At 35.5% G+C, this 111443-nt stretch overlaps 15 protein-coding genes across 24 annotated transcripts; 10 read left to right on the forward strand and 5 right to left on the reverse strand.

The window, feature by feature from the left end:
- Positions 1-11886: 11886 nt before the first annotated feature.
- Positions 11887-20382, forward strand: LOC111466991 (preprotein translocase subunit SCY2, chloroplastic). Of its 2 annotated transcripts, XM_023111738.1 has the most exons (14): positions 11887-12025; positions 12268-12573; positions 13439-13957; positions 14091-14179; positions 15490-15569; positions 15688-15777; positions 16179-16270; positions 16685-16768; positions 18102-18243; positions 18622-18738; positions 18863-18992; positions 19355-19478; positions 19595-19701; positions 19958-20382. In XM_023111738.1, the coding sequence occupies exons 2-14, from the start codon at positions 12516-12518 to the stop codon at positions 20045-20047; spliced, it is 1722 nt and encodes a 573-aa protein (XP_022967506.1). In that variant the 5' UTR covers positions 11887-12025; positions 12268-12515; the 3' UTR covers positions 20048-20382. The 2 variants fall into 2 exon arrangements, with proteins under 2 accessions (XP_022967506.1, XP_022967504.1); XM_023111736.1 differs by having other exon boundaries at positions 11887-12573.
- Positions 20383-26045: 5663 nt separating this feature from the next.
- LOC111467002 (outer envelope membrane protein 7-like) lies at positions 26046-35148 on the reverse strand. 3 transcript variants are annotated; one of them, XM_023111753.1, is made up of 2 exons: positions 34821-35148; positions 26046-26078 (listed from the first exon to the last, which is right to left on the reverse strand). In XM_023111753.1, the coding sequence occupies exon 1, from the start codon at positions 35051-35053 to the stop codon at positions 34841-34843; it is 213 nt and encodes a 70-aa protein (XP_022967521.1). In that variant the 5' UTR covers positions 35054-35148; the 3' UTR covers positions 26046-26078; positions 34821-34840. The 3 variants fall into 3 exon arrangements, 2 of the variants coding, with proteins under 2 accessions (XP_022967521.1, XP_022967520.1); XR_002714470.1 differs by lacking the exon at positions 26046-26078 and adding an exon at positions 30645-31021 and having other exon boundaries at positions 34776-35148; XM_023111752.1 differs by lacking the exon at positions 26046-26078 and adding an exon at positions 30645-31021.
- On the forward strand, positions 28365-30310 carry LOC111467001 (aluminum-activated malate transporter 12-like). Its single transcript, XM_023111750.1, has 6 exons — positions 28365-28766; positions 28842-28982; positions 29052-29324; positions 29401-29513; positions 29592-29735; positions 29831-30310. The coding sequence occupies exons 1-6, from the start codon at positions 28451-28453 to the stop codon at positions 30152-30154; spliced, it is 1311 nt and encodes a 436-aa protein (XP_022967518.1). The 5' UTR covers positions 28365-28450; the 3' UTR covers positions 30155-30310.
- A 1375-nt stretch (positions 35149-36523) lies between the features above and the next one.
- On the reverse strand, positions 36524-40915 carry LOC111467008 (small nuclear ribonucleoprotein SmD1a). Its single transcript, XM_023111761.1, has 4 exons — positions 40810-40915; positions 40613-40689; positions 36964-37155; positions 36524-36829 (listed from the first exon to the last, which is right to left on the reverse strand). Exons 1-4 carry the CDS (start codon positions 40821-40823, stop codon positions 36768-36770), a joined length of 345 nt encoding a protein of 114 aa, XP_022967529.1. The 5' UTR covers positions 40824-40915; the 3' UTR covers positions 36524-36767.
- Positions 40916-45084: 4169 nt separating this feature from the next.
- LOC111466978 (adenylate isopentenyltransferase 3, chloroplastic) lies at positions 45085-46448 on the forward strand. Its single transcript, XM_023111672.1, has one exon. The coding sequence runs from the start codon at positions 45287-45289 to the stop codon at positions 46265-46267; it is 981 nt and encodes a 326-aa protein (XP_022967440.1). The 5' UTR covers positions 45085-45286; the 3' UTR covers positions 46268-46448.
- Positions 46449-49928: 3480 nt separating this feature from the next.
- Positions 49929-50387, reverse strand: LOC111467082. The gene has a single exon (XM_023111870.1). It carries the CDS (start codon positions 50385-50387, stop codon positions 49929-49931), a length of 459 nt encoding a protein of 152 aa, XP_022967638.1.
- A 1449-nt stretch (positions 50388-51836) lies between these two features.
- On the forward strand, positions 51837-57280 carry LOC111467005 (putative DUF21 domain-containing protein At1g03270). The gene is made up of 13 exons (XM_023111758.1): positions 51837-52245; positions 52336-52412; positions 52608-52691; positions 52775-52888; positions 53607-53690; positions 53858-53929; positions 54594-54661; positions 55034-55121; positions 55336-55409; positions 55477-55849; positions 56089-56135; positions 56217-56311; positions 56830-57280. The coding sequence occupies exons 1-13, from the start codon at positions 51978-51980 to the stop codon at positions 56841-56843; spliced, it is 1458 nt and encodes a 485-aa protein (XP_022967526.1). The 5' UTR covers positions 51837-51977; the 3' UTR covers positions 56844-57280.
- Positions 57281-58156: 876 nt separating this feature from the next.
- Positions 58157-58797, reverse strand: LOC111467006. Its single transcript, XM_023111759.1, has one exon. The coding sequence runs from the start codon at positions 58713-58715 to the stop codon at positions 58599-58601; it is 117 nt and encodes a 38-aa protein (XP_022967527.1). The 5' UTR covers positions 58716-58797; the 3' UTR covers positions 58157-58598.
- Positions 58798-62391: 3594 nt separating this feature from the next.
- On the forward strand, positions 62392-66558 carry LOC111466992 (tryptophan synthase alpha chain). Of its 2 annotated transcripts, none has more exons than XM_023111740.1 (10): positions 62392-62555; positions 62816-62913; positions 63195-63341; positions 63427-63492; positions 63989-64097; positions 64693-64769; positions 65307-65384; positions 65845-65922; positions 66045-66104; positions 66187-66558. In XM_023111740.1, exons 2-10 carry the CDS (start codon positions 62842-62844, stop codon positions 66319-66321), a joined length of 822 nt encoding a protein of 273 aa, XP_022967508.1. In that variant the 5' UTR covers positions 62392-62555; positions 62816-62841; the 3' UTR covers positions 66322-66558. The 2 variants fall into 2 exon arrangements, with proteins under 2 accessions (XP_022967508.1, XP_022967507.1); XM_023111739.1 differs by having other exon boundaries at positions 62393-62555; positions 62698-62913.
- A 2247-nt stretch (positions 66559-68805) lies between these two features.
- Positions 68806-70832, forward strand: LOC111467083 (auxin-induced protein AUX28-like). The gene is made up of 5 exons (XM_023111871.1): positions 68806-68954; positions 69664-69920; positions 70033-70174; positions 70350-70411; positions 70608-70832. The coding sequence occupies exons 1-5, from the start codon at positions 68806-68808 to the stop codon at positions 70631-70633; spliced, it is 636 nt and encodes a 211-aa protein (XP_022967639.1). The 3' UTR covers positions 70634-70832.
- Positions 70833-71380: 548 nt separating this feature from the next.
- On the forward strand, positions 71381-73750 carry LOC111466993 (U3 small nucleolar RNA-associated protein 18 homolog). Its single transcript, XM_023111741.1, has 2 exons — positions 71381-71576; positions 71834-73750. The coding sequence occupies exon 2, from the start codon at positions 71848-71850 to the stop codon at positions 73558-73560; it is 1713 nt and encodes a 570-aa protein (XP_022967509.1). The 5' UTR covers positions 71381-71576; positions 71834-71847; the 3' UTR covers positions 73561-73750.
- Positions 73751-75237: 1487 nt separating this feature from the next.
- LOC111467011 (magnesium transporter MRS2-I-like) lies at positions 75238-79503 on the forward strand. 3 transcript variants are annotated; one of them, XR_002714471.1, is made up of 11 exons: positions 75238-75787; positions 75915-75944; positions 76265-76409; positions 76568-76689; positions 77376-77450; positions 78191-78409; positions 78507-78551; positions 78658-78702; positions 78852-78881; positions 79077-79144; positions 79231-79503. XR_002714471.1 is itself a non-coding variant. In XM_023111764.1 (11 exons), the coding sequence occupies exons 1-11, from the start codon at positions 75512-75514 to the stop codon at positions 79315-79317; spliced, it is 1194 nt and encodes a 397-aa protein (XP_022967532.1). In that variant the 5' UTR covers positions 75239-75511; the 3' UTR covers positions 79318-79503. The 3 variants fall into 3 exon arrangements, 2 of the variants coding, with proteins under 2 accessions (XP_022967533.1, XP_022967532.1); XM_023111764.1 differs by having other exon boundaries at positions 75239-75787; positions 79025-79144; XM_023111765.1 differs by lacking the exons at positions 79077-79144; positions 79231-79503 and adding an exon at positions 78995-79033.
- Positions 79504-81817: 2314 nt separating this feature from the next.
- On the reverse strand, positions 81818-83025 carry LOC111466988 (PRA1 family protein E-like). Its single transcript, XM_023111731.1, has 2 exons — positions 82936-83025; positions 81818-82833 (listed from the first exon to the last, which is right to left on the reverse strand). Exon 2 carries the CDS (start codon positions 82718-82720, stop codon positions 82169-82171), a length of 552 nt encoding a protein of 183 aa, XP_022967499.1. The 5' UTR covers positions 82721-82833; positions 82936-83025; the 3' UTR covers positions 81818-82168.
- LOC111466989 (signal recognition particle 9 kDa protein-like) lies at positions 82887-87706 on the forward strand. 4 transcript variants are annotated; one of them, XM_023111734.1, is made up of 5 exons: positions 82887-83033; positions 83353-83421; positions 84336-84429; positions 84937-85039; positions 87594-87706. In XM_023111734.1, exons 1-4 carry the CDS (start codon positions 82962-82964, stop codon positions 85011-85013), a joined length of 312 nt encoding a protein of 103 aa, XP_022967502.1. In that variant the 5' UTR covers positions 82887-82961; the 3' UTR covers positions 85014-85039; positions 87594-87706. The 4 variants fall into 4 exon arrangements, with proteins under 4 accessions (XP_022967502.1, XP_022967503.1, XP_022967501.1 ...); XM_023111735.1 differs by lacking the exon at positions 87594-87706 and adding an exon at positions 87358-87433; XM_023111733.1 differs by lacking the exon at positions 87594-87706 and adding an exon at positions 85127-85269.
- A 4218-nt stretch (positions 87707-91924) lies between these two features.
- On the forward strand, positions 91925-94466 carry LOC111466947 (probable WRKY transcription factor 21). The gene is made up of 3 exons (XM_023111642.1): positions 91925-92877; positions 92950-93075; positions 94049-94466. The coding sequence occupies exons 1-3, from the start codon at positions 92216-92218 to the stop codon at positions 94191-94193; spliced, it is 933 nt and encodes a 310-aa protein (XP_022967410.1). The 5' UTR covers positions 91925-92215; the 3' UTR covers positions 94194-94466.
- Positions 94467-111443: the final 16977 nt, after the last annotated feature.

Below are 111443 nucleotides of genomic sequence, written 5' to 3' on the forward strand. Positions count from 1 at the left end.
TCTCTAACTCCACACGACTAATGAAGATCTTCGGTCAATTGAACTATACTCAAGTTGATGTCTCTTCAACCTAAATTATAAAGTTGAAAGTAATCAAATTTTTTAATGTTTAATCTTTTAATTAAATATTGTTCGAATTATATGACGTAGATACAATAACTAATGAAAAATCTTATGGTAAACATTTTATAGCGTTTTTCATACGTTCTAATAACGCTATTAAAAGTCTAAGACTTTTCATAATATTTTAGTATGACTAATAATATTAATTTGAATAATTTAAAAAATACTTTTCATTTATAAATTTTTAAAAATTTATTATTTTGGAGGATTAAAAAATGGTTTAACCTTAAATATACCCTCTAATCTTTTAGTTAAATATAAACTTTAATTATACAAAGCTACTGTAAATTTTTATAACTTTTTACGTATGTCCTAACACCGTTACTAAAAAGCTACTATAATTATTAATTTGAATAATTTAAGAAAAAAGTTATACAGTTCTAAAATCCTATTAGATGAAATTTAAAAATTTAAAAATATTCAATAAATTGACGTTAGTTATTTGTTTGTGAAATTTCAACACCTATTGTGCTTTAGATCAGGACAATTAAAAAACTCTTGCCATTTAATATAAATTAAACAAAACTAAAATCTGATTGAGAGATTAGAATTTTTTTTTTTTAAAAAAAAAACGAACAATTTTGGACGATTTAATATAAAATATATTAAAATTTATAAACAATACTTATCATAACACGACGACGACAAATACAAAATATTTAAAATATTATAATGTAAGGGGTAATAAAAACGATGTGTTTATCGAACGGGACGAAAACTACTCGAGAAATGGTTAGCAATCTGAGGATGAGTGCGGATAGCAGAAGTAGGAAGGACCCTGTAAGCAAGCCAATCATCGTTATGATCCCAACGCATCAGAATCTCGTCTCCCACCATGTGCCCTTGTCTTTCGAAGTCCCAACTGATATGAAACTCTTCATCTGCCACCCTCTTCATGACTGTTTTGGTGATTTTGTTTGTGCTCACATCAAACAGGTTGATCTTAATGCCTTTCCTCGCGTCTGTCATGACTCGGTTCACTTTTTTTGTTGGCCAATGATCAAGCAAATTCTGCTTGACATCCAGTTCCCCATTGTTTAGTTGCAATATTTTTTCTTCCTTCTCTCGTGCGTCTAGCATTTTGCTCATCGTCCACGTCATCTTTCGTTTCGTTTTGTGTACTCGTTTCTTCGCTTCTCAATTGCTAACCCACTCGCCTGTCGTTATTATATACATAGGAGGTATACACTAATCTAAGAAAAATATCGATATAATTTTCTTGTTATATTTTTTTTCATACGAGCAGTTATTGTATACATGCAATCAAATATTTAATATCGTGTCGTGCACACATCAATCTCTGGAAAATATAAATCTAATTTTCTTATTATATTTTCTTTCATACGAGCCGTTATTGTATATCCGAAATTAAATATTTAAAACCGTGTCGTACTATGGAAAATATCGATCTAATTTGCTTGTAACATTTTCTTTCATACTAGCCGTTATTAAATGCACAGAATCAAATATTTAATACAGTACATTCACACATCTATGGAAAATATACTAATTTCCTTATTATATATTCTTTCATACGAGTAATTATTATATACATGGAATTAAATATTTAATATCGCATCATACATACGCTAATCTATGAAAAATATCGATACAATTTTCTTATTATATTTTCTTTCATATGGGCAATTATTATGTACACAAAATTAAATATTTAATATTGACGTAATTTTCTTTTTATTTTTTCTTTCATCGGCGGGGCTATTATTATAAACATGGAATTAAATATTTAATATTAATTTTCATATTTTTTCTTTCATCGGCGGGGCTATTATTATAAACATGGAATTAAATATTTAATATTAATTTTCATGCCATTTTTTTTTTTCTTGTTGTTTTTTCTTTTATTCTTTAATTCCATTAATATTATTAATAAATGTGGCTTGAACGTTTTTCTTGTTGTTTTTTCTTTTATTCTTTAATTCCATTAATATTATTAATAAATGTGGCTTGAACGGGCAATTATTTCCTTTTTCTTTTATTCTTTAATTCCATTAATATTATTAATAAATGTGGCTTGAACGGGCAATTATTTCCACCCATTAATAAATATTTTAATTTTGTAGTTAGATGGTTAAGGTGGCTTGAACGGGCAATTATTTCCACCCATTAATAAATATTTTAATTTTGTAGTTAGATGGTTAAGTTGAATTAATAACCTTAAATTTTATATTTGGTTTATAATTATATTTTAATTTTGTAGTTAGATGGTTAAGTTGAATTAATAACCTTAAATTTTATATTTGGTTTATATTATATTTAAATTCTTAAAAATTTCAATAATACTCTTATTTTGAACGATGAAATATAAAAAAGATTAGAATGCATTAAAACCGAATAATTATCATAAAAAGACAGAGAAAAAACAAAATATATAAAATATTAAAATATATTAGAATTTATAATCAATAATTATCATTAAAACGATAGAATACAAAATATTTAAAATATTATAATTTAAGACAATAAAAGTTGTGATCTATTCAACCGGATGAAAACTACTAGAGAAATGGTTAGCAATGTGGGGATGAGTGCGGATGGCAGAAATAGGGAGCACTTTGTAAGAGAGCCAATCATTGTTACTATCCCAACCCAATAGAATCTCATCTCCCACCACATGCCCTTCGCTTTCGAAGTCCCAATTGATATGGAACTCTTCACCCGCCACCCTCTTCATGACTGTTTTCGTGGCTATGCCTGTGTTGACATCGTACAGGGTGATCTTCACGCCTTTGTTTGTGTCGGTCAACACTTGGTTCACTTTTTTTGTCGGCCAAAGATCAAGCAAATTCTTCTCGACTTCCAGCTCCTCATCATCTAGCTGCAGTATTTTTAATTCCTTCTCTCGTGCATCTAGCATCTTGCTCATTGTCCACACCATCTTTCGATTTGTTCAATTCTTCGCTGCTAAATGGCTAACCCACTCGCCCACCGTTATTATATAGACGGGATCAAATATTTAATATTACGTCGTGAATACGCTAATCTATGGAAAATATCGATATAATTTCCTTGTTATATTTTCTTTCATACTGGCAGTTATTGTATATATGGAATAAAATATTTAATATTTTGTCATACATACGCTAATCTATAAAAAATATCAATTTAATTTTACGTGGGATTATTATATACACGAAATCAAATATTTAATTTACTTGGAGTTATTTTTTCCTTTTATTATTTCATTTCATTTCATTAATATTATTAATAAATCTGACTTACCATTAATAGCAAGGGCTACTCCTAATGCAGCTAAAATATGAGCAGCAAGATACTCCTAAAAGAATTTTTTTTGTTCCATGGGTATTTATGCCGATTAATGCAGCTAAAATCCGAGATGTCCACGAGGTTAGATGGGTCGGAATTTGAGACAGGCCTTGTTCCTAGCCCTATTTAGATATAACATACTTTTTTCTCACGTCCATTTAAACAAAAATTTAATGGTTTGAAAGGCTTGTCGAGAGTTAGACTTAGAAAAGTTTTGCAAAAATTAAATAAAATTCTATTTAAATGTAGAATTTTAACCTTTTAAAGTTTGAAATATAATTAAAACTAATCTCATATAAATTAATAAAAATAATTCTAAACTTTTTAATTTATTTAAAAAATAGTTTTAATAATATTCATAAACTTTTTAAAAAGTATTTTTTTTTTTTTTTTTTGAAAAAGTTAGGGTTAGGTTTAAAGATAAAAGAAATTAACGCTACTTTTAAAATTTCACAAGTATCGTAAAAGAATTTTTAAACTTTTAAATTAAAAGTTTAAATATATTTTTGGAAAAAACATACTAACCATTTAAAAACTAACTGTAACTAGGAATGTCAGTGGGGGTGGGGATGAGGAAGCCTTTCCCGTCCCCTTTCCCGCCACTTATTTCATTTCTTATTCGAGCAAAATTTTCTCATTTATTTTTGCGGGAATCAGGGCTGGAATTCCCCACAAAGAATTTACGGGATCGGGTTCCCCACAAGTAATTTTTCCCTATATTATTCTAATTTTAAAAAATATAATTTTATTAAAAAATTGTAAAAAAATTCTAATAAACCGATTTATTTCATAAGCAAATATTTTAACATAATTTCTAAAAATTCAAATTTTAATATTACAAAAATAGTTTTTAACAATTAAAAGGAATATACTACCTAGTTTTTAGTTTAAATATTATTCCTAGGGTATTAAAATTAAATATTACTTTTTAAATATAGCAAAAAAAACGTGTGTATATATATAGAAAATGTATTTATATCGAGCTGGGTAGGAAATTCGGATGGACGAGACAGAGAATATAGTTCTAAAATCCTATTAGATGAAACTTAAAAATTTAAAAACATTCAATAAATTGACGTTAATTATTTGTTCGTGAAATTTCAACACCTATTGTGCTTTAAAAACCCACAATTGAAAAACTAGTACAGTTTAACATAAATTAAACAAAACTAAACCCGTGATTGAGAGATTAGAAATTATTAAAAAAAAAAAAACTAACAATTTTGAACTATTGAATATAAAATATATTCGAATTTATATCCAACAGTCATCATAACACGACGACGACAAATACAAAATATTTAGAATATTATAATGTAAGGCGTAATCAAATATTTAATACCATGTCGTACATACAGTGATCTATGAAAAATATCTATCTAATTTCCTTATTATATTATTTTTATACGAGCAATTATTACATTACATACACGAAATTAAATATTTAATATTGCGTCTTACATATACTAATCTATGGAAAAGATCAATCTAATTTTTTTTTTTGTTATATTTTCTTTCCTACTAACAATTATTATATACACAAAATTAAATATTTAATATCGACCTAATTTGCTTATTATTTTCTCTCACATCATTAACAGCTATTATTTATACATATAATTAAACATTTAATATTAATTTTTTCTTTTCTTTTTACCGTTTTTTTCCTTAGTTACTGTATTTAATTTTATTGCATGCTATTATTGTGTTATTTTTTCTTTATTCTTTAATTTCATTAACATTATGCTAAAATTTAAGTAGCAAAGATACTCATAAGAGAATCGGTTCGTTGGAGGGATATTTACGTCAATTAATAACTAATTTAATTGATTTTTTAAATGAAAATAGTAAAATTAGAGATGTCTATGAGGATATGTGTCCCAACCTTCATGAAAAACTATCTTCTTACTTCTTTTTTCACTATCGATCTAAACAAAATTTAATAGTCTAAAGCTGGACTAGCCGAGTGAAATGGACATAACGAGCAAATTAAATTAGATTATTTATGTTTAGTTTTTAGGTGGATTAAAATGTTTTTTACCAAAAAATTAAACATGTAAGTTAGAAAATTTGAAAGGTAATTAAATGAGGTAATTAGTACTCTATTTTTTAAAAAAATACAAAAATATCCTTGATTCAAAAGAATATTTATTAAAATTTAATATCCTGTAAATTATATATTAAACCCAACCACTTGAATTATAAAGTTTGGGTTAATTTTCTAAAATTTGGTATGTTTGGTTCGGGTTTCGAGTTCGTTAGACAAAATTTTGGGCTGACCGAACAAAACAAAATCTTATAAAATATATTAAGATAATCTGCATATTCATAGAGTTGCCAGAGTAGTAATTGAGCGGTCCTATAATACCTACCTGAGCACATATGAATTCGGTTAAATATACTATTATTTTATTATTTTATTTAGTTTAAAGCAAATATCATTTTTTATTTTATAAAAACTATCCCAATATTTTATACTATTTTAAACCCATTATTTAAAAGACAACTATCATTATTAATTTAAATAAATTAAAAAAATTTATAGTTTTAAAATTTTATTCAATTTAAAATTTTAAAAATATTCAATAAATTGACGTTAATTATTTGTATGTGAAATTTCAACACATTGTGCTTTAGATCCGGACAATTAAAAAACTCTTACCATTTAATATAAATTAAACAAAACTAAAATCTGATTGAGAGATTAGAATTTTTTTTTTTTTAAAAAAAACGAACAATTTTGGACGATTTAATATAAAATATATTAAAATTTATAAACAATACTTATCATAACACGACGACGACAAATACAAAATATTTAAAATATTATAATGTAAGGGGTAATAAAAACGATGTGTTTATCGAACGGGACGAAAACTACTCGAGAAATGGTTAGCAATCTGAGGATGAGTGCGGATAGCAGAAGTAGGAAGGACCCTGTAAGCAAGCCAATCATCGTTATGATCCCAACGCATCAGAATCTCGTCTCCCACCATGTGCCCTTGTCTTTCGAAGTCCCAACTGATATGAAACTCTTCATCTGCCACCCTCTTCATGACTGTTTTCGTGATTTTGTTTGTGCTCACATCAAACAGGTTGATCTTAATGCCTTTCCTCGCGTCTGTCATGACTCGGTTCACTTTTTTTGTTGGCCAATGATCAAGCAAATTCTGCTTGACATCCAGTTCCCCATTGTTTAGTTGCAATATTTTTTCTTCCTTCTCTCGTGCGTCTAGCATTTTGCTCATCGTCCACGTCATCTTTCGTTTCGTTTTGTGTATTCGTTTCTTCGCTTCTCAATTGCTAACCCACTCGCCTGTCGTTATTATATACATAGGAGGTATACACTAATCTAAGAAAAATATCGATATAATTTTCTTGTTATATTTTTTTTCATACGAGCAGTTATTGTATACATGCAATCAAATATTTAATATCGTGTCGTGCACACATCAATCTCTGGAAAATATAAATCTAATTTTCTTATTATATTTTCTTTCATACGAGCCGTTATTGTATATCCGAAATTAAATATTTAATACCGTGTCGTACTATGGAAAATATCGATCTAATTTGCTTGTTACATTTTCTTTCATACTAGCCGTTATTAAATGCACAGAATCAAATATTTAATACAGTACATTCACACATCTATGGAAAATATCGAACTAATTTTCTTATTATATATTCTTTCATACGAGCAATTATTATATACATGGAATTAAATATTTAATATCGCATCATACATACGCTAATCTATGAAAAATATCGATACAATTTTCTTATTATATTTTCTTTCATACGGGCAATTATTATGTACACAAAATTAAATATTTAATATCGTGTTTGAGTAATTTTCTTCTTATTTTTTCTTTCATCGGGGCTATTATTATAAACATGGAATTAAATATTTAATATTAATTTTCATGCCATTTTTTTTTTTCTTGTTGTTTTTTCTTTTATTCTTTAATTCCATTAATATTATTAATAAATGTGGCTTGAACGGGCAATTATTTCCCCCATTAATAAATATTTTAATTTTGTAGTTAGATGGTTAAGTTGAATTAATAACCTTAAATTTTATATTCGGTTTATAATTATATTTAAATTCTTAAAAATTTCAATAATACTCTTATTTTGAACGATGAAATATAAAAAAGATTAGAATGCATTAAAACCGAATAATTATCATAAAAAGACAGAGAAAAAACAAAATATATAAAATATTAAAATATATTAGAATTTATAATCAATAATTATCATAAAAGCGATAGAATACAAAATATTTAAAATATTATAATTTAAGACAATAACTATCTTCTTACTTCTTTTTTCACTATCCATCTAAACAAAATTTAATAGTCTAAAGCCGGACTAGCCGAGTGAAATGGACATAACGAGCAAATTAAATTAGATTATTTATGTTTAGTTTTTTAGGTGGATTAAAATGTTTTTTACCAAAAAAAATTAAACTAGGGTTAAAATGTAAGTTAGAAAATTTGAAAGGTAATTAAATGAGGTAATTAGTACTTTATTTTTTAAAAAAATACAAAAATATCCTTGATTCAAAAGAATATTTATTAAAATTTAATATCCGGTAAATTATATATTAAACCCAACCACTTGCATTATAAAGTTTGGGTTAATTTTCTAAAATTTGGTATGTTTGGTTCGGGTTTCGAGTTCGATAGACAAAATTTTGGGCTGACCCGAACAAAACAAAATCTTATAAAATGTATTAAGATAATCTGCGTATTCATAGAGTTGCAAGAGTAGTAATTGAGCGGTCCTATAATACTTACATGCGCATATGAATTCGGTTAAATATAATATTATTTTATTATTTTATTTAGTTTAAAGCAAATATGATTTTTTATTTTATAAAAACTATCCCAATATTTTATACTATTTTAAACCCATTATTTAAAAGACAACTATCATTATTAATTTAAATAAATTAAAAAAATTTATAGTTTTAAAATTTTATTCAATTTAAAATTTTAAAAATATTCAATAAATTGACGTTGTTCGTGAAATTTCAAACACCTATTATGCTTTAGATCCCGACAACTGAAAAACTCGTACGGTTTGACATAAATTAAACAAAATTAAACCTCTAATTGCGAGATTAGAAATTATTAAAAAAAAATGAACAATTTTGGACGATTTAATATAAAATATATTAAACGACGACAAATACAAAATATTTAAAATATTATAATGTAAGGCGTAATAAAAACGATGTGTTTATCGAACGGGACGAAAACTACTCGAGAAATGGTTAGCAATCTGAGGATGAGTGCGGATAGCAGAAATAGGAAGGACCCTGTAAGCAAGCCAATCATCGTTATGATCCCAATGCATCAGAATCTCGTCTCCCACCATGTGCCCTTGTCTTTCGAAGTCCCAACTGATATGAAACTCTTCATCTGCCACCCTCTTCATGACTGTTTTCATGATTTTGTTTGTGCTCACATCAAACAGGTTGATCTTAATGCCTTTCCTCGCGTCTGTCATGACTCGGTTCACTTTTTTTGTTGGCCAATGATCAAGCAAATTCTGCTTGACATCCAGTTCCCCATTGTTTAGTTGCAATATTTTTTCTTCCTTCTCTCGTGCGTCTAGCATTTTGCTCATCGTCCACGTCATCTTTCGTTTCGTTTTGTGTATTCGTTTCTTCGCTTCTCAATTGCTAACTCACTCGCCTGTCGTTATTATATACATAGGAGGTATACACTAATCTAAGAAAAATATCGATATAATTTTCTTGTTATATTTTTTTTCATACGAGCAGTTATTGTATACATGCAATCAAATATTTAATATCGTGTCGTGCACACATCAATCTCTGGAAAATATAAATCTAATTTTCTTATTATATTTTCTTTCATACGAGCCGTTATTGTATATCCGAAATTAAATATTTAAAACCGTGTCGTACTATGGAAAATATCGATCTAATTTGCTTGTAACATTTTCTTTCATACTAGCCGTTATTAAATGCACAGAATCAAATATTTAATACAGTACATTCACACATCTATGGAAAATATACTAATTTCCTTATTATATATTCTTTCATACGAGTAATTATTATATACATGGAATTAAATATTTAATATCGCATCATACATACGCTAATCTATGAAAAATATCGATACAATTTTCTTATTATATTTTCTTTCATATGGGCAATTATTATGTACACAAAATTAAATATTTAATATTGACGTAATTTTCTTTTTATTTTTTCTTTCATCGGCGGGGCTATTATTATAAACATGGAATTAAATATTTAATATTAATTTTCAATGCCATCTTTTTTTTTTTTCTTTTATTCTTTAATTCCATTAATATTATTAATAAATGTGGGTCAATTATTTCCACCGATTAATAAATATTTTAATTTTGTAGTTAGATGGTTAAGTTAAATTAATAACCTTAAATTTTATATTCGGTTTATAATTATATTTAAATTCTTAAAAATTTCAATAATACTCTTATTTTGAACGATGAAATATAAAAAAGATTAGAATACATTAAAACCGAATAATTATTATAAAAAGACACAGAAAAAAACAAAATATATTAGAATTTATAATCAATAATTATCATAAAAGTCATAGAATACAAAATATTTAAAATATTATAATTTAAGACAATAAAAATTGTGATCTATTCAACCCGATGAAAACTACTAAAGAAATGGTTAGCAATCTGGGGATGAATGCGGATGGCAGAAATAGGGAGCACTTTGTAAGAGAGCCAATCATTGTTACTATCCCAACCCAATAGAATCTCATCTCCCACCACATGCCCTTCGCTTTCGAAGTCCCAATTGATATGGAACTCTTCACCCGCCACCCTCTTCATGACTGTTTTCGTGGCTATGCCTGTGTTGACATCGTACAGGGTGATCTTCACGCCTTTGTTTGTGTCGGTCAACACTTGGTTCACTTTTTTTGTCGGCCAAAGATCAATTCTTCGCTGCTAAATGGCTAACCCACTCCCCCACCGTTATTATATAGACGGGATCAAATATTTAATATTACGTCGTGAATACGCTAATCTATGGAAAATATCGATATAATTTCCTTGTTATATTTTCTTTCATACCGGCAGTTATTGTATATATGGAATAAAATATTTAATATTTTGTCATACATACGCTAATCTATAGAAAATATCAATTTAATTTTACGTGAGATTATTATATTCATTTCATTAATATTATTAATAAATCTGACTTATTATTAATAGCAAGGACTACTTGTGATGTAACTAAAATCTGAGCGGCAAGATACTCGTAAAAGAATCTTTTTGGTATTTACGCCGATTAATAAATAATTTAATTGATTTTTAAAATGAATATAGTTAAATTAGAGATATCCATGAGGTTAGATGGGTCGGAATTGGGGATCGACATTGTTCCTAGTCCTATCTAGATAATTGAAAAACTATCCGCATACTTTTTTCTCAACTTCATTTAAACAAAAATTTAATGGCTTGAAACATGGCTTGTCCAGATAGATTTAGAATTTTTCTTTTGCAAAAATTAAATAATATTTCATATAAATGTTGAAATAAAACATTTTAAATTTTAAAATATAATTAAATTAATAAAAATAACCCTTTATTTAAAAAATACTTCTAAACTTTTAAAAATTTCAACAAGTTTTAAATAAATATATACATTAACGGGCTATTTTGTAGAAAGATAAATTAAGTTAATTCTACTTTTAAAATTTTACATATTATTTTTTTAAAGTTCAAATATATTTTTGAAAAAAAGAGAGAAACTGTTTCCATTCAAAACTAACGGTGAGTAGAGATGTCCATAGGGTAGGGTGGAGATGAGTAAGCCTTCTCTGTCCCCATTCTAGCCATTTAATTCATTTCTGCAAAAAAAATTCTCATTTATTTTTGGGAATGGAAATGGAATTTCCCACTAACTATTGATGGAATATGGTTTCCCACAAGTAATTTTCTTATTAAATAATGGTAAAAAAATTCTAATAAAATAAGCAAACCTATTTTAACCTAATTTCTAAAAATTCAAATTTTAATATTATAAAATAATTTTTAACCATTAAAAAATATATATAACATCCTTTTTAGCTTAAATATTATTCTTACGGTCTCAAAATTATATATATATATATAATTATTTATATTAAGTTGAGTGAAAAATTGGGTGTGGACGGAGACAGAGAATATAATCCTATGTTCGACCCCATTTACCTAACAGCAAACAGAAATATTCCTCACTCACTCTCCGAGTATTGGTCCAAGCCAGGAATTTCCTCACGGCTCAAATAAAATGGACATCCTGAAATGATAATTTATTTTTAGAATTTTTTTGAAAGTGCAGAGGTATTAATTATAAAGTTTTGAAATATTTTAATTTAAGCTTATCAGAAAAATTATATAATTAAAAAATCCGAACCCTTTTTTGGTTTCCATTCTTTGCCTCTCAGTCGCGCGAATTCTTCTCCCTCCACCAGCGCACTCTCCCAAATTTTCTTCTTCCGTCTCCCTCACTACGATAGGTGTCCGCCGGCACCCCCCTCCGCCACAGCCTCTGCCATACGCCGACTGCCACGACCACACGCCGGTGCGTGCATTCCTCCATTTCTCTCTTCTTTCTTCTCTCCCTATCTCGCTTTGCTGCAACTGCCTAGTACACCGTCTCTATTTTGTCTCTGCCGCACCATTCACTGCATTCTTCTGCACCTCTCGTTGGCGCGTCCAAACTGAATCTTCCACTCTCCTGTTCTCTCAATCATATCCGAGCTCATTTTTTTCCTAATTTTTTTTGTTCATTTTGTTCTCTTTTCTTCAATTCAACCCATTCAGAAAGCAGGGCGAAGTCGGGATTCGGTTAACGTCCATTTTAAATCCTGCGAAGTCCGAGCTATTCCAGACGGAATTCTTGTTGGTACAAAACAGTATTTCAAATCAGATTGAATTTGAAATTCTGTTTTTCTATATCCAGACACTGGAAATGATTTCAAACCTGTTCTGATTTCAAATCCTCCCATATCTGAGGGTTCGAAATTGGGGGTAAGCCTCACGCTCGGTTGAAGCCATTCCAAAGTCCCGCCATGGAAGCAGCGCCTATCTGCACTCGTCTTTTCCCTACTAAACCTTCAAAGTTTCGAGGTTAGCTTCCTGAATTCGGTCGTGGGAAAGTATTATTACGTAATGAAAATGACAAATAGTTAAATTATAACGTTATCCTCTGCGTATTTCATTTGATAGTGTTTGTTCTTGTGAAAGTAGAGTGGTTGAATCTTATATTCATGAATTGTTTTAATCGAGTTTGTTTCGCTGTTGAATTAGCTTGTAGGTGAAATTACTTCACTTTCATAAAGATTCCAATTGTTTGTTAAGTTCAACTCCATTGCATATCTATTGTTTATACCTCACAAACATGTAGCATTTTATGGTTAAACTTAGTACCATATTTTAACTCCATCCTTTATGGACGACTTGTTTATCCATGATTTCAAGACCTAATATTTTTATTTGGCTAATCTTATGGTTTTAAAATGTCGCAAATTGTAACAACCTAATGTGCACGTATTTCACAATATAATATTCACTAAGCAATGAGAGAAGAAGATGAGAAATGATGAGGGTGTTTGCCTTTGATGCTATGATCATCCGTCTCTTTTCATAATGTTCAGATATCTTAGGTTCGAACTGGAAAATCTATTTTGTATTTTCCTTTTATATCAGAAATGCTTCCAGATGCTATGAGTATACTTTGATGAGGTGACCAACAATCAATTTACTATTTGGTTGTCAGCTTAGGATAGTGGTTTAATTCTCACATCACCACCATGTATTTATTCGATATACTGCAAACACTCATTTTCCTCCCAGGATTAAAATCTCTATACTATGATATGATTCATGTCTAATCGATTCTGCTGTTGACCATGGGAGTTCGCTTTGCTACAAAATAATGTTTTGCATTAAACACGTGTTATATGGCCTCACTTGGCTGCTTTCGTTCTTACAGTTGCTGCAGCTTATGATGTCCAATTCTGTCCTTTGAAGTTTGGTAGATCTGCCGCTGTTATTAATTTCAACTCTCTGAAATGCAAGGGAAGAAATAATGTGTTATTGAGTAGACCTTTTGTCTCTAAAGTGAACGAAAAGTCGTTTGATTGTTTGTCAAATCAGTGCCGAAGCAGCCGTATGAATGTCAAGGCAACATCTGAGCAGTGTCTAGACCTTGAAACTTTTTCGCAGGAATTGAATGATGGGGATGTTTTTTTCACTTCTCCGAACGGCACTAACTCCGAAACCTGGAAACCCAGATCTAAAATGTTTAGAAATAGATTCTTGAATCTTGTACGTCTTCGTTCTTTTCTCAACAATGCTGCTGAATCATTTTTTAAAAGTGAAATACGGCGAAGGTTGTTTGTAACAGCAGTGCTAATTGTAATAAGTCGTATTGGATACTTCATTCCTCTTCCTGGGTATGATCGGAGGTTGATACCACAAGATTACCTTAGCTTTGTTTCTGGATCTGTTGGTGAGTTCATGAAATTACTGTATGTGCATGAGTTATCTACGTTGTGTATTCATATGTTGCAGAATTCAATTTCATTTTGGGCAAATTACTTGGGTGATGTTGACTCTTTTACTTATATTCATGTTTGTGGCAGATGAACTTGGTGATTTTACTACGGAGATGAAAATGTCTTTTTTCCAGCTAGGTATCAGTCCTCAGATTATTGCATCAATCATCATGCAGGTTTAACATTTTCTTCATATCTATCTTCAATGCTTGGTATTGACGTAGAAAGTGAAATACACAATAAAGGCATTTAAGAATATTGAAGGGCTTGTTCCCTTTAGAGAAACTTGGCTGTGAAATATTCCGAAACTTGCAGTATTGGGAAAGTTCTAATCCAAGTCTACTCAATGAATACAATATAGGTAAAACTTTTAAAAAGTAAATAACCTTAGTAGCCACTATTCTTAGTAACAATTCAGTTAAATTAAAAATTTAGTTCATGAACTTTGAGGATTGTGTCTATTATATCCTTTGAAACTTTCAAAATTACAAATTTATTCCTTGGAACTTTTGAATTGTTTAAAAATTTCAGATTTACTGAACGTAAAATTCCTTCCAAAGAGCCCAATGGAGAGCTTTACATGCATTACTCCACAAGACTCTTGCCTTCTCTTTGAACCACAAACTGGACAGCCACTCAAGAAGTCCATCTTCTATTTCCTTTTGAGGGCACCAACCAAATTAAAATAATTGATTAGGTACATCCAGCCTTTATAAGAAAACTCACAGTGAAGAAAATGGTGATTGCTAGATTCTTCATTCTTGTTGGAGATGACCATTTGGAGAGATAGCCATACTTGGATTTCTTCTTTGAATTCTATTCAGTATTTGGTCTTCCATGAGTTAAAGACCAGAGAAAAAAAGTTCAGTCTTGGGACTTTTCCATCCCAAATCCCTTCGGCTAGATATTGATTTAAACAGGCATAATCCCCTCAGGAATCCAAAAATCTGTTCTTCCTCTGAATTCAGCTTCGTAAGCCCATAATGTTCACCAACAGGATTTTGTTCATAAATACTGTTGGTGAACATTATGACTTTAAGAGTATGAGCTCAAACCACTATCTACCACTTTAATTGTATGACTATGGTTAAGGAAGAAGAATACTTTTGCAATTACCTTAATGATTTAATTTATTACCCAAGCAAATTTGAATGCATTAGGAATTTAAAATGCATCTAATGTTTCTTTGTTCACCATTAGTAATTCACTCACGATAGAATCAAAGTAAGTTCTAACATATCATTGCATTGAGGCAAACTACTATGCTTAAGTCTTTTCCATGCTCAAGCTGTTTTTCATGGGTGGTCCTAATAGTTGACTCCATGATGAGTTTCCAGGGGCAATACCTCTTGTTGATGAACGTATTTATGAAAGTTATTTTGTATCTTTTGTTTTATTTATTTATTTATAGTAATAGTTTTTATTATTGTATTGCATCCATGTTGGACTGAATGTCGATGCTTAACTTCTCAAAATTGATGCATAGGTACTCTGTCACATTTTACCCTCCTTAGTAAAGCTGAGAAAAGAAGGCTTGGATGGTCAAGAGAAGATCAAGAGTTATATGTATGTCTGATACTTCATTCCAACCATTGATCTACATCTTTCTATTAATTTCGCAAGCTTATACTCATTTTCTTCCTTTTTTGATGGAATTCCTACGAACATCACCATGTAACATCAGATGGTGGATGTCACTTGGCTTTGCAATAGTGGAGGCTTTAGTTCTATCTTGTTACTCACTCCCATACTCAATCTATGCAGCAAATCACAGGTAAATTTTAGCTATAAGAGCATCAGTTTGAATAGTATTTTGGGCTTTTGAGCAGTTGTATAGGATTATAGTCTCAGTTTAGACAGTGAAGTAAAATATCCTTTTCTATAGTAATATCTTTTCATTATCTTTTCATTGGTGCATGTTGTATGTTCATTTCTCTTCCAGCGTCAATATTGGTTTTTGCTTTCATTTAACTCGATTCTCATGCTTATTTTTATCGTAATTGTTGGTTCAAGTACTTTTATTCCGAGAATTGGGGGTGCATCTTAAAAAGAGAGATGTTAAATCTTTAAAAGAGAGATAGAGAGTGAAGGTTGCATAGTGTTCATAAAGGGGGTTATTCTTAATTCCTTTTTTTTTTTTTTTTTTTTTTTTTTTTTTTTTTTTTTTTTTTGTAGAGTTAAGCATGTGATGGTGACTACTTTCTTATTGGTTTGTGGTGCTATGACAATGACATGGATTTGTGACACCATCTCAGAGTCTGGATTTGGTAGGTCACTTCTTTCTCTCATTTAATTTTGATCACTTGATCCATTGTTTTATGCTCTTCTTCATTATTTATGGTTCAAGACACTTGAGAGATTCGTTGTTAATAATGTTCATCCATTAACTGAAGAATATATAGTCGGTATATTATTGTGTGCCTGCCTGTGTACGTATGTATGAGTGTGTGATTGCACACACGTATAAATGTGGGGATGGGGTGTTGTATCCTTGGCGCTTCAGTCTCCCATCTATCCTCTCTATGATTCAACTCTTGGCTTTACTATTCTATCCTTTTCCAATTTACGTTTTCTCTATCTAGATGATGTGTTTTAAACCACCTCACGAAGAATCTTGTACCATATTCATAAACTTTGTAATGGATGCTTCTTCTCTGTTTAACAAGTAACGCTTGTTGCAGGGCAAGGTTCTTCTCTAATTATATGCGTTGGAATACTGTCGGGCTATACAGAGACATTGTACAAAATGTTGTCTCAGCTATCAGGTATGCAATTAAACTTGATGGTTTAAAAGTTACATACCCTTTGGAGTTGCTTTCATCTGAGTCCCAATCCACTTCATCAGATGTGCTATCCAGATCTTGCTAGAAGACTAAGACCTATTTCTTTTTACTCCTCCAATCATCCATTACTTCAATGGCTATAAGAATAGAGTCAATAATTTGCCTTTCTTTGATAAATGCCGCCTGATAATGTGATATAGTGGAGATGAAAGCTTCCTTTAGGCAGCCAAGTATTTCGACTAAGAATTTTAGAAGCAAGTTAAATTGTATTAGTAATGTGATGTCTAACTGACCAAGGTGACCCAGAACTTCCCCATTCAGAACATAAGCTTTGCTTTACCCAATTCAATTTCTTGGGAAAGGAATCTAGGTTTTACATTTTTTTTTTCTTTCCATTATAAGACCGTCTTTGTAGTTAAGTAATGATCTATCTTTTGGAGTCTAATACAAGAACATAACATCTTCATTACAAATATTGATTATTATTTTATTTGTTGTTATTTTTAATCCTATGTACTACCATTACTTGTTACTAGATCTGGCCGACCCCTATCTGTAAGAAACGTTCACCAAATTTCAAGATGAGAAAGGAAGCCTGGATGAGAGAGGCACAAGTGTCCAAAGCTAAAGATATTAGGATCCTGCTTAAAATTTTCAGCTTTAGAATAAAAAAAGGGAATGGTCCAATATCTCTACTAAAGCTTACAGTTCCATTAAGTAATTTTTCAAAAAAAAAAAAAAAAAAAGTTAAAAAAGGGTTNTTTTAAAAAAAAAAAAAAAAAAAAGTTAAAAAAGGGTTATATAACCTTATTTGGAAAAACCAGGTCAAATATCATCTTGGCCCAATGTTTTAGCCTTTAAGTCAATCTATCCAATTATTCTAAGTCAGATCCTTGTAAAAGATTATTTTTAAATTTAACCAATAATCCCATGCTAGTCAATATTTATCGTAAGGAAAAATCAAGAGAAGAGAAAACTGTAAGATGAAATAAAACAATGCTGATAATTGTTAGGGATGCCAGCAGTATCGTGTTCTATGAACTTAGTTCTCAACTGAATTCCTATATTCCATCTGGGTGCTGTTAGTTGAGGATTTATGACGGAATTTTTTAGTCTGGTAATAAATTTATTCAGTAAGGAAGGTTTACAATCGAGGATAATGCTTGATGTACATTGTTTGTGAATTTACTAAGGTACAATTGTTTTGAATAGAGTAAATAAATATTATGTGTACTCTTTTCCCCCCTTAAATTTCCATCAGCTACTTGTGAAATCTTTCAGTTTTTTGACTACTTAAAAATGTAACATATCACAGGACGTACTGTGATTTGGTGGCCGTATGTACTTGCCTTATTGGCCATTTTTACCGTAGTTACGATGTGGGCAGTTGTTGTAACCGAAGGTTGCAGGAAAATTAAGCTTCAGTATTATGGTTTTAAACTTGCTTCAGCTGCGAGGTATTCTGATTTTTTTTTTCGTGGAAAATATATATCATATATTTCTATTATCTCATGCTTCCATGCATTTGGTTTCTTGTCACAGTAAGCAGTTTCATAATGTTGAATGATGTTGATTCCATCTTTTTTTTTTTTTTTTTTTTTTTTTTTTTTGCCCAATGTTAGGGTAAAATAAAGTAACATCATGTGGTTCGTTTAATTTCATTCCTTCGGCATACATGCTGTTATCACTTGCCTCTCCTATGCTTGCATTGGCTATGTTTTAAACAGTTGTCTGGATTTTGTACTATGCTTGAGCCCATATCCGATTTTCCGATCTTGTCATTTTTGGTTGATTATCTATTTTACGATCCCCTTTTCCTTTTGGTTTCTTTCCAGAGAAGACTCACCAATCACTGAAGTAGAGCCTTATATACCTTTTAATATCAATCCTGCTGGGATGCAACCAATTCTCACGACCACTTATCTCTTGGCGTTTCCCAGTATACTTGCCAGGTTGTTATATAACATATATCCTTCGTTGCATTACAATGGCTAAAGTTATATACTTTATGTGATTGATATCAACTTTTCTTGTGGAGATTATGATGCAATTTCTAACATCAGGTTTTGTACACAGCGTCCTAAATTCAACATTCTGGGTGCATGTAAAGGAGATACTGAACCCTGAAAGTTCTATTGGTGCAGAGCCTTGGGTTTATTACTTAATATATGCGGTTTTTGTATTCTTGTTCAATATATTTGACATTGTAAGTTTCTTTACCTCATGTCTTTGGTTTTTAAATGATTATTGCATTCGCAAGCTGCCAACATCTCTAGAATTTTATATTTTCTTTTGGCTAAATACATGACTTAGGCTTAATGTTTTGATGTTTTTCTGATTTAGTGTGATCCAGACAAACTTTACCATTTGGTACATATAACATCCACCACCCCTGGAAAAGTTGTTAATATGCAAAAATTGAAACTTTTTAAACAAAGGGATTAAATTGCTGGCCATAGTGGGGCCACCTATCTAGTGTTTAATATTCTACCAGCCTTCTTGAAAATTGTAATAGGAAAACTGTTATCCCATTAGAATAGTTGAGATGATATTCATTTACCTGTCTAGGCCAACTTGCCAAAAGAGATTTCAGACTATTTAAATAAGATGGGAGCAAGGATTCCAAACATTAAACCCGGGAAAGCTACTATAGAGTACCTCACGAAAATTCAAGCATCAACACGCTTTTGGGGTATGTTTAATCATTCAATTTGTGTTTATAATGACATTGTCTTTCCCAGCTTACTAATATTTCATATTTTGGTTGATTGATCTCTTAATTTGATTTTGCATGGTGGCAAATTTCAGGCGGGCTATTGTTGAGTTTCTTGGCGACAACGTCATCTCTTCTCGACCATTACTTACGCAGTATTAATGCCGGCTTTGCTATTGGTTTTACATCAGTTCTGATCATTGTAAGTACAAAAATGTTTGTCATTGTCTTATCATATGCTTCAGTCATTGGAAAATGCTATGACAATGGTTCTCACCACACACACTTCTAATAGGTTTAACTAAGGCAATGCAACTAATCTGGTCATTGGGATTTTGATAGAAGTACCAATAATATACCCCATTAGAGGAAAATGTGGTAGATTTGTTATATTAATAAACTGTTCAAGCTTTCCAATGTTATCGATGAGCTCAAGTTGCTGCATGTTCATTGTTCAGGTGGGTTCTATTATTGAACTCAGAAGATCTTACCAAGCATATAACGTAATGCCAAGTTTAAGCAATGCTTTGAGGCGTTATGGTGCATGACACAACTAGTTCAAATGATGCTCCAAGCGGCTCTGTATTCGAGCTTCTAAAGGATCCAACAATCTTCAAAAGTGTTTCAAAATCATGTGCATCCGTTACACCGTAAACTAATGCAAATATCAGGAAAATTTTGATTCTCTGGACTTGGAAACACGGTAGGTTTTACTTCTTGTAAAGGATATTATATGATAGCCTAGAATCTGTGAAATTATGACACTGAAATTGTATGGGCTTAGGGTTTAGGGTTTATGTAAATTGAGGAAAAGCAAGTGTTGATAAGTTACAGCTTAGCAAGAATACCTCTGGAGAAAATTTCACTGGCAATCTCCTTTGCACCTGTTGGTGTTGGACGGCGGCGGCCGAGTGTTGGGTCTTTGTGGTCTTGATGGGCCCATTGTTGAATCCACCCTCCCAAACCGACATCCCGATTTTGATGAGATGCTTCTAAGAGATTATGTCTATCAGTGGAAGTCTATGTACTTTGGCACTTTTATTTTTATGCAGATATAATGTGACAGTCTCATTAATGAAATTTTTATCGGATAGTCTGGGGGCATTACATTAATAAAATGCTTTAAAACGGGTCGTATTTGATTAATTTAAATCCTATATTTGGTATTTCGACTTTCAAATTTTCTCTTTTTTGGTCCCTTTTGTTAAATTTTGTTCTCGAAAATTTTTAAATATCTATTTATATCCCTGAAAATGTTTAAAGAAAATTTTATTTTTAACAAATTAATAATGTAACTTGGGGAGTACTTTGTATTAATATGCTAATATATAAACACCAAAATTTAATAATCAAAATGAATGTTCTAGAAAATAGCCTATTTTATTTAAAATGGTAGAAAAGAATATTTGGATTGCCTTTTTGAATTAAAAAGTTTTCAAAATAAAAGTCAAAATTGGTGCAACTTTATATGAATAAATTGAATTTTAAATTGAAAATGTTATTTTGCCATGATTATTGGTTAACAATGAAGTGAGTTTGTACGGCAGAAAAGGGATAATTATTATTGGGACTAAGAAAAGATTAATTAAAATATTTAGCAATTAAATGGTGTGTATATGATTTAGTGGATACTCCACTTATTCCCAAATGTTTTTTTTTTTCCTATGAATGAACTATTTGTTTACTTAAAATTATTAATTAATTAGCTAATTAGGATTAGTTAATTTATGTTACTTAATTTATTTTTATTAAGATAATTTGAAAATCATAATTAATTGATTCAAATTAATTAAATACTATGAACTAACTCATTAGATGTAAGATTGAAAACCCATTTGCATTTGCAGGGAAACAAGTTGAATGCTAGTTGAAATATCTTTGAATCCCATCATGTAGACACCATCCATGTGTAGAGCACCATAAATTAGGTCATCTATATAAATATATGTATACGGTACATGTCCCAATCGCTTTATAATATCTTACCCGTACACTTAATACTCTTCCGAAGAACATACGAGTCAGGACAAACTACCTAATAGTTCTCACACATTTTCCTGCAACATGATAATTCAAGATCCTTCTCATTTGAATATGGTCTTGGTTTAATCACGTACCCTTCTTTTACTCGGGTGTCACAAGGAAAATCTTTAACTCTTACCCGCATCTCAAGACAAGTAGGTAGTGTGATTAGGTCATAAAGGGTTCAAGGGAATATCGGGCAATTGGGTTTCAAATTTTGATTATGATCTTGGTCCAAATCATTGACATTGGAGAAAAGAATCCCTTTTAGTGCGACATGGATGCGAAAAATGAACCAGTACCACATCCGATCGAGAGAGAACCTCGAGACGAAATTTTAAAGCTAAACGTGTTGGAGTGGGAAAAGAGTTTGAGATTGAGTTGAGGGAGAATGTTGGAGGATGGGATTTTATGGAGAGGAGGAAGAGTGGGAGGTGATTGGAGGAGGGGGGAATGATCAGGTGGGATGACGCAGCATTACACTCAGTAGAAGACTACTGAATATTCTATTATATAAATGGAAAGAGAGACAGAAAAAGGTGGTGTCAGATTGTCAGTGCGTGCGGATCTGGCTTGGCGTGCACGTGTACGGAGGATGTTCCGTGCCACGGAGTGTCAACCGTACATTGGTTGGTAGCACCCACCTACTCCACTATTATTATCATTATTATTATTATTTTTTATTTTACCTCTCTTCCAATTCCTTTTAATAATTATATTTTCAATTATATACATCACGCACACACACGTGCACACGTGCGCACACACACGTGCACACACGCACACTCGTGCACACACACCTTCACATTAAGAGTCGAAAAGTTTCGGTAAAAATAAAATGCACTGATTAAGAGTGTTCGTGAGTGAGATAGAGACATTGCATAGGCCCAAAATATATATTTATTTATTTTTGAATATTTAATTAAATCTACCCTAAAAAATTATTTTTAGGAGTGGTGGGAGAATAAATAATCAATAATAAATTAAGGTCGGTTTAGTTTAGGGAGCTCCCGAACCAACCAAATCCAATGCAAACTACACAAGTTGGGTGGAGTTGGGTTAATCGAACTTTTCGAGTCTTTTGAACAGCTACAGCAACAATGAATGCATGAGACGATCAGACGTGCCAATTTTACGAGTTTTAATTTACAATATAATAAATATAAATATAGAAAAAGAAAATTAAATGATGAGGGGTTTACAAGTGGGGGAGGATTGGATTCCTTAAATTACGCCTTCCACGCTTTAATTAATATATTTAATAATGCTTTATTACAATAATTTTAAATTAATAAAGTAACCACTTTTTCATAATCACCATCCAACCCAACACTAACACAAATTAATAGCTCTTTCCGTGTTTATCCAATATATATATATATATATCTCAATTTTTTGTTAATTAATTATATATTCTTTTCGTGTTCATAGGACCTTATAATTCAATCAATCCAAACTACTTAACTCAACCCGAACAACCTGGCCAACCCAAGAGTAGGGTTTGTAGGTTGATTATTGTTTGTTTGGATCAACCTGACCAACCCGACCAACTTGACCAACCCAAGAATAGGGTTACAACTCAACCTTACTTTTAAGATTATTATGAAAATTAAGAATATTTGTCGTTTGTAACTGATGTTAGTGATCCATTACAACTTGTGGATGTACTGTGAATAAGTAGAATATTTTTAAATAATTACATATAAAAGAAAAAAACGAAAACTCAACCCAACTCAAAAATAGAGAGTTAGGGTTCGGGTTAGATTGTGTTCAGGCAGCTAAGATCACTAACCCAACTAGTCTAACCAACCCAAAATTTTGAGTTCGTCCAAAAGATTTCGACAACCCAATCGAACACAACTCGTGTGCACCGCTCCTGTTTTGTGATACATTATAATATAAAACAAGATTCGATTCACGACATGCATGAAGTAACGGTTTGACTATGAACTAAAAATAGGGTCGTTACAGTAAATTAACAGAAATTAACCCGATGACAAATTAATTTCAACTCTCAATTCACGTTTGAGGTTGGAAATTGATACCATCGTTCGAAAAGAAGAAAGAAACCAAATTAAATAATAATAAGAAGAAAAAGAATTTGAAGTGCCGTACAATTGTAACAACATTAATAATAATGTACGTTATTTTAATATAATTTGTAGGCCAAAACCCTTTTTCTTTTATTTAATTTAATTTATTTATTTAATACGAAAAATCCAAATAAATTTGAAAAGTAATATCAAACAAGATCACGTAATAGACAGTTGAAAGTGGGAAGAATGAGATAAACACTCACAAAATTTCATATAATATAATCATATCTACGCATAATATGAAGCCATTTGTGTATATTCCAACCAATTATACTTAGGCCTTTGCATTTTATTATACATTAACTCACTTTTTTACTTTCTTATCTTATCCTTTTACCTTTAAATATTGAAAAATTACGCTAACGTACGGAACTTTACTGCTCGAACGTTTTAGGTTAGGCTGGGTGACCTCTGTTGCTCGACATGTTTTGTATGAATGTTTGTAAAATTGTCGGGTATGATGTGGAAGCCGTGAATGTTATGTAATGAGAATGAAAGTCGGTAGGTATGTATGCTTGTCATGTATGTTTTTCTATTGTATAGTGCGGTTAAACAGATATTTTGTATGTGGGTCATCGTTAAAAGTCGGGAAATATTTAAACAGGTTTCTTTTTTTTAATATAAGATTTGGCTGTATGAAAGGTATTCGTGTCTAGAGAACTTAAAATATATGAAAGTTACGTATCTTAGAGTGTGAAGTCCCATAGCGGTTGGAGAAGAGAACAAAGCATTCATTAAGGGTATGAAACCTCTCCCTAATAGACACATTTTTAAATCATGAAGTTGACGATGATATGTAACGAGTCAATATTAGCAGTGGGCTTGGGCAGAAACCTCTCCTTAGGAGAAGCGTTTAAAACTGTTAGCGAGTCAAAACAGACAATGTCTATTATTGGTGGACTTTAGACGCGTTTTAAAATTGTGAGAGTGACGATGATATATAACGGGTCAAAGCAGACAATATCTATTAGCAGTGGACGTAAACTCTTAAATGAAAAGAAATACACAATGCAAAAGTGATAATTATTAGTGCATATAATATAATTATTCATCATGATTCAATATTGCGCCTCAACTTGTATGGCTACAAATATTAGTGATGCGATATTATATTTTGAGGGCCACTTGATTTAAGTGCTTATTCTCCATATTTATCACTACATCCCACATTCTTTGTCCACAAATAACTTGTCTAGAATTTTCTTTTATTTTGTGGGTAGCTTCAACCCATGTGTGTGCATATACCTCGACCCAACTTCGGGTTTGACGGTGGACTTGAAAAGCTACCTGCAGACGTCTTACACTCAATCATTTTGAATAACGCTTCGATCATCTGTATTTTTGCGACTGCTGACATAGTGTTAGTCGATACTTATTCTTCGTTTTACACTCAATCATTCGGAATAACGCACGATCCTCCATATTTCTGCAATTGTTGGCATCGTGTTAGTCGATACTTATTCTTCAGATACCGTCATACTTCTCCAGGAAAAGAAGTTCATGATTTGTAGGTCTTTTATCTCCATGCGGCATTGCTTCGTTAGGATTTCGCTAATTACAGGAAATTTTCCAATATTGCCTCTTATAGGAGTTTGGGTCGTGTCTCAGTCCTAGTGTGGTTGACCATGAAGTAAATAATGTGTCATTTACAAGTTTTGTTAGTTATCTTTCCAGTTGTTCTTAAGTTTTATTCACCATTGATTCCGAGTGTTAAAAGGTAGTCAACTTCTTCTAGTTTAGGTTGTTGACTTTCCACATGCTTATTTAGAATTTTCGGACACGTATGTAAGACTCGCTATCAGTCAAATACGACTCATCTACTAATTTCTCTGAAAGCCTTTAACAACATATAATCCAACGGTTAGACATTCTCATTGTGCCTAACCTAGGACACAGCGCGTCAGCCAGGAATTCCACGAGAATTAGTAGACTAACAAGGTTCACATATAACCCTTGGCATGTTTGACGGTAAGCATAACTTTGAGTCAAAACCTTTCTATATTACATTTGTAGCACGCTCACATCTTATGCATGCATTCTTATATATATGAACCTATAGATGCTCACATCGGGTGCATGCAATCATAATATACAAATAATTATTCATAAACACGTATATCACTATATTAACTCTTAATCATATAATCAACATGTTCGTGTATTTCAAAACAAGTTAAGAACTTGTTTAAAAAACTCATACGCTACTTACTTTATTTCGAGCTCCTCTTTCTTGTAGTGTATGCCTAAAAGAGTAATTCATTAGTCTCTCTCAGTTTGACCTATATTTAACAATTTTCAAGAGGCAATCTTGTTATAACAAGTCCTAAACGGAACAAATCGAGAGCCAAACAGAGCCTTCACGTGCCAACTTTTTTTGCCTCACGTGCTTGTAACTCGCTCAGTCGCAGTCTCCCACGCACACCTTTTTCCTCGAGACTTCCTGCAAATTCCTTTTCTGTCCCTGCTCAAAAATATCATCTTATGCATCGAATTTCAGCACGATTCCTTCTACAACTTTGTAGATTTCATTATTGTGACTCTATCGAGTCCCGTTTCATAACCTATTATCCAATATATATCAAGTTATCGAGATTTAAAGCTTTAAAAAAATATGAATTTTTAGTTCTCCAAGAACAGCATAAGACACTCGAGTTTCCTTCACAAGGAGCTTCCACGAACTTTCTTCAAATTTTTTAAATTGATTAATTTATTTATTATCATTATTATAACACAACCAAACAAAATTTGTTTTGCCTATAATTTTGTCTTTACTATCATTACTACATTTACATATATATAAATAATATATATATATAAATAATATATATATATAATACATACATAGAATATTACAATTTTTTCCCTCCTTTAAGAAACTTTCTGATTCCATAAATAAATGTCAATGGATAGAATTGAAACTTGAAATCCTCTTGTTTTCTAGTAGCTTCCTTTACTAGCTCGTTTTTCTACCAAACTTTAATAAAGGAAATGTCTCTACTACGTAAAGATTTCGCTTTCCGTGCTAAAATTTTAAGAGGTTGTTCTTCGTAGCTCAGATCCTCTTTCAATTGTAAGTCTTTGTAAGGAAGAACATGTGCGGAATCTTCAACATATTTTTGTAGCATCAAAACAGTATTGAAACATGAAAAACGTTGTGTACTGACTCTGATGCGGATTTGTACCCTTTATGAGAAAATTTTACCAAATATAGGTAGGTATCCCAACCACCAGAAAAATTTAGTATACAAGCACGTATTATATCTTTGATAATCAGATTCAGTCTTTCTGCCTACCCATATGTTTAGGGGCGAAACGTTGTACTGAACTTTGGTTGTGTATCAAGTGCCTCCTGAAGACTTCTCTAGAATCGAGAAGTAAGTACAATTGTGCTCAATTATCAACTGAATATGTTGACTTCCCTAGTATAAGATGAGTTGTCTTAGTTAGTCTATCCACAACAACCCATATCACCGTAAATTCCGACCAGGTTCTAGGTAGTCCTGTAATAAAATTCATGGTCACTTCTTCCCACTTCCAATGGAGCACGTTCAGAGGTTACAGTAATCCAACAGGTTTCTGTCTAGGTGCCTTAACTTCTGATAAGTTAAACACCTAATGACATATTCAGCAACGGCCTTCTTCAACTGCTACCAAGAAGTTGAAGAAGGACGTTGCTGAATATGCATTTTAAACTACCATCAACGGTTACCCAAACCACAAAAAACATATGCATTTTAAACTACCATCAACTGCTACCAAGAAATTCTTAGCTCGCTCAGCCTCTAGAACAACTATTTGAGCTCGTTCAAACTCCGTTTGAATTTTAGTTTGTCTTGTTAGCAATAAAGATGAGTGTGCTGTTGTATGACTCAAGGCATCAGCACATTAGCTTTGTCAGGATGATGCAGGATGTCCATATCATAATTTTTCACTCGCTCCAAACATAGTCATTTCCTCCTATTTAGCTCTTTCTATGTGAATGGATATTTGATTTGTCAGGGTGATGCAAGATGTCCATATCATAATCTTTCAATAGCTCCAAACATTGTCATTTCCTCATATTTAACTCTTTCGGTGTGAATAGATATTTGAGGTTCTCCCTCACGTGTACTCGCTCAGTCACACACGCCAGTCACAATCTCCCACGCACCCCTCACGACTTTCTGCAAATTTTCAACTTTTATATTAATTCCTTTTATGTCCCTGCCCAAAAATATCACCTTACACCCAAAATTTCATCTCGATTCCTTCTACAACTTTGTGGATCTCATTATCGTGACTCTATCGAGCCCTATTCCATAACCTATTACCCACATACATCGAGTTATCAAGATTTAAAGTTTTGAAATTATGAATTTTTCGAGTATGTTCTATAGCTCCTCTTCCTCAAACGCGTCAATCCCCCCCACACGTTTTCTTCCCCCTCTTCTTCATTACAGCAGCTGTTCTCTGTTTTTTTTTTAATTATTATTATTATTATTGTTATAACACAACCAGTAACATTTGCTTGCCTTTAATTATGTCGTCACTATAATCATTACATTTACATATATACATACATAGACAAAACATTACACTTGTCTTTTGTTTTGACCTGAAATAAGGAGCATGTGGTTTGGTAACACTATTGAACTGTGTTGAATTATTAACCCCTTTTCCCATTTCCAGCAATGCCGTACACACCATTACAAATAATACTATTTTATTTGTCTTCTAGCTGCTTCATGCCTATATAAACGCCCCACCCCTCAAACCCCAAGTGCCTCAGCGTTCAAGTTCAAAGCTACAATCAAACGAACTTATAGAACAGAGAAAAGAACAGGGTTCTTGCAAATGGGGTCGGCCGTAGTAGTCTCGATTCCTGAAGAAATTCAGGACCAAAGAGTTACCGATGACGTCCCCGTTGATCAGAACAAGAACAAGAACAAGAACAAGACGGCAGCTGTGAACAAGTTTCGTAACTTGTTTGACTCGACTCGAGACAGAATAAAGAAACAAGACATGAAGAAAATTTTCCATAGCATTAAGCTTGGGATTGCTTTGGTTGTTGTTTCACTTCTTTATCTCCTTAATCCTCTTTATAAACAAGTTGGAGATAATGCAATGTGGGCTATAATGACCGTTATTGTTGTCTTTGAGTTCTATGCAGGTAATTCATTCACTACATGCACCAATAATTCAAAAAATTTCTTGGTTTTGACTTGATTTTGGTTTGTTGGTTTAGGAGCTACACTGAGCAAGGGGCTTAACCGAGGGTTAGGCACGATTTTCGGGGGTGGACTCGGATGTTTCGCGGGTTCGTTCGCTCAAGATGTCGGCGGGGTCGCCTGTGCTTCCATTATTGGAGTTTCCGTCTTTGTTTTCGGTGAGTCCTGGTTCTCGTAAAGTCAAATGTTCAATTCTTCATATCTTATTGAACTTGTTTGTTATTTAGGTGGTATTGCGACGTACTTGCGGTTGATACCGAGTATAAAGAAGAAATACGACTACGGAGTAATGATATCGATATTGACGTTTAATTTGGTTGTGGTGTCTGGCATGAGAGAAGAAAAGATTATGGCATTAGCAAGAGAACGCTTGTCGACCATTGCCATGGGATTTGCAGTATGCATTTTCATAAACCTTCTCATCTTCCCTGCTTGGGCTAGCGATGAACTGCATCACTCCACCGTCCAAAGCTTCCATAACTTAGCCAATTCCATTCAAGGTTTCTTTTTCTTCTTCATTCCACCATAACTAGCTATGAAAATAAGAACTTAAAGCAATAGAATTCTGTTTCTCAGGGTGCATGGAGGATTATTTCAGCTCAGCTGATGACAAGAAGAAGAACAAATCTGATGCAAGTTTCAGCTCTTGTAAAGCAATTTTGAACACAAAATCAAAAGAGGAATCATTGGTACAAACAAGTTTCCATTGTTGTTGATGTAAATTTCCATGAAGTAATGATCTTGAACAGAGATTAACTGTTTCTCAGGCTAATTTTGCCAAGTGGGAGCCATGGCATGGGAAGTTTGGGCTGAACTATCCATGGAATAGATATCTACAAATTGGGGAGGTTCTAAGAGAGCTAGCAGCCACTGTTCTTTCAATCAAAGGCTGTCTTCAATCACCAAGACAGGTATGAACATGAAATGCAAAGCTTAATGTTTCCAAAATTTGATGGGTTTTGTTGGAAAGTTTGATTAAGTTTGGTGTTTGGAATTTTGGGAGCAGCCCACATCAGGGATGAGAGAGGCGATCAAGGAGGCATGTGAGATGGGCGGATCGTCCATTGCATGGGCGCTGAAGGAGCTTGGAGAAGGTATCAAGAACATGAAAAGGTGTCAAATTGAGGGTGTCATAGTGCCTAAATTGAAGCTGGTTAGGCAAGAAATGAGCGGTTTAATCACTCCATCAAAGCTTGGAGTGATTGAGAATGGTGATGAATTGGCAATGGCTAGCTTTGTGTTCTTAATTATGGAGATTTTGGAGAAGGTCGAAGAAGTCGCAAGAGAGGTTGAGGAACTAGAGGAGGCTGGTCGATTCCGTACCACATGAATCTTCATTGTTTATTGTCTATGTTTATGTTTTTATTAGTGTTATGTATATAATGATTTCCAATTTTTTTGGATGTAGTTTAAAAATATACTTATAGAATTCTTCAAGTTTGAGCTTAGTAGCATTTTTGGTTCCCGATGTTCATGTTCGTTTTCTAATTAAAAGAAAGAATATTTTTCAGATTCTTTATTCTTTTCCGCTCTTTCCTTTCTCCTTCTTCGTCCGTTACAAAAATGAATGGATACCATATATGTAATGAAAAAGTCCTAAAAAAGTATTGCTGAGAGGGAAAGGTGGGGCAATCATTAGAAGAATGAAAAGAGGAGAGAGAAAGAAAAACATTTTAAATCAATTTATTAAAAATATAATATATACATATTTTACAAAAAAAAAAAAAAAATTAATATAAGAGAGAACTTTGCCAACCTTCTACGCCTTGAGATCAAGACCTGTTTGAATATAGTTCGATCAGAGAATAAGAGAGAACTTTGTTTTAGAATATGTTCGATTAGAGAATAAGTCAGAGAGCTCTCGATCATATTCCAATGCTGCCATAACAATCACATCACAAACAGCATAACTATAGTTAGAAACTTAAGACTTCAATGGCCCCAAAAGTCTTCTTCTTTATTGGTTCACCATATTGAGGATGTTCATATTATGATCTTGAGAATAAGAACAGCTGCATTGTTTAATATTAAACTGAAAAGGAGAAGGAGAGCCCTTTTCAGAGTGGAAGCAACACATTAAGTGACAATGGAGTTGCAGGCCATTTTCATTTTGCCTTGGCTCTGCGCACTCCCATCACAGCCTCAAGAGCCAAAGATGGATCCATTTTAGGAAGTGCAGGGATGGCCGGCTTGCAGACTGAAAACCAGAAGAAAATTCAAGCTGGATCAATAGAAAAAGTAGGCATCTTTTTCAGATATTCAAATCCTTAAAAGTAATAACGCAACCCTAAGGGAGGAAGGTGTTAGGACAACGAATCTTTGTGTATCTTCACAATATTAAAATATTGCGTTAATGGTTGTGCTTTCAAACCTAACCTCACTCCACTTAGTTTCGTTTTTTAATGGAGATGTAGTTTTTACCCATATGTTCTTGATCTCTCTCGTTTTTAACAAACGGGGTGTCTCTAACAATTTTCGTCCTAAACAAAGGGCCACCGAACCTTCCTTCAAATGGTTTTCTATTCAAGTTCTAGTTAGTAGAGTCCAACTATAGATGTTATTGCATGTGATAATCTTACAACTTTTGATTCACGTAAAGTCTTTGAAACCCGTCACAGTTAGTAAAGGTAGTTTTTGTTTTTGGTTGAGTCTTGACTTGAAACACTTGATTTTGAAGGAGAAAGACTAATATCCTTTTTACCGAGTGAAAGAAGCGAGAGGAAAGAAAAGAGCTACTTTTCCCTCGTGAAAGAAGGGAGACGAAAGAAGTCGAGGTTCAGGTTTTCGGTTGAGTCTCTCTTTTTTTCTTATGATTTAGAATTGTAAAGGAGAGAAGACAAAGATAGAGTTAAAGAACAGTTTTCAACAAAGAAGAAGAGGAGTGAAGCAATGAGACCGAAGGGAGAGGAGCTATTATCGATATAATTGAAGAAGCTGTAGAAGAGCACCACCATAGTTCAGGTCCTGGCACATGGGAGATTAATTCAATTGCAAAGATCGTGAATCAAGCCATTCACGAAGCGCTACTCCACTACTCAAGATAAAGATAAGGGTTCATGATTTAGTTTTGAGATATTACAACATTTTACATTCAACAACTCCCTCACTAACCTTATAATGCTTTGAAAAAACTGTCAAGATAGTTGTGAATGAGGTACAAAGGCATATCACTTCAGATTTGAGATAAAAGTGAACGAGGAAGTGGGGAAGTATTGTTTCCTTAAACGATAGAACTTGAACTTGAGTGCTTTCCAAAGGCAACAATCCCTAGACTACTGCCGGTTAGTGAGATCTATCAACCTCTGGCTATGACAATAGCTTTGACTTGACTATTTTTCTGAAGTAAAATCGTGAATAGAACTCATTGTTTTCCCCTTCGAAAACTAAGACAAAGATGTGACCTTAAGGAAGAGACCAATGGCAAAGGAATCAGTCATAGCCACAGAAAAAAACAGAGGCAGCGAGATCGACAAGTTCTTGTTTGATTCGCCACCCAAGTTTCCCTCTTCAATTTGTCAATTTTCTAGAAGGTGAGGGAGTCACTTGTCTAGTCTTGCGGTTTTAGTTGAGATATTGATCTTACGAGGAACGATCTTGCTGAGCTAAAAGACAGAAGACATACATCAAAAATCGTTTAGAACAATTACTAGAATTGGACAAAAGCAAGAAAATAGATAGGGATGGTTGGTTGTCCATGTCCACTATGGTGCTGAGTGTTCCAAACATTGGAGTCAAGTTGGTTTTGTGCAACTCCAAAATTTTCACGCAGTGTGAGATCTTACGTCAACTGGGAAAGAGAACAAAACATTCTTTATAAGAGAGTGAAAACTTCTCCCCAGCAGATGCGTTTTAAAAACCTTGAGAGGAAACTCGAAAGAGAAATCTCAAAGATCACAATATCTACTAACGGTGGGCTTAGACGGTTACACAATGAGTCTGGATTACGTTCTAAAAGAATGGGAGAGTTCTAATTCCCATTAGAAAAAAATATGATTTCCACAACATATCTCCTTATACTAATTCCTTCGCCTATGGACATGCTTCCTGCAGCAAGAATCTCACAACCTCAGACTGCACCTCTTGATCTTTGTGCTGCTAAGACCAACATGTTGGGATCGTGTCAAATGAGGATTGGGGGTCGTGCAGTGCTCCATGACAGTGCAATTAGGTATGAGGAATACCCATTTGATGATTAGAGACTAGTGTGGTGAATGTTATTGCCTCTTTGAAATGCACTTGTTTCACTTCCTTGTCTCTTTTCTCCTGTCTTTTCAATCTTAAATGAAGATATCAGGACGCTGATTGGTGCTTTCCTATGACATGATGCTCAAAAAAGCAAGAGGAAGTAGTGTTAGATGCATTGTTGTTAAATCAAAGCAGAAGTGTCGAGTTCAATGTTGGAGTTCCTATAGTCTCACAAACCCAGAATATTCAGAACTTCGAACAAAAGGCAACACTAGTCATCATTGAAGGGGCCGTCTTTTTCTTATTTCGGATGCAATACCCAAATTGTGTGCGCAAAGACAGAAAGAATGTAACAGTGTAAGTTCACCGCTAGCAAATATTGTACGTTTTGGCCCGTTATGTATCGTCGTCAGGCTCACGGTTTTAAAACATATTTACTAAGGAAAGGTTTCCACATTCTTATAAAGAACGTTTTTTTCCCCTCTCCAACCAACGTGGGATCTCACAATTCACCCCCTTTGGAGGCTAGTGTCCTTACTTGCACATCGCTCGGTGTATGGCTTTGATACCATTTGTAACAGCTCAAGCCTACCACTAGTAGATATTGTCTTCTTTGGCCCGTCGTATTGTCATCAACCTCACGGTTTTAAAACGCGTCTATTAGGGAGAGATTTCCACACCTTTATAAATAATACTTTGTTCCCCTCTCCAACCGATGTGGGATCTTGCAAAAAAAGCTTCAAAAGCTCTTGCTTGTTGAGGATTGTTGGTGGGAGTCCCATATCCGCTAATTAAGGAATACATCTTCATTGGTATAAGGTCTTTTGGAGAAACTAAAAGCAAAGTCATGAGAGCTTGCACTCAAAGTGGACAACATCATACCGTTATGGAGGTCCGTGATTCTAACATTGCTTTGATCGTGTTATTCAACAATTCAGCCATAATCACTTGCATTGCTGTCTCCCCAGTCCATCTTTTTTGTCCCTACGGATGAACCAACAATAAAAGGAAACTTGAAGACAAATCAAACGATGGAGGTGCTTTCCAAACCCTAAATGGGCTATAACGGATTGTAGTTTGGTTATTCCTTCTCACCATTTATCTTAAGAACACCACCAAAAGTTGGCACGTGAAGATCTTAAAAAAAGAAAAAAAGGGAGCATCTAATGGCATTAAAAGCTAGTTCTAAAAAGCTCATAGCTCCAAAATGGATATTGATATCATAACCGGAGTGGAAGGAGGATGCAAGTGGCATCAATCGAGCCGGGTGTGGGCGTGCAGCTAGACCACCGAATAATGTTCAACAAAGATATTACACATTACCATGTAAAATACTCCGTCTAAGTCAACTTCTTCCGACATTGTGATGATAAGGCCAATAAGTCCCATCACCCAAATAGCATTTGATACTATCTAATATAATTATCAACTCTTTCAACAGACAAGCCTTTGTTCCTGTCAATCTAATCTTCTAAAGTGAGTATTTGGTCTCTAAGAAAGCTCATATGCAGGGGATCTGATTCGGTTCATTTCTATACAAAGCCGCATTGTCACAAACCCATCACATTAAACAAGTAAAACACCTTATTTCTTATAAACAATTCGTCGAACAGGTAATCCGCATACTTCAAAGCTTGTTGTTAGATTTACAGGAGTCAAAACAAGCACATTCAGAAACTGCCGGAGAGTAGGAGTAGGCACTAAGTATGAAATTAAGAACTGAATCACTTTAATTCAACTAAAAACTAAAATGGTCTAGTACTGACCTTATAAGATACGGAGGAGAAGATGTAAAATTCAAACTTTCATACCGCCACAAGATGATGCGACTTCAAGCATTGGTACTTCGATCGTCGTCCGATTGTAAGTGATCAGATTGTTTATCGAGAAGGTCGTCGGGATCCCGAGTCGGATCAGAGTTGTCCATGGCGGAGCGGGCCTTATCGAGGAAGGGCTTGAAGGCGATCTCAATGGCTAGCCAACCCAGTGCCAAGGCTCCGAGGATGAAAAATGCTTGCTTGGACCCAGACGGTTTCTTTCCCATGGTTCTTGTTGTGGCAGCGCCGACTAGGTGTCTCAGAAGCAGAGAGCTCCGACTGCTCTTTCTATTTTCCAGGAACGATGAACAAAATATTAGATAAAATGACTCAAATTTTTTACTAATTTTTCCTATAAAATATATTATAATAATGAATTATGAAATATATTTTATATTTTCGTAATAATTTAGTAGTATGTTTTATTTTATTCCCCTTATTTTTATATTCCATCTCACTCATATTTTTCATTTTTAACCCTTACAAAATTAACTTTTCAATATATTTATAAAAAAAAGAGTAATTAATATGTGTATTGAAAATAAAATAAAAATTGCTATGAGTTTAATAATACAGATAAGAAAATTGTACTGAAAAGAAAAAAAAAATTGTTAAAAGGCTTTATTTTATCTAAACTAATGGGTTAATGAATTTTTAGATTTTTTTTTTGTTAAAATTAGTAATTTAATTCGTAAAAATTAAACAGTGAAAATATTTGCAGCAGTTAATTCAGTTCTGAGACCAATTTGGTGAAAGTAAAATTTTTTAGGAACCTAGTTCTTACGGGGTGAAATTTGTTTGTTACAAATATATATAATCAAATATTATTTGATTGTTAGACGAACACGACTCTCCCACTTTGAGCATAAGATTTCGTGGCTTTGCTTTGGGCTTCCCAAAAGACCTCATCCCAAAGAGAGTATATTCTTAGATTATAAACTCATGACCATTCCCTAACTTAATCGGACACTTTCATCTAACACGGATGACTTTATTATAAATGAAAATAAAATTAATTAAATTAAAAAGTTAATCCCTTTTCTTAGTATAAAATATTAACCCATACTCATGTCTTCTTAAAACACATCCAAAATCATCCTAATTTATCCTGATTTTCAAGTAATCCTCCAATATATTTTTCCTTCAAATCTTATTTTAAAAAAAGTAGCAGAAAAGACAGTGAGGAAATATATGAATTGATGAAGATATTTTGATAAAATCTCTTCACCCGTGCATTATGAACTATTCAGTGAATACATACAGTAAATATGAGATCTCACATCAATTAGAGATTAGAGAAAAGAATACAAAGCATTCTTTACAAGGATATAAAAAAATTTCCCTAACACATTTTAAAAATCTTGAGAAAAAATCCAAAAAAGAAAGCCCAAAAAGATAATATATCCTCGTATTGAACATGGGAAAGTTTAAGAAAGCATTTTAAAAATCTTAGAGAAAAAATCTAGAAAAGAAAGTTGAGAGAGAACAATATCTGATGACAATGAGAAGTTCAAGAAGCGCAGGTCCAAAGCCGCCGTACAGACCTCAAAAGTGAACGAGTTGTGAAGAGAAAGCAAATGGAGGAAGAACTCTAAGGAAGTCTTACAGAAATGACTTGACACAATAGTCTTTTATTGTAACCAACTTAAGTACTGCATGACTACATCTATCAAAGTTGAAGATAAGAGACGAGATTCCAATCTAGAGACATGCCAGAGTTTGATCATTGTGATGATATTAGAGTGTAAATCAATAACAGACCCCAGGCACCAAAGAAACATAGTAAGGCTACGTCAATCATAGAAAAACAACTGGATAACGTTGTAATAAACACATGAGATTGAGCAGTGAATTGCTATACCGTCACTAAATTCAGAATCCTTCGCTACAATACAAGTGTTTACACTACCGGTCTCAAAACTTGAAACAACTGCAACAAATCTAGCGTCCACGACCACGACCACGCCCACGTCCACGTCCTCGTCCACGTCCCATAGGCTTCCCTGTAGTTGCAGTAGAGTGTAGAAATGCATAAGCAACACATTTGATAATGGGTAGAGCATATAACTCAGCATACACAAGTTCACTTGCAGAAAATGACCATAAGTACAGGCATGAATACAAGGACAACACGTACCTGCAATTGGTTTCTTCGGCTTGACCCTCGGTGTCTCTTCAACAAGTAAAGTCTCGAGATTCAAGCTATCAGGTAGAATATAATATCTGATGTTGTTGCCCCTCACACTTAAATGATCCATGGTGACTGGATTTTTACCCTTTAGAGTAAGCTTCACAGCCTTCAAATGTGTATTCATGCTGATATCCACACCTATGAAACACAAGAGAATCACTCAAAATCAACCAAACAGTGATTCCTCTTAACGATAATAGTAGTGACGTTAAAGATATCACTTTAGAGTTTATGTTTAGGTGCAATTGACATGAATGATCTAAGAAGCACAGATACAAGACAATGACATAAACACTGAGACACATCAAATTCTTAAAATGTAGGACACAAGCACCTTGGGGACATGTTTTTTTATATAAAATATGTGTCGATATAGGTATATTAGTCTGTTTTTTTAATAGATAAAATGTGAATTAAACATAAAAATAAAATAAGCTTCACTAAAAGCATCCATAGTTGAGTCAATTAACAATATTTGAAACCTTAAAACATATAAAAAGATTAGTTGGCTGCAAGAGGATGAACATGTCATCCTAATACTTAGGATTGATCAATATTTAAAGATTCAATCTAAAAGAAAATCTCAAAATTTCCCCTATTTTATGGGTTAAATATTATCTAGAGGTGTGTCTAGCCATGTATAGCATGGCCAAAGCATATCCGGACATATGTGTCCATGCTTCATAGTTTTTTTTTTTTTTTTTTTTTTTTTTTTTTAACTTTTTATGATTACTAAGTTTGTTTATCAATACTTGGTAAAAAAAAATTAATTAAATTAGAGTCTTATGCTTCATACCACCTTGAGGCTTTCACCTCACCTCCACCGGAGGAAAAGTCTCAAGGCTGCCTTTAGCTTTTTAAAACATTGTTTATAATCTCAGTTGACATCCTCCCACAAAAGAGGTAACCAACTAAAATTATGAAATTGAGTCCCAACTCTCCCATAAAGGCATCTTGTGAGAAACGACTCTGTGAGTAAATAACTAGTTTCAGTAGCAGCCGCATAGAGAAATACGTTAAATGGAAGCACCAAATAAAATGGAGTTGGACTTTCCTTCCATTGGCTCTTTCCGGAAGTAGAGAAAATAACATCCTACTTCTTAATGCAATCTAATCAATATTCACCAACTCCTGAGGCACCCATTAAAAGGGAGTTGGACTTCCCTTCCATTGGCTCTTTCCAGAAGTAGAGAAATAACGCCCTCATTCTTAAATGCTTAGGGAGAAGAGTGATTGTTGGCAACAAGGGGTTAAACCAGAAAGATAGGCAAGGAAGCCTAAACCAAAACCATAGGTAATATTGGGGGATAATTGTGGAGTGCTTGCTCGCTCTTTTCATAGAGAAATTGGTAGTTGTATAGCCTTTATAGGAAACATTGATACGTTTCAATTAGAAGCTGGCCAAGACTGGTAGAATACATTGATTCATTCAACTGCTTCTCCTCTAAATCACTTTCATTAAACTCTCTATGACCTTGCTAAAGCTGAAAACTCCTTTGGGTAAATCAGTTTGGAAGTTTGACGTCCCCAGGAAGGTTAATATGATTGTGTGGTCACTTACTTAAAGAAGCCTCAACTCCCCAAGCGGCTCAAAAAAAGTTCCAAAATTGGGTTCTCTCCCTGGTTTGTTCCTCTGCTATTCCTATGATGAAACCCAAAATTACCATTACCTCCACTGACCTTTTTCTATAGGAGGTGGTCTTTCATGTTCAATGAGCCTGGTTTCTGTTTATGCCAACCCAGCTTGGTTGACGATTTTCCTTGGAAGCCCTCACGGCCTGATGGCTTAAATTTAAGGCTAAGATCTCTTGGAATTGTCCTTCTATGGATTCTTAAGGAAAAAATAATCTATTATAGATTCTATTTGTAATGTATCGCAAACATTTTACAATGGTTATTCAAATACAAGATATTCATATTCTATTGTAATCAGTGTTTTTTAAAGCTCAGGGAACAATAGCCTTATGTCGTGCAAGGTGCAAAAAAATAAAAAAGCAAGACCTTTCTTTTGTAATGTGCACTATATATAATTTTTTTATTAATTAATAAAGAAGAAAAACACTAAATGCAAGGGTTTTTGCATTTAAGGATGGTAACTATTATTACGTTTCAAACGATGAAGAAGACAAAACCCAAAACGCAAGGATGGCATATATCATAATGCACCGAAGAATGGCATATGAGCAACACAATCCAAAAATACTGGTGTTCAGCAGAAGTTAGTTTTTAATCAGACTAAGTTGATGCCATTCTACTGCATGTGAAAAACAGTTCAAGTTAAAAGTTGAAGTATATTCACTTGGTTTAAGAAACAACCCCTTCAAAACAAAGGGGAAAGAAGGAATGGTAGGAATCAGTCCATATAAAAGTGAGAGGGCATTTAAAAGATTTGTTTAAATCTACTGATATGCCATGAAATAGAATGGACATTCAGCATCAGTAGACAGTAGTCAATAGTTCAAATTGATTTGTTTGTTAAGAATGATAAAAATAAAAACTATACAGAGAAAACACCGCATCCTCCCAATGCTTAGATGACAAGGAATTTAGTTGCCCGTAAGCAACCTATGAGTTTAATACTAGTTTTTTTTTTTAAATGATGAGAGTTGAAGATCCCACGTCGGTTGAGGAGGAGAACGAAGCATTATTTATAAGTGTAAAAACCTCTCCCTAGAAGAAGCGTTTTAAAAACCTTGAGAAGAAGCCCGAAAGGGAAAGCCCAAAGAGGACATTATTTGCTAGTGGTGGACTTAGATTGTTACAAATGGTATCAGAGCTAGAAATCGGACAATGTGGCAGCAAGGAGGCTAAGCCTCGAAGGGGGGTGGATTGGGGGTCCACATTGATTGGAGAAGGGAACGAGTGCCAACGAAGACGTTGGGCCCCCGAAGGGGGGTGGATTGTGAGATCCCACACTGGTTGGGAAGGAAAACAAAGCATTCTTTATAAGGGTGTGAAAACTTCTCCCTAGCAAACGCGTTTTAAAAACCTTGAGAGGAAGCTCGAAAGGGAAAACCCAAAGAGGACAATATCTACTAGCAGTGGGCTAGTACTATTTTTTAAGATTCAAAATGGGAGTGGGATAGCGGTTCTCCAAGCGCGCGCTTGCCAGAACTCTTCAGTTAGCTTTCACAACTACACAATTGCAGGAACAAATGTTGGGAGATAATTGTGAGACAAAAGCAAGAAAAACGATAATCGTACACTGGCGGACAGACTAAACCTTGGCGTGACTAATAGTAGCAATGTACTTCAGCCATCGCAAGAAAAATAGCCACACACAATTTTAAACGAAACATTAATTAAATTTCTAGCAGCAATGTAGCAGAGAAAAATCTATGTAAGCCAAATTATCAAGAACAAGAAGGTTGAAGATAAATCATAAACCACTCCAAATTGACAGTAGAACCCATATTCCAACTATCCCTTCCAACTGAAACATTCTACGACTTGCACTACAGTGGAGTTCAAAGAAGAAAACAAAACAGAAGTTGGAAGTTAAAAAAAGCTCTCCTACAAAGTTGGTAAATCTAGGGTTTAACAAGATTAAGAAAATATCAATGTGCGTGGCTGCGAGTGAAAGTGAGAAGGATACCTGTGATAGTTCCATGGACAACAGTTCCATTTTTGAGCTCGATTGAGACCGTCTCATTGTTCAGCTTCATCAAAAACCTGTACATTCACCAAAATCCAAGTTTCTAAACATAAAAACGGCCATTCTGGGTAGAGAACAGCGAATAGATCGAGAAGAAGGAGATCGAAAATAGAAAAGAGAAGAGCGTAAGAGCATACCTAACGAGCTTCATGATTGCAGTGGAAATGAATGTAGGGTTTCAAACACAGACAAACAAGCGAAGCGGGAGAGGAAATTTGTAGAGTTTTACGTGCTGCCGGTGAGTATGAAATAGTAATTTAAGAAAAGTACAAGGGCATAAATGCAAATAAAAATAATAAAAAGACGATAAAGGAAATGATGCTCTAACCCGCCCCGGCCCGACCCGCCCCGGCCCAGCGAGGTGTTTATATCTGTAAATAAAAATATTAACAAATAAAAGCTAAAATTTACTTTAATGGCGACTAACGTTAACGGTATTTTAACTTGGGTGACCACCATCGTAAAAACCAAACCACCGGGGAACATAAATTACAAGGACGGTTTTGAGAGTCATGTGCCATTGTAGCTAAAGACAAATCGACCTTCCACAAGGACGATTATATATGTAATAGCCCAAGTCCACCGCTAGCAGATATTACCCGTTCTAGCTCGTTATGTATCACCTGTCATCCTCACAATTTTTAAAACAGGTCTATTAAGAGGTTTCCGCACCCTTGTAAGGAATATTTTGTTCCTCTCTCCAACCGATGTGGGATCTCACAATCCACCTTCCTTGGGGTCTAGCGTCCTCGTTAACACACTGCCCCGTGTCTAGCTCTAATACAATTTATAACAACTCAAACCCACTGCTACCAGATATTTTTGTCCGTTTTAGCCCGTTATGTATCGTCGTCAACTTCACGATTTTAAAACGCATCTAGTAGGGAGAGGTTTCCACACCCTTATAAGAAATGCTTGGATCCCCTCTCCAATTGATGTGGAATCTCACACTATATTATTAGTAGAGATACGCGCTTATGGAAGTGCATTATTATAAGACGACTTGAACGTTTAACCTCTTGGTTAATGGTATATGCTTAATACTTTCATTTTGTAACGAATGGTTCGCCTCTGGCCTCTAGGTATGTCCGAATTGGACGATAAGAACCTACTCTATTCTCAAACTCTTTATCGAGCTTCACCCAACTTAATCCAAACCCACAACACGGCTAGAACGAGAGAAAGATTGACTTCCAGTTTCACTCTACCTACCTTTTCAAACTATAAAATCTTATTTAAGTTTCATATCCAACACTACAGATTTTGAAGTAATCTAAACAGATGCTAAAATCTTTCAAAATGATCGAGATAATTAGAACAAATCTGGGAAGATATAAGTCGATGTTACGAGACAATGATTCCATTTTGAACGACTAAGGCCATAGGCATTAAAAAATGGGAAAAGATAGACTCAATTATAGAAGCCATGGAGCACCAAACATTTGATGGATGCCAATTCCCTTTTCTTTTTTTTTTTTTTTTATTTATTAATGCAATTTCAAATCTTTTGATGGAGCCTAATGATTGAATCAACTCAAGATTTTGTTACCTTCTAATTTCAATCATTAATTTCATAATTTCAAATTTTAAAAATCAATTAATTCAAAATCGATCGATTCTTCTTCGATGCTCGATTATATATCGAGGTTTGTAGTGGTATAGCAAAAGAGACTCCGTATCAATTTTTATATAAAATATGAATTTAAGTCCACTTACAGGTTATCTTCTTTAGTTAGTTGTTGGTTGACTTTTTTTTTTTTGTCTGGTCAACCTGAATAGTCGACCAACCAAAAAATAAGGTTATAAAACCAACTCAACCTACCATATTTTTAAGATTATTACGAAGATTAAATAGTTAAAAAAAAAACAGACAACCCAACTTTAAAATAGAGGATTTAGTTGGGTTGTGAATTCTATTTGAGTTGCTCGGGTCACTAACCCAACCAACTCAAAATTTCGGACTAATCCAAAAGATTTATCCAACCCAACCTATGTACATCTCTACCATAGAAGAGGTTGAGGACTACTGGAAAGAGTGATGCATGAACCTTTACATTATAATATGTTTACCAATAAAAGTTTTTACAGTTAAAATATAGATAGAAATTGTCTAAGAAAATCTCATAAATTATCTCCCAATTTTTTAATGTTACCTTTGAGAGTTAAGTATTTTTAAAATGTGATAATAACAGTAAGAATATCATTAAATTTTTTTAAAAAAATTAAAGATATTTTTAAACATTTAAAAAATATGTATTTAAAATCCTTTTGAAACATTAAAAATATTTTTAGACCAAATATTAAATGTTTTTGGAATTTTGTATCTTTTAAAAATTTAAAAATATTTTTTTTTAGACTTTTGAGACCAAATAAAAAGACAAAGATGTTTTTATTATTAATGCTCTAATTACTTAAAAAGTTTTAGATTAGTTTATAATAATAATAATAATAATAATAATAATAATAATAATAATGAGATATATCCCATAAACTTAAATTTTTTTTAGTGATAAAATTATTATAGTTTTGAAATTATAGTGTATGAACTTTTTGATTCTTAGCGCTAGGCGTATAGGAAATTCAATGTGTTTTTCTCGAGAGAGCTTAATTGGTAGGAAACTAAATAGGTAAAAACGTGGCCGAGATGTGGCCACATTTCTAGTGCTACACTTGATGATGTCACCTGATGTCATTCATGTACCTCTTGTTTACTCATACATCACTTACTCACTAGCTTCCACTATCGTTCGTCCTTGAACCATATTCTACTGGGAGAGGTCCTGCTTTGATAGCATGTGTAATGCCCTATGCCCATGATTAAAGTATTTCTTGACCATCATATTCATAAGGTCATTCTTCTTCAGATGTGATCTTGGTTTATTCATGTACTCCTTGCTTATTTGGGCATCGCTTGCTCATTGGCTTCCACCTTGGTTCGTCCCCGAACCATATTCGGCTGGGAGAGGTCTTGCTTTTATACCATATGCAATGTCTCATGCTCATGATTTAAGTCTTTCTTGACCATCATATCCATAAGGCTACTCTCGTTTAGATATGGTCTTGGTTCATTCATGTACCTCTTCTGATATGAACTAAGACATCAATCATGCAATATAAACTTCTGATATGAATCATATTTGATCAACAAGGTAATGCGAATCTTATTTTTCCCTTGTAATGATTCCTTATCACCATCCTTGCTTGGGCATCACGTGATTCCAGGTTGGTTCGTTTCCAAGCCATATTCTACTGGGAGAGATCCAATTTTGGTACCATATGTAATGTCCTATACACGTGACTGTTACAATTACTACGAGTCTAACAAAAAGTACACCAAGAATCTCGATAAGATCTTAAGCGAGAGGTCAACAAGTTTAGTCTTTTCATAACGTTACAAAATCAAGCAAGAATCCCGATAAGATATTCAAATGTCTGTCCAAACATAGTATTATTTTTTACTCACGACCCTTGTTCTAACTCGAGCATCAAAATGTATAGACACTATACTAACACATAATTCTTTTTATCTCACACGTCAAAGTTCAATTCTCCTACAAATGTAGGGTTGATTTTCAATATAAGGGCGGTGATGATGGTGTAGGATCATGTTTCTTAAAGATTCCATAACAATATCGAACATTTGTCCTCCAAATTAAGACCCAACTTGGAACCTAAGGAATCAGAATGTTTCTCTTTTTCCACCCCTAAAGAACCAAGTTAGTGCAACAATTGGGGCATCATCATTAGTGAGAATCTACAATCAATAGGGCACGGGACCAAACAAAGGAAAAAAAAACATTCTTAACTTAAGGTTTACACTGTCCTCGGATGAGTATGTCTTGTGAGCTAATAAACTTGACTACACCATAGAGCTTCTCTCGAACAACCTCCTTTTAATCTAAACTCGACTCTTTTCTCTAGAACCCTTGAACAAAGTACACCATTTATTTAACACTTGAGTCTTTTTTTTTTTTACCATATCTTCGAGGCTCACAACTTCTTTGCTCGACATTTGAGGATTCTATTGACATGATTAAGTTAAGGGCATGACTCTAATACCATGCTAGGAATCACGACTCTTCACAATGGTATGATATTGTCCACTTTGAACATAAGCTCTCATGGCTTTGTTTCAGGATTCCCCAAAAGATCTTATGCTAATGGAGATGTATTCGTTACTTATAAACCCATGATCATTCCCTAAATTAGCCACCGTGAGACTACCTCCCAACAATCCTCAACATGTCCGATAATCACTTAATGAACTACCTTCTTACAAGAATCTAATGATAAACCCTAAAGCAAAAGAACAATAAGCATGCAATTCCGAGAGAATCTTATCCCTAAAGTATAAAAAGGACTATAATAGAGCCACAAGGCCTTCAAAACATATCATAACCTAACATAACATGTCGGAAACCGTGAAAAAGAGCGACAAAATCCTTTAGAAACATAAGTATAATCGATAAGTTGACTGTCAGAAGACAATCCACTGATGAATTAAGCCACTCTGTTGACCATCTTCCCAATCCCTATAAGTAGCTCACTCCTCAGCTCAATCATTTAGGAGCCAGCCCCGTTGACCAAATCCGTTGACCAACAAACCAAGCTGCCATGATCAGTAATTTAGCAATGGTTAACCACGAGCTTCCATTTGGAGAAGTGAACATCAAAGGGTTAACTCCGGCACGGCGGCTGATCAAAGAAAAGCAAAAGGTGGTGGTGGTGATGGGAGCCACCGGCAGCGGAAAATCCCGGCTTTCCATTGACCTAGCCACCCACTTCGCCAATTGTGAAATAATCAACTCCGACAAAATTCAACTCCACGACGGCCTCGACATTGTCACCAACAAAATCACCCCCGATGAGCAGCGTGGAGTACCGCATCACTTGCTCGGCATAGCCAGCCCTTTCCTAGACTTCAGTGTCGCCAAATTCTGCCGCATGGCCACCCTAGCCGCCGACTCCATCGTCCACCGTGCCAACCTCCCAATCATAGTCGGCGGTTCCAACTCCTACGTCGAGGCTTTAGTCGACGACTACTCGACGTTTCGGTCAAAATACGAATGTTGCTTTCTTTGGGTGGACGTTTCGATGCCGATCCTCCATTCGTCGGTGTCGGACCGAGTGGATAAGATGGTCGGAAATGGACTTGTCGAGGAGGTTCGAAACTTGTACGACCCGAATAATGTGGATTATTCCTACGGCATCAGGAGGGCAATTGGCGTCCCAGAGCTGGACCACTACTTTCGCGCACCTAATTCAGACTATGAAACACGAGAGAAGCTGCTACAAGAAGCCATTGCAGAGATCAAGGCGAACACGTGTGACTTGGCGTGTCGCCAAGTGGACAAAATCCTTCGCCTTCGGAATGTCAAAGGCTGGAAGATACACAGGGTGGATGCCACGGAGGCGTTTAGGAAGAAAGGGAAAGAAGCTGACGAGGCGTGGACTAAGCTTGTGGCTGGACCAAGCGCCACGATTGTAGCGCACTTTCTGACCCAACCCCACGGTCAACCCTATCTGAAACATAAGGCTTTCAGAATGCCTTTCAAGAGGGCGCCAACCGCCGCCGCCGCCGCCGCCGCCCGTTAGATAATAACATCAATATGATGCATTTGCATGCCTTTCGTACTACTATTTCATTCTTTTTTCTTTTTTTCACCTTGACCTACAAATAAAAACAAAAACTTTAATCGAGGGAGATCTGATGATTACGTGTTCGTTGTTTTTAACATTATTTTCAATACGAGAATCATAGCTTTTGAGTTTCATATTTAAACAATTCAGAGTTTTCATAATATAAATCAAGACATCTAAGTCATATAATAAAAATTTCAAGAATATTGTTCAAATTACCACAAGAATCAAAATTTTTATGTGACCGCCTGAGCGAAGCTTATCTGGGAATGTTTATTATTTGCATTCACGCCTTTTGAAAAAAGCAGCTAAATCAAGTTCTGCTTTAGGTGAAAGAAGTACGACTGCTTGACTAATAGTTGAGACCCAATCCAGAGATGTTTCGGCTTAGTGGGGCATCATTTATTCTCAAATAGTTACAAATTCTTGATAGATTATGCCGTTTATGTTGCATGATTAGAATCATTCTAAGTAGTTTTGATCAAATTATCTTATAAAATTATTCAAATTTCAAATAAGTTTTCTTGTCTGAATATATTTGATCAACAAGGTAATCTAAATTTTTTGGAGTTCTTGAATATTTTAGATCTTTTAACAATATTATTAGCTCATATTCCTTGAGTTACAGTCATTAGTGATAGAAATCATCTTGATTAGAGGGTTTTAATATATATGATCTACGAGTTTGCATAACTACGAAGGTTCTTAGATCCAATTAACTACGGTTATCGTATCAATCCATACGATCTTACCCTTTTGATTTTTCGTAATGTTTTTGCTAGATCATGCATGCAAATCAGTATTAGTGCTGAAATTTTGATATAGAAGATGAATGAATGTTCATATGAGGTTTGCAGCTTTTGGTGGAGAAAGTGGTGGTGGTGGCAATGGAGATTCCCCGCACCAACGGCGCATGGCTAAGCACAGAATAAAATGATGTATGTTTATATATGTTTATCATTGTGCTTATATGCTTAGTGGGAACCACCGTTGCTTTGGTGGAAAGCTCATGAAGCTTCCTCAAACACGACGTTGTGGGATTGCATTACTCGCTTCAACGGATGAATTAGATGGGATCATGATTATATTCTCTGTTTCGAGTTTCTTTCATTTATCATTTATTAACTAATCATTGTGTTGCTTAATCCTTTCTATAATGCTTACGGTTTTTAATGAGTTAAGTTAGGCTGCAAAAGAATGAGTGGTGGTGTGAGATCCCACATTAATTGGTGAGGAGAACGAAACTTTCCTTATAAGGGTGTGGAAACTTCTCCCTAGTAGACATGTTTTAAAATTGTGAGGCTGACGGCGACACGTAATGTGCAACTAGCAGTGGACTTGGGTTGTTACAAACGGTATTAGACTCATACATGGGGCAGTGTACCAGCGAGGACACAAGACCCTCAAGGGGGTGGATTGTAAGATCATATTGGAGATGGGAACAAAACATTTCTTATAAGGGCGTGGAAACTTTTCCCTAGCAGACGGGGTGGATTGTGAGATCATATTGGAGATGTGAACACATTTCTTATAAGGGCGTAAAAACTTTTCCCTAGCAGACGTGTTTTAAAACTATGAAGCTGACGGCGACACGTAATGGGCCAAAACAGACAGTGACACGTAATGGGCCAAAACAGACAATATCTACTAGCGGTGAACTTACAATTAATACAACTAACTAGTAGGATTGCAAGGTAGTATTTATGGAAGAAAAGCTTCCCAGAATTGGGGGTTGGGAGATTGTCCTCTCACTCATGCTCATTGAACATGAGGTGGTCATCCACCAAAAAGGCGTCTCGCCTCTTAGCATGTAATTGATTCAATGGACTCGATGACTCGTGAATGAATAGTTCATTTTCTTCCATTGGTATCAGAGCAATTTTTTTTAAACTAAAACTTTCACGACCCACTTTTCGAATTTTCAAATCACAAATCATGACCTACACTGATGTGGAGTTTTTCGAGGAAACTTCTCCAGACCGATCCAGAGGTCTCGAAAATGTCCAAAATGTGATTAAAGACACGATAGAGAATGGTTGGCCAGCACCAGAGCATGTTATGGATGTAGTAAAGGTGTCCATATCGAAAGAACCCGAAGGCCAACCAGCTAGCCATGAAGAATCCGAAAAGTTTTTCGCACCGATGGAGACGTTCGAAAAGAAGATGCTCATTATCATATTAGAAAAAGAGGTATGGTGTGTGGATTTAGGACAATATAATGAAGAGAATTAGAATATTTTAGGCATATATTGACTTTGAAGAAAGAGATGTTTTTTTAGGTGAAAAATTGGGAATGCATGGGTAGTGCAGTCCTAATCCCATTTGCAATTGGCACTCAAGATAATGCATCAACCGATTCCATAGCCCACTCGAAGCTCACGCTCTCGACGAAAACATTATCGTCAATATATGAACGAAAATCGTACGTTGACATTTTATAGATTATCTCTAAATTTTTTAATGTTATCTTAGAAAATTCATGAGTATTTTTTAAATTATAAAAAATATTTTTGAATTAAAAAAGTGTAGAGGTGTTTTTGAAAAAAAAAATTAAGAGTATTAATGAAAATTTTGAAAAATTGACTGTCTTTAAATATATATATATATATATATATATTTTTAAGTTAAAATGTATTTTTAAAACAATTTGAAATTTAAAGTATTTTTGAAAAAACTAATTTAAGAGTATATTTGAATATTTTTTAAAGTTATGTTCTTTGGCTTCATGAGCGAGGTTTGTTTTCGCCAATTGAACATTGCTGGTATAGAATCCAACCTTGTTTGACCACACACGCCGTCTGTGCATGCATGTTCAATCGTATGCGACTCAACCGACTTGCCTCTAAACTAAGTCAAGTCATTCGGCTCGACCTTGCCTCTGTTTGGGGTCAAGGTCTCTCAATGCAATGTCGCGTCTCATCTTGTCATCTCGATCTCTCGGGTAATTCATTCTCTTTACCCCAGTGGCTACCAATCACATCAGAGTCTACACTTATCGAGCCTCAGATATTAAGCCCATCGATATGGCCCACATATGTCCTAACGCCATTCCGAGTCTCAAGATGTCGTCGGCCATTACAACTCGCTTGTTCATGTCATCTAGATTTATTTTTTATTTTTTTTTATTTTTTATTATTATTTTAAGATTAAGGATATTATTAAAATTCTTGAATGTTTAGAGATACCGACGAGTTTAAGAATATTTTTATTAATTAGCAAACAACCTATCAACAAAGTGAACAGGTGTAGTTATCGTTAATTTTTATTTTTATAATTTTGCAAAAACATGTGGGCCACATTTTTAAGATGAGATGTGACGTGGGTTGTATTTGAAGGGCCTTGACCTAAAATAAAAGTAATGAAGCTCAATTCAGCATGAGCCATGTTCGGTTAAGGTAGAAAGAAACTCATTGAAGCCATGAATTTAAACGTTACATATTGACATAAACAGAGTCATTGATGCACTACGTGCATCAGTAGAATATCAACACTCGTTCAATATCAAAGTTTAAATATAACATAGTTATTGGTGTATAAGTAGTATATTATATTAGTACTCATTCATATATCATACCTATAATTTGTTAATGTCATTGGTATACTCAATATGGTGTGCTCAAATCTTAATTCGTCCAATGCACGAGTAAGTGACAATGCAGTCTTCTGTTATGGCCACGGTAAACACATGCGAGGGACGCACCATGAAGTTAGCCAAATGAGCTAATGCATCGCACACGCATTCGTTATCCACTTGCCTCGCCCATCGGCAACATTCCTCTTCGATGGGCGAGCGGTTGCGGTGGTGGTGCCCATGGTGATGCCCACGGTGATGTCCATGCCCATGCTCGTGCCCATGCCTGTGACCTTCTTCCACGTGGGGCGAAGGAGGCGGAGAAATTGGGAGGGGCTCCAGGTTGAGAGGCAGCCTTGCACAAGCGTAGCTTGCAAGCGCAAACTGTGAAGAACAAAGGGGTTTTGGAGGGTATGACCATGCTTGCGCCTCTATCTTGGGTGTCATCAGAGCTAAAACGAACAATAATGCTGCTGATGCGTATGCGAATTCGAGCCGCCCCATCTGTTTGCTATTGATTACTTGACCATTTTGGCATGTTCATTGGCTCTATTTATACACAAGGAGCTTTTGGTTTGGTTTGTCTTGTTTAGGTTCCAAGACGATGAGCATTGTTTAGGCCCCATTCAGTTGGTGCTGTATGCCTCATCCCTTTTCAATGAGCCTCTTGTTAGGTGATATTCATGCATTATATTACAAAAGCTTCTAAAGAGTGTTTTCATCTAGAAGTAGATCCATTTTATTGGAGAATTATGGTTGAAACAAATGTCCAATTGAGTGTAACCCGCTTGCCCTAGCACCGAGTGTCGTCCCTAACTAATCAAACCCTATCGTTGCCTCATCCATCGTCATGCCATCGGCCAACCTAATTGTGAGATCCTGCATCAAGTCCCAGTGAGGATGCTGGGCCCTGAAGGGGATGGATTTTGAGATCCCACATCGGTTGGAGAGGAAAATGAATCATTCTTTATAAGGGTGTGAAAACTTCTCCTAATAGACTTGTTTTAAAAATCTTGAGGGAAAACTCAAAAGAGAAAGCTGAAAGAAGACAATATTTGCTAATGGTGGGTTTGGGCTCTTACACTAACGATGAAGAAAGTCCTCCAACCGAGCCTCATGTCTGCCATTGTGCTTGTCTCACTGCCAATAGCTCTACATCTTCCACCCAATTGTCGATGCAGAACTCAGTCATTACTCTGATCCAGACACCTCAACATATGTCTTCAGTGTAAAATTTTCAATAATATTCTTAAACTATATATATATATATATATATATATATACTATTAATTTTGGATCAACCATTAATACTTTATTTTAAAATTTTCATTGACTTGGTATGTTTTTGAAATGTTTTTATTAAAAATTAAATGGGTATATTTTAAATCTTTTAAAGTTTGATATTCTTGAAACATAGAATTAAGCGAACCTACTCCTCAGGCACGATACTTAACACATTAGCTACAACACTGCACGGATTAATACGCACAATGCCTAGTATCCATCATTTATGACTAGGACTATTGGGATATCTAATCTCATTTGCATCCCGAGTTTTTGTCTCTCAATGGTAGTGTCGACTTAACAGAGTACTTTCACCAATAATGTTCTTTTCGATCTCAAAACATTTCACCGCTCTATCGAAAATTCCCTCTGCCCATACCGTACTCCAGCTTGGTGGTTTCCACTGCATGTTCAAGATTGAGCACTCGGATTTGTTCCATCCAAAATTAACGTTAAAAATATTTTTGATAATTTTGAAAAATTAATTTTTTTTTTTTTTTTTTTTTTGACTTATATAGAGTATTTTATTAATTTAAAACTAACGACATTTTGATTTGGAAGATATACAAAGGAGGCAAGTACGAAGTAGAAATTTTAGAGACGACAGATCGATTGCATCAGCAAGGCTGAAAGAACGACAGCTGCCGTGTCCAAATAATCGCCTGTGGTCTGGCCCACGTGGAATCAGAAGATCAGAAAACGAAAAAAGGCGCCACGAAATCAGAAGCGTCCAGTCAAGCGCGCCTTCTTCGCTTTCTCTTTGCTCATACTGCCCCTTTCCCTTTCTGTCTGCCGCCCCTTTTTCCGGCAATGCTGCTCCTTAATTCCTTGACATTGGCCACCACCGCCGCCGCCTTCTTCTTCAACAACAACCACAATCATTACCAGGTCCCTGTGGTGGAAGCCGATGATATTCCTTTTCCCACTGCATGGTGGTTCGTTTACGCTGGCCTCTCCTGTCTCCTCGTTTTGTTCGCTGGTATTATGTCCGGCCTCACCCTTGGCCTCATGTCTCTCAACCTCGTCGAGCTTGAAATCTTGCAGCGCACTGGTTCTTCGACCGAGAAAAAGCAAGCTGGTCCGCGGTCTTTCCACTCTCCCTCTGATTCAATTCTTTTGTAATTACGCTCGTACTCGCTTTTCATTGCTTGATTTCTATTTTGCGCAGCTGCTATTATTCCGGTGCTGCAGAAGCAGCACCAATTGCTAGTTACGCTGCTGCTTTGTAATGCTTGTGCTATGGAGGTATTCGATTCTGCACTCTTAAATTCTGTTCTAATTACGACTTTTCTTTTTCTTCAATTCAATCTATGGATTCAATGCTGAATACTATTAATTTCTGGTTACTTGCATCCCGCTCTTATTATTTGGAGTGGTCAGATTTATGGCAAGTGGATAATTCATTGATGATGTTCATTTCGTTTTTAAATTTTCTTGAAGGCTCTTCCTATATACCTTGATAAAATCTTCCATCCTTTTGTCGCGGTTTTGCTATCTGTGACCTTTGTTCTTGTCTTTGGCGAGGTATAACATTTTTCCTATTGACAATACGTTTCATTCTATAACAAGCCTATGCCATATTGCATCTAATTTTCATTATTTAGTAGATTATTCCTCAAGCAATATGCTCGAGATATGGACTTGCTGTTGGTGCAAATTTTATATGGCTAGTGCGTATTTTGATGATCATCTGTTATCCAATTTCGTACCCGGTTGGAAAGGTAACCACTGAAGTAGGCAGAAAGCTGCTTCTGCTGCTGCTGCTGCTGCATTCCTTTATTTCTCTTGCATATGAAATTTACTCTTGTGCATGATTGCTTGTAGATTGTACTCTATTTTCTTATTCCACTCTACTCTGATCATGCATCGACTCCAAAAAGGTCGTCTATTAACCTTTTGTTGTCTTTCCTCTAATTGAAGTCGTCTATTTACTTTTCTATAAATTTCATGATTGGTGATTATATTAGGGTAATCATGAAATCCAGAATTTGAGTAAGTCTTAAATCTGCTAGTTTGTCTGTATGCGTGCTGCATTTTGAGCTGAGCCCATGGGTTGTAGCGACCTATGATTGAACCAAACTATAAAGCATTGACTTTAAGTCTTTATTCATGTATTTCTTCTTTGGCTTCTAATGTAGGCTTCACTTTTGCAGTGTCAAAAAGTCAACCTGGACCTTCTTCCATATTCTCAACCTTCTCTTGCAGTATATATTTCCTTAATTCTACCTTTTCAAAGAGAAAAGAAATAACTTTACTTTTTTTTTTCCCCTTTTTTTTGTTAATGTAAAGGGAAAATTTTGTCTTCCTTTTTTCTATCTTTTTTAATTAACTGTTTTGCGAAGTAGGTGATTGCATATTTGAGATTGAAGAGATGTACACTGGGTTATTTCACTTTCTTCATGTGGCCTTTGTTATTACTTACCGATATTCTGGCTCTAGGTCTTGGATGCATTACTTGGTCACCATGATGCTCTGTTTAGGAGAGCTCAGTTGAAAGCCCTTGTTTCTATCCATGGACAAGAGGTAACAAGAAGTATACTATGCTAGCATTTGAAATTAATGAGATATATTCTGGTTTGGACAAAGAATGAAAACCGTTCTATAACATTGTGGAAGGGTGCAAGATTTGATTAAGAGCAAAGTTTCAGGGATTTGTTATGAATTGGTCCTTAAGTTACTTTTTCATTTAGGCTGGGAAGGGAGGTGAACTCACACACGATGAGACGACCATCATCAGTGGGGCATTGGACTTGACAGAAAAGGTATCTATTCTCATATGATGAGCATTGTAATCTTTATACATATTATGATTTATCTACCATCTTTGTTTTATCATGCCACTTTGATTTAGGGAAACTCCTGCATTTTGGTTTGGTATAAGAAAATACTTGTTCAGAAAACATGTGTATAGAATCTTAATAAAGGGTTAGTCTAATATAACAAGTATTCATTTTTTTCCTCTAGTAAATTGGGAGTTCCAAGGATTTTTGCTTGCAAAATCTACTGGATATGAGGAGATTAGTTGCTTTTTATACCATCACCATCTGGTTGTGTCCCTAGTCATTATGTATTTATTCATATGACCAAAATTTTCCTTGTACTTTTCAATATAACTTTACAGCTAATATATATCATACATGTGCCTCCTTAATATATTAACCATTTTCAATTCTGTTTTTTCATTTTCAAAGTTCCAGTTTAATTCCTCACGTATTGCTTTTTTTATTTTTCAATCATCCGTTTTCTGTAAACACTAATAAGAATGGTGTGGTAATTAAGGATGGATTTTTTTATTATTTTTATTGAGACCTTCGGCTGTTAGTCTCACTCATAAGCTCGACTCCTTTAAGATTATGAGACATCTTTTCGATTTACTTTGTTGTAAAGAAAATTTACAGATCAAATGACTGAACTTTCTGAATGCAGACTGCAGAGGCGGCTATGACACCAATAGAATCAACATTTTCTTTGGATGTGAATTCCAACTTGGACTGGTTAGTTTGGCATCAAAATCATGATTAATTTATTTATTGTTAAACCTTGCCTTTCTGTTCATTTATATTAATAATGCTGATGATTGCTAATATCTTTTCTGGCAGGTTTAAATTCCTTGAATCCTCTTCTCTATCTCTATACAATTACTTTCCAAGATTTTTCTCTAAAAACTTTATCTCTTCTTCTCTTCACTTTTATTTCCCTGCCTCCACATATGTTTCTCTCCTCTTTAAAAAGCAGAAAACAAAAAATGGTTTCATGGTTTTTGTTTTTACAAACAGAAAAACCATAAACAGAAAACAGAAATGATTATCAAACTAAACTGGAACCCAAGTAATTGCAAACTGATTTTTACCCTATTTCTTGTACAGGGAAGCAATTGGAAAAATACTTGCACGTGGTCATAGTCGTGTCCCAGTCTATTCTGAGAATCCAAAGAATATAATTGGTCTCCTATTGGTATCAGTAGAATTCTTTGCAATTACATTTTTGCCTTCTCATTTTCAACCTCCATTTGACTTGTATGTTTCTTTTCAAATGCAATGGCAAGCTCTTAAGAGTAGGAAATAACATCACTTATTTTCTTAAAAAGAAATTCCAATTTTCTTGTGATTGTTGAGCCCTTCACTATCTTTTTCAATTAGTTGCAAGTTTTTTTTCCCCCTGGATTCAGGTGAAAAGTCTTCTGACAGTAAGAGCAGAAACGGAAACTCCAGTCAGTGCTGTTTCAATACGGAGAATTCCTAGGTAATGAATGTTCTTCCCTTATATCTAAATAATTATAAATGACTTCACCTCTTAACATGTTATGCAGGGTTCCTTCAGATATGCCATTATATGATATCCTAAATGAGTTCCAAAAGGGAAGTAGTCATATGGCGGCTGTAGTCAAGGTCAAGGAGAAGAATAAGAACTCAGTGTTTGTCAGCGATGGAGATAAACACGAGAAAAAAAAATTTACCTCTAAGATATCTCCGCTTTTCACTCCCTTGCTCTCAGAACATGACAATGATTTGGACAGTGTTGATGTTGACATTGAAAAAGCTCCAAGGAATACTGATATCAGGCAAACCATGCAGCATAATGTGGTTGCAACAAATGGAGTGTGCAATTTGTTTGAAGATATTGAAGATGGGGAAGTTATTGGGATAATCACTTTAGAGGATGTTTTTGAAGAACTTCTGCAAGTGAGCACAATTTCCACAATTTATATATTAGAAAATAATTATTAATTTGTTCTATCATGACAAGAAGGATTAGGCAGCTGAACTATCAACTTAAATTTTAACTCCTGGTGACCAATTTTTTGTGCAAATAAAATTCATTTACGGTTTATCTTTTCTGTGGTTCTTCATAAAAAATGCACGTATCCATGTCTCAACGTATAATAGATAATTGGCTTACACTGAATTGCCTCACAATGCAGGAGGAAATTGTAGATGAGACAGACGTATATGTGGATGTCCATAAAAGGTGCATATTTTTTTTTCTTTTAGCATCAGGCTTATTTAGCTGACTGTGTGCTTGAATGTAGAATGTTTCTCACGTTTGTAGGATACGTGTGGCTGCGGCTGCAGCTGTGGCTGCTTCATCTGTGGCCCGAGCTCCATCAACTCGTAGGTTGCCACTTGACAGGTCAAAAGTCCACCGTAAGTCAAAGTCCAATTCTCAAGTTGCTGAGGACCTACTTTTATGTAGCTATTAGCAGCATTTCTAAAAGCTAAATAGATCCTACATCAAAATATTTTTTTCTTGGTTTGTTCTACTCTATTTGATGAGTCTTTTTGGCCAATTATATCCATTATGGCTGAGTTAAATTGCGTAAGATTTTGGAAATGAACGAACTCCAAAGGTGTAATTGCCGTATCAAGAATACAGGCAACAGGAAGTGCTTTGTTATGACGTGTTTGGGAATGATTTTGTTTTGTTTTTTTGTTATTCATTTACATTCTTTAATAAACAGGTATTTTAGCGATTCTATGTTTATTTTGTCCCATTTCCATGATAACTTTCCAAGATCACACTTTTGTTTCTCCTCTAAAATAATAAGAAATAGAGGGAAAGGTAGCAGAAATGTTCCCCAACGGGCCTTTCTTTGCACTACTTTTTGACTAATAAATGTCTCTAATATTGTGAACGTGTAAGTTAAATAATTTGTAATTCACAGGGAATTCGAAGTAGGGTGGTCAAGATCCAGGAAGGCTGCTGGAGATGATAGATTCGATGAGATTGTAAGGAATTGCGCTGGTACTTCTACCTAGTAATAAAAGATGAATCAACAAAGTATCAAACGGAATTCATTACGTGCTTCACCAAGCTTTAACTCTCCAGCTTCCGTAGTATCGATCAGAAGATTTTTAATTTTAGCTTTAGAATAAATAATCATCCTAAGAAAGCTCCGGTCGTCATTACTTCAAGCAAATCAATGACGAGAATAGTATGAAATTTTCTCTTTCTTGTACACAGTAGAAGATATTGTAGCTGCTGATGTAAAGAACGAAAGAGCAATAAAATATGACTTGCTTTTGTTAATGCATCTTCAATGGGTTTTGTGGCGGGAAAGTTACTGTAAATATATGTTTAGATAATTTATTATTCATCGGTCGGATTTGAGAATATTGATTTCCTTCTAACCCTTTATGAGAGGTGATAAATAGGTGCACTCGTTCTCTGGCATTGATCGTACCTGGGAATTCGTGTTGCTCCTTGCCTGCACATAATCAAAACCTCGACTGGTGGTGCTACCTGCTTCCTCCCAAACTTTATTCAACCGGATGAAGAAAATAGGTACGTTTATATGATTCAATTTGTCATTCTAATTCTCCACTTTGTTTGTTTTTTGTTTTTGTTTTTGTTGATATCTTCCGCCAATAAATCATGTTTGCTTGTTTTAATTAGATCGTCTTTTCTCTTTCTCACACATGCTGTGGTTGAGAGGGTCTGATGCAATTGTCTTGTTCTGGTCAGTGGAAAACTGGTTCATTGAAGTTTGCAAAGATGCTTAGCCAACAGTGGGTGTATTTGGAACTAAATTATTCTAATCCATCATTATAAAGTTATGGACAATCTTCAAGGACTTGGAATTAATTAATGGGTCAGAGGAGTCATGAAAGCCCACAAAGTCAAGGAAAAATGGTTGGGAAGAGAAAACATTCACTGAGTTTAAATGTTGGAACACCTCTTTTCCTGAGAACATAGTGCAACCCTGGCCCTCTATCTTCTTCCAGAAACTAAGAGGAAGACTTCATGGACTTCTGAAAAGAGTATAGTGGACTTCTCAAAAAGTGGAAAACTTGGAAACTTCTTTATTTTTCTTTTAATAATCATTCAACCACAGTGATGTAGGAGAAAATTGCTTAACTTTTTAGCAATCCAGTTGAAGGCAATTGGCACATCTCCTACAGTGGATGGTACCTAAAAAGCTATTCAATTTGGTACGGATTGAAGTTAGTGTGTGGTGATTTTGTATCCAGGTTCTGAAGTAATCCAATGACTTGGCTCGCAAACTCCTCGATGTGACGATCTATGATTGAATTAGGTTATATGGGGATCCCATGATTAAGTAAAAGAACATCAATACAACCACCCTTTTAGTGGCCAAATCGTGATTATAATGAACTCTTGTTTGTTGTTATGGATCCCCACAAGAATGGGTAGGATAGAACAGAAGGATTCACAGCATAATTGATCTATGTTTCTATGGAAGGAGTATAGAACATAGTATTTCACACAGTGAAATAAAAGAACATTTCTCTGCAATCCTAGTTGACACAATTCGATCCTCAACTGTACATAGTGTCACTTGTTCTCGTCTACAACTCGAACACATTCTATGCTTCTTCAACTCTGTATATTATAGTTAGCGTAAGAGAGTGTGGAGTCCTTGGAGACAATTTGCCTTCTCTTAAATCTCTACCTTTTGCTTTGGATGAGTAGTTAATCATGCCAGCATAGAAGCATCACAGCACATCTCCAGATGATATAAAGTCTTGCCCTCTGCTCTCTGATTTGCTTTGAACATTGCTGCCATAACCAGATCTTTGAACTCCTCATGATGAATGTAAGAACAACAAGAAGAAGAAGAACTAAAATAGAGAAACAATGGATGTTTAGTTTTTGTGGCCTGGAGATGAACTAAGAGGGTAGTGATTATATAGAGAGAGGATTGTGAAGCTTTGTGAGAAACATGTGGTGGGAGACAGATGTTGGCCCATGATTGGTCTACTGTCTAAAAGAGATGATAAACAGGCTTATTCCCCTTGTCTCCTTGCTACGCCCACCTGATATAGACTCCTCATCTGTTTCCTCCATTGTAGGGCAACACTTGTATAACTTATTCACATCTACTGTTTCGCGAATTCTAGAGTCCACCAGATAATTGAGCATGGCCTAAAGGTGGGAGAAAATATCAATTGGTTTATATTAGATCAGGAGGGAGAAATTATGGTATACAGAAGCCATAATTCTCATGTCAAACCTTTCTTATCTAATAATTAACTGATAGACTCCCGAGAGCTGTCAAGTCTCTGTACATGGAACGGAATCTAGTAATGATGATTTGGTCAACACTTAAAAACTTTTTAAATTAAAATTCTAATGATGATTTAGTTGATCGTTTATAATTACATTTGGTAATTAAGCGAACAAATTAGAATGCAAAAAAATTTATTGAAGCTCATTGCACTTTTACTTGACAAATATTGTCTTTTTTTGAGTCTTTCTTTCCGGACACTTAACTGTAAAAGTTTAAGTTCATCGCTAGCAGATATTGTCTTTTTTGAGCTTTCCTTTCTAGACTTTGGAATGACACACAAGGAGTTTGACTGTAACAGTTCAAGTCTACTGCTAGCAGATATTGTCTTATTTAGGCTTTTCTTTCCGGGCTTTAGAATGACACATAAGGAGCTTAACTGTAACAGCCAAACCCACCGCTAGCCGATATTATCTTTTTTGAGAGTTTCCACACTCCTATAAAAAAATAGTTTGTTCTCTTCTCCAACCGAGGTGGGAGCTCCCGTATAGACATAGAATTGAAAGGCAGGAAGGAAACTGGCCCCTTCATCCAATTATTGTAGATTTGGAATAAGTAGAAGAGAATAACCCACGGATAAGTATGAAACGAAACCCACTTCTAGTTGTTCCAATCCCAAATCCAAATACAATTAATGTTGTCCGATTTGCCGTCCACCTATCATTGCCATACTCAAAGCTCTTCCACTTTCCTCTTCGTCTCTGCTCTTTTTTCCTGCAGCACAGCCCTTCCTCCTTTCCTCATGTCCGACAGGTCGGCCCACTCCAACCTTTTGATGGCCCCAGCCCACGTGAGAGTTGTTCGTGCATCTCGTGGGGTTGCCGTTTGTCAATGAACTGAGTACATCCATTGCAAAAGTCATGTTATCTTATCTTTTGCTTTCGATAAGGTGTTTGAGGCCAATCTAACTGGATATTTTGATGGTTGTGAATTGTGAATTGTGATCCAATTCCATCTTTACCTTACCTGGCATGTTTTCAAGACTTTTAATATCAACTCTTTTCAAAGTGCCTGTGGCCCATTTTTATAATCACATTTTCCATCCTCGTTTGACCAAATGACTCTCTGTCGACATGTTCATTGAATCTGTTGGAACCTATCTTGGACAAGGCGAAGAATTTTTGTTTAAACAAAATATGGAAGAGGGAGCGGTGCATTAGCTTAACAGGGTCAGGAAGGGGATTACATTCCCTGTTCTCGTCTCCGACCTCGCCCCAATGCCCACTATGTAGATACATACATATACACTTAGTAAATAAGTAAAAGTTATGTTGTAGATACATACCAAATGCATATGCTGAGTTTTCTTGATGAAAAGCATCAAACTTTGGGTGAGAAATGAAAGGGGTAGGAATAGGCACAGCCTTGGTTTCTTCAAGCCGTATTATAATTATTGAATACCCACAAGGGAAGAGAGCTTAAGGAAACAAATCTGACAACTCATGAAACTACCACAGCCACTTATTGCAGCAATGCAATAATACGAGGAGTGTATGCAGCAATATTCCCTCCAACGTCAACTTCATGGGTTTGAGGCTCAAATATTTCCAATCCAAAACAGTTCTGAGGTTGAAAGAGTTTGGGGCTAAAATTTCATCCTCGTCATCGTCACAATAATCAGAAAAGAGCGAAAGAAATTCAATTATTATTGTCGGGTTTGAATCCCCATAGACTATTTTCAATCTCCGACTCTCCTTCCTTCTGACGGTGGAATTTATGGTGCTTCTTTTCGATGTTGGCTATAACTTCTGTCAATCTGATCAGATTGCTAGGCTCTCTTTTGATGTAGTTATATTCAAATCTTTATCGGAATAGCTCAAATCACTAGAATCAAAACTCCACGGTAAATCTTGATAGATTCCTTGTGAAAACTAAGGAGAAAATTGTTATGTTGAAAATCTTCTTGCTTACTGATTTCGATTGTTTTAGGAGTAAATTTCGAATAAATTCCTCTTTTTTGTGGATTTTGATATTTGTTTATTTTTTTATGGATTTGGGTGAAGGTTATTAATGTTTTAGCTGAGATACACTGTATTGGGGTAGACTTTGGGAATCGCTGATCAACTTCGAGTAGTGCTCTGTCTAATAGTCATTCGAGTAGTGCTCTGTCTAACATGACTGTGACCTAGATACGAATCATAGTTGGTTTAGACTTGGGTCACTCCTTTTTATGTCCAGACAGCTTTATTTTCATGAGGAATTGTGTCGAAATAAACCTAATTCTATTAGGAGGTCGTCATCTAACTGCTACAGGCACTTAATTTATCAGTACCCTAACAAGTTTAGTGAAGAACTTGTAATTGTACTCCTAGACCAATTCAGCTAAAACAAGGGTAGGTAAGTACTAAGATAAAATGTGGACAGTTGGGCAACACTCTTTTAATTAAGCATTGATGTCGAGGGTCTCACGTATGAGAGTTATTTTACCCCTTTAAATGGGTAGCCATGGGGCTACTGGAAGAGTATATATTTTATGTTCACTCATTCTATTTTTTTTTTTTTTTTTTTTCAGATTGTACTTAGAGTTACTGAATGCATGACAATGATGTTCAGTCTAGTCTAATAAAGTTCATATCTTAGATATTTTGTAGCGCTAGAGTTCAGTTTTTTAAACTTCGGTTGTTACACTATTTTTGTCGTATATCTTGTGGACTCTATATGAAAGAATACAACACTTTATTCAAATGTAATTCGAATAATTTTAACTATTTAAAGAGAAAAACAAAATTAAAAACTTAAAAGGAACTATTAGAATTTTTTAAAAAAAAATATATGAGCCTATGAGACGATTTGTAAAGTTTAAAGAGGATAAAAATGAATATAACTTATAATTAGAATTAAGAGACTAAAATATAAGAAATACCTTTTGTATTAAAAATACTTTATTTTAAAATTTGTTATATTCCTCTTGATTTATCCTAAACGTCTTTAAAGAGAAATCCATTAAAATTTTGGATGACTCGAAACGTAAGAAATGAACACAATAATTTCTAATTATATTTGATGGTAATGGAAACATTTTCGAAATAATTAAGACAATATTGTAAATTTTGAAATAGAATTTAATAATATTGTAAATTTTGAAACAATAGATAAAGAAAAGAAAAAAAAAAGGTGTTTTAAAAATAAATGATAAAGTTGGGGGTATTTTTTTTGAAAAATTAACCAATAAGAAGAAGAAAAAAAAAAACAGAATCAAAACCGATGAAACAAAATTCGCCCTACGTAAAATAATCCAGCCGCCAAAATTTCTCGCGCAGCTGTCCTTCATTTTTCGGACAGAACGAGGTCGATGCGCTGGAGAGATTTCTTCATTTTTGATGCAGCCCTTGGATATCGAAACTGAACTTCTCAGGTTCAAGGTAAGATTTCATTTTCTTCTTTCCTATATTTGAATTTGAAAAGTTTTTGACCGCAACTGGACTGTAATCGGAGACAAACCCATTTGTCAATCCAAAAATTCCACCAAACCTTCTCTTGTTTTGATTTGAATTTGAAATTCAGTGAACTCCCGACCGTCATTTACCTCAAATGGACATTGCTTTCAATTCTTCGTCGTTACTTCGATTGAACAAGATTCCCACTGCCCTTGTCTTTCCCACTCATCTTCGCAAGATTTCAGTCGTCCAGTCCAAGCGGTTTGTTCCAATGGCGGCCCTTACAGCCTCCAATGCTATCGGACTGTCGGAAACATTCAGCAAATTGAAGGAACAGGGCAAGGTAAATTTGTTCAACCATTTATTATCTCCAACATTAATTTTTTGACATTTCGTTTTTGGGTTGTTTGTTTATATTTGCTCTTGTTTTGTTGAATTATACTTCTTCTGCATTTTGGTGTTCACTGTTTGATACTCTTGAGAGTCATCATTTCAACTCAATCTAATCAATCCAAGTCTTTACTGGGTTAAATTCTTTCACCAATGCTTAATTGGGATTGATCACGAGATGGGTTAGAGTTCTTCATTCATCAATGTTGTTCTAAATTCATACATGTTTTAAAGGTCGCGTTTATCCCCTACATAACTGCTGGTGATCCTGATCTTTCCACCACGGCCGAGGCATTGAAGGTTCTTTCCAACCATGGATCAGATATAATTGAACTTGGTGTTCCATATTCAGATCCCTTGGCAGATGGCCCTGTTATACAGGTTGAATATCTCTCTCTCCCTTCATTTTTTTTTTCATTCTTAATGTATTGTTCCTTATTCAATTGTCTTTGAATTCTTTCTGTAGGCTGCAGCAACTCGGTCCTTGGCTAGGGGGACAAATTTTAGTGCAATTATTTCTATGCTGAAGGAGGTAATCTCGTTGTACCATGCAACATGCTGTTGATAATATTAATAGTTCTTCCTCTTCCAATTTTGATCTCAAATTATTTTAGGTAATAGAAAGAATAACCCAAAATTATTTCATTTGTTACTTATATAATGACTTAAGGCACGCCAAATGTGTTATTTTGCGAACTAGGTATAATGAGGTATAGTAACCTAGTCATTAACATTTAAGGTTGTCGTTTGAGAATTTGTTTAATTAGATAATACTGGAACGGAGTCACACTAGAAGCTGCATTTCACCAGGCTGTAAAATTTGCCTAAAACGAAGAAATATGTACGTGTATACTTAAATTAGCTCTTGCACTTCTTTTTCGTTAGGAAACTTGAGTTCTCATGCACGGCATCATCAAATTAAATGTCTTTTGGAATAAGCTTCTGTCTCTATATGCTTCACTGCCATTTAGTTTCTCATTAATGGAATTGAAAGTTGACATATTTTTGTTTTGTTTCCTGCTGCTTAGGTTATTCCTGAACTGTCTTGCCCTGTTGCCCTTTTTTCATACTATAACCCAATTCTTAAGCGTGGCGTCGAGAACTTCATGATGACAATAAGAGATGCTGGTGTACATGGTAATTAATGAATTAGATAATACTTTTTTATCAATTTTTTTTGCCCTACTTTCAAGATAACATGACAATTAGGCCAATTGTCTGGTACTAAATGTTATGGGTTGGCATTTGCTCTAACTTGCATAGAAATGTTGGTTTATTTACTAGAACATCATTAAATTGTCATTTTCTTTACCCCAGAGAACACGGTACAAAGCTGAAGTATGTATTAAACAATAATTATGGTTTTGGGCCTATTATATCATTGCTTAATGAACATGATATTCCAAAATCCTTGTTTCAAATTTATTTGTGCACTTGGTGTGAGGTTCTAATGAGCTTGTTTCTCAAATCATGAACTTTGTGAACAACTTCTTGTCTCTTAATGAGAAAAGAGAGGACAGAGGCATATAGGAAGATTATCTGTCTGTTTCACTATTATGTGATTATCTAACTTAATATCATCACCTTCGTGATGAGTCGATGACTATTTGAAAGTGAATAATGTTACAACTCTAAATGTAACTTTTCTTGCTTTACAAACTTCCATGGAAAGAAACCCTTCTGAATCTTCGGTTTGTGAATATGTGTGTAATTACATTGCACTTTCTTGCAGGGCTTGTTGTTCCGGATGTTCCTCTGGAAGAGACTGAAATTTTGAGAAAAGAAGCTGTAAAGTACAATATCGAGCTGGTGAATTCCTTTTCTCATAATGGTTGTATTATCTAAATTGATTATTAGTTTTAGGTTTTTGATATTTATTTATGATTTTTACTTAAAGATATTGCACATAGTGGCAAAAACAACCTCTGAAATGGACCTAGCAAATGGAACAGTCCAAAGATCTTGATTACTTCCCCATTGATTCTACACGTAAATTAGGGACATAATATGCAGTGCTGAAGATTAGTATATTATTACTTGGTTGAACCTGCAGAGTATCCGGTTTTCTTGATCACGATTGTTAAGGCGGAAAACAGTTGCCTTGAGTACTGAAAATTATTTGATTGTTGAACTGTACTTCCCTGCATTCTTTTCATTATCTGTAGAATGAAATTATTAAGGTAAAAAGTAGCCAATTCATGACTCGTTTGTCTAAAGATAGGATGATTTGTTGTTATACATCATCCATTTGTGTGGTAATGCTTTGTTCACGAAATCAGAAGAACATGCAGAGTGTATTGTTTCTAGATATTTGCTGGTTCTTATGGACTTTGTACGCTGCTAAAGGTACTCTTAACTACACCAACCACGCCTAAAGATAGGATGAAAGCGATCGTCGAAGCTTCAGAGGGATTTGTGTATCTTGTAAGACCTTTTTCTGTTTTTGTCTCTTTATATGCATATAAGTTGTAGCTTTTTCATCTCATTTTAAGGCTTCTATGTCACTCATAAATGACAATACTAGGTTTTTTTTCTCTTTTTTCTGGATTCAATATTCAAATAAATTTTAAGAATGGTATTTTAACAATGCGATTATTTTCAGAACCCTCTTTTTGATGGAGTTTAGTTAGAGAATAACCACAGAATTGTGTAGGGAGAAGAGAGATTGTTTTCGGTTTTGTCGGAGCATATTGCTTTAATTGCTTTGTTTCCATGCACAAACGGAATGATAGATTGCATTGAAAAAACAAGAATTTTTGGTGAAGATAGTAAATTACAGCTATTCTCTATGTTACTTCCTGTATTTACCATTGAGATAGAGTCAAATTACGATGTCCTTCTCTGTCCGACTTGCAATATGAAATTTGTTCTCGTTCAATTATAGGTGAGCTCCGTAGGAGTTACCGGTGCCCGTACATCAGTGAGTGATCGAGTTCAAACTCTCCTTGAGGAAATCAAAGAGGTGCATCTTCTTCAGTCTTAATAACTATCTAGGATGTACTTGTAATAGCTACAAATTTGAAAGCTGATGACTTTGAAACCAATCAATAACATAAGCCTCACACTCTCTACTCTGTTTGGCAGGCAACAGAAAAACCAGTGGCAGTAGGTTTTGGTATATCAAAACCTGAGCACGTGAAACAGGTAAAAGAATTTCGTCATACACCGAAACAGTTCACTTCTCCTGCATTTTTTCTGGATAATATGTTGTCGTGTTCGTCCATAGGTGGCCAACTGGGGGGCTGATGGAATCATAGTTGGTAGTGCTATGGTGAAGCTGTTGGGAGAAGCCCAGACTCCTGAAGAAGGATTGAAGGCACTAGAAAGCTTCACCAAATCCTTAAAATCTGCTCTCTCCTAATCAATTTTTGATGGAATAAGAGGTCAGCTAGCTCTGTCACTGAAGCCTGCTAGTGTTTTACAGTCATCTTTAAATGATACTTGAAAGATTTCTCTTTCCTTTTAGCTGAATAAGACTGTCAGTTTAGTTCTGTTTAAGTGTGTTCTTTCTTTCCTCTGCCTGATTCGATTCAAGTGAAGCTGGATGATATTGCTTGGTGTTTTAGCTAATATAAGTTTTGTTCTTTCTGGTTCAAAAGGTTCCACTCTCATGCCTACATTTTTGTACTGGTTTTGAGTATAGGAAGCACTTTAGTTGAAGGACGTTTCAAACACAAGTTAATGTGTGTAAATTTGCAATAACTAAGAGCTCGCCAATAAATCTAAGAACCTCAGCCAACTAAAACTGTTACAAAATCTATATAGCATGTGATAAAACATGGAAGACTGAAGGTATTACCGACCGTGCACTCATCTCTACGAGCCTCCTCTTAAATAATTACCTACTGGTTTAATTCTGTGAGATTCCACATTGATTGGAGAGAGGAATGAAACATTCCTTATAAGGATGTGGATACGTCTCCCTAGTGGTCGCGTTTTAAAACTTTGAGGGGAAGCTCGGAAGGGAAAGCCCAAAGAGAATAATATCTGTTAGTGATGAGCTTAAGTTGTTACAAATGGTATTAGAGCCAGACACCAGGCGGTGTGCCAACAAGGATGCTAGCCTCAAATGAGGGTGGGATTATGAGATCTTATATCGGTTGGAGAGGGAACGATCATTCCTTATAAGGGTTGGAACCTCTCCCTAGTGGACGCGTTTTAAAACCTTGGGGGAAGCCTAGAAGTTGGGAAGAGAAATGAAACCGTACTTATAAGGTGTGGAAATCTCTCCCACGCGTATTAAAACCTTGAAGGGAAGTCCAGAAGGGAAAACCCAAAAAAGACGATATTTGTTAGTGGTAGGCTTGGGTTGTTATAAATTCCTATCGAGAGACCCCGCAGGTAGGATAGAGTTCAACCATAGATCTCCACTATGCCTCATCTTTTAAGAATTCCGATATAGCTAAGTTAAAGGCAAAACTTTGATACCATTTGTTAGGAACAACAACCTTCTACCTATCTCTACAATAGTATAATATTATCCGCTTTAGACATAAGTTCTCGTGACTTGAAGAATGACTCAAATGACTTTATACCAATCGAGATATTATCCATAGAATTAATGATCGGGATTAAAGTTTTGAAAGCTGCTTCTATCTGTGCATGAGAATGAGAATTTGAATAATAATATGTTTGGATGTATGTATATGATTATTATTATGAAGGGCCATGCCTATTCTTAAATTTGAAGTTTTGGTATAACCACATATTTTCCCTGTCACCCATCAATGCAATACCTGTCCTTATATCAATTATTGTTTGGTGGGCTTAATATTCATTACATGCACCAAAGTTTCTCTATTTAAATTTATTCTACCCATCAACATCATGCCTTTAAGATATTGAGCTACATCAATTTATGCAAATTTGAATTCGAAAAACTATAGTTCGACCACTCATCTCGATCTAAATTTTAATTTGTATTAAGTATGTAACAACTCAAGCTCATTGCTAGTAGATATTGTTCACTGCTAGCAGATATTGTGCCCAAATCTCACCACTAGCAGATATTGTGCCCAAATCTCACCACTAATAGATATTGTGCTCAAATCTTATTGCTAGCAGATATTGTGACCAAAGCTCACCGCTAGCAGATATTGTGCCAAAATCTCACTGCTAGCAAATATTGTGCCCAAATCTCACCGCTAGCAGATATTGTGCTAAAATCTCACTGCTAGCAGATATTGTGCCCAAATCTCACCACTAATAGATATTGTGCTCAAATCTCATCGCTAGTGGATATTGTGACCAAAGTTCACCTCTAGCAGATATTGTGCCAAAATCTCACTGCTAGCAGATATTGTGTCCAAATCTCACCGCTAGTAGATATTGTGACCAAAGCTCACCGCTAGCCGATATTGTGACCAAAGCTCACCGCTAGCAGATATTGTGACCAAAGCTCATTGCTAGCAGATATTGTCCTCTTTGTGCCTTTCCTTTCAGGTTTCCCCTCAAGGTTTTTAAAACGCGTCTCCTAGGGAGGGGTTTTCCATACTCTTATAAACAATGTTCTTTTATCCTCTTCAACCGAAATCCACTATTTTCAGGGTGAGCGTCTTCACTAACATTCGTTTCTCTCTCCAATTGATGTGAGATCTCACAAAGTAGATCCATAAAAGTTCCGAAACTAAATCTATAATTTTAAAAGTTCAGAGACTAAATAGACATGTTAGTCTTAAAATTCAAAGGTTCTAATTCCTTTATCGACACAATTAGGTTAAACTTTAATGTGTCAAAATTGGTCAAAAAGGGCTTTGCTGGCTCCCTCTCAACATACAGTCTGTTTACTATTATCATTCCAACCAAGAACAGACATAGTCACCAAGCTCTCAAAGCGAAGGAAACGATGTCGTTTGAGGAGACAGAGCTGAGGCTAGGGTTGCCTGGAAAGAATGGGAGTTCGGAAGTGACAAGGAAGAGAGGGTTCCATGAGGAGTCAGCTGCTGAAACAATTATTTCATCTCACAATACAAATCACAAGCCTCCCCTACCCAAGTAAGTTCTACTTCATCTTTTAGAGTTCGAGTAACGTTTTCTTAGGGTCAACAACGTAAATCACCACTGAATCGAAAAGCTTAAACATATAGATTACCGTAAACCGAACATATCAATACTTCAATGTTCTTTCCAGAGTTTGTGGACGTAAAAGTTTGTAGAACGTTAAATAAGTAGAAAACGATCTTAACTGGAGGTCAGAACGCATACGGATTGGATTGAGTTGAGTTGAGAGAATTTTTTGAACCAACTCGAAATTTCAGGTTGGTTAAGTTGATGACCCGAGCAACTCGAATAGAGTTCATTACTCAATCCAACCCTCTATTTTCGGGTTAGGTTGGATTGGGTTATTTTTTTTAGTTATTTTATATTTGTCCACGATACATATTACATTAATAATTAAAATTTCATAAAATTCAAATATCAAATGATCACAAGTCATAAGGTAACAAACATCAAATATTCATAATAATTTTAAAACTAATCCAACCCAATTTTTATTGCTTGAGTGAGTCCAAATTAATCGAATTATCAAGTCATATAAGCACCCCTAATTAGAGGAAGATAAATGGCATTATAGAGGTTTGATTACGTATAAGACCTCTAACTCTGTCCCTTAACGAGATTACTTTAACACAACCCGTGTGCTTACTTAACCTTATGGGTTGATCGAGAATGTCGAGTAATATTGTTGTTGTGAGCTTTGTAGGGCACTAGTGGTAGGTTGGCCACCAATAAGGTCGTACAGAAAAAACAGTCTGGCCCTCCGAAAGGGTAGCAACGAGGAAGAAAACGAGGAGGTGGTGCTAATTAGTAGGAATAAGAATGGAAATATCGGAGCAGCTAGGTTGGTGAAGGTTAGCCTTGATGGTGCACCTTATCTTCGCAAAGTCGACTTGACCATGTACAACAGCTACAAACAACTCTCCCATGCCCTAGCCAAATTCTTCGGTGCCTTCACCATTGGTATTTAACGGGTCTCGAAATATTAGAAACTAGACGTGTAATTTAACATAATTTACAGAAATAAGACGAAATTTAATGATTTTTTTTTTTTTTTCATTTTCCCCGACTCTAGGTCACTGTGGATCCCAAGCAGTTGGGATGAAAGACTTCATGAATGAAAGCAAACTAATAGATCTTTTAAATGATTCGGACTACATTCCAACCTACCAAGACAAGGACGGTGATTGGATGCTCGTCGGTGATGTTCCATGGCAGTAAGTGATAATTATCTAGAATTTTTAAATATTTTATTTTAGTCTTCCAATGGTGAAAATCTACTATAATTCAAGATTTGATTAAAAAGTAAAACCGTACCAAATTTTTGCTAAATCCACCGTGAAACATGCAAGAAATAACTCGAGTATAATACGTCTCCCAATATCCATACAAGATGTTTGTTGAATCTTGCAAACGTTTACGTATAATGAAAGGAAAGGAAGCCATTGACCTTAGTAAGATTGATAGATTTGTGTGTTTTCAGTATCGGTGAACGCAGAGATTTGAATTTATCGAACATATTGTTTTAACCATTTGAGTTATGTTTAGGTTAACATTACCCGAAACAAGTCCTAATTTATATCATTAACATATTGGGACGTTTTTTTTTTTTTTTTTTTTGGTGGGGTTTATCAGCACCAAGGGCTGTAGAGAAATGCAAGAACTCCAAGAACTAACTTCACCTTTGATATGGGCAAGGCATGCTAATTGGTTGGTGTGATTTGCATATATATATATATATATATATCAATCATAATGTATAATATTAATTATGTATCTTTGTGTAGTGTTTGTATATATACAATATGGTCTACTTTTTATTTAAGTGTTTAAATTTGTATGGTGATTAATAGAATATAATCTTTGTTCCCGTCCTGTTTTCGGTTCTGTTTAACTAACGTAGAGAAATTGCTCCTTGCTTCCTCCTCCATTTCCCGTTTAAACAGAGATTCTCCATCATGTTTGAGGAAGGTCCCCACGGGTTGAAATGACACTTCTTACCTATAAAATTTTTCAATTTCTCTCGAGCTACAAATCCTTACTAATGTAGTCTCGTCTCAATCAAACTTACCATTTTGTATAGTTTTATACTCCCTATCGACACTAAATTAAAGGTTTAAAATTTGAGAACCAGTGTCTTTGCTGGCATTCGTTCTCTTCTCCAATCGATGTTGGATCTTACCGTCCACCCCTTCAGGACCTAGAGTCCTTGCTGGTACACCAGCCTGGTATCTAGCTATGATACTATTTATAACACCTCAAATCAACGGATAGCTCGTGCAAAGTTTTAAATTGCATTTGATAGGGAGAGAAATTTTCACACGGTTGGTGAGAACAATTGAAAAATAAAGTTGAGCCCAAGCCCACTTTGTAAAATAAAATAAAATTAATAAATAAAACAAAGAGGAAAACCCTAACCACCGTGTAAAATAAAACCTCTGTGCTGACTTATTCTTCTTCACGCTGTCTCCTCCTCCGCCTCTCTCCCGTTCCTACTTTCGCCGCCGCCGTCGTTCTTGTCCGCTCGTGCCTCCGCCGCGGATTTCTTTCTTCCGTTCGTTCCGGCGCAGCTCTCTCTTATTGGTTTTGCGCTGATTTTCTACTCCTTTGTTGTTACTGGTATGTCTTTCTAACGAAAAAAATAAAAACATTCTTGCCCCAAATTGGGACGCGGTTTGTGTTCGTTGTTTTGATTCGGACATGATGAATGTGGCTTATTGTTCTTCCGTGATGTAGAATTCAACTATTTGTTTTCAAAAATTAAGACAAAAAGGGTACACAATTTACAATGAAGGGATAAATTGAGCTTATGGATCGTGGGATTTTTTACTTCTGATGCATTTTTTGTTATCTTGTTAATATGATTGGTTTTGCAGGAGCTGAGTGGAAGATGAGTTTAATATCTCAAAATGTTGCTGTAATTAGTAGTACTGAGAATGTTAATGGGGATAATACTGTTGGCTCTTCATCTCTGTTGAGAAAAGTAGATGCTAGTGATGTAGAAAACTCTGGTGTAGATACTACCCGGTCAAAGAAGAGAAAGAAAGAACACAAAAAAGAAGATGAACAAATAGTAAAAGAACAACAAAAGGAAATGGAGAAGCTCGAAAACTTTCTTTTTGGATCACTCTATTCCCCTGTTGAATTTGGGAAGGATGAAGAGAAAAATGATTTCAGTGCTGAAGAAAAGGCTCCTGCTTTGTACATTATGGACCGCTCTGCAAATAATTCCCTTTCCGTGTATGAAAATGATGTTGGGCTCCTAGATGAGAGTTCGAGTAAGGAGGAAGCTCAGCAAAGAAAACCGGTATGGGTCGACGAGGAAGAGGAGAAGGCCTCAGTTAATATTACTAATGTTAGTAGACTGAGAAAATTGAGGAAGGAAGAAGATGAGAAATCGATTTCGGGTTCAGAGTACGTGTCGCGACTGAGGGCTCAGCATGCCAAGCTAAACCCTGGAACCGAGTGGGCTCAACTTGATGCACAATCCAGGAGTGGCAGTGATGATGATGATGATCTATCATCAGATGATGAAAATGCAGTTGCATTGGCTGATGGTTACGATAATGTCGATTCTATTGACGATATCCTTAGAACAAATGAGAATCTTGTAGCGAAGAGTGGTGCTAAATTGTTGCCTGGTCTACTTGAATACTCGAGACTTGTTGATGCTAACGCGCAGGAGCCATCTAATGGTCCTATCCATTCCGTTCAGTTTCATCGCAATGCTCAGTTACTGCTAGCTACTGGGTTGGATCGGAAGCTTCGATTTTTTCAGATTGATGGGAAACGGAATACCAAAATTCAGAGCATTTTTCTCGAGGATTGCCCCATACGAAAGGCATCATTTTTGCCTGATGGATCTCAGGTCATCATATCTGGGAGGCGAAAATTCTTCTATAGCCTTGATCTAGTGAAGGCAAAAGTAGATAAAATAGGCCCTCTTGTAGGTAGAGAGGAGAAAAGCCTTGAAGTTTTTGAAGTTTCTCCTGATTCTAGCACGGTCGCATTCATAGGTAATGAAGGTTATATCCTGTTAGTGTCGACCAAAACAAAGGAGCTCATCGGGACGCTTAAGATGAATGGAACTGTTCGTTCCTTGGCGTTTGCCGACGATGGACGACAGCTACTGAGCTCTGGCGGTGACGGGCAGGTCTACCACTGGGATTTGAGAACAAGAACGTGCATCCACAAGGCTGTCGACGAAGGTTGCATCAATGGCACAGCACTTTGTACGTCTCCTAATGGAGCGTTGTTTGCAGCGGGTTCTGACAGTGGTATCGTTAACATCTACAACAGACAAGAATTCTTAGGGGGCAAGAAGAAGCCATTGAAGGCCATTGAGAATCTGACCACCAAAGTAGACTTTCTCAAGTTCAATCACGATGCTCAAATATTGGCAATCTGTTCAAGGATGAAGAAAAGTAGTTTGAAGCTGATACACGTTCCTTCTTTTACCATATTTTCGAACTGGCCGCCACCGAAGAAGAACCTTCAGTACCCGTCATGCTTGGATTTCAGCCCCGAAGGAGGCTACATGGCTGTCGGAAATGCTGCTGGAAAGGTATTATTGTATAAGCTACATCATTATCAGCATGCTTAGATTTGATATCCATAGGCTTAATCATAATGGATTGCTACAGTTTTGACACTTCTATTATTAGTTCTTACAATCAGCTGTTACTTCAGCAAAGTGTCTGAAGTTTGTACCTTGTTTACTTATTAAGAGTCTGTTCTTTTGTTAAAAGATTAGAACTTGATATTAAGCGATTCTTTGAACGACGTTGCTCATATCTACCTCTTATGATAACCGTTGGTTTTTTTGTTTTTGAGAATTAAGCTTATAAATTATGTTTTCTGATGTTGATTATTTTGCTCTTTCTTTCATGAGAATGACTGTCTGAAAAGTCATCAAGGCTAAGGAAGAATTGATTATATGTTTAGGAAAATTATTTTTAACCACTGATATGCATATTTATTATAGCTATGATATCAATTAGGTAGAGATGTCTACGAGAGGGGTTGGGGGTGAAACAGACGGAGAGATGTCTACGAGAGGGGTTGGGGGTGAAACAGGCAGGAGATGTCTACGAGATAGGATGAGGGTGAAACAGGGAGAGAAACAGGCAGAGAGATGTCTACGAGACGGGTTGGGGGTGAAACGGGCAGACGGGTTGGGGGTGAAACGGGCAGAGATGTCTACTAGACGGGTTGGAGGTGAAACATGTTGAGATGTCTAGGAGACGAGTTATAGGTGAAACATGCAGAGATGTCTATGAGATGGGTTGGAGGTGAAACATGCAGTGATGTCTATGAGACGGGTTGGGGGTGAAACAGGCAGAGATGTCTACGAGACAAGTTTGAGGTGAAACAGTAGAGAGATGAGATGTCTACGAGACAAGTTTGAGGTGAAACAGTAGAGAGATGAGATGTCTACGAGACGGGTTTGGGGTGAAACAGACAGAGAGATGTCTACGAGATGGGTTTAGGGATGAAACAGGCAGAGATGTCTACAAGACGAGTTGGGGGGTGAAACAGGTAGAGATGTCTTACGGACAAGGTTTCTCTACTCCCTCCTTAGATCTCGAGGATCTTTGCCTTATTCGAAGCCTTGGTCCCATGGATTTGAAAGATATGAAAGGGAATAGGTTAAAAAAATAAAGAAAGACAAAATAAGTTTCAAAAAATGTTTTGTCTTCATTGCAACGTTCTGGAAAAATATCATTAAAGTATCACCTCATTTTTATTATTATTATTTTTTAAGATAAAACATTTTGAAAGAGTTGGAATTTTAAACAACTACGATTACGATGGAATGTTTTCGAAGTAACTCAAAAAATACAATAAAATAATAAAAAATATGTTAATAACAAATAAATACAATAAAATAATGATAAATAGTGATTGAAGTTAAATTACAAGTTTATTTTTCAATTTTGTGTCTATTTAAGAATTAAACAAAAAAGAAAATTCAAATTTATATCTAATAAATGATTTAATTTAAAAAATTCGAACATATTGAAAATAAAAATTCAATTTAAATCCGTAATTATAAGAGACGCTTTACGGGCGACAGAGATGATAATTGAAACGACATGTCGGAGGAATGAAGCTAACGAGCAGTAACGATAAGATATCGTCCCATCCCCGTCTGTCTCGCAGAATATCCATCACCGAAACAAATGGCGTGAACGACACGCGGTATATGGCGCGAGTGGGGGAAAAGGCGGCAGTAATTATTTGAACTTTTTTCGAGGCTACCACCCCTCGCCCCCACTCGCGTGTATCAGCCAGTAAAGCCCATACAAAATCCCATTTCCTCTTTCTGAAACTTTCTGCCCCAACTTTCTCTTAACTGAACCCATTATTCCCCCTCACATTTTCTAATCGGAATCTGTTTTTCATGGCGTTGTTGAACTCGAATTCGTCATTGAGTTGAATCATTCACGCGCCAAACCACCGCAGATTTCCAGATTCTTTTTCTTCGACGTGTTTTCACTGAGCATTGGTTTCCGAAGAAGAGCAATGGTTTTGGAATCGATATTGTTTTAGAGATGGCCGGAGATGGATTTGGATTCCCTGTGGAATCTCAGGTGGTTTCGGTGAAGAAGAAGACGGCGACGACGACGACGAAGAAGAAGAATACTGTAGTTTCCAGGAGCTGGGTTTCGTTGGACCATGAAGGAAGGACTACGGTTTTGGACGTGGATAAGTATGCGATTATGCAGAGAGTTCAGATTAATGCGAGAGATCTTCGGCTTCTTGATCCTCTGTTGTCGTATCCTTCCACTATCTTAGGGAGAGAAAGCGTGATTGTTCTCAATTTGGAGGTAAACTTACTGGAGATTGATTCTTCTTGTGAAATTCTGCTGATCTAACTTTCTTAAAATACATTTGTAATTTGTTGGTATTATTATACTGATTTTGATTCTGGTATCGCTCTGGGATTTGGTCCAGCACATCAAGTCAATAATCACTGCAGACGAGGTAATAATTTGTTTATCCTTTTCTTGATTAATTAACTGCTCATTAATTAATCTTTCCTTAAACTGTTTATTTTGTTGGGTTTATTTAGCCTAATTCTTGTTTTACTCTGTTTATCTTATAATGGATTCTTTTTCCAAACCCCTTTTTGGGGTTTAATAGTCCCAAAAAGGTTTCAAGTTGACTATTATAATGGAAGTATTTATGTGCTTAGACTGTTCAAAGGATGAATCAAATTGACAAACCAAGACGTATGAGAGGAGAGCTAAAAGAAGAACTCAAACTCTTTTTCTTGGTTCAATTTTTACTATTTGTCTTTATAGGTGCTGCTTAGAGACCCAATGGATGAAAATGTAGTTCCAATTGTTGAAGAATTGCAGAGACGGTTGCCTTCCACAAATTCCCTATACCAAGGACAAGGGGAAGAAGAAGAGCCTTCCACCACCCAAAATGAGTTGGCTGAAAACGGTACATCTTGGTCAAGTATTCTTTCATGGGTTTTTCCCCTTGTATTCAATGATGCCATATTTGGAAAGATAGTTTTCATTGCTTGAAAATATTGTATATTTTAAATAGTTGTTTGAAATTTCTTTCTTCCCTTTTAAGAGTTGTGTCATTCAATGCAGAATTTCCATTTGAGTTTCGTGCCTTAGAGGTTGCATTAGAAGCAATTTGTAGTTTTCTTGATGCACGCACAAGAGAACTGGAGACTGATGCGTATCCTGCTTTAGATGAGCTGACCTCCAAGGTGAAGCTTGTTTAATTCTGCTCCCTCAGTGCATATCCATTTAGTTGATCCAATGAAACAGAGATAAACTTTCACGGATCTATGATCCACTTCCTCCTTTCTTTTTTGAGCTTTAAAAAGCGTTGGATGTTCTTATTGAATTTCTTTGTCTTTTTTTAACTTCCTTATTCATCTCAAGTTCTTATTGGATTTGATGAAAGCATTTAGTTTATTAGTGGATTTGATGAACAAATGTCCAGATAAAATGTATTTCCATTAAAAGAAACAGAACTTTTTCATCATGATAATTATCTTCAAGGGACTTTTATGTGTATAATCTTTCCATACCATCTTATATTTCTCTAGTAAAGGGACTAGTCATATTTAATCAAATTCAATGTTAACTTTTGGTTACAAACCTCATCAAAGTAATACTGCATTTGTCATTAAGTCTTCAAAAAAAGCTAACTAAAAAGTTTTCGATTATGCTTTTGGGTGAATAACTTTGTTGCTAACCATGTTCTTGTACTAGTCAAGCTGTATCATAAAAAAATGATTTTCTTCAAACGTACAGATACAAATGTTTACTACCCCCATCTAATGTTTGATTTGAATTAGGAACCGCACTAATGTCTTTACATGATTGCCTATTAGTGGCTATCAGTATCCCTTTCTTATGAATCAAAGAAATTTGAATTTATATGCAGATTAGCAGTCGTAACTTGGATCGAGTGCGCAAGCTGAAGAGTGCAATGACAAGGTTGACAAATCGGGTGCAAAAGGTAGATCGTCTCACTTCTCTTGAGTCTTCAACTAAATATTTACAACTTAAAAGATACAAGCTAACAGCAAAGCGAAGTTGCACTGCTTGGCTAGGAGTTTGATACTACTCTAGGATGGTATATAGGTTGAGCTTCATGGTACTTGCTACTTTCAATTCTCAGGAGAAGTAGAAAATAATTAATGAAGTACCAGTAGTTTTTTTATTACACGTTCATTCTTTTATATCTCGGGTTCCATATGCTGGATCTTTAATTACAACTATCGGTCAACAATTCTGCTGACCCGATGGCTTATACGATTTAACTCCAGCGCTTGGGGTTTGTGTATTCTTCTTTTGGAAACCAGTTTTCCCACAAAGTCTCGGAGTCTTTCTGCACCGGCAGTTGCGGTGCTAGATCTTGAACCTTTTGTTCGTATGCCCCTGCTAGCGAAGCTATACTGATTCGAGTTTACTCCATAAACCCCAGCTTGCAATTCACATTTCTCGTGAATATTATCGGACTGCCAAATTTTTATACGTTCCTGTTGTGGTAGAGCCAAAATGAGCTGGAAAGCAACAAAATAAATTATCATTCTTGACATAAGTATGAGCCAACTAGTCCCCTCAAGATCCCTCAACGATTTGCTTGTCAAAAGAACAGAAAAAGTAAAGATTTGTAGTAGTAGCCAACTGATGTTTTTTTCTGATGCAATTTCTTTATCTCCATGGCGCCATGATATTACACCATTCTCATTCTAGGTTAGGGATGAACTTGAACAACTTCTGGATGACGACGACGACATGGCGGAGCTTTACTTGTCACGAAAAGTAGCTGGCACCCCTGAAAGCGGCTCTGGGACTCCAATTTGGTTTCTTGCTTCTCCTAAGGACTATTCAAAGATGTCTAAAACAAGTAGAGCAAGTGCAATTACTTTTCGAGGAGAGAATGATGTTGAAGAACTAGAAATGCTACTCGAGGTATGATCAATGTCTTTAAGAACAGACTATAACATCTAATTCACAGAGTTTCAAGTAAATTAAGATCTAATGGAGCTTAATTATGAACTCTCTGCAGGCTTATTTTATGCAGATAGAAGGTACATTAAACAAACTAATCACGGTATGAACTAATTGCTTTCTGTTCATATCCTGATATTTTGTATATGAAACTTTCTGATTATGTGGTATTTTTGTTCATATATTTTGAAATCATCTTCCCTTACCAGTTGCGGGAATACATTGATGACACAGAGGATTACATCAATATTCAGGTAATCCTTCAACATCCTTGACTATCTAATACTCAATCATGTCATTGATATCGTTTTCTTGTAATTTTTACTCCTCAATATGCTTAGCAATGTTGAAAACTACAATATACTTTTGTTTCTGTATCAAATGCTCTGGTCATCTGTTGCAGCTTGACAATCACAGGAATCAACTGATTCAGGTACATTTTTCTCTTTGGCTTATAATTGTGCATGTATTGGCAATTGAAGTGGCCATTGATTTCTGGCCACAAAAAATTCATCTGCAACTACTATATCATGTTTTTTCTTTTAGTTCTCAGAAAAGTAATGTTCTATGTGGCAGCTTGAACTCTTTTTGAGCTCTGGGACTGTTTGTTTGTCTATTTATTCTTTAGTGACTGCGATATTTGGAATGAATATCCCATATACCTGGAAGGAAGATCATGAACATGTATTCAAATGGGTAAGTGTTTTTAGTAAAATTGAATGGAAAATCATATCAAGAATACAGTCTGATGCTTGTTGATCTTCTCCTTCCCATGACTTTAGGTGGTCATCCTGACAGGAATAGTTTGTGCAACCATTTATGTGTCACTAAGCTCGTATGCACGATCCAAAGGTCTCGTTGGATCTTGAACATTACGCTCATAGTGTTTCCATGGTTTTGAGATATTATGAACTACTCGAATACGAGACGATTCTTGAAGTCTGTTGGGGAGGATATGGAAGTTGTAACACTCTGATATGTTACAAGAAGTCAATGATAGCTTATGCTTGAGTCAATACATTTTTCAGCCATGTAATGTTTTTAATATCTTACCATTTTTTTTTTTGCTACCATGTACAATTATTGGAAAATGAATGCACCATAATCTCATAATCTCAAATATGATCCAGACATTATAATTTTAATTAAAAGATTCATTTTTATTTTCATGTAAAGTAAAATAAAGAACGTTATGATATTAAATAACCTCATTCCTATTGATTGTAATATTATTATATTTTTCAATTTTATATCTAATAAATCTCCGAGATCTTAATTTTATGTTTAGTAGATTCTGACTTATGTGACTCAAATGAATAATAGTAAATAGAATGAGTGGAGCATACAAAGACAAAGGTGCAGATTTATTAAGATCTAACGGCACAAAAAAAAAATTAACAAAACAAAGATGAAAGATAAGTAGTACTCCTTCATAGCCAAAGATGAAAGCAAGGTATTTCTGGAAAGAATGTAAAAGATTAACAAAACATCACAATCCCTCAAACCTAAACACAACTAAGAATCAACTCATACAATTTTAAAGATTTAGAAAGTCTAAAACTATGAGATCTCACATCAGTTGGGGAGAAGAACGAAACACCTTTTATAAGGGTGTGGAAGCCTCTCCCTAGCATATGCATTTTAAAATTTTCGAGGAAAAGTCCGAAAGGGAAAACCCTTTCAGACTTTTCGAGGAATAATATATACTAGCAGTGGACTTGGGTCCTTATAAAAACAACCTAACAAATGCGCTCAATATGCCACAACTCAACCATAAATGGATAAGCAAAACAAGAAACAACTCTAAAAAATTTAAAATCACAACGGTTGAGGCTACCTTAGCATCCCTCATCCGAAGGCAACCCATGTTGCATCGAAAATAAGAAACGACAACTATGCTAAGACAATCACCAAACAAAAACTAGTTATATCATAGAATGCAGCACGGATGTGAGAACGTAATGAACATTCTTGGACCTAAAAGTATGAAATTTAAAATCCTGAGTGATAAAATGTGAGATCTCACATTGGTTAGAGAGAGAAACGAAACATTTTCTGTAAGGGTGTGAAAACCTCTCTCTAGCAGACTATGTTAACTGTGAGGTTGACGACAATACGTAACGGGCCAAAGTAGATATTGGTGGACTTGGACTGTTACAAATGGTATCAAAGCCAGACACCGAGCAATGTGCTAGCAAGGTTGATTGGCGTAAGGAAGATGGATTGTCATCCAAAGGGGGATGGATTGTGAGATCCCACGTTGGTTGGAGAGAGGAATGAAACATTTCTTATAAAAGAATGGAAACCTCTTCCTAACAACACGTTTTTAAAATTGAGAGACTGACGACGATACGTAACGAGTCAAAGCGGACAATATCTACTAGCAGTGGGCTTTAGCATTAGAAACAAGACCCACAACTAAGACAATCCCCATGTGATAATTCAGACAACTTCACTTGCAATCACTGATAAAAGCATAGACAGTGTACAACTAAATAACCCACCAGTTTTAACTTTTGTCACATGGGAATCAAAAAGATGCACAAAGTTGGACCATTTGGAAGATGAACCACAAGTTCTAGTTCTACTGACAGAGAGAGAGAAAAAAAAATCTAAGCCTATTACTAGCCGATATTATCTTCTTTGAGCATTCTCTTTCAAACATTCCCTCGCTAGGAAGAGAATTCCACACCCTTATAAAGAATCTTTCGTTCCTTTCTCCAACTGATATGGGATCTCACAATCCACACCCCCCTATTGGAGCCCGGCGTCCTTGCTTGCACTCATTCCTCACTCTAATCGATGTGGGACCCCCTAATCTACCCTTTTGGGGCCCAACGTCCTAAGCTGGCACACCGTTTGGTGTCCACCTCCTTTGGGGTTCAACCTCCTCGCTGGCACATCGCCCCGTGTCTAGCTCTGATACCATTTGTAACAGCCTAAACCCACCACTAACACTCATTGTCCTCTTTGGGCCTTCCCTTTCGGACTTCCCCTCAAAGTTTTTAAAACACGCTTGCTAGGGAGAGGTTTCCACACCCTTGTAAGAAAATATTTTGTTCCCCTCTCCAACCAACATGAGATCTCATAGAATATCCGATAAAAAACTGTCAAACCATAGCGTTTTGAAACCTAAGAACAAAAAACAACTAACAATCTAGCACACAAATTAAATCTCAGCATCATCGCTCCAAAATTTTGAAAGCACTCATCTTATGCTATCTAGTACTTACTCTTCACAATCAACTTGAATCATCACAATCAACAACATACAATTTAGAGCAAATGATGAGACTAAATTTGGAGCCAGGAACACACCATTATAGTTCACATGAATCAACAAACATACCCAGAAATTTTCCAACATGATGAAGAGAAAGAACGCCACAGTAACAACATGAAATGGCAGACAGACAGTGTATACATTAACAGGACATTCAAACCCAACATTGATATCTACTGTTTGAAATTCCATCTTTCCAAAAGTAAAGAACACTTCAAACCCAAAACATTGCAGAAAATCACACCCAAATGCTCATTCAAACTTAATTGGTAATAAAAGAATCATCCTAAAATAATCAGTGGTATCAAACCGGATCTCCAAGTGATAGCTAGAGAGAAAAGATTGATATCTAATACTCATTGGAATCGTGGCACGAAGAACTTGGATCGGACAAGGCAAGATCATCATTGGTAACCTAGAAACTATGAACCGGGGATTTATCTGCTGCCAACAACCGAAAGCATACCGCCATCGGCGACTTCTTGCTCGTCAATATACAAATCCTCTGTAACCCTAAAGGCGGCATGTATCAAAACAAGAAAAACCCCAATCAAAACCGAAATCAATACGTTCAACGACACATCCGTGTACACCAAAGCGACAATCGTGACCAATCCAAGCACAGCCAACACGACTCGATCATCAACAACACGATTATACACCACCAATGGACCATCCGTGAAAAAATAAAGGAAGAACCAGGCAACGAACACGATCAAGAAGACAATCAAGGAAACAGGGTGCCAGAGGAGGCTGAGAAAGAGAATGAGCAAGACGATGAAGGTGTAATTAACACGAAAGTAGTTGAGATTGCGCTTACATCGAATGGTCGCTTCGGAAATGGATGAAGGGCGGGTGAAGGACGACGGCGGCTGGAGAAGCTCCCGCCATGGCCGTAAAGTGGCGTAAATGGAATGGGAGGCGGGTCTGAAACGGGATAGGATGGGAGTTTCAGAGAAGGCATATGGAGTTGGCTGAACAGAGGCCATTGCCGTTGCTGTAAAACTTCAACTGCGATCAAGCGCCGGCGAGGAGAGAATTCACGAGTGTAGCGACAGAGAAAACGGGAGTCTCGTCTCGAGACAGCCTCCAGCTGATGACACTGACAGTAAAAGAAATAAATAAAATATTATTTATTATATATTATTTATTTATTTATTTATTACTTATTGTTCGCACGCTCGCCAAATTTCCCGGGCTCTACCTCTCCTTCGCCTCTGCCGCCGAGCCATGGTCTACATAGCTTCCTGGGACGAATTCGTTGAGCGTTCTGTGCAATTGTTCCGCTCCGATCCTAATTCTGTAAGTTTTTACTTCGAAATCCGTTTCTGTAGATGTTGCTGCTGAGAAATCAACATTACAGATGAGAAATTAGATCGCATGATTGTATTGTGATTCTACAATTGCATTTTTAACTCTTGAATTACATGAAATCGAGCTAGTCATCGCTGCAGACTTGAATGATTTGAATTGAGCATAATGAATTGTGAAGAGATTTCTGATTCATCTATTGCGAACTTACCGTCTACTCATATGTTCCGTTTCTTGCATCGTTTCTCGTTTTTTCGATTCCTTCTAACTGCGACCACCGTTTTCTTTTTCAATCCTACTGGATATTTAGACGCGGTACAACGTAAAGTATCGACACTGCGATGGGAAACTGGTTCTTAAAGTCACCGATAACCGTGAGGTAAGGAATTGTTTATTGAGATATTGATGAACATCATGTGTTTTTTTGGTCAGTGATCGGGGTGGGAATTTCTGTTATTGACTGTCAACTATATGCTTGGCTCTGTGTTTCATGTGGCAAATTCTCAGCCTTATGAATATTAAACGGAAATGTTTGGAGAAGCGTGTTGAGTCTTTGATGCACTTGTATCCAAGCAGACTTCTGAACAAGTTTTCGTTCAGGCTATGTCTCTCCACTTTATTCTTCTGTAAAGTGTCGAGTAGACAACAGTTGAATAACCAACAACTAGCAATTTAGAAATCAGGTCTTAAACCTAACCATTAATCCAAACCAAATCTTTCATCGATTCATTTGGTTTCTTATTGTGAGATGCCGCATCGGTTGGAGAAGAGAATGAAACATTCTTTATAAGGGTGTAAAAACTTTAACTTCTCCCTAGCAAACATTCTTTATAACCGCATCGTTTCTCGTTTTAAAGAGGACAATATCTGCTAGCGGTGGGCTTGAGTTTTGGCTGTTACGCTTATATTGGCTGAAGTTATCTTTCATAATCATTCTACGGAAGATTAGAATGTGAGAGTGTTTGTTACCATGCTAGAAATGGTTTTCTTTTCCTTCTCACGTGGAAAAAATGAAAGCTAATTACTGCAAGGTGCATGGGTGCAACTTATCAACTAAGAATCTGATTGGTAAGTTCATACTTTGATGCTTGCTTGAATGGGGAATTTTCTGTATATATGCTTGTACCCTTGTGACAAACTGGACAAGTCAAATGATCTTCTATTGAAATGAACACTCTGGAAGTAACCAATTGGCATAACGGCACATGTCGAATCATAAAAATTTCAATATCGAGATGTTTTAGGTCTACTAATTTCCTCTTTTTTTCCTTTTGTTTTCTCCCTGTTTTCCAGTGTCTTAAGTTCAAGACTGACCAGGCACAGGATGCCAAGAAGATGGAAAAACTCGACAACATATTCTTCACTTTGATGGCCCGTGGCCCTGATGGTATTTTGCTTTTTAATTTATGTTGATTAATGTAGCATCAGAATACGCTGTTGAATAATAAATAACCACTTTCTAGTGACATGATTTAGGACTAAAATTTTGTTAAGATTTGAATTCTTGTTGTCTATATAATTGGAATCGAAACTATATATTCTTTAGTTGCATGAAAGTTTCATATCCTCAAATTGCAGAAACTTGTAAATTAGCTCCATGATGATTTCAGTACTTGAGGATGAGTTCACTACTCCTCTGAATGCCGTTTGAGCCCATGATTGAGTGTAGACCTGCTTGCTAACTTACTTATATTGGCCAAAATGGTTCACGGCAAGACTGGAGTTTCACACAATCTATGATCTATATGCAACCTTCGCATTCATAGACCATCTTTCTTAGTCTATATAATTTTCTTTTTATTTATCCATCAATGCTTCAACCTCTAAGTCTAATGTGCACTCAATTCTACTTATTGGAATTCTCATGTATTTTTTACTTTTCTCTTTTTTACAGTGGATATATCAGAAGTGACGGGCAAGGACCAGGTTGATGCACAGCCAACCAAGAAAGGAAGGGGGAGGAAGCAATGACTTCACATTGACTACTGCACGGATAAGTTTATTGTACTTCTCTAAACTCATTGATGAAATATAGTCTCTATTTACTATTTATTTAGTTAATCTTCTCGTCTTACTTTTTTCAGAATCGATTATTAAAGTTCTGGAGTAAATTTAACAATGCCGTCCCTTTTTGTTTTTTTTTTTTTCCTTTTTAATTTTGGCATGCATTTTGATTGTAATACATGATTTTTCTTCAATATTGATAAACATTTTCACAAGTTCCACCTCAGTACACTCATTTTCTCCTATGCTCTGTTCACATCTTGTGCCAATACTTTAATTTCGCTCAAAGTAGTTTAAGAAACTAACCATTATGGATTGACCTAATGGTTAATGGTTATTGGTGCAAGTAAAAATGGTATTAACACTTCGAAAGAATGGTTCAGACTTCATGGAGGTCACTTACGACATCACCTACTTAGGATATTAAAATTCTACCAGGTTCCTGACAACCAAATGTTTCAAGGTTAGGCAGTTGTCTTCTGAGATTACTCAAAGTATGGGTGAACTAGTTTGGAAAGCCTCTGAACTATTATTAGATAATTTACGAAATTCATATAAGAGTACAGGTTAATCCATTAAAGAATACATAATATGGAATGGTCCTATGATATAAATTAACGATAATACAAGATTTGAAGATATTGTCAAAGCTTTTTATTTGAGTGTTCTCCTGCTGCCATGTAAACATGGAGAGGATTCTCTACTCTATTTCAAATATCTAGAGCTTTCTAATTGTTCATATCTTTCATTGTAGACTTCGATATAAACACAATCTTTTCGGTAGTGTATCCATTATTGTTGAGTGTAAGGTAATTGTATTCTATTTTATTATTCTACTTCTACTAGAAAATCAACTGTGACCAAGTATTTATTTGGTAGATTGTTAGAAGAAGTTGGCTAAGTCTGCTTTCTCGTGCCTCCTGATTTCAGATTTATGATCATGCCTTGCACATTGAACCATTAGATATCCCACTAATACTACTTGAGTGAATGCATATCAAGATTTTTCTTTAGCAATGCTTTAGTCTTTTACCAAGATGTTCCAACCATCACTATGTTAGCTCTATCTTCAAATCTGCATGGAAGGCCCCTTCTTTAGTTGCTTTTGGGATGTATTTCTGGGATTTGTTTCAGTCATTGGAATTTCACCCATCAAAGCTCAAGTCTTTTCTTGATGGAGCTGAACACTGCTTGTTATAGCAAGAGTGTGTTCGAGATTGCTCTAGGTGAATAGTTTTCTTCTTTCAACAAATATTTTTGGGAAAAAAAAAAGTTAAATACTACGGATTCCATTTCGTTCCAGTGCTTGTACTCTTAGTTGCCCAATTTAGTTTTTGTACTTTTAATTATTCATTTAGTCTTTTTACTTTCAATAACTCTAGTTCTTCAAAGTTATTTATTATCAAAATTGGTTAAATAATAGTAAAAAGACACCATGTGAATATATTTTCAAAATTTATGCAGACTGAACTTTTCTTTTTGAAAAAATCAACTATGAACTGATAGCAAGGGACTAAACTTAAGATTATTAACAGTGCTAGAACTAAATTTGGATATGTGATAGTACAAAAACTAAAATAGAACAAAACCAGAACCAGAAGTGGAAGGTTAAACAGGATATTGGGAGGAACTAGCTAATTCTATGAGCATTTGAAAATGCTTTGAGGTATCTTTAAAATTTTCGAAGTGACTTTTTGACCTTTAGTGAAGGATGGTTGAAAATAATTTTTAATTAGTTAAAAATATTTTTCTAGCCCGTTGCTAATATTCTAAAGTGGGTCAAATTGATTGGAAAAAAATACTGAAGAATCAGAGTGCCTCGTCCTGCTCCAAAAGATGAGTTGGAAAACATTTCTCAACACTATAAATAGTGCTATTCCCTTCATAGAATCGACTCTAGGTCTACCTGATGCCTCTATCTCATCTTTTTCATTGATAACAAAATGTATTGGTTTGGTTTAAAGGCCAACCATATATGAGGTTGAAGATTCAATCCTCGAACCTTTTGTTCGATGTATCATGGATTAACTAGTTGAGTCATGCTCGGTTTAGTTCAAGAGTTTAAATTGTTGTAGTTGTCTATTAAGATGTTAAATATCTGTTGGTTGAAGGGTGCGGAAGTCGGTATGGATACTTTTGATTATCAAAACAATATTATAAAGAACCCAAATTCAAAAATCATAAAAGCCAAACTCATCCCTGTAGTCTTGAGCCAGCCAGAAATACCACACGCTTTCAACTTTATTGCTTTCACCTTTGGTTCATATCTAGGAATCTGTTCCCTAAGAGTACACATCTTTTTCTTTTTTAGCATGTGATTGTGTCAAGATTGAAGAAAGCTGTGCCAGTCACTGTCAAATGCAATCTTCTTGGCTGTACTGGCCAAGCAAAAACACTACCACACTTTGTTCTATAGGGAGATAAAGTCCCCTTGCTATGTTGAATTTGTTATCCATGTAGGGCTACTGGCTACTACTGTGTATGAATTGCAGGCTGAAGATTCCTTTCTAACAGATGATTATGAATATGTTATTGTTGATATTTCAGAGTTGCCCACTTTCCAAGGCTGTATTTTAATGCCCCTTAGTCTCAGTATCAAGAACAAAACTCTGGTATCAGATTCTCAGCCTATTGCATTATAAACTTTTTATGATTTACTCTCAAACGTGTTCTTCAGAGGTGAATAACTCTTTAACAGGTCTTTTGGGAACATTGTTGGGTTAAATTGGATTCATCCTCCACTGAGAGGATGATTTAGATCCTATAAACTTAACCTCATTATCTTTTTTTTTTTTTTTTTTTTTTTTTTTGGTACAACAAGTGGGGTATGAGGATTTGTACCTTCGACCTCACCAAAAAGAATATATGTCAATTATTGTCGAGGTATGTTGACTTTGACTTACAACCTCATTATTTGAGTTTGAAATGTCTCTTAACTTAACCTAACTAGATTTATGAACATCTATGTGTAGCATATTTGACTTGTAATCCTTAAGTAAAGGAGGGATAAATGAATGAACCAAAAACTACATCTGAATGAGAACGATCCTGAGGATAGAATAACTAAGAAAGACTTACAAGAATTGAAAGTTACTAGCTAGCAGATGCGTTTTAAAAACCTCGAGGGGAAGCCCAAAAGGGAAAGCTCAAAGAGGACAATATCTGTTAGTGGTAGGCTTGGGTCGTTATAGTGTATCTTCCCTTTCGGTAATTGAAGTTTTCCAAGTTGAATGAAAGTTTGTTTTAAGGAGGTAGGATTAGATTACATCAAGGTTCTTGACTTGTTGGGTTAAATCCAATCCAATGATGGAGGAAGATGAAAGAAGGGGGAGTTAGATTCTAAGGATAGTAAGAAAACCCTCCATCTTACAGAAAGCCTCACTGATAGGATCATACTAAAATCCCAAACCACCAGCTTTCTCCTTTAGTTAGACCACTTTATTAAAAGCAGGGAAAGAAAAGCGTTTAAAATTGATGTGTCTCATTATGTTGTGAAGAAATTTCAAACATTGTTTGCTCTTTTTTCCCCTTTGTCAAAGTGAAGTTGTGTGTCTCTGCTGGTGGGGTGAGATCCAATGCAAGAAGGGCCAATATTGAGCTTTTGGGAGAATAAATTAAGAGCTATATTATTCCTTCTTCTATTTGTTGCTCACCTTTATTCGTATGATTATGAGGCGTTTAAGAAGATTATTAGCACTTAAATTGTGATTTAGCTTTAATTTTGTTATTGTGTAAAATTAAAGTTTTTTTTCTGGAGGCTAGTGGGATGTTCTATCATTCAGGTAGAAGATCCTCATTTTGATAAAAGTAGAGATGTCTATCAGGTGAGAAGAGAAAGCTTTCTATATCTCCGTCTATGTTATCTTCTTTAATCTCATTCTTGCAAAATTTTCTATAATTATTTTTTATTATTTTTATGGAGATTTTTTTTTTTACTGAAAATTCGTGGGTATGTTTTTTTTTTAAAAAAATTTTTTAGTGGATAATTTCTATTTTTTAATATAATTTCGATTAAAAAATGTAAGAGGTCCTAGTAAATCCAATCACTTTTCATAAACAATGATATAATATAATATAATGTTATAGAAATTGAAATTTCAAATAAAGGTTAATTTTGTGTCTTAGTTTTGATATTATATATATATGAAGTGGGGCGGGAATAGAGAATATAAAAATCTCTTCTCTCTCATCTCTTCAATGAGAATTTCTTGTTCTGTTCAAGGTAGATCTCATGGGATAAATAAACATCTCTACTTCTCTATGGGAACTTGACTCGAATTAAATGGACATCACTATCTTCCTATAGAGCTCCAGATTAAATGGACATCTTTATCTTTATCGGAAAAGAATGTACTCTTTTTATTCTTCTAAATTTCTTTAGAAGAAAATAAAATAAGTTTTTTCCCCTCTTATTTTGAAACCAGAATCCTTGATTTGATAACCATCTTTTGGCTAACCTAACCTCCTCCATTCCTCGGTACCAACAAGGGGTAGCACAACAATATTCACCTGTTGTCTATTGATTACGCCTTTCGGCCTGACTCACTCCTCGTGAATGAACCTTGCAGAGGAACCCTTATCCTTGCTTTTGCTTAAGTAACCCTCTTATATAGCGTGGAATTATTGGGAAGGAATTATTTATAAATTATTAAAAAAAAAAAAAAAAAAAAAAACATTATGAGTGAATGGAATTTCAATATTTGAAGGTAGAGATAAGGTTGAAAAAATGTGTGATTTTATTTTTATAAAGTTTATACACCGACTTTATAGACCGTGTGACACCCATTATCTTAAAATTCTCTTTTCAATTTCATATGATTGAATCCCTTTATTCCCAACTCTTTTCATATAAATACACTAAATTAAATGACTTAATTTTAATAATCATGATTAATCCTCAATAATTATAATCCCACTAACTTTCATTGATTATGGTATCATTTTATTTTAAAATTGGCCTCTCCACTAAATTTAAATAACTTCATAAAGTCATCAAACTTTATACACATTATTATAAATATTTTAAAATATTCTTAAAAGAGAGAGACAGTTGGGCGGATGAGATTAAATTCTTAATTATTCTTTAAATCTATGTATGGCTTTGATACTATTTGTAACGCCCTAGGCTCACCGTTACCCGATATTGTCCTCTTTGGGCTTTCCCTTTCAGGGTTCCCCTCAAAGGTTTAAAACTCGTCTGTTATGAGAAGGTCCCACACTCTTATGAAGGGTGTTTTAGTCTCCTCCCCGGGACATTGCAATTATTTACAATTATTTTTTTTATTTATTCTCCAATGTTAAGAATATTTAATAATAAATTATAGTTTATCATATATATCATATTTGATATTTTATTATAAGACATATGTTATTACCTTATGTATCTTTCTATTTATTGTTATTTTCGTTTATTACTCTTTCCATGTCTTTGTAATTTATTTGATTATAAATAAGATAACTTTCACACCATTACCATTTAGGTGGGGTGGATTAAGTAAATATTCTCATCCGACCACTCTTAACAATAGATTTCAACTATTTTGAAAGTAATTTTTATTAAAAACAAAAATTTGAATAAATAATCTAAACCCAAAAAATTTATAGTTGAGTTCATTAATTTTGGTTGAAAAAATTGATAATTCGAATAATTGTGTCGAGTCTAAAATATGTCTCAACCCACTCAACTAGCCCTAACCTACGAATACCTCTGAAGTCGAACGGTTACTCAGTTAAACTATTATTACGGAGCAAAGAATCAAAGCACCAACTTCATAAACAAGAGATTAGATAGACTTGAACTTGGGATTTTGTTAATCCAAAAAATAATTTAGTTAAAAAAAAAGTAATAAAAATTATAAAAAAATAATAATAAAGTTGTAAAATAGTGAGGTGGAGGTGGATGACTTTTGACCGAGGGAGACTAATAGGGAAAAGGGTCAACTATTGTGGTCCCAGTGGGACCCACTTCCCTGTCAGCCGCAGGACATGCCTCTCTTCCCATGATTGCATCAGGTCGAATCTTTGCCCCTAAAATCCCATTTTTATTTTCTTTTTTTATTTTCTTTTTATTTTTTTATGCTATCTAATCTCATCTAAATATACTTTATATATTCTAAATTTTTATTTTAAATATCTCGTAATATTAAAATTTTATATAAATAAATAACTCAATTATTTCATGGTTAATATTATAATTTTTTAAAATTATATAAATAGTTTTAAGATTTAAATATTTATAAGATTAATTGTAAAATAATTAAAGTTTGGATAATTTTGAATTTTAGGATAAGGATTTATAGTTGAAAAATTGTGTGCATGGTGAGTGTAAGTTTGGCAACTCCAAAATGCGGCTCTAAACCAATAAAAATAAATAAATAAATAAATTTGAAATTAAATTATTAAAAAAAATCTTTTTTTTTTCCTCTCTCCAACTTCAAATTAGTAGGAGTTCGTGTGACAAATAATTCACCTAATTCCAACTATCCATCCGAAATAATAAATGTTGGGTAGGATTATGTTTCATTTCGAATTTTTTATTAAATCAAAAGATTCAGATCGTGGGTTGACATTTTTGTGGTTGGTCAACTCAATCAATCTGAAAACAGGACTACAACCCAACTCTAGCGGTAAGATTATTATGAAAATTAAAAAAATTTAACGATTTTAACCCAAGTTAGTGTGCCGTTGTGACTTTTGAATGTTTGATATTAATCCAACCCACTCTAAAATAGATGATTAAGTTGGGTGAGTTGCCCGAATCAACAATTCAACCAACCTGAGATTTTGAATTCATCGAAAATATTTTTTTCAACCCAATCGGTGTAAAAAAACCTTTTTCTTTTCCTCTCTCAAACTATTTAAACAAGCAAGGTGGGAAAAGAAGAAAAAAAAGGTAGGAGTTGGGGTGTGGCTTGTTCAAGGAGTTGGGTTCTCTTCTCCAAGCGAGACAAAAGCAAAAGCAAAAGCAAAAACAAAAACAAATGATGGAAGTTTTAGTTTAGGGTTTCAGAAACTTACACGCTCTGTTTTTCTCTCTTCTCATGATTTCTTCTTCCATTTCAACTGTTTTGATGCTTCCTTTCTGGGTTTTTGTTGTATAGTTCTAAGCTTTCTGGGGCTTCTTTTGATTCATTTTCTTGTGTTCTAAACCTCTGTGTTTTGTTCTTCAAATGGAAGAGCTTGAAGAAGCTAACAGAGCCGCCATAGATAGCTGCCATGGAGTTTTGAATCTTTTAGCTCAGCCTTCTCCTCAAGAACAAGGTGAGCTGAGGAAGAATTTAATGGTGGAAACTGGAGAGGCTGTTTTTAAGCTCAAGAAAGTGGTGTCTCTTTTGAATTCTGGGTTTGGTTATGCAAAAGTTAGAAGATTCAAGAACATTCCTCTGCCTTTGCCCCAAAAATTTCTCTTAGATCCTCCAAACAATGGTTTGAATGGTAAAATTTCAGTTTTTTTGGGAAACCCAGATTTGGAAATGGATCAAAATCATAAGAATTCCCTCAAAATTCATAAACAAGCTGCTCCATCTTTGAACTTTAGCTTCCCCCAGCAACAGCAGCAGCAGAGGAAGCAAGCAGAGATGATGTTTGTTAGGAGTAACAGTGGAATGAATATGAATTTTGATGCTTCTAAGTGCACATTGACAATGTCATCTGCTAGATCTTTTATTTCTTCGTTGAGTATGGATGGGAGCGTTGCCGACGGGAGCTCGTTCCATTTGATCGGGCCGTCGTCGACGATGTCGGGCGATAACAAGAGGAGGTTTTCTGGAAGGGGAGATGAAGGGAGCTTGAAATGTGGTAGCACTGGCAAATGCCATTGCTCAAAGAAGAGGTTGGATTGATATCCATCTTGTTGGGTGTTGATATCCCTTTGGTTTACTGATAATTTGGGTTGTTTTTGTAGGAAACATCGAGTGAAGAGATCAATTAAGGTTCCTGCTATAAGTAACAAACTTGCTGATATCCCTTCTGATGATTATTCATGGAGGAAATATGGGCAGAAGCCAATTAAGGGTTCTCCTCATCCCAGGTATGATTAAATTTCGGTCGGTCCTAACTGATATTGTCCACTTTGTGCATAACTCTAACCTCAATGGCGTGTTTACTTGTGAGATTCCAATCGGTTGGAAAAAGGAACGAAGGATTGCTTATAAGGGTGTGAAAACTTCTCCCCAACCGATGCGATAGTGATATGTAATGGGCCAAAACGGACAATATCCGCTAGTAGTGGGCTTGAATTGTTACAAATGGTATCAGAGCGGGACATCATATGGTGTGCCAGCAAGAACGCTGGGCTCCAAGGGAATGGATTGTCAAATCCCACATCGGTTAGAGAGGGAAACAAAACATTCCTTATAAGAGTGTGAAAACCTCTCACCAACCGACCGTTTTAAAACTATGAGGCTGATGGTGATACGTAACGGGCCACAACGGACAATATCTGCTAACGATGGGCTTAGATTGTTACAAATGGTATTAGAGTCAGATATCGGGCAGTGTGCCACGAGGACGTTGGGCACCCAAAGGGTGGATTGTGAGATCTTATATAGGATGGAGAGGGGAACAAAGCATTTCTTATAAGGGTGTGGAAACCTCTCCTAGCATACGGGTTTTAAAACTGTGAGGCTGACGGCGATATGTAACAGGTCAAAACAGACCACATCGACTAGCGGTGGGCTATAAGAAGCTTATAATGACTTCTACTTCCAATAACCATGGTTAAAGAGTGTCTGTTTGCTAAATCATTAGAAAAGGATGTTCATATAACATGATCATTACCAAGAAAATGGAAATGAAAAGGGTCCAAGTTTTTGTGATTTTTCGACAACTCAAAGAACGAAAACTTCGGGCGATCATCAAAACGAATCGATGCCTGTTTCTTTTCCATTTTCGTCTCGTTGGATTATTTCGAACTCGAAAAATTGAGGATCTGAGAGAGGGAAAGTGTTGATGATTGAGGAAGTTTGTAAAATGAGTTTGTTTTTGTTGTAAAATGTGTGCAGGGGTTATTACAAATGCAGCAGCATGAGAGGTTGTCCAGCGAGAAAGCACGTCGAGCGATGCTTAGAGGACCCGTCGATGCTTATCGTAACGTACGAAGGAGAGCATAATCACCCGAAAATGTCGACGCAATCTGCACACACTTAGCCTACAACAAGCTCAAATTAAGCAGGATTGGAGCCTCCATTTTTGTTTTGTATTAATCAAAACTTAGTTTGGGATTGGTGTTGGTGCTTCTTTTGTACATACTTTTGGCCTCAACATTTGAACCAATCTCTTCAATTTGGAGACTTTCCTTTCCAAATCATAAAGGGAAATTTGATCTCGACCGCTAATAGATATTGTCTGCTTTAGTTCGTTATGTATCACTGTCAACCTTACGATTTTAAAACGTGTTTGTTATGAAGAGATTTCCATACCCTTATAAAAAATATTTCGTTCTGCTCTCTTCAACCGACTTGGAATTTCCATACACTTTAGTTGTAGAGGGGAACTAAATATTTTTTATAAGGGTGTGAAAACCTCTCCCTAATAGATGCGTTTTAAAAACCGTGAGGCTGAAGGTAATACATAACGGGCTAAAGCGGACAATATCTGTTACCAAGACCAGAGATGATGAGATGAGATGTGTCAACGCGTATCAGGCTAAAATAGGGATAAGGTCGAGTCATATGACCTGACCTAGTGTAGAGGCAAGTCAACTAGAGTCGTAAACATGCACACATGGGCAGTTCGTGTGGTGGAACAAGCTTAGATTCTGTACGAGTTGTGTTCGTTGGCAAAGGAGAATCTCGCCCAAGATCCAATAAAGTCGCAAAGCTAGCGAGAAATGTGAACATAACTTGAATTTTCCTTAAGACTTGTCATGAACGTGCCAAAGATCCTGATGTCGCACGGTTGAAAAAGTACAAATGTGACACAAATTTTAAAATTTTTAATTTTATAGATAATGGATCATTTAATTCATATTTAATATTCCTTTGGGCTTTCAGTTGGGTAAACATTGGGCTGTGGCCTCAAATGTTTAGAAATGGGCCTATGGTGTAAAATGGAGAGCCCAATATTAGCAAGCGTACGGCCCAAAGAACTCTAGAAGGGAAAGTATTAGAAGCTATTTAGGGATCCTTTTCTCCCTGTACTCTTAAATCATATCATGAAAGTGTTTCAAAACCCTTGCAATAAAACATGAAAATTTTCATGCAAAATCAAAACAATAGTGAAAGATGTTTGGAAGACATGTTCTTGCACTATCGTGCACGAGATCATGATCGGGTACCATACTACCTTTGTAGCTTGGTCATATGGTGTGTAATTGTGCTGAGTGTGCGACTATCATCCAAAAAATCGTATCTCATTCATCATTTTACCATTTTTGAAACGAAGTTTTCCCAACTTCTAAAATTTGACCAAAATGTTACCATATGCATGTTAAGAAGGTCAGAACGTATGTGCATCACTTTCATGCAGAAATTAGTATACTTTCACACAACTATCCTATTACATCATTTTCACTCATGTTGAACCTCTACAAGATCTATAGAAAAGAAGGGAAAATGTATAAATATTCCATTAATTTAAGGACCCACACCAGATCCCAAATATAGAAAATATCCGTTCATAAACATGATGCAACATAAAAAAATATTTTTTTAAGCATAAATTGTTCTACTTTGAAGAGAGTAAGTTGTGGTCCTCGTGTCTAGATAAGATAAGATGGCTACAGAGTAGTGGCGCCCAACCGACCACGCAAGGGTCAAGGCAAGACAAGTGGCATGATGCGACCGAGAAGAACAGTACTTCATCTAACACACTATAGATAAGTGCATAAACGCTAAGTCAAAATAGAGGCAACGATATCGACATGAATGTTAAAGATAGGCTTGTTGAAGGGTGGGTGTCACGACCCAATATTTTACTACGGACCGTGACTAATGACAAGACACAAATGCACAAAGTGATTTAAATATGAAATAGAGAAAATCTTTAAATTCCAATAAAGTTTTTGAACAACAAACAAACAGAACACACAACAGTTTGAAAATAAATTTCGAAAGAATGCAAATACAAAATAAAGACTGGACTGACTCCTCGGGACGACCTATTCCTTTGTGACAATCCCCATCTCCATCATGCCCGCCCTTGACCGACGCCTCGCACTCCTGAAAAAGGAAAACATAGCAAGGATGAGTATAAAAATTATATTCAGTAAGTCACCTACTTGTAGGCTCTCTTCGCATCCTAATTTAACAGGTTCCCACAGTTTCCTAATTCAGTTCTAGGACATCTAGTTCTAATCTTAGTCCCTTGGAGCTTGCCCCTTAGGTTTCACCGGTTCATCGTCCTTTCATTAGACACCTAGAGGTTCCTTATGCCAAGTTAATATGAACAGTATCTCTCTATGAGGTGCTACCTTTACATGACTATCTGGGGCTACATGGTGTCTAGCCTAAGGGTGTGGTGAATACCCCTAAGCCCATATAGTCCCCCTTGGGGGGTGCGACCCCAACTCGTTCCCATGCAGCTAATGGGTTGTACGACATGGGGACACATTTCCCATGTGAAATGGCTAAAAGCAGTAAAGACTGATCAGGGACCCTTGGTCCTCCCACGAAGCTATAGATACCGTTCTCACACTAGCAATCTATGAACACTCCTGAGGTACCTTGTTGTCGTGGTAATCCACTAAGTTCCTAGGGGAAAGTTAAGTCTGGCTAGAGCGACATATCGCTCCTAACAGTAATCTCCCAAGCTTATCATAGAAATGGGCCCTAACAATTGTCAAAGTGTGCATGCAACCGTCTTCTAACATCATAATATATAATTCATGCAAACTAGGCATGCCGGCTCAACGGGGTGATGACCTCCATCAAGCACCCAGAACACGGATTTCGCGCTCAATGGGGTGAATTCATCCATCAAGCACCTGGAACGCGGAATACACAATTCCAACATAAATTAAACACATGCATACGTATAGAGGAAGCTTAAAGCATATAAGCAACACTCAATAATTCACCAAATACAATCATAACAATCAATCTAACAATATTTTACATGGAGAGCTAATCTGAAGCAAAATTACTAGCATGCATGCAATCCAAGCAAATTCTACAAGTATTTCTTCCTAAATACCGGGTGGTGACTTACCTGGTTGACGCGTGCCTTTTTGCTAGCGTTTCTTTGCCCGTGAAGTGTCCAAAAATATTGATTTCCTTAAATTAAGTCCCTATTCACATAAAAACAGTATTAGAACTGGAACCGGGACAAAAATCGTGCAAATAGAGAGCAAACGGGCCAAAATGACCGTTCCACGCGCGCTCACGCGCCGGCAGTGCGTTGGGAGTGCGAGGGCCACGCGCGTGGGAGTGCACCAGTCGTAGGCCGCACGCGCGGTAGCTTCTGCGTAGTCGAGGGTCGGCCGGTCCGGTTTGGCTCGGCTCGGCTCGCGTTTGGGGTTCGGCTTAGCTTTGCAGGCGACACGTGTTGTCACCTCGCTGGAGCTGCATTGCTCCAACCGACGGTCGACGCGTGTCCGGCGCCTGTCACGCCGCCCTCCGCCGCTCGCCGGCCGACCTTTTTTTTCTTCTTCTCTATCCTCTGCAATCTGAAACACAGTGTCCCCTTTCCGATTTTCATATCTTTCGATTCGTAGATCGGATCGATGTGATTTCTTTGGCAAAGTTCTAGATCGTGTTACAGGCTACGTCCTAGTATTTTTTTTTTGTAATTTTTTACTTGACTACCAGATAAGTTAAGAGCGTCGGAAGTTCGCTCACCGTTCTCGAATGATTCTCGGATCTCCTCCTTCGGGTTGAGGTCTCAGCCAAACTTCTTCACAGATCGTGCATAGAGTTGTTCCTAGGTGAATATTTCAGCATTTTAGGACTCGATTCACATAGGAAAAACTCAGATCTGAAAAATGTCATTCAAAACCTTACCTCGCGAAACGTTCTAAGATCCTGACGAAGCGTCGGCCTCGTAGCCTCTTAGTCCTTGTACAAGTCTCGTCTGAAGGTGGATTCCGACAGGGTTTTCTTTGAACCCCTATTATGGCTGGAGGGACATTTTTGCCCCTCAGTTGACTTAACTTTATTTTTTGTTTGGCGTTACAGTTGGGTAGGGTCTCGGGCCTTAACCTCAAAAGTTGGAATTCGAATGAAATTTGGGCCTGTGATTTAGGAGTCAAGTCCGTTCATATGAAATATGAAAGCTTGCGAAATTTGGTGTCAATCAGACACTAGATGAACATTCCACGACATTGTATGTACTTTCGCTAAAATTATGTCTACACTTAGATTGGAAATGCCTCAAAATGTACATTAGGGGAGACATGGTGTCAGTTTTCCACCACCCTTGGACCCTATGGCCTAAATGAGCTACCCTGTGGCATATGCACGTGTCACAGTGAGGACAAGCGTTGCGAGATCAGTGTCTGAGTGACTTCCTTTGAAATAGTTTTCCACCTCACATGCATGAGATCCCACATATAGAAAATATCGGTTCATAAACATGATGCAACATAAAAAAAAAATATATTTTTTTAAGCATATTTCTCATAATATGCAGTGTCACAACCTTACTTTGAAAAGAGTAGGTTGTGACCCTCGTGTGTAGATAAGACAAGATGACTATATGGTAGTGGCGCCCAACCGACCACGCAAGGGTCGAGGTAAGACGAGTAGCATGATGCAACCAAGAAGGATGATACTTCATCTAACACACCATAGATATGTGCATAAAAGCCAAGCCAAAATAGAGGCAACGATATCGACATGAGTGTCAAAGATAGGCTTGTTGAAGGGTCGGGTAGGACCTCGGGCCTTAACCTCGAAAGTTAAAATTCGAAGGGATTTGGGCATGTGATTTAGGAGTAAAGTCCATCCATAGGAAATATGAAAGCTTGCCAAATTTGGTGTCAATCAGACAACAGATTTCGCTAAAATCATTCCACGACATTGTATGTACTTTCGCTAAAATCATGTCTACACTTGTTTGATTGGAAATACCTCAAAATGTACATTACGGGAGGCATGGTGTCAGTTTTCCACCACCCTTAGACCCTGTGGCCTAAGCGAGCTACCCTGTGGCACATGCACGTGTCACAGTGAGGGCAAGCGTTGTGAGACAAGTGTTTTGGGTGACTTCCCTACCCATGTGGTGGAGGTTGGATCATACATTTTTATCCGATACAGAGTCCATAAATGATATGACATGGGCACAGGAGAATCTAATACCTCGATAGGACTCGAGGGGATAGATGTTTTGGATGTCTCGGTATTATGCACGACACATGAGCTCGTTCTCATTGGAGATGACCGAGTTAGCTATGATGAACTACGATTCTCCATGATGGATGACATCAAGACATGTGGGGCATGTTAATTAGGAACAAAGATGACATGATGAGATGTGACGTTACACATGAGAGACCTTGGTCCCGAAGAGAGGCAAGGTCGAGCTGAATGACTTGACCTAGTGTAGAAGTAAGTTGATTGGATCATAGAAGATTGAACATGCACACGCAGACGGCTTGTGTTGCCAAATAAGCTTGGATTTCCTACAAGTTGTATTTGGTTGGCGAAGACAAACCTTGCCTAAGGTCCGATGAAGCCATATGCTAACGACTTGGAGACTTACCTTAGTCATTCATGAGTGTCATGAAGGTCTACTAGATTCCTAGGACGTCTAGACAGTTTAAAACGCGGGACTCTCTATTCCAGGACTATCTTACTAACTCGCCTATGGTTTTCGATAAGTGGTCCAAGCAAGCGGCGCGGACAGATGACCTCCCAAGACTTGGGATGTCATCACGAAGCGTGTGGACCGAGTTATTGAGAATTAAAACAATGGAATGAGATGCAACATTGCATTTGAAGGACAATTGCCTAGAGTTGAGACAATCGAGCCTTAGGACTTGGTCTAGAATAGAGGCAAGTCGTTTAGAGTCACATTAAGATGTACGACCGTACATGGGGTATTACACCCCTACAATGATAACCCATTAAATCACCCAATGGAATCAAAGCATTGTCCATCAAATATGATATCGATGCCATCTCATTGTTAAAGAAATCTCAAGAATTTGTGAAAGAAAACACTCTATTTTCTTTTGAGAATAGAGAGAAAAAAAAAAACACTCTATTTATCTAAAAATTCCTCTTCTATTACTTTTCTGATTTTTTTTTTCCTTTTTTCTCTTCTTTTCCGAATACAAAGAACAATGTATTTATAAGCTCTTCTAACTAATTATAGCCATAAGAGTGACACTATTTACTCAGCCATAAACGCCATTATTTCCTAAACACTTTCATTTGGATTTAAAATCGACTAAAATTAACTAAAAATAACATTTGACGTTTATTCAATAAAAATTACCCCGTAAACTTAAATACTCCTACTGTCTATCATGCCAACCATCTTCTTGTATTTGTCGAAAAGTACTTTCGATAGCAGTTTTGTAAAGATATCCGCAACTTGATCTTGACTTGCCACATGCAGCAATCCCACTCTTCCTTCCTTCACATGATCTCGGATAAAGTGAAAACGAACGTCAATGTGTTTACTTATTTCATGGTTCATTGGATTTTTTGCCAACTCAATTGCTGATTTGTTATCAACTTGAATCACGGTTGCACCTGGTTGCTTTAGCTCCATCTTGCTCAACAAATTTCTAAGCCATATCGCGTGACACATGCACCAAGATGCTGTCTCACATATTCAGCTTCGCACGTCGAGAGTGTCACGATCAATTGTTTCTTTGAAAGCCAAGTAAATGTTGTGTTACCCATAAAGAATACATAACCCGATGTACTTTTTCGATCGTCTATGTCTCCGCACCAATCACTGTTAGAGTAACCAACCAACTTGTAATCTTCTATTTTCGAGTAGAATAACCCAAGTGACACCATTCCTTAGATGTACCGTAGTACTCGCTTCAACGTCTTCCAATGTGAATAAACCAGCTCTCCCATGAACCGGCTTATGTCGACACTTAATGAAAGATCTGGCCTTGTGCATGTAAGATAACAAAGACTTCCTACCAAACTCCGGTACCTATTTGCATCTACTCGTTCTCCTTCATCGTACTTTGAGAGTTTTGCATCTGATTCCATTAGTATTGATATTGGGTTGCAATTTTCCATCTTGTATTTCTTCAAAATCTCCTTTGCATATGTCTCATGTGATATAAAAATATCTGTCTCTCCTTATTTGACCTCCAAACCAAGGAAAAACTTCAACAAACCCAAATCTGTCATCTAAAATTCTCGTGTCATTGTCCTTTTAAACTCTTCTATCATCTAATCATTGTTACCCAAAAAAATGAGGTCATCGACATAAAGAGCAACAAGTATCACATTACCGCCACTCTTCTTTGTGTAAAGTGCATGCTCGTGGGGACATTGCTTGTGCCCGTTCTCCTTGAAATATGTATCGATACGAGTATTCCATGCTTGCAGTGCTTGCTTCAACCCGTAAAGAGCCTTCTTCAATTTTAGTAAATTTTAGTACCTTTTTCTCTTCTCCAATTTTCATGTACCCGGGTGGTTGTTCGAGGTAGACTTCTTCAAGCACACCATTCAAGAATGCCGACTTGACATCCATTTGAAAAATCGTCCATTTGAATTGAGCCGCTTGGGAAATGAGCAATCAGATTATCCTCTTTCTTGCAACGGGAACAAACACTTCGTCATAGTCGATTCCCGTCTTTTACTTGTATCCCTTCGCAACAAGATGCGTCTTGTACCGCTCTATCTTGCCTTGAACATTCATCTTTTTCTTGAACACCCACTTCACACCAATGGGGTGACTTCCTTCCCGTAATTCTGTTAACTCTCATGTATTGTTGCTATGAATCACTTTAATCTCCTCATCCATGGCAGTTTGCCACTTCTTGTCTCGCACCACCTCTTCAAAGCTGATATTTTCAGCATCTGCAAGAAGACATACAAGGTGTACCTCATTTATTGAATCATACAAGTCTCGCAAACTTCTCATTTTGGGTTGTCGTGGTTCATCTTCATCATCGAAAATTTCTGAGTTTGTTGGTATACTTGTTTGTGCAACATGTATAGGGACGCCTTATCCTTTGGTCACACCTCTTTTAACGTCTTGTTTTGTGCCGCTGTATAACCCGTGGTATCTTTTGGTTCTTTGAAACCTTCTTCGATCATCTTCCATGCATCTTGAGAATCGAGAAGAGCTTTCATTTGGATGCTCCAATTCTCGTAGTTTGTCTTCGTATCTTTCTTCGTATCTTTTAGTTCTTTGAAACCTTCTTCAATCACCTTCCATGCATCTTGAGAATCGAGAAGAGCTTTCATTTGGATGCTCCAATTCTCGTAGTTTGTCTTCGTTAGTGGCAGTAGCGGTATTTGACTCGTTACATTCGTCATTGGCTCTGATATCAAGTTGTGAAAGAAATCTCACAGTAACTTTTTTTTTTAAAGTAGAGAGAAAAAAACACTTTATTTATAAGCTCTTCTAAAACTAATTATACCATCAGGTGCCACTATTTCCTATAAACACTCTTGATACGTAACACGACTCTCCACAATGGTATGATATTGTCCACTTGAACATGAGCTCTCATGACTTTGCTTTAGGGTTTCCCAAAAGGTCTCATACCAATGGAGTTAATATTCCTCACTTATAAACCCATGATCATTCCCTAAATTAGGCTATGTGGGACTTTCATTATCCAACACCTACCCTCGAACAAAGTGCGCCTCCCCTTAATTGAGGCTCGACTCTTTTGGAGTCTTAGTCATTTTTTACTGCCTTCGAGGAGGCTTGACTCCTTTTCTTTTGGAGTCCTTTGTTCGACATTTGAAGATTTACCAATCTATTGGCACGACTAAGTTTAGGGCATGTCTCTGCCATCTTCAACCCTTCTGGCCTTTTCTTTTACGACTGACTTTTGAATTTAAAACCTAGTAAAATTAACTAAAAATAAGATTTAAGGTTTATTAATACTCATGGCTTTTCTTACAACTCATTGAAATACCTTAGCTATGTATGAAACATCTTTCCCAAGTAGCTAAATCTTCAAATTAAAAAGGAAAAAGGTGAGAGTGGAGACCAGTCTTTTGATAATCTAAAATAGACACAGAAATAAAATAGTTTGGCCTAAAGAAATTTACCTTCTCCAACTCACTTTCATAGGTCTCTTCTGTAGAGTAAGCCACCCAACTCTTGACAACACCAACAAGTATCATATTGTCATCCAAATAAGCTTATGATGATTTCAACAACTTAAGCTATTATTGTGCTGCAGTGCAATGAAAAAGTTTAGTGTGTGCTCGATTGTCTTTGACCAACATAACATTACCATACTACAATGCAAGTAGATTACCATACTACAATGCAAGTAGAGAGCAAGTACAAAGAATGAACAAGTTTGGTGTTAGTTGTTAGGAACCACGATCTTCTACATTGAAATGATATCGTCCACTTGAGAGTATTAGCTTACATGGTTTTACTTTTGGTTTTTTCAAAATATCTCATACCAATAGAGATATATTCCTTACTAATAAACTCATGATCAACCCCCTACTTAGTCGATGTGGGACTCTCCCTCCAACAATCCTGGATTGTTGGGAGGGAGTCCCACATTGGCTAATTTAAGGAATGATCATGGGTATGAGGCCTTTTGGGGAGTCGAAAGCAAAGCCATGAGAGCTTATGCTCAAAGTGGACAATATCATACCATTTAGAGGGTCATGATTCCTAACATCCTCTTCTCAAACAAAGTACACCTTTTGTTCGACATTTTTGTTGCCATAAGTTAAGGGCATGACCCTGATACCATATTAGAAATTTCAACTCTTGATTTTTCCAAAAGACTTCAAACCAATAGAGAATGAATTATTAACTTAGGGAAAAATTTAGGAGAAGTGTTTAGTGTTGCCCAATTGTAGACCAAATTTAGTGTATTAATTAAAAATATTGTTTGTGGTTCTTATTTGTAACTTAGTCCGGTCAACTTGCAGCTATTCTAACCAAGTGAAGATTGTTAATTAGGAAGAATTGTTATTGCTTTCTTCAATATAAATACTCATTAGATTAGATGTATTATCTTTTAACAACAAAAGGGAATTGAAAATTAAGTGCTTAAGGCTTATTTATTCCAAAAGATCTCTCCCTCCAAATTGTTCCTTCCTTCTACTTGTTTCAACATATTTCGATCGTGCATCATCAATAACAAATAATTTTTATCAAAAGTCGAGCCACAATAACAAATAAATTTATGCTTAGAACAAGTGGATTTGGACGAGTTTATAAGCTATTCATCTCTGCAATTAGCATATAACATCAGAACTCTAACGATAATTAATTTTCTCAATTTTTTTTTAGGTTCAAACTTTCAAGATTTTATTGGCAAATCTTACGGGTAAAATTTTAAGGTACTATAGAAAAGAAAAATTCAAAAAAAATTCTTAGAATAATCCCAATAACATAAGAAAAGTATAGGCTTTTTATTAAGAATCCGAAATTGAATCACACTAAGAGTTTCGAAAGGCCTCCAAGAATTGTAACAATGTTAACTTTAGGCAATTTTAAGTCGGAATATTTTTTATGGGTTTAGAAATCAATTACAAGAAAATTATATTAGGAAAGTAGGATTAGAGCTCTACAACAATTGTTGATGAAGGAATTCTATTAATTCGAGTTTTCGTAAAAAGATATATGTGATGAAAATAGGTTAAATTGGAAAATTCATCAGTTTTTTAAAAAATTGTGTTAGAAGGCGAATACCCAAGGGACACGTGTTGTGCAAGCATGCTATCAGCACGTTTGGACAACATATGGACACATGTTGCAGGGAGAAAGGGTCGCTTGTATTCTTCCCACGTGAGTTCCTTTTAGCCTTTCTTCCCGGTTTTAATACTGACCTTAATTTTACTTAATCTAAAACCTTATAGTAAATTTTTAGAAAATTTAGAGCCTCCAACAATTAGGAAAGTAAGCTTGAAGTGACACACTACATCCTAATAAGTAGGCACATGAACTTTAGGCAAGTAATACTTGTAGGCATTGTTGATGGCGTGTGAATGTATATAATAAATGATGTAAATAATTGTAAGTATACACTATCGCAAGTAACAAGTAAATTATCAATTCGACAGAGAACTTATCTTTTTTTGTTACTTTTACTGTCTAGAAATTAAGTGAGCTTTTGGGTATCATTCAAATGCGTGTTGTGATTTTAACTAATTAAACAAAACTAATGCAACGTGTAGCGGTCGAAAAACAGAAAACAATAAGAAAAACAAGAATAAAGAGAAAGGTTCGGTCAAGATAGATTAAAGCAGAATCTGTTGCTGTCTATTCCAATTTTTTGCTTCCCAAATGTGGCTCTCTTCTCCTTTTAGGTATATTTTTCCTTTTATACTGTTTTTTCTTCTCATTTAGGGCTAAGAAAGTACAAAATCTTCCACCTAGGATGTTTCTAATTGGGTAGTCAATGATCCACGTGGATTGCTTATGTGTATTAAAATTTTCATGTCATCCCTTGCTTTTTCCACTAAAGGTTGGTTACATTTCTTTCTGTTATTTGTACCAGTAACTGCTTTATGGCTGAGTGCTCTTGGAGTAGTTGGTCTGGCCCTGAACCTACGTGCCTATGACTTCGGTTCTCAAGAAATCCGTGCAGCAGGGGAAGATCCTGAATTTGAGACTTTCTATACCCTACTATACCCAGAATCTTCTCTTAACCGAAGGTATTCGTGCTTGGATGGCGGCTCAAGATCAGCCTCATGAAAACACCTGATATTCCCTGAGGAGGTTCTATACCCCGGGGAAAGGCTCTTAAGTTTGTTTTCCGAATTACTTTAGCATTAGGGTCAACAATTTGTTTCTAGATTTGCCATTGTTTCCAAATTTGCTACAACATCATGGTTCAACATAAATATTCTGAAATTTTACCAAATAACTCAATTAAATGTTACGCTCGATTCATGCAAATTGATATTATTTTCATGTTGAACTACAATGGATTATTTGCAATGAGTATCGAGTACCACAACTATAAATATCAACTGAATTTCAATGCTTGTCATTACTTAATCTTCGTATTTGAACTCACAGTACTTAAAACAAAGTTCACATTTTTCCCTCAATTTAAAGTTCTTGAATGCCCTTAAAAGTTCATGAAAATAAGAAATAGAAGTCACATATAAAGAATCAGTTATTCTGTAATGACATCATATAATGCCTTTAAGAACTTGACAAACGCTGCAACATTTTTTCATTCATCAACGGTTGGTGGTCCTGTTCTTTTACTTCTATGATCCATTTCTTTGAAGTACTCAACATAATCTAATTCTTGGTTGAATTGTAATAATTAGAGCTCGTGGGGGAATTTCAGAATTATATTTATATGCACAGTTGTTTTCCATCTATAAAAAATGAAACTAATATGATTTAAACATTCAACCAATAAAAACAATTACCACAATATACATCAAAATACTTTCCTATTTACATAAATTATAAATTATAAACATTGAATACCATATGCTATATTATTATCATCAACATGAGTTTCATAAACATTAAACAAATATATGGTATATTATTATCATCAACACAACATGATATATTATTACTATCAACATGAGTTTCATAAACAATGAGCACAAAATATTATATTATCATCAACACAATATACTATAAAATTATCATCAACATGGGTTTTACAAACATTAAACACAACATGCTATATTATTATCATCAACACAATATATTATATTATTATCATCAACATGGTATTCATGTATATGTTATAAAGATTTGTATCTTCAAATTATCTATATTGAATTCAAAAAAAAAAAAAAATTCGACATATTTGTTGAACCGAAGACTGAACCGAGAACAAAGAACCAAAAGTGAAGGATGAATCGATTACTGAAGTTGAACCCCAGAAGAATCGAAGCTGAGAACCCTAAGACCGAGAACATGGAATGGAATATTGATCCGAGTGCTGAATCAAGATAGTGAATAGAGATGAGAAAATCGAGTCAAGACCAAGGTTGAACCTGAGAAGAATCGAGTAGTGTTAGGATCGCTCAACAACGCACACTCGATCAAGAAGAATATAAAGAACAGGAGAGAAAATTCAAGGAGGAATATTGACTAAAAGTTTTATTGATGACTTACAACCAGGGAGAATACAAAAAAATTAAGAAAAGTATCAGCATTGGCTAATAGAGTATATATAGGGTTTCAATTTAACAGTTTTAATCTACGAATATATCTTTTCCAAATCTTTACCAAATATCTATTATATATATCTATACCAAATCTTTACTAAATGTCTATCATATATATTTGTACAAGATCTTTAACTATTATAGATAGACATCAGGCTTCATATCGCAACAAGTAAAACTATTAAAACTAAGAACCCTAAGATCGAAAATAAAGAATTGAATACTAATCTGAATGCTAAATCGAGAATGTGAATAAAGATCTAAGTCAAGAACTAGAAGAGACAAAAGGAAGAGAACCCATCCGAATGCTAATTGGTTGATTGTGTGTTTGAGTTAGTTGACTGGGACAAAGTACAAAGACGGACTAATGGAGTCATAGACAAAGAAGAAGAAGGAGTCGAAGAGAACAAAGTTTGAGATTGAGACTATTGAGACGGACTCACGACGAAGAAGAAAAAGATAGAAATGTGTGATTGAAGTCTATGACACTGACTCAGACAATGACGATGAGTTGCGCTGGCACTGGGCGAGGAGTACACGTCATGCACGTACAACTGTAGATACAGAGGAGGAATTTGGTTGCGCTTGGGCCTAAACAAGCATGTACATCATTAACAACTCTTTAATAAGTTAAAATCATACCGTCAACGTAAGTACATAAAACTCTTTTGCGTTCCCTGTCAAGTTTAATTCTCTATACAAACTGAATTAAATAGAGTAACTCACATTTCAATCATGTAAAATTGATAGGATAAGAAAAGAGAGTAAGAAATTAGAGAATTATCAAGATCGGTGGTTGTCATTCAATGGAAGTTCCCTGCCTTTGAGCTCTCACGTTCACCTCTTTACCCTAATCTATCCTTCTTGGTCTTCTTTTTCTTCTGCTCTCAATAGTTTCCGGACTAGGGTTCTTCTTCTTATTCCTCTCTGATTTCACAATAGTTAGGGTTCTTCTTCTTATTCCTCTCTTCTGCTGTCCATTTCAATTTTTCTTCCCAAAGGTGGCTGTTCTCTCTTTTTAGGTCACATTTTTCTTTTATATTATTTGTTTCTTCCCATCGATAAGTCATCCACCTAGGATATTCTTAATTGGGTTGTCAATGATCCACTAGATTGCTGATGTGGATTAAAATTTTCATGTCATCCCCAAAATGTTTGCTTTCCGAAATGCTTCACCATCAGGGTCAACAATTTGTTCTCAGATTTGCTATAACATCATGGATCAACAAAAATGTTCTGGAATGTTACCAAATAACTCAATTGAATGTACAATTAGACTCAATTCATGTAAATTGATATTCTTTTCAGGTTGAACTATAACGGACTATTTCATACTTACTAATTAGAATAAATGGAGCCATTAATGAGCAAATGGTTTGTATTAGTGCAAAATTTACTACAAAAAAGAGTCGGTATAATTATATTTTTGGAGAGTTATCAAATGTACACCCCATTAAGGACCTAATAAATCTCCACGACATCTAAATGAGATTATGAAAACTTTATAAATTAGTCCAAGGTCACTTAAGTAACTAATTAGTGTAGAGTCAGGATAAGGCCAACGGTGAAATCTTGATAAATTGGTTCCAATGAGGGACTTGAGACTACACAAATAGTTAGCTCTAAATGAGAACCCATATTGAGTGTAGAAACGGGTTAAGGCTGAGGCCATAAATTCGTAAACTAGTCTTGGAAAAGATTAGAGACTACATAGGGTAGGTGGCATAGGGTTTGTATTTTTATTGAGGGTAGACACAAGTTAAGGCTGACATCGTGACTCCGTAAAATGGTCTTGGAGAGAGATTTGAGACTACATGTGTAGGTGTCAAGTTTTGTGTTCCTATTGAGTGTAGGGACGAGTCAAGAATAACGCCACGATACCGTAATGGTCTTGAAAGGAGACCAGGGACTACACGGGTAGGAGATTCATGATGGTTGCCCCTAATGATTGTGGTAATGGCCCTAGGCTTCGACAAGGTCTGAGACATGCAAGGAAACTTTCTAGAGCTTAGAGAAAAACACGTGGAAACCTATTAGGAATTGGATGCGATGTGAGCGTACATATAGATTGTTTACTGGTTATTTCTATAGTCACTCCTTTCTCTTTTCTTTTTCAGGTATTAGTCGAGGTGGGGAAAGTGCTCAAGAGTTGCACTGTCGTCACAAAGTGACGTCAACGGAGGGCGTCAATTAAAAGAATATTTTTGTGGGTTGTCATTTATATTCACTTTATATCCTATGTTCTTATCCCCCATTTGTAAATGATCAAGAACAATACTTATTTTATATTATTTTCCAATTGGATTTTGGTTTCCACGGTTAGTCTTTTATCTTTTATTTATGGTTAGAGATTCGAAACCTCGAAAATCATACTATTCTATGATATGATCTTGATGAGGTCGCATCTCTAGGTTTAAGTACTAATGACTAACTTCCCATGACAACAATAACTAGCTAGATCTAAAGAAAAGAAAAATTAGTGCACCGTAGAGTTCATAAATGTCATCCAGTAGATTCGCGGCATCAGAAAAGGTGAGCAACTTCCAAATATCAATTGAGTTTGCGATAAGCAAGAGAACCGTTTAAAACTTCGAGATCGTGATTTAAAATCTGAAAAACTTTATCTTTGTCGGTTTGTGAGTCACACGTAATCCGTGATTCAAAATCTCGAAAGTATGTCAAGACATGTTCACACAAAAAAATGTACCCAAAAATGCTTTTTCTTTCTTTGAAAGTACTATTTGCCTCAGGCATAGGCTTTGGAGGTATAAGTACTTCATCTTGCTTACTTGAAGATTCAAACTTGCAAGCTTTGAACCGTAGTTACTCATAGTCGTGGCCCTTGGCATGACCATCCCATGGGAGCGAATGAACTCGATTTCTTTTTTAAAACAAATTGAATAGTAATACAATCTCGAACAAACAAAATGACTAGGAAATACGTATATATGTATTTATCGAGATCTTAGAAAAACAATTTTTCATCCACGAAAAAGTGAATGTAAATAGCCAAAATATTTTTGTACGTGCGAGTGTGAATCCTAGAGGCTCGCACACTTCCTGGACCCTCTCTAGTCAAGCTACTCTATAGCAACGTACGGAGGTCAGCGGAACCCTCGGTGTCATGCTCCCCATGAACACCCTCATCATCATACTATGCGCGTCTGCACTCATCATCTCTAGGGGAAGTATCCGTATGCTTATGAACATACAACATGCATGAAGTCTCTCTAATTTCCATCTTATCATCTCTTCTGAGACAACCCTCTAATCTCATCCCTTTGCTAAATTAAGTAACACATGCTCGTGGATATGTATATTAATATCATTTTCATACTGTTAGGGTTGTGTCCTAGGTCGATCTATCGACATGATGCAATATGACACTCATCATAATATAGCATGCTTAATAGGAAACATCAACATATTAAGATAACGCCATACAAACACATCATACTCATCATATTGTCATTTAGTGTATCAAACATATCATGTACGTCATACATCGAAATATATAAATTACGTACATTATCATGCATCATAGCTCAATTATCATAACTCATACATCATCATACAACTAGTGTACGACATCATGCGATATAACTCATACATCATAAATATAAACATCGCATGTATCATCATATGTCATCTCAAACAAATCTAATTGTAACTCATACCATTTCTAGTCTATCTTATAGTAAGGTCATCTACCTGATTAGTTTAGGCTGATATCACAAATTTATCTTAATGAAAGTTCGATTTTTTTCTTTTGTATCCAAGTCAAGGTTCAATTCTCTAAATTTTACCATGGTTCATGTGTTAAATTTTATGCGACTTTGCATAAACAGAGACTTGAAAAGTTATAATATATATATAATTCTATTTTATTAAGATAATTAGGAATAGAGATAAGGGTCCGTGGAGAGAATTGGTAAAAGATAACAGGTGGGTTGAGGAGAGATAATTGAGATAAAGACGAGGGTAGAGATCTGAAGATAACTAGTCAAATTTACTAGAGGAGACTTTCAAACAAGATGCCTAACCAAACAAATATGATTATAGTTTAACGAGCTATGAAGAGATTCAAGAGATGAAAATAGAGAAAAAAAGGAGCTAGAATACATGCTCGATGCATGATAGAAATAAACGATGTCTACTATTACATATATAAAAGCATTCGATATTG

The sequence above is a fragment of the Cucurbita maxima genome, unplaced genomic scaffold (assembly GCF_002738345.1).
Source record: "Cucurbita maxima cultivar Rimu unplaced genomic scaffold, Cmax_1.0 Cma_Scf00032, whole genome shotgun sequence".
NCBI classification, from domain to species: Eukaryota; Viridiplantae; Streptophyta; class Magnoliopsida; order Cucurbitales; family Cucurbitaceae; genus Cucurbita; species Cucurbita maxima.

Bases quoted from the DNA above. Each gene is read 5' to 3' on its own strand.
- LOC111467082 (XM_023111870.1), bottom strand. From the start codon at position 50,387: ATGGGGCGGCTCGAATTCGCATACGCATCAGCAGCATTATTGTTCGTT.
- LOC111466988 (XM_023111731.1), bottom strand. From the start codon at position 82,720: ATGGCCTCTGTTCAGCCAACTCCATATGCCTTCTCTGAAACTCCCATC.
- LOC111466993 (XM_023111741.1), top strand. From the start codon at position 71,848: ATGAGTTTAATATCTCAAAATGTTGCTGTAATTAGTAGTACTGAGAAT.
- LOC111467083 (XM_023111871.1), top strand. From the start codon at position 68,806: ATGTCGTTTGAGGAGACAGAGCTGAGGCTAGGGTTGCCTGGAAAGAAT. The intron at 70,175-70,349 runs GTAAGTGATAAT...ATATCCATACAA, and splicing joins GTCGGTGATGTTCCATGGCA to GATGTTTGTTGAATCTTGCA. The intron at 70,412-70,607 runs GTAAGATTGATA...CAAGGGCTGTAG, and splicing joins AAAGGAAGCCATTGACCTTA to AGAAATGCAAGAACTCCAAG.
- LOC111467011 (XM_023111764.1), top strand. From the start codon at position 75,512: ATGGCCGGAGATGGATTTGGATTCCCTGTGGAATCTCAGGTGGTTTCG. The intron at 76,690-77,375 runs GTGAAGCTTGTT...ATTTATATGCAG, and splicing joins TAGATGAGCTGACCTCCAAG to ATTAGCAGTCGTAACTTGGA. The intron at 78,703-78,851 runs GTAATCCTTCAA...CATCTGTTGCAG, and splicing joins AGGATTACATCAATATTCAG to CTTGACAATCACAGGAATCA.
- LOC111467001 (XM_023111750.1), top strand. From the start codon at position 28,451: ATGGGGTCGGCCGTAGTAGTCTCGATTCCTGAAGAAATTCAGGACCAA. The intron at 29,514-29,591 runs GTACAAACAAGT...ACTGTTTCTCAG, and splicing joins AATCAAAAGAGGAATCATTG to GCTAATTTTGCCAAGTGGGA. The intron at 29,736-29,830 runs GTATGAACATGA...TTTTGGGAGCAG, and splicing joins GTCTTCAATCACCAAGACAG to CCCACATCAGGGATGAGAGA.
- LOC111467002 (XM_023111753.1), bottom strand. From the start codon at position 35,053: ATGGGAAAGAAACCGTCTGGGTCCAAGCAAGCATTTTTCATCCTCGGA.
- LOC111467005 (XM_023111758.1), top strand. From the start codon at position 51,978: ATGCTGCTCCTTAATTCCTTGACATTGGCCACCACCGCCGCCGCCTTC. The intron at 54,662-55,033 runs GTTAGTTTGGCA...TTTCTTGTACAG, and splicing joins GTGAATTCCAACTTGGACTG to GGAAGCAATTGGAAAAATAC. The intron at 55,122-55,335 runs GTATCAGTAGAA...CCCTGGATTCAG, and splicing joins ATATAATTGGTCTCCTATTG to GTGAAAAGTCTTCTGACAGT.
- LOC111466989 (XM_023111734.1), top strand. From the start codon at position 82,962: ATGGTCTACATAGCTTCCTGGGACGAATTCGTTGAGCGTTCTGTGCAA. The intron at 83,034-83,352 runs GTAAGTTTTTAC...CTGGATATTTAG, and splicing joins TCCGCTCCGATCCTAATTCT to ACGCGGTACAACGTAAAGTA. The intron at 84,430-84,936 runs GTATTTTGCTTT...TCTTTTTTACAG, and splicing joins GATGGCCCGTGGCCCTGATG to TGGATATATCAGAAGTGACG.
- LOC111466978 (XM_023111672.1), top strand. From the start codon at position 45,287: ATGATCAGTAATTTAGCAATGGTTAACCACGAGCTTCCATTTGGAGAA.
- LOC111467008 (XM_023111761.1), bottom strand. The intron at 37,156-40,612 runs GTATCCTTCTCA...TGTGTTTCATAG, and splicing joins TGTCCATGGAACTATCACAG to GTGTGGATATCAGCATGAAT. The intron at 36,830-36,963 runs GTACGTGTTGTC...CTGCAACTACAG, and splicing joins GCCGAAGAAACCAATTGCAG to GGAAGCCTATGGGACGTGGA.
- LOC111467006 (XM_023111759.1), bottom strand. From the start codon at position 58,715: ATGAGGAGTTCAAAGATCTGGTTATGGCAGCAATGTTCAAAGCAAATC.
- LOC111466947 (XM_023111642.1), top strand. From the start codon at position 92,216: ATGGAAGAGCTTGAAGAAGCTAACAGAGCCGCCATAGATAGCTGCCAT. The intron at 92,878-92,949 runs GTTGGATTGATA...TTGTTTTTGTAG, and splicing joins TGCCATTGCTCAAAGAAGAG to GAAACATCGAGTGAAGAGAT. The intron at 93,076-94,048 runs GTATGATTAAAT...AAATGTGTGCAG, and splicing joins AAGGGTTCTCCTCATCCCAG to GGGTTATTACAAATGCAGCA.
- LOC111466991 (XM_023111736.1), top strand. From the start codon at position 12,516: ATGGAAGCAGCGCCTATCTGCACTCGTCTTTTCCCTACTAAACCTTCA. The intron at 15,570-15,687 runs GTATGTCTGATA...ATGTAACATCAG, and splicing joins GAGAAGATCAAGAGTTATAT to ATGGTGGATGTCACTTGGCT. The intron at 16,769-18,101 runs GTATGCAATTAA...AACATATCACAG, and splicing joins AATGTTGTCTCAGCTATCAG to GACGTACTGTGATTTGGTGG.
- LOC111466992 (XM_023111739.1), top strand. From the start codon at position 62,725: ATGGACATTGCTTTCAATTCTTCGTCGTTACTTCGATTGAACAAGATT. The intron at 64,770-65,306 runs GTGAATTCCTTT...ACGCTGCTAAAG, and splicing joins TAAAGTACAATATCGAGCTG to GTACTCTTAACTACACCAAC. The intron at 66,105-66,186 runs GTAAAAGAATTT...GTTCGTCCATAG, and splicing joins AACCTGAGCACGTGAAACAG to GTGGCCAACTGGGGGGCTGA.